Here is a 144,179-nt window from a genome sequence, read left to right on the forward strand (position 1 = left end):
AAATTTGGGGGTGGGCTGCAGCGTATGTGACCTTCCTCTGATTGGCTGGTGGTGAGGTAACAGGCTGGTGTTCAGCCTTCTGTTTCCAACCAGTCTGGGGTCCTCATGGGTGGAGGCCTTGGTTCCAATAGAAGAACTCAGAGGCATATTGCCATGTATATCCCCCAGGAGGAACCAGGACCCTGCCCCATCCCTGCACTACTGTTTCTTGACTGCTTTTCCTTTGTTTCTGCATTGCCTCATTCCTCTAATTAGTGACTGTTTGAATCTGCCCTTTGGAACTCAGGGAAGGTCTAAGAGGCTGAAACCATTTTCCTACACACAAGAAATGGGGGACACAGAAAGGCTTTTGTACTCGGGAGGGTCCCACAGGGTCCTGCTGGGTTTCATCCTGTCTGGATTATAAGGATTTTGACTCATCTCTAGCTCCATCATTTTGCCCTGTATTGGGCACCTAGCAGGTACTCAATAACTGTTCAGAGATGAATGAAGGAATTCAGGTGCAGAAACTAGTCTGAGGATGGTTTGCCCATTTGACAAAGTCACCCAGCTTGTTAGTTTCTCATCTCTTTGAACCAACCAGGAATAGAGACCAAAACTCAGATTGGCCTTTTCATTTCAGGGCATGTCCTGTCCTTCATACAGGTGTAGAATTACCATAGAGTTTTTGTTGTTGGTCACTCCTAATAATCCCTAGTGGCTACCTGGGTGGAGCTCACATTGTGTGACAATGAGGAAAACCCATGCCCCACCCAACCCCGTCCCCTGTACTCACTCACCTGACCCCACCCGATGACTTGGTCCCTCCATCAATCAACAAGAGTACATTGAGGACATACTGTCGATTATTCTCTACCGAGACAAGTGAAGTGCAAAGAGTTGTTAAGGGCACTGGCCTGAGACTGGAACTCAGCCAAGGCTGGTCAGATGACCACATGATCAGAGGTCACAATACTCCTTATTAAGCCAGGCAGTTTGCCTTAAGAAAGGTGGCTCTAGAATTTCTGAGTTTTCCATACAATCTCACCGTGGCTACTGTCAGGCATGGGTGAGGTTCTCATCTTCCAAAGTCTCCTTCTTTAGAAAACCACCTGCTTTACTTTAAGGGAAGTACATCCTTACAAAAAGTGAGCTCTTTGGGGGTCCAGAATTTCAACATATGCCACTAAACTCTTTCCTTCGCTCTGAAATTTTGGAGTAGCTCTTCACCTTGTGAATTTGTAACACTCCAAAGCAGGAAACACACACATTCAAACACATGTAAATACCAAGAGTTATTTCCTAGTAAGCCCCTCCCATATTCCAGTTACACAGATGCAACAAGATAGAGAAATTTTCATCTAAGCAGCTGGTGTCAGAAGTCCAGCCTTTATCAGGTGAGCCCACGGGTGACAGACCCTGAGCCCTGGACCTTGTGTTGACTGGCGCAGGGCCTTCAGAGGAAGAGGAAGCCACCCTATGTAGTTTGGACCTAGGTGAGCGTTTGTGGGTGGGTGGGATTCAGGAGGATACAGGGTGAGGAAGAGGGAGAGGGAGAGGGAGATGGTAGAATGTTCTGCAAGATGAGACCCCCTTCTCTCAAATCAAAATGAATGGCCAATTAAGTAGAGGAAAAGATGCTCAACATCACTAGTCATCAGGGAAATGCAAACACACACCACGATGAGATGTCACTTCTGCCACTAGGATGACCAGCATGAAAAAATCAGATAACAATAAACAATAAGTCTTGGCAAGGATGTGGAGAAATCAGAAACTTCATACACTCCCAGTGGGTGTATAAAAGGGTTCAACTGCTTTGGAAACCAGAAAGGCAGTTTCTCAAATGCTTAAACATAGAGTTACCATATGACCCAGCCATTCTACTCTTGGTATCTACCCAAGGGAAACAAAACTTCATTTTTCCACATAGAAACTGCACATGAACATTTGTAGCAGCATTATTCATAAAAGCCAAAAAATGGAAACAGCCCAAATGTCCATCAACTGATGAATGGATACACAGAATGCTGTATATCTATACAATGAAATATTATTCAACCATAAAAAGGAATGGAGTACTGATACATGTTACAATGTGGATGAACCTAATAAATGTTATGCTAAGTGAAAGAAGCCAGTCACAAAAGATCACATATTATATGATTCTGTCTGTATGAAGTTCCTGAATAGGGAAATCTATAGAAACAGGAAGTAGATGGCTGGTTGCTTAGGGCTGGGCTGGGGGCGGGGGCAGGGGAAGGATGAGGAGATAAGGGAGGTGATAATAAAGGGTTTGGGGTTTCTTTCTGAGGTGATGAAAATGTTCTAAAATTGACTGTGGTGATGGTTGCCCATATCTGTGAATATATCAAAAACCATTGAATGGTACACATTAAATGGGTGAATTGTATGTCTGTGAATTATATCTCAATAAAGACGTTTAAAACAAACAAACAAAATCAAAGACCTTCTTTCTGTTCTTTTGATTTCTTGTGGCAGCTGGTGACTGAGGCACACTTTGTGACCTGGGAGGTGCGGGTCCCAATAGAGGCAGAGGCAGGTGGGGAGGGAGTGAGGTGGGAAGCAGCAGGCACCGTACAAGGCTCAGGGCTTCCTAAGCTATGGAGTTGGGGTTTGAACTCACCCAGGTCTTAGAGACCCGAGCAGGACCAGTTGACATCAGGGTGCAAACACGTCCTCTAATCCACACTGCAGTCCCTAGGAGCTGGGAATGTGCTGGTTCCTCTGTACTCGCTTTGTCAATGTGTCCTGAGTACCACTGACTATCATCTTGTAGATTTCTCCTTCTCCCCTCTTGTCTGAGAAAAAGTAAAATAAGTGCATGCAAAGACTCTCACTGTTTACTCCAGCTCAAAAGAGGCCAGACTACACCCCTGAAAACACCTTGGCTTGGGGTGTCTCCTAGTCACTCCCACCCCCAAGACACCTAGCATCCACCTCGAAGTTGGTAAAAATTCCTGTGTGTTGAGCTTAGTGAGACAAGACAGAAGTTTCTGGGAAAAAAACAAAAACAAAAACAAAAACTTTTTAACAGCAGTATTTTTTTTTTTTTTATGGAACATTGTTCAAAAGTAATTTCAGCATACACTCTTTGTCAGTTGAGTTGTATAGCACTTGTATGTTAAACGCCTCACATTCGGAGATTATTTTGTTTTCAGACCCAACAGGGAATTCCTCAGGAATGAATCACTATTGTGCATTCAGAATTCTGTGGCTGCACTGTTTTTTATCTGTATAAATACAAGTCTTCAAAACCTGTTTATTCCATTCTATTTAGACAGCAACAATAACAAGATTCTTAATGCATATCCCACCCCCCAACCTGTACTCTTTCCCTATGCTACCATTTTGATGCTTACAAAAGAACACCTCAATTCAGCAACCAAGTTTTACAACTACTATTCCTACCCATCAAATGGTGATGCAGAAGGTCGTACTTCTCCTGAGTTTTAATATATTAAGAGTACGTTACTTACCCAGGACCGAAGGACTGTGCCTTACTTTATAAGAAACAAAGATGGCCACATCAGTTGAATTCCATATATGGGATGCTACGTATTCAATTTATTAAAAATTGAAATAAACATCATAATCAAACTAAGGCTCCAAACTCATGCTCTTCACGTGGAAGACAGTACAAGAGCAGACACGATAGAGACTGCCTTGCAACAAGCAAAATGGGAAGGTGTTTGGGTCCCCTGTTGATTTTTGAGCCACTGTGCCAGATCTGATCTGCCAGTCTTTGGGCTCATGCGTATATGTGAACAAATAAACCCTTATCTATTTAAAATAAATACGTAAATATTTTCTTCTTAAAAAAAAAAAGAATTATGTGTCTGCAGTGATTCCATATTGCAGGTCCAGGTCAAAAACTCAGGAATGTCCCTTCTGTCCCAGCCCCTTAAGGTGGGCCCTGCAGATCCCAAGGAGACAACCTTCCAGAAAACTGCTAGGTGTCTAGACTAATCATATCTTTGAAATGTTTTCTCATCACTCAGTGATTTCTTGCTTAAGCTTAACTCCGCTGGTTGGATAGATTGGGCAGATCACAGTGTGAACACAGCTGGGGGCATGGAGATAAGAACCAGCCTCTCTCCGATGCATCTGGGGAAAGGCAGGCCCGCGTTTCCATGTTGGTACACAGAGTCTGCACCCAGAAAACAGCCTGGTGAAATATTCGTGTGCATTACCTGCCTTAGGTTCTAGCCTCCCACACAGACACGGCCCACTCAATAGTGCTTGAGGGAACTACATCCATACAGAGTTAAAGAAAAAGGGTTCGAGCTGGGTTGTAAGCAATTCATTCAACAAATAGCTATCGAGTGATGATTTCATTCCAAGCCTCTGCTAAGTGCTGAGAAACCAGAGACAAATAAATCAAAAGAGCTGGCGAACTGGCTGGGGGTTGGAAGGGAGGCCAACCACCGGGGTCTCGATCAGTGGGGTGAGAGCTGTGCTGGGAACTCAGTGGGTGTGCAGTAGCCGGAGCGGGGACATGTAGTTCCCCGACCAGGGATCAAACCCATGCCCCACCCCTGCAGTGGGAGCTCGGAGTCTTAACCACTGGACCGCCAGGCAAGTCCCAGGGACACACAGTTCCATTTGATGGGACAGGCAAGCGGCAGGCAAGTCATCCCAAAGGACATGATGCCTGAGAAGTTCCCTGAGAACAACTAGAAGCTGGAAAGTCAGAGAAAGGCATCGCAGGTGAAGACAGAGGTGGAAGTACGGCACGCACGTCCAGAGAAGTGCAGATGCCCAGTGTGCTTGCTGTCTCTGCAGGAGGTGAGAAAGAATTCCCAGTGTAAATGGATGCACCTTAGGAGACTGAGTTTGGACTTTAGGATGAAGAGGAAGGAGGTATGAAGATCAGACATACGTGTTAGAAAGCTCACTCGAGCTGTTTGCTGTGTGGAGAATGGATGGGCGAGGCTTTGCCTATAATAAAGTGAGAAGGGGTGAGCGTCTGATGGGGTGGGAACACAGGGGGCAGATCCTAAAGATAGAACAGAGAGGGATCGGGACTTGCAGAAGTGACTGAAGTCGGGGATAAGGAGACAGAGGCCGCCTTCCATGGCCCTAGCTTGAGTCACTGGGTAGACAGGGCTGAGATCTGGAAGTGCGGGTGGGAAATCAATGAGCCCTGCCGGATAGGCAATTCTGGAGTTCCTGAGAGAGGGCTGGGTGGAAACGTGTGCAGGGAACCAGGGCCTGATCCACATAAGCACGTCAAGACTTCTTTCTGAAAGAAGGAAAGCACATCTCTGATGGTGCGAGACATAAACACACATCAGCGGGTCAGCCTCGAATATCTTTCTTGGGGGGATTAAATGATGGGGCAGGGGTGACGTATCCCAGGCTCTCCCTTGCCCATGAGAGGACCTGAGTCGGTGACAAGAGGAAACTGTGAGCAGGTCCTATTCAGTTTAATACAATGCTTGGCCTTAAAACTCCACTGCATCGCAAACCATGTAAGAGGTGAGAGGACCACTGATGACCAGCAGCTTTAGCATCTGAAAAAATTTAGAGACACTTACTGTGGCTTTTAGAATGTTTTTAGACCAGGGACTGCACAACGACAGCACCATCTAGAATCACAGGCCTAACACATCGCCTCAGGTCTAGGTTAGCTAATCGGTTTAACTCACGATTTGGTGTTTTCTGGAAGGACGTCTATGAGATAACTCTCTCTTGAAAGGCTTCAGAATAATCAAACATTACGACAGAGTATATTTTTTAAAACATGGGAAATATGCAAAGAGTGAGCAAGCAGTCGCTGGACACCTTTATAAAAATATCCATAGAAGTGAATATATATGATGAAAAATGCAATACAGCTAGAGGTCCCTCTTCACCCTTTTTTATTGATATACGAGTAAATTCACCCAAGTGTTCTTCTCACCCAGAGAGAATTAGGTCATATTCCTTACTACAGCACTGGTTTGAAGTATTTATGCTTCACTAATGGTCCTGATATAAAGTTAGCTAAGAGAAGATATAAACTGGAATTTTAATTATGTAGGAGTAAAAAAATCACCCCAAAACTTAGTGACTTAAAACAACCACCACTGTATTCTCTCACGCTGGGCTGTGGATTGGCTGGTGTGAGTTGGCAGCTCTTCTGCTCCATGAGGTCGGCTAGCAGTGCGGTCTCTGAGGGCTCTATTTTGCTAGAACATTCCAAGATGACGTCTCTGCCATCTTGGTGCTCCTCCCTGTGGCCTTTGTCTCCACGGAGGGGTCTTACCCTCTAGGGTCTCTCCGTGTGGCCTCTCTCCACAAGAGGTAGTTGGACTTCTTACACAGCAGCTGGCTGCCAAGAGGGCAGAAGCAGAGGCTGCCAAGCCCTCTTACGATCAGAGCAGGCACAGTGTCACTTTCAGCATGTTCTGCTGGTTTAGTCAAGTCTTAGCGGCGATGCAGACTCAGTGTGGGCGCAGACGTCACCAGGGCACGGATGCTGGCGGGTGTGGCTCCTTGGGGGCCGTCGTTCCCCACTGGCTGCCACGGTTCACAGGGCAAGAGGGATGAGCAGTGAGGTGGTTAGAACCACAGCTCTGGAGTCAGATTAATACAGGTTGAAATTTTGACTCAACCACCTCCTGACAATGGATGTGACCATGTGGTGTAAGACATAAAATGAGACTCGAGATCATGTGGTCTTGACATCTGGTGAAATTGGTGGCCCTCTTATGGTCCAACAGCAAGTTTCCCTCCCCACTCTGTTCCTGTGGATAAGGTCCCCCAGCTAAACACCTAGCCCCCCCCCACCCCTTATCAAACAGATCAGGCTCAGTTCCTGCTTACTCCTAAGTAGTGGGTTTCCGTTCCCTCCCGGCTAGTAGAATTGCTCAGACAAGCCCGTCACATCCTCCCGGGGGAACCAGGGGCCACCGCACCCTCTTGTTACTACAGAGCCTGCCTTCCACCGCCCTGCTTGTTCCCTCTGTTCTGAGTGTAACCCCCATGTGCCCCTGCATGGTATGCAGTATCCCCCTCTCCTGGGCTGTGAGTGTGTGTGACTAATAAACTGCTTTTTATCTCATCTGTCCTGTGTTGGGTGTTGTGTGTTCATCCATCCCCATAACCCTGGGGTAGGAATCCCTCCTTCATGAACAGGGTGAAGGGGAGGTGATTAAAACAGATGACAGAAGCAAACGCTTGGTGTGCAAGGAAGGGGTCATGAGCCAAGGAACACAGGTGGCTTCTGGAAGCTAAAAAAGGCAAGGATTCTCCCCTAGAGCCTCCGGAATGAATGCAGTCCTGAGGACACCTTGATTTTAGAAATCTGATTTCTAGAACTGTAAGATAATAAATTTATGTGGTTTCAAGGCCCTGCGTTTGTGGTAATTTGCTACCAGCAACCATAGGAAATGAATGCATCTTGTTTATCTTCTTCATGGCATCTCTCACTATCTGAAGTTATTTAATTTATTTATTTGTATGTTTATTGTCTAGTTCCTCTTACTAAGCTCTGTGAGAGCGGGCTCTGTGTTGGTCTCCATCACCTCATCTCCAGCTCTGCCAACAGTGCCTGGCACGTCTGGATGCTGAATAAACACTTACTGAGTGAGCCTTGAGTGAAATATGACAATAGTGCAGTGGCCTATATGTGGCATTATCTGGGCTTCTACTCTTCCACTGGTTCTGATAATCATGGGGAGCCTGATTTTAAAAATCATAGTAACCTTACTTTGCACATTTTATAACAATGCTTTGTACTAAGAGTATTGTATCCTTGAAAAAAAAAACCCACCCAAATTCAAAGCTGTATTTTGTTGCAAAATTGCTTAGGAAAGAGCTTAATGTAACTATTAAAATATATTTATAAACGCCTCATTAAAGGGGAGAGGAGAGATCAGTGTTTGAGTCCACATGGCCTGCAGCGTGCAGTAAAGGGACGGCCTGAGGAGAGATCAGGTTCATTGGGGGCTGACAGCTCACAGGGCCACACAGGCTGCCCCAGAGGAGCTGGCCTTGCACAGGCCATGCGGCGCTGTGAGTCTGGCCCGATGAAGATGCCACACCTCCCCTCTGAGGTTACACCTTACACCTCTGTATTAGTTTTCTATCACTGCTCAACGAATTACCAGCAACTTGGAAGTTTCAAAGAACACATTTATCATCTCACAGTTTCGGTGGGTCAGGATCCAGGTCTGTGATGGCTGCGTCCTCTGCTCAGGGTCTCTCCCCAGGTGAGACCCCCTTGGAGTCAAGGTGTTAGCCAGGGCTGCGATCTCACCTGAGGCTCCGAGTCCTCTTCCAAACTCACGCGGTCGTTAGCAGAAGTCATTTCCTTGCAGCTGTAGAACTGACATCCCCTTTTCTAGCTGGCTGTTGGCCAGGGACTGCCCTCAGCTTCTAGAAGCTGCCCCCAGGTGCCTGGCACACGGCCCTCCTCTCACAGCTTGCCTCTTCCCTGCCGGCAGGAGAACCCTGCTACGGCTCTGCTCTCCTTTAAGGACTCGCCTGATTAGGTCAGGCCCACCCGGGAGCATCTTCCTTTGGATTAACTCAAAGTCAACTGAGTTGGGTACTGCGTTCTAACTGTGAAATCCCTTTTCCCATATAAGGTGATATCACCATGGGGGTGATAGCCCGTCACAGTCACAGGGCCTGCCCACACTCAAGGGAGGGGCTTGTTCCCCAGGGGTGGCGGTGGGAATCTTGGGGGTCAACCTCACCAGTCCACCAATCACCACCCCTCGACCCCAATTCACAACGGCATTCTCACCAATCCCATCCTTTCTAACCCCAGGGAGCACGGCCTCAGCCGGACTTCTGCTAAGCTCCGGGAACTCTCTTACGACTGGGGACAATGGAACTCTCTCATCAGACCAGGCATGGCCTCCTGCTGAGCTCCCTTGCCTGCCCAGGTCACCTCTCTGCCTCACCTCCCATCCTCCTTGTCATTCTCCGCCTCGGAACCTCCGCTCCCCGCTCGCTGCTGTATCTCTCTCCTCCGTACTCCCTGAGTGTGTACAGCTCAATACGGGCAGCAGGGGGCGCTGCCGGCCTTGCCTGGCCGGCCGTCCCAGAAGACGGGAGCTCAGCCGCATCCCAAGCCCATGCGCCTCTTCCTGGATTCCCGGCTCTCTCCCAGGAGAAGGCGGGCCGTGCCTATGCCTGAGGTCTCCTCCCTCCCAGCCTGCGTCTCTGCAGGGGAGTGAGCCCTGCCGCAGGGGAGTGGCAGTGCAAGGGTAGGGGGCTTCCACGGCCAGGTCCCTGCTGGCGGATGAGCACGCCTCCGCCTCTGCCCGTGGTCTGGCGGTGGCGGCGAGGATGGAGAGAGAAGCGGGGCGGTCCCTGATTGAAGAGGGGCCCGCGCTGCCTCCTCCTCCTGTCCCTGTTTTGTGTCTGGAGGCCCCCTCCCAGCCACCCTGCAGTGTTCGCAGCATCGGCGGTAGGTTCTTCTCATTGGGGCCGTCTCAGGCACTCTTTCTAGTCTCTTCCCCCTGAGCACAGCTCCACTGGGTGAGCTCCAGGTCACAGTTTTCTGGGTCCTTCACGACAGGCCGAGGGGCTTGTCTGTTTGGTGGTAGAACAGGGTCCCTGGGCCCTGGCCGCCAGCTTCCACAGGCCTGCAGGTAAGGCCCTGAGATCTGCGGGCCAGCAGTATGAGCTGTGACCCGCTGGGCCAGCAATGCGCCGCTGCATGCAGGCCTTGCCAGGCGCCATGACCATCCTGTATTCTACCCCACCTTCCCCTTCCCTTTCCCTCCTCCAGGTCTTCATCAGCTTCTGCAGTTGGAAGAGGCTGTGAGTGGGGCTCAGAACAAAGCACGTCCCTCTAGGTGCCCTTGCCACGTGGCCTGAGTCTAGGACCCTCGGGATCAGGGGTGCAGCCCATCACCATACATGGCCTTGTACAGCTCCTGTTCTTGGCCGCCCAAACCCTTACTTTGGAGGCCTTGAGATCTTTGCTGCAATCACCCAACACTGGGCATTAGGACTGGGAATGTCCCCATTAATGTCCCCTTAAGCCTGAGCCCTTAAGGACATCTGTCGGTCAGCACCTTCCTGCGACCACCATCCTTGGAGCATGCCAATAGTGTATCCCAGTCAAGATCCAAACACCTTGCTTCCTGGGGAGGAAACTTCATATCCAGAAAGTACTCTGAATTTTTGGTAATTCGTGATTTCCGTCGCTGGCTCGGGGGCCCACCTGCTGCCTAGCCCATGTGGCACAACCAGGCGGGGGCAGAATGGGTCATCTCCTGCCCTGGGTGTCCGGCAACATTGGTCTAGGGTGTAATTTTCTTCCGGATAGGAAATCCAGTAGTTTCTGGTATTCGGGGCCTGAGGCAAAGGCCTGAGAATCACCATCCAGCTCCTTTCAGTCTTGTCCTGGGAACTTCATGGGAATTAGTATCTTTGGCAAACTTGAATACAGGGGACTGTGTTTAGCATGTTGGTGTAACTAGCCAGTGCTGAGCCAGGGAGGGCGTGTAGACAGGGAGGTCGGAGAAGAAGGACAAAGGCCTGGGGGAAGAGGGCCTCAAAGCCCGGGAAGGATTTTAAATTCTAAGTCGGGGAGCGGGGGGATGTATTAGCTTCCTACTCCTGCTGTAACGAATTACCACACACACTGTAGCTTAATGTAGCCTTTACTCTCCTTAAGTTCTGGGGGACCTAGATCAAAAATCAGTTTCACTGGACTGAAGCCAAGGTGTGGGCAGAGCCATGTGGCCCCGGAGGCTCTGGGGGAGAATCCTTTTTCTTGCCTATTCCAGCTTCAGGAGCTGTATTTCTTGCATCCCTTGGCTCATGGTCCCTTCCTCCATCTTCAAAGCCAACAGTGTAGCATCTTCAAATCTCTTTTCTGTCATCAAATCTGTCTCTGCTTCTCTCTTATAAGAACTCTTGTGATTACACGTGGGGCCCACCAGGATAATCTCCCCATCTCGAAATCTTTATCTTCATCACACCTGCAAAGTTCCTGTTGCCCTGTAAGGTCACATCCACAGGTCCCAGGTCCCTGGATATCTTTGGGGTCCACCATCCAGCCCATCACACAGAAAGTCATGGTGCGGGGTGGGGGGGGCGCAGTGAGCAAGGGCGTGGCGGGATCTGATGTACTGTAACAAGGGTCCCTCTGGTTCTGTGGACAGAACCGGTCACTGGTAGCAGAGCCGGTGACCACACAGGAAGCTCTTCAGCACCCCAGGGCAGAGACCTCGGAGGGCCAGGTGACCTGAAGGAGGGAGATTCTGGATGTATTTTGAAGACAGAGGTGAGAACATTTGCTAATGGGTTGGAGAGGAGAGTGAGACAAAGAGTTTCTCGGTTGAGCTGGGTGAATGGTGTTGCCACTGATGGGAATAAGGAACATGGGAGGAGGGACAGGCCTAAGGGTCCTGTGTGGAAATTAAGATAAAAAAGAGATTTTGGACTTGGGCACATTTTGTCTAAATGAAAAGCAAAATAAAAACAAACAAAAAACCAAACATCCCGAGCACAGGACAAAATGAAGTTTGCTCAGGAACTCGCCTCCTGAGATTGGCCGGCAGTTCAGTGGAGGTCAATGGAGGGGGCTCTTTCTATGAACACAGGGAGCCTGGGGCTCTGCCTCCTGAGCCCCCCACCATGGAGGGCCTGGTCCTTGATTGACAGGGGCTGCCTCTGGTCCTTGCTCAGGCCTGCAAGACCCAGGCCAAGAAGAGGATCCTTAGTGGGAGATGCCATTGACTCGAGCCATGCCAAGTATGGCTTCACAGTTGGTCCTGAAACCCTCACAAGGATGAGTCAATCTCTTCCAAGGTCAGCTCTCTCCTTTTATAGCCCCGCCTTCTGTTTCTCCCACCCCAACCCGAACCTCCCAGCTCTGAGCACAGATTCTTCACTCTGTCTCTTTTCTTAGACATTGGAAGCTTGACTACCCACCAGGAAGACCTTGATCTTTCAGAGAGGGGAGCCCCAGACACCAGGATCCAAGGAGATCTTGCTGACCTCATCTGGAGGCTAATGAAGCCCAGTCTCAGAAGTACAGTATCCTGGTTCAACACTTTGGAAGGGGAAACTCTTCCCATTGTTTTCCTGATGAGCCTACAGGGGTAAAAAGAGGAAAAAAGAAAAGAAAAACATCGGTGCAGAGGATAACTTCTCAATAGGTTATGACAGTAGACTTGGTCAGAGATATTGAGTAACTTCAGGGAGAAGAGTGACACCTGTTTTGGTGAAGCCACAAGCACTGTGAGGGTTAAATCCATCAAGAATCTGGAACAGAGCAGCTCTCAACAAAACAGGAAGACAAATCATTTATGAAATTCAGCAGAGAAAACTTGAAGTAACTGATTTGAAGTGGAAGCAGCTCGGGGTCTGAACATTGCACAGTTAGGTTTAGGGAAACAGTAGATTGGCAGCCAGATACCAAATGAAAAGAAGTCACATCTTGTTATGGTTTTTAAGCCCCTTTTTCCTGTCTGTCTGTCTCCTGGATCTGGCAGGACTGTGTGTAATCTGCTACATACCTACTTATTAGTACCTCTACTCACCAAAGATCTGCCACAAATACCAAAAACTAAAGCTGGGACTAATTTTACCTTATAAAAAGCATGAATTCAAGTTAACTGAGTTAAAAGAAGTTATTTGGCAACTTATCCTATAATAAAACCACATACAAATATTAAATTTGGAAGGCATAAACATGCAGATATAAGCCACTATTTATAATGGTTGTTGAGGATCTTCTATAGCTTCTATAAGTTATTTCCCCAGTATTCATGGTGCTTAAATTTTTATTTCTATAAGAAAAAGAATGATGCACATTTTGTATAATTTGCAGGAAAAATGTTTTAGAAGCTTCAGAAATAAAATTGACCTTGCAGAAACGTAGTGCGGTTTTGTTTGTTTTTTTTTTCTAATAATTCATTAATTTCAAATGCGTCATTGCAGATGTATTTTCCTGGTACAATATGTCACTGCTGCCCGAGGTCTGATGAGAGTGTCGATTGACATTAAAGAGGTGATAAAATGAATTTCATTTATGACTGATTACATGTGGATGTATATATTCTTATTTATTTATTTATTTTTGGCTGCGTTGGGTCTTCGTTGCGCGCGGGCTTTCTCTAGTTGCGGCGAGCGGGGGCTACTCTTCGTTGCGGCGCGTGGGCTTCTCATTGCAGTGGCTTCTGTTGCTGCGGAGCACGGGCTCTAGGCACACGGGCTTCAGTAGTTGTGGCACATGGGCTCAGTAGCTGTGGCTCGTGGGGTCTAGAGTGCAGGCTCAGTAGTTGTGGCTCACGGGCTTAGTTGCTCCACGGCATGTGGGATCTTCCCGGACCAGGGATTGAACCCGTGTCCCCTGCATTGACAGGCAGATTCTTAACCACTGCGTCCCCAGCAAAGTCCCATGGATGAATATATTCTTGAAGCAGTAATTGGTTGGTTCTGAACATATGAAAAATTAGTCATATATTAAACTTTAGGGAAAGAAATATGACCCAAGTTACTTTTTAAAGTTAACAGATTGTCATGGACATATCAAGGTCTTCTAGAAGAGCTTAATCAGAATGCCCACACTCTAATTTGGGAAGCTGCTTTGCCTTGCTGTATAATACTGTGTTCTAAGAATGTTATGAAAGCATTATACACTTGAAAAATGTTTTTACAAGGATAGAGTGAGAATTAAGACCTTCCCCCAACTTTTGTCCATTGTCTAAGATTTAAATTCTTTTCCTTTATCCTGATTTTAAAAATAAATCAACTTTATTGAGGCATACTTTACATAAAACAAAATGCACACATTTTAAGTATGCAGATTGATCAGTTTTGGACAAATGTAGAAATTTGTTTTACTACTAATGTGTTGTTGTTACTGCTGTTATTACTGTGTTGCTCCATCAAGATATAGAACATTTCCGTCATTCTGAAAAGTTCCATGATGCTCCTTTCCAGTCACTCATCCTCTAGCGAATCATTCTGTTCTGAAAAGAAAATTTTAAAAGCAAAGTTTTTTTCTTTTCTCATCTATTGCTTTACTCCAACACAATTATGTCTCGTTTTCTTTTTCTTTCATTCTTGTTGCTCTAGCAGCCTGGCATTTTGTTGAATTAAAGCACTGAGCTGATTATTGGCTCTACTGACTAAGGAGAGAGAAACATGCCTTATTATTTTTCTATTTTTTCTCAGTGAGCTTTTCACTCTTCATCCTCTGAAATCTGCATCCATCCATCCATCCCCCCCACCTATCCATCCAACCATCCATCCATCCACCCACCAACCCACCCACCTATTCATCCATCCACCCACCAACCCACCTATCCATCCATCCATCCATCCATCCATCCATCCATCCATCCATCCATCCATCTATCCATCCATCCACCCATTCACCCACACACCCATCCATCCATCCATCCACCCATTCACCCACACACCCATCCATCCATCCATCCATCCATCCATCCATCCATCCATCCACCCATTCGCCCACACATCCATCCATCCATCCATCCATCCATCTGTCCATCCATCCATCCATTCGTCCATCCATTCACCACTCACCTATTCATCCATCCTTCCATGCATCCATCCATCCATCCACCCATTCGCCCACACATCCATCCATCCATCCATCCGTCCGTCCGTCCGTCCGTCCGTCCATCCATCCATCCATCCATCCACCCACCAACCCACCTATCCATCCATCCATCCATCCACCCATCCATCCACCCATTCGCCCACACATCCATCCATCCATCCATCCATTCGTCCATCCATTCACCACCCACCTATTCATCCATCCTTCCATCCATCCTTCCATCCATCCATCCATCCATCCATCCATTCCATTCATCTACTAATTCACCCACCCACCTGTCCATCCATCCAATTTTTTTTTTTCCAACTTTTGTTGAATGTCTGCTCTGAGAAAAAGGCCACCAGGAATCCCATCTCCACTTGATTTATGTTCTAACAGGGAAGACAGACCATTTAACAATTATGCTAAAAAGGCAATACATACTACAACAGGGAAGTATGGGACACAATGGGTGACACAAGCAGGAGTAGCTGGGAGGGATTCTCAGGGGAAGAGACATTAATGGTGGAGACGTAGGACAAATATCAATGAGTCGGCTAATTATTTCAGGAACATTTATTGAGCACTGCAGGCTGGGCACAGTGGTAGCTGCTAGTGATTCAGACAGAGGTGAGTAGGGCAGACATGGGACGGTTCTCACGGTATACACATCACTGTGGAGTTAGCCCAGGCGGGGCTGGGGCAGTGGGATAATGTTTTAGGGAACATGCTCAGTGGAGCACAGGGAAGAGAGAACAGAGTGAGTTAGAAACACTGCAGATTCCACATGACCAGAGTATGAATGTCAGCCAGGAGGGGCGTTCTTGATAGCCTTGAAAGATACAACTGTGAGCAGGGGCTACAGCAAGCTGTGAGCAGCTTGGCTGTCAGTCGCTGTATAGAATGGTCATCGGATCCCTAATCGGAATCTTGAAAGAAAGAGAAACGGTGCACGTAGGCACTGCATCTCAGTCACTTCCAAATAATCTTCTCTGGCTTTCATAAACGTAGTCATGATTAAAATGACCTTTCACGAACAGCGGGAGGGAGTGCTGAAGAAAGTGAGGTATGTGAGAATAAAATCCATCTACCTGATTGCCATGTAACTTTTGGTGAGTCACGAGAGTGAGGATTTCAGATGTGAATTAAAGATTGCCAAGTGTGGCGGCATACTTGAAAAAAAAATTCCCTACATGTCCTGGTTTAGAATCAGAAGACACGAGAATTGGAGAAGAAAAAAATGTATTTCTTATTATATTCTAACTTCTTCTCAGATAATTTTAAGGTAAATTAGTTATGTAATTTCCATCTGAATTGGTGACCTTTAGATGAAATCTACTTGATAGGCACTTAATGCAAATATTCCACAGGATTCTTTAAATGCTGTAAAATATGACATACCCCAACTGCCGATTCACTGTTGGTCATAACATGTCTGTATAGTATATTTAATCCTTTGCAATGAATATTTGAGAAAATCTATTTAGTTGGTAGTGAGTTCTGTACAATTTCACCTAAAATTAAAGCTCTCCAAAAACCCAAATCTCCTGCGGGCACTAATTCTCACAACATTCTGGACATGAAAAAATCCTAAATGCTTGCTGACTGCAAGTCAATGTTTATAGCCCGAGTATTAATAGACGCACGAAATGTTATACTTCTCTCATCATTTACCGCCCTTTGCTTGGATTTAGCATACATTGAGGGGCTGATTTTCTTTTCTTGGATGGATGGCTCCAAGCTACTTATCATCAGATGAGAAATATATTCTATGACAATCTCTTTAAGGAACACATCCAATCAATGGCAAAGGATGCATCCCGCGTGATTCTGCCTGTTTTGTGTCTGTCGTTTCATATTTTACTGAGCCCTCTCGCTAGCAGTGCTAGAGAGATGCTTGAGTCCTGGGCACGTGCGTGATTTGGGCCCCTTCATGATCATCTGCCAGGTAACCAGACTGTGAGCATTATTGGCTTTGGAATTTCTGGTGAGGCTGTACCTGCCACAGAACCACTCATCAGACATCGTCCATCAGGAGTGAGGCTGTTTGTTGACTTGTGATTTCTACTCTAGGGTCTGACGGCTTCCCCGGGCAGTGGGACCAGCCATCTGTATTTCCCCAGTTGTGTAAGGGGAACTGTTGGAAATCTGCATTAACTGACAACACAATTCGACTTTATTCCAGGGTTATTAATGTTATGTTTTGTTTTGCCACATCGTGTGGCTTGTGGGATCTCAGTTCCCCCACCAGGGATTGAACCTGGGCCCCGGCAGTGAAAGCCCGGAATCCTAACCACTAGGCCGCCAGGGAACTCCCTCCAGGGTTATTTATGAAACAGGATCCTGGACCAGCACACTTCCCAATTCAGTTCTGCTCTGCAGGGGCTCCTAGTTATTCAACATGATGACAAATAACAGCCCTTCCCCCCAACCCCCGTGGTTAATTAGTGAATCTCCTCAACAATGAGATTCAACCAATCTGGTAGAAATGTGGATTTTCCAACATGTTTAAACCTCAAACGTATATGAATTTAAAATATGCAAGTGCCATTGGGGAATGACAGAATGAGGCCGCTTGTACAAGGAAAACAGAGGAGCAAGTGAATTTTCATGGAAAAATGCCTGATGCTCATCTCGATGAAGATGAACACCGTTTTGCTCTAGTTTGGCAAATAAACATGGGGTTGTTTAGGCCTTTGAGGGCTGGCCAGGAGCTCACCACCATTTGTAATAAGAGTTCCAGGTGAGATTCAAAGAGGAGGCTTAACAGACAGATTTTCTGAACATAACTGGCCTTTGTAACTTAGTATCTTCCATGGGCATGTTTTCTAACAGGAAAGAAAACTCCTTAAGTTAACAATCAGAAAGATTGTCCTTTAGTGGATCTGCTGGCGAAAAGGGTTTTCATCAGAGTATCCTCTCCCTGGACAAAGGAAATACTCAGACTTCTGGTTTCAGTTTTCTCCATCTTCCCCTTCCCTAGGTGACGCACCATTAGTGTGGATGACCCTCTGTGAATCGCAGCAAGGATCTGGGAGTTTCCAAACTCAACCTGATGAAGGGATGCGTCCTTCTGAGACTGCAGAATTCAAAGGGCGCACAGGTTGACAATTAGAAATAAAATGACAAACAGGTAACTTTTCCGTAAAGAGCATATTGTGTCGATTTATTATAGAATGCAGTTAAAAAAAATATCTTGAGGTTAGCCCCTCCAGTTTAAAAGCACTTAACTAGGGACACTTGAACAGCTATGCAATGGTCTCTCCCTCATCTGCCCCGACCCCCCACCAAGTACTGTAAACAGGGTTTTGAGAACATTCAGTCAATGTCTTGATATGGACAGCCCCATACCTTTGCTTCTTAAAGAAAACCATCTTCCACATTTCCAAAGCATGCATTGTTACTTGGCATTAGGTATCTCAAAAGGACAAACCTTGTTATGGTATTGTAAGGCCAAAATAGAATACCTATTGACCAGACGCACACATGACAACTAGAAAAAAATTACAAACATTTAACCTAGTGTGACAATTCCGTCAGGAACGAATGGGGAAAGGCACTGCATCTTTCTCATACCACCACACATCTACTGTCCACTTCACATGCTTTGAATTCAGGTCCTGTCAAATGGTTGAAAGGCGTTTTCTATAACATACAATTCACAGGGAGGTTAATACATCTTACACTAGTCTTCCACGGCCGTATTTCTCACCCAAGGGCACAACAGGTATGAATATATGCTATCAGCTTTATTTACAAGTTTATCTTGATGTTTCAGTGGGGTTAAAAAAAAAAAAATCAATGATCTCAACTGACAGTTCCCCCAAAAAAGGGTTTTGGCTATGATTGATGTATATAAACCACCACATAAAAGAAATAAATGAAACCCATTTATTGTCTGATCTAAAACATCTAAACTAAAATTTCTCACCCACTAAAAGTTGGCAGTGAAACTGCTATTTTCTGAGTTTTATAAGCGAAACGCTACATAGGAATTTCAGATCGACTTGTTTTGCAAAAGCACAAGTTCTAGGTTGCATCAAATAGGATGCTGAGTGGGTGTATTACCGGTAGAATCCCCCACCATGTGTGCTGTTGCAAAGACAGTCATTGAATCTGGAAAGGTGACAGATTTTGCAAATGCTTTCCTATCTTCCCCAAAGATGGAAAACAACAATGGCGTAACTCTATATACGACCAAAGATTAGTTCTGAAAATCAGTAATACACATGCACAAACATTAGAACGTGAGGGGGAAAAATGAGACACTACAGTTTCCACATTGCACTGTTGTCTTCACAACCTTTCTGCACCAGACACCTTATGGCTTCACGTGGTGCCTTTTCCTACTGGGACAGAGAGTCTACCTTGTAGGCTGGTTAGAAACAGAAGGCTCTCCCTGGACCCACTGATCAACCTACCCCTGGCAAAAACGGAACCTACCAGAAAAGAACAAGTACAAAACACTATCGTTATTGGTTTTCTCGAGACGTTCCCAGAAGTCCTTGTGCGATCACCCCACACTCAGTGATTGGCTCAGGACATTCCCAGGAGCCAGGAGCATTGACTGATGCGCAGCGTCGTTAGAACCAGAAGACAAAGCCTCGATTCTCTTCTGAGCAACACGGAATTTCTGCCACAGCAATCACAGGCTGCCACCTCCAAAGTTGTGACCGGCCACTTCCACAATAAAAGATTCCTTCTCGTGAGTATGATTCAGAACACTTCTTCGTCCGGGTGCCAGTTCAGCTTAAGTGGACGGGCGAGTACTCCGGCCTCCTGGTCTGGATAATTTTGGGTTTGGGTCTCTTCATTCTTTCCACCTCGTCTTCCTCCTCGTTCTCCTGGTCACTCTCACACACGTGGACCACCACGCTGGGAGTGGTGTCGGTCGCTGCATGCAATTCATACTTTTCCCCTAGGGAAGGAAAATAAGTGCAGGGTAACTCAGGCAAGGACCCGAGGGTCAAAGAGCAAACGGATGCGCACGTAGGGTTCCGCTCAGCCAAGCTTCCGCGGGCATCCAATGGGGACTGAGGGCCACAGGCAGCCGCACTCTGGATTGGTGTTTCTCTGGTGGCTCATTCTGTATCTCACCACCGTAAATGACTCAGCTTTCAATCAAACCCTCTGAGTCCAGGCATATGGAAGGTATGGAAGGAGTGTATTTTTTTAATTACACTTAGCATGTTCACCAGGCCCTCTAGGCTCCCCAGAGGACTTCCCCGGTGCAAGGAGCGCCCATTCAGGAAAAGACGGTGCATGAATAAAGGTGTTAGGAAAGGACCTCTTGAGCCTCCTGCTAGTCCACAATAGGGGCAGGAAGCACAGGGAGGCCCTGCACAAAGACATAGGTGTGCTGGTTGAAACAGGTGCTCTGAAAACATTTTTGACCACACCATATCCTTTTTCACACAACTATCAACCCCTTGAACCAGGCGTGTCCTGCTGTTCTATGTCAGCCTGAACTTTATCAGGTTCAGTCAAGATGCTTTTACTCATAAAAAAGGTGTTGCCTCTTCTCTACCCCACACGTGAGACTGGAATGCTATTGTAACTGAGTCTGAAAGGGGGAAAGAGCCTCAGCATTCTCGGGGTAGGGGGGAATTAAGGTGGAGGGTCAGAGAGATCGCTCAAAATGTTGGTCATGATCCCCTTTACAAATCCCTATCTACCTGCCGAGGAGTCACATTCCAGAAAGCATGGGGCAGGATCATATTGGCAAAATCTTTGCAATCTTTCAACTGTTGAAAGAAAGACTATTCAAGGTCATAAGCCCTAAGTAAACTAAGGGCAAATTGATCTTATTATGGCTATTTTCCAGAAGGGTTTCTCAAACAAGCCGTCTGTAAAGAAGTGGTAGGTTCTAGAGTGTGAAGAATGTTCACTAGCAGCACTTCCTGCTTCTGGAGCAGTCTGACACCTCTCCCCAGGTGGACATCCCCTTCCTCCCTTCTCTAACATTCCAGAAGGTTCCAACCCTCTGCTCCCTAATACACCTTGACCTGGAGCTGCCAGGAGGGGCACTGGCCACTTCCATCTTGACCTTCATGCCACGGTGAGCAGTAAGTAATGTGAGTCTTGCTTTCTACCACAGAGGGAATTTCCGTCAAAGCAATGTTTTCAGAGATGTAATCTTTTCTATGTGGAACTGCTGATGGTCCAAGAACATAAAACCATCCACTCAAAGGAACATCAGATTGCTGGTCAAGGAGAAAGCTGATGGCTTCAGCATTTATTGCATTTGCTCCACGAATAGGGCAGAAGGGGAGCTCAAACCTCTTTACCCCCAAGACCCCCGCTTGCACCTGCCAGCTCACCCAAACCCTATCAGATAGGACAGGAACCTCCAACATTTTACTGTTTCCAGAAAACATGTTTTGAGCACTGCCGATAAGCTAGGCACTATATGAAGTTCTTTTTACACGATGATCTCGTTTACTACTCCACCCGGTAATACCCATTTTCTGGATGAGAAGCCTGAGGCCAGAGTACCTTTCTTCCTAAATGCTCACACCTTTGCCCCTTCTGAGGACCGGAACCTCTTCTTTCCCTGGCAAGCTCAGTAGGCGAGTACCCCTCCCTAGTGGGCTTTGTGACTGGGGCTCTTTCTCCACTATGATCTATGGGTCTCTGTTCCCTCACACATTCAAAAGGTCAGGGGAGAATCAGATCAATAGATGAAATTACCTTGACTAAAAATGAAATGTCTAAAAGTGGGGAAAGCCTGTTTTCCCTTTCCAAAATCCAATCACTCATCCCCACTTGGAGCAACAGGACGTGAGGCCGGGTCTTGAGTCCCTCACACCGGCTGTGCTCAGTGGGTGAGGGGATGGAGTCACGTGATGCGGCCCAGAGGGGTCATGGTACTTGGTCCCCTGGACCAGCTTGCATGCTTTCCTAAGGGATGAAGTCAGAGGCAGGCGTGCATGCTCCCACCCCGGGGCATGGGTTACTTCGATTCAGAAGAAAGCAAATAGAGACAATTCACAACACACACTGGCACTGATCACGTGAGAAGTGGAAAGAGCAATGGGGTCATGGCCACTCCTGCTGCAGGCGAGCCTCTGTGCCTTGACCACAATCTCTCCACGTCTCCTTGCCCCTTCTCCACCCGAGGGCACTGCTTACCTGGCCCCAGCTTGGAGATAGCATATAAAAGGTCATAATTTATGACGGGAGTAGCGTCTTCCACTTGTTTCCAACCGACCGGCGGCGAGGCAGGAGGAGAGATCAGAAACTGCTTGTCTGGGTTTGGTGGAGCCAGGTGTGAACTTCCTATGTGTAAAGTCTGAGGAGAGAGATAAATGCAGGTGGTTGTTCTCGGGGGAAGAACTGAAGCAGCAATAGCACTTAATGGCAGCCTACGGAAGACAGGTGTGAAGGACAAACCCACGTCCAGACAGCTGAACAGGTGCAGCCCAAGGATGAATCGCAATACGGTTTCTAAGGGGGTGGGGAAGGGAACTTGGATTATGGTGCAAACATGATTAGAGGTCTCTTGCAGGACGGGGACTCACAGGCCCCGGGACTGCAAGTAATTATGCTTGAACTAGACTGACAGAAAATATACGGAGATAATTTTAGTATACACGGGAAAAGGAAAGCACTGTCCCTGAGGTCAGGAGGGATCTCAGCATCAATTGCTTCCAGCTCCTCATATTACGGTGGCATCACATCCTATCACAGAAGCTCCAAAGGCTAAGCGACATCTCTAAGATGACCCAGGACCCCTGCCCATCACGCTCTCAGGCTTCCCTCCCTCTGGGGCTCTGAATCAGACGCCAAAAGTGAGGAAGGAAAAATACATCTACCTTCCAGGATACATATTTAAAACAATAATGATAAGAAATAATGACCAAGATCCTAGTTTGGGCTTAAAAATTATACCAGTGATTAGAGGGCTGTTTGGAGAGATCTTACAACAAAATCTTACCAGCTTGGATTTTCTTTGTTCTTTAGTATCACCCCCCCCACCCAAAAAAATTCACAATGAACATGCATTTACTTTAATAAACCAGAAAAAGTCGAGGAGAGACCAAGTAATTACTTATATGGAACCCCACCAAACGTAGAAGGGAATTTGCTCCTAAGGATCCAAGGTTGAAGCCTGCGCCTCGCACTTACCACCAGGGGGCAGGGCATCCCGGCTCTCATCTGCCCTGGAAGGGCAAGTTCACCTTCCCGCAAGGTCAGGAAGCCCCTCTACAGGATCTGCTCCCGTACTGGCACGGGGAACTCAGGGCCCCAGTGGGGGGTCTCTTTCACCAGGGAGCAGCATCCGAAGAGCCCCTGCCCCTCCCCCTGCCCCCCCCCCCCCCCGTTAGACTCCGGTAACGTCATCAAATGGAACTTCGTGAGCTGCCTAAAAGGCAGTCGCTGGGGGAGGCAGGAAGGGTGACGCAGGAGAAAAAGCAAACCCGCCGCACAGCTCCCGGGAGTGCCCTGGGGCCGGGACCCCCGCTTACCACGAGTATTTCTTAGCACTTACTACCTGCTGATGTGCAGGACCGGCTTGCAGATACCAGCTCGCCAGGAGTGAGCGGCCTGCGGGGACCCAGCGCAGAGCCGAACCGCTCTGGTCCGGGGGGTCAAGGGTAGCCACGCCCACGACCCTGCGGTCCTCCACCTTCCTGAGTCAGGAAAGGCTCTCTTTCTCCCCTCATCACTCAACCCAAGAAAGTCATCTCTGAGGGCACTTTCAAATACACCCCGATGTCTTCTTAAAATAGGTGACATGAAAAATTTCGAGTATGAATTTTGCCCTTCTCAAGATGATTTCTTGGAGTTTTAAATCAACCTATACGTAATGGATGTCTAAGCTACTTTTAAGGATGGGAGGGAGGAGGGAGAAGGGTGGGTATCAATGAACTCGATTCACCTGAGCAAAATATAATTTCATTTCCTTTCCAAGAAATTCAGTCTTATGTAGCTGGAGTCTGGCATCTGCTGCAGATAATGGGTTGCTGAAGTTTATTCTGACTCGTTTGAAGCTCTTAAAATACTGAAAGGTGATATCTTTGTCATATGTCCTAAAGAGGGATTCAAATTTGGCCTGAAAAATAAAAATAAAAGGAGTTGAAATTTACCTGCATATGACCTTTGACTGGATGACTTCATTACATTTCTTATGGAGGAACCAAATTATTAATCATGTCAAGAACTTCCAACTTTTTTCTTAGAGAAGACAGAGAACCCACCTTTCTCCTCTGGGGAGATTCTGCCCTTTTAATTTAATATACGTGATCTTATACAAAAGTAAGAATGTACGATTTACTAAATTCATTTAATCAGCTGAACAATTACCAATACTTCAACACTTCTTACAGTCACGGAAACATTCTTTTTAAAATAGAAGGAACATTTTCGTTTGGTCATTTGTCACCCTTCTGGCCTGCCAGACCCTATTGTCCTGTGACCTTCCCCAATCTAGTGAACTCCAATCCCACCACTCAGCTCAGGGCATTGCTTTGTCCATCAAATATGGCTTTTGGACTTAAAAGCATTGGAGCTAATTTCAAAAAAAAAAATATATTATTGAATTGGTAACCAATGAAGTTAATGAAAAGCCTTGCATTTCTTAATGTAAAGGAAGCAGTTTTTAAAAAATTCCCATTATTATGTTCCCATTCAATCTGTTACTCTTTAACTCTCTAAAATAGTACTGGTTTCAAAAATGAACATTCTGCCAATGAACCCATTTCTGCACACTGGCTTTAATACATGTACAGATCCAGCTCTAGTGTTAAAAGAACTAGTGAACACTTTGAAACAGCATGAGTTCTTAGAATTGAAATGCCCAAGTTCAAGGACTAAAAGCCTAGATTCAGGACAGCGTTCATCAACTCCTGGGAAAAGCTCTAGGGAGCAACCCCGGGCCGGGTCCTGAGTGGTGGTGCCCTTGGGGGGACCTGGGAGGCCACTGCAACCTTTCTGACAAGAGAGGGAGGTGATGGACAGTCTTGAAACTTCCAGGAAGATTATGCAGGGACTTTTAGTCACCGAGCTTTCTGAATCCTTTTTCAGACTAAACTGTGAGGATGGTGAGAGGCAGATGGGGGTGAGAGTCAGATGGGGGTGGGATGGCAGATGGTGAGAGCCCAGATGGGGCAGCGTGCCCTCCACCCAGATGACTGGTGAGAAGAGAAGGCCCTGGAGCCCACAAGTACCCTGGAGACCTATGCAGAGCACGGTGCTTCTGCAGAGGGGAGAGAGGGTTCCCAGCAAGAAGGGAGAACATCTTCGAGGATATTCAGTGCTAGAAAGCCGGGGAGGGGATGGGCCTCCCTGTCGCTCAGTGCCTGGTCCACAGGGCAGGGCTGTGGGCAGGTCCCGCATTCCCTTCTGGCTGATGTCTCCACGGGGCAGGTGGCTCGGGGGTAGTGGGGAACAGCTCACAAACGTTCTCTCTTCAAATTCCCCGGCTTCTCTTTAGTTGATGGAAATGTCTGTGACTTTCCTACGAGGGGTGTTGCAGAGGCAAAGAATGAGAAAGAATGCACGGCAGATGTTTAAGCTGCGATTTCATCTGGCTGCACGTGACTTGTTCTCCACCCGTCCCGAGCACGGGCAAGTCTGGGGCATAAGGGTGTCTGCGCAGATCTGGAATTTCACACGACCTCATCCATAGGCACTGTGACCAACTGCTTAGTTTTAAAGTTATCATTCATAATTTAAGAGAGATGACTTTGCTGAATACTTTTAGAATACAAGTCAGGGCTTAGGACCAGAACCCAAGAGAACCCACCCTATCTTGTTAATTTTGTATTGCTATTATGCTATTAGTATTCTCTTATAAAATAATCTTATTTGTTCTAATAACCGATACCTAGTGATTATAGTTAGTGGATGGCATCTCTACTTAATTAAATCAGTGATTTTACTCATATAAGGCTAACATTAAATACATAGACTTTGTAGTACTTTTACACATAGAACATGCTCTAATATCTAGTTCAAAAACTATAGCCCCGGCCTGCAAGCATTGTACACAGTTATGGAGTTAAATTTGATTTAAAAAAAAAAAAAAAGAAACCTTCCGATGTCTCAGTAGGGCTTTAGGTATAAAGGTATAACATGATCACCGCCCCCCAAACAGAACATACAGAATTCATTCATATATAATATTGTTAGAGATCAATTAGATAGCTTCGTAGCTACTGATGAAAATCTTACATTTTAATCAAATGAAGAAGAAAAGCATAGTAATTAAAATTACTAATTATATTAATAACCATCAATGAGAGATGCTTCCCAGGAGGTATACTCATCCCACACTTAAGTTATGTATCCAGTTTTATTATTTATTTGCTATGGCTGCATTTTCTCCAGCTAGAGAAATCTGGAAACTTGAAGACAGGCCCTTGTAATTACTGCAAACATTCAAATATCTTTCCAATATTGATTTCCTGAGATAAAAATCAAAGTATCCTGAACTCTAAACGTCAAAGTGAAACATTCTGTTCACTGTCAGAAAAGTCCTCCCTCCAAAAGTTTACTTATTGATACAACCCACACAGAATGAAAAAACACCACGCCAAACCCTCCCTTACTACCTGGTCAAGGGACACAGACGTTTTTAAATATTGAGAGCTTTAAAAATTCCTTCACAGTTAATTCCTCAGGCAACACCTTTTGATTTTTAAGGCTCAAAGCATTCTGGATGTATTTCAAAACCCCCAAATGCACAAGACAACCACATACCCCACCAAGTATTTCAGCTAATAGTCCCAATTAACATAATAGTTTGAAAACTCTCAAAAATCACATTATATCAGAAGCCTTACCCTGGTTTCACTTTCGCTGAAGATCTCACTGTTTGCCACACAGGCAATCAGGGAGCTAAAACTGTAGTTAAAGTTTCTGAAGTGCATCTTGCTTTCTTACAGTGAAAGCTACAGCAATTCCCGCGGTCAAGCCCCAAGTAAGGTTCCTTTACCAGAGGCTGTAAGTTCTTTCTCGAGCCCTCACTTATAAAGCACCGAGGTCCGGCCCCCACCGGGAAAAAAAAGCACCGCTTCCAGAGCATCCTGTTTGGACACCAAATTCCTGAGTCAAGTCCTACTTGCTCGCAGGCAGGCAGAGACACAGTGTAAGTTTCTACTGGAAAGAGGTGACGTCAACACCTTAGTCATTTTCCCTATGCTAATTAACTTTGCTTGGGGAGGATGGAAAAAACTGCCGAGGTTTGCTTTGCAGCTGCTTTATCTACCCCTCTTGCAGCATAGTTTCCACTGGTAGTAATTCCATTCAGCCACTCAGTCACCAGGCTCCTCGGCTGAATGGGACGATCCTTCTTAAGATGGAAAATGTTACAGAAGAACAGGAGGAAGGTCTACAGCAGTAAACAGTAATTAGCCTCCAGGGAACTCTCAAGGCTTGGAGAAACCTGGAAACCGAAGTCTTGGCCAGTTGTTTGATCCCTGTAATTTCCTGAACACTTAAATCAAAGTTTCATATGTTGGGGTATTAGAGAAAACATTTTGAAATCGGTCTTGGTCAATGAACTCTGCTTTTAAAGAAAAAGTGGACTTCATTTTGAAATACAGCCTTTTTTTTTTTCTGATTAAACTTTATTGGAGGAATGTCCTAATTCCCACTTGTATTTCACAGTGAGAATGTGAGAAGAGATCCTAGGATTTTCATTGGAAAACTTTATTATTGTAATTTGAGAACCAGGAATATGCAGCACTTTGTGATCATTTTCTAACAGCTGCTAAATTCGGGAAAAGATACAAAAATATTTTAGAGGATCTAGCCTCTGAAGCTGAGAAAAGAAACATTCAGAGGCTGTCTGCTTAGAGACTCATAGACTGAAAGTTTTTGTTTTTGCTTTAATTAGGAAAGGAAGAAGAAATAGAAAGAATGTACACTACAATTGAAAAGTTAGTTCAGTTGGCCTTTTTTCAGGTAAGATGTCTGGTCTTGGAGAAGCACACTGGATGTCAGGATGCCAGTTCTTTGAAAAGGCTGCAACTCTTTTTTTCCAAGTTTTTATTTTATTACTTTTTAAATTGAAGTACAGTTGATTTACAATGTTGCGTTAGTTTCAGGTGTACAGCACAGTGATTCAGTTATACATATCTATATCTATTCTTCTTCAGATTCTTTTCCCTTATTGGTTATTACAAGATATTGACTATAGTTCCCTGTGCTAAACAGTAGGTCCTTGTTGGTTATCTCTCTTATATATAGTCGTATGTATTTGTTAATTCCATTAAAAGGCCGCAACTCTTTGAACTTCCAAGTACTTTGCTAGTTTAGGTCCCTATGGCAGAGTCCTAGGTCCTGCCTACTCATTATCACCTAAATGCAGTCTCATTATTTATAAAAGCATTCTCTAGTCTAGAGGCAGACACCTCTTAAGCTTCCAAAAGTTAAGTGGAATCCTGCTATTCACATTTAAAAATTAACTTCAAAGAATCATTAAAGTCAGCCAATAATAAAAAGAATATATGCAATGGGAAAGAACGAACCAGAGCATTTATCCCTCCATAAAAGGAAATGCGAAGTCTTCTTGGATGAGTGAGCACTGCTTAATCTCCACGCGTGGTGCCCTGCTGCCAGCTGTAGGGTTACGCAAGAGACCAGTCATGGCGTTTGCTTTGCCAAATTACCCGTAACGGCCAACCCAAGAGATCTAAGTGCAGATGTTCTAGAAGAGTTTCGAACTGTGAAATAGTATGGCATGCATCAAACGCCAAGAGGAAATGGTCCACTGGGTGGTGCTTGGTTCCGGGAACTGTGCCCTGGGATTGGCTGCATTTCGGTGCAGAGCCTGCAGCGTACCCTGGAGGCAGGCTTTGGTGGTGGCCTGGGGGTGGCAGTGGGCGTATGGGAGGCCAAGGGGAAAGGCACGGGAGGTAGAAGTCACAGAAGTGCATCCCACTCCTCCAGAGCGGCTGTCCCTCCTTTTCTCTTTCTCCTGGAGTCCACCTTGGCGAATAAGGGTTAAAAGGAGATCAGAGGAGGAAGAGGAGGTTAATTTCACCATCTCCTCCTCCCTTTCCTCCTCCTCCTTTTAAAACTCATGACATGAAGCTCCAACTCAGTCGTGTGGGCAAATCTGCAACATTTCTGTTCATCTGAGACAACAGCACTGAACTCACCCAAATTTACAATTGTGGTTTCATGAATACGCATGGGATAAAAAAAAAAAAAAAAAAAAAGAATAGTGAGGTATTTGAAGATGGTTCAACTGTCTTTGCTCCTAGAAATAAATGATAAATGATAGATCTTTCATTAGGCTGTCCAGAAAGCCTCCCAAAACATGCAATTCTGTACCTGCCTTTGAATTGATGGTAAGCTCCATCTGAATCATATTTAGGGAACTTGAGTGCTTCCATTTCTAGATCAGAGAAAGGGGCTCAAAGTGGTGGCCGACTGTAGGGAGGCCGGCAAAAACCACTGGGTCACGAAGTATACGTGAGAGAGATGGCACCTAGGGTCCAATAACACAGGCTTCCCGCGGCGTGAGAGGTACGGAGCATGGACCCTTCATGGTGCTCCAAAGCCCCGGCTGGCCAAGGGGACAGACACCTGTCCCTGAACCCAGAGGGCCTTCCCTTTATCGGCTCACCTGACAGTTCTTGCTAGGAATGTCCACTCTTCAACTGCACGTCTATTAGCCATGAACTTGCACTTCTAAACGTCCTATGGTATTTGTCTATCCCTTGTGGTTTGAAAGGCAAGTACCTTTTTGATTCTTGTTTGCAAGATGGATGTAAGTGATTTGAAGAAAGCAGGGCCCACAGCAACGTCTCATTAGAACTCTTGAAAAGCATACTAAACATTGCACTTAAAATAGTAAACCAGAAAGCAGAAGTTAGAGAAGAAATGAAATGCTTTAGTCCGCTGAAAGCTTTAGATGTTTTGCATTTCTTCCATTCGCGCCGTTAAAAATCTTAAATGAATCTCTTCAACCTGCATTTGCCTCCTCTGGCTCCAAGCAGTGAGAGCATATTTTCATTAAGAAGTTTCTATTTTCAGTGAGGAACAATTGTAGTTTATGTCGAAATCCATCATTCCCATTACAGCCCTCTTAAAGCACAGTGAGGATGACCTCAGCGCACCCATTATAAACCCCAAGGAGTTTACAACCACGCCAAGAAAGTGCCACCAGTGAAGCCTTCTACAGAATGACCACAGAGAGAAACCGAGCTCTGACTTTGCTGTGCAAATCAGAGCTGAGCGAAGAAGAAATCTGCAGAAGGTCTCCTGGGAGGGAAAATGGCACCCCTGATTGAGATCAAAGGCATCAGGGAGTTTCTCTTGAATGCCAATTAACCTTGCGTTTTAACGGCGCTTTTACCTTCTGAGATAATGGGATAGCTTTACTGTTATTTAATATTCGTAACCCTTCCCTTTATAATGTGGGAGCATTGTTCCCCCAACCTAAGGCACTGCACACAGGAAAAACACAGGGGCCTCTGAGTCATCTTTATCACTTCCCAGTCTAAAAGGTGTTATTAACCAAGGGGACAGTTCTTGCCCTCACTTGGAAACCAGGTTAATAACAACTTCCGAGTTGCAGTGAAGATGGAACAATCTGACATAGGCGGAGTGCCCAGTATAGTGCTTGAAACACAATCAGTGGTTGATACATGTGAGTTGTGTTTCTAGTTCCCATTTCATCGGTAAGGATACTGAGGTTCAGGGCGTCTCACTGTGTTGAGGAGAGTCAGGACTCACCCTGATCCTTTGATTGCAGAGTCCATGGAACTATGCTTGCCTCGCAGCAGTGCCCTTTGGTATTTCCCCATCTCCATTCTCTCAGTCCCTCTGGCATCCCGGATGGCTTCCTCTCCTACGTGCCCCACTGGTCAGTGGAGGGGTCTCTAGGTTCTCTGTAGCATCTTCCACCTGGCGCTCCTGCACAGCATTTCAGGCGGCCACAGTGCCTTTCTAAGTGGCCTCGCTGTGGCCAGTTTCTTACTGCTCCAAAACAGTGCGTAATTCCCACAACATGAAACTTCCCGAAGCTGAGCTTGATCACGTTCCTCTCCTACTGTAAAGATGTCAGTGACTTCCCATTGCTCTGTAGGTTAAAGGGGAAGATTTTCACTTGGTATTCATCCATTTGTCAATCCACGCATCTATCTACCCATTTGTTCTTTCACCTCAAGCACAGTTCCAGGGGTTGGGGGTTCAGAGATGAAGACAGACAAAACTCTCTGCCCTCATGGAGCTTACATTCTAGATGGGAAAAAAGAAAAAGAAAAGAAATGAGATAAATGGGTAAAATATACAGTGTGTTTAGATAGTGGTAAGTGCTGGGAATAAGGCAGAGATGAGGGATAGGAAAAGCTGGGAAAAGGCGAAAGAAAGAGAGAAAGAAAGACAGAGAGAGAGAAAGAAAGAAAAAGGAAGGAAGGAAGACTAGCCAGGGAAGGCGTCCCTGAGAAGATGACAGGTGGGTACATCAAGACCTGAAGGAAGTGGCGGAGTGAACTGTGAGATGCTCGGAACAGCATTTCAGGCCAGGGAACAGAAGGCACAAAGGCCCCTGGCATGTTCCAGGCCCAGCAGGAGGCTCAGGATGGCTGTAGAGGAAGGACGTGGAGAAAGTGGTTGGGAGCAGGGCCACGTGAGACCTTTAGCCATTGGAAGGTCTCTGGCTTGCATGCTGATATCAGAGGGTTTTGAGCAGAGGAGAGGCATGATCTAACTTCCATGCAACAGAACCACTCCAGTGTCTGGGTTCAGAAAAGAGGGAAGGGACAGGCTGGGGGCAAGGCACCCCTAAGGCACGAGACCTTCTCTGACTACGGAGCCCATGACTCCTCTAGGCAGCCCTCAGCTCTGCCTGCTTTCCTCAGTTCCGTCAGCCAGCTCCTGCCTAGTCTCTTCTCTGCCTGCCAAACTTCTATTCATCCTTCAAAGCCCATCACCGAACATCCGTTCTCCAGGAGGCACCCCTCCGGACTTTATGTTCTCTCCCTCCTTTAACCCCTGTGACCTCCCCCCACCCCCACCCCCACCCCAGCTCTCAGTGCAGTCTGCCTGGCATCCTAGTTATGTTCTTACCTGGCAATCTCCCTACTACAGTGAGAGCTGCTTGAGGGCACCACTGCTCATCCTGCCACTCCCTGGAGATGCGGATAAATGCTTGTGAAGTTCAGGGACTACACCAGGGAGGGTCCATCTGAGACGGGCAAAGAGCCAGCATCCACCAGCCATCAGAGGGCCAAGGCCATCTGTGTTCCTACCTGGAGGGTTTCCAGTGTCTTTGGTTTGAACAAAGACCTCCTTTTCGTTGCAGGGGGTGGTAAAGGTACAAGTTTGCTCAGCGGGTGCTGGTCACATTCCAGGGTGCACTTCCTCTGTGCTTGCTGCATGGTGGCTGGCAGGATGTCCAGGCATGGGACTGCACCACCAGCTCCAGCCTCTGAGGCCCCACCCCCCGGGCACTCCCAGAGGCCTTGTGACTCTCCTTAGGGGTCTACAGCCGGGGTCTCGACAGCCCTTTGTCGTTTGGGCAGAACGTGTTCAACTTAATATATGTTCGCTTGTCTTTTTCAAATGCCTATTTTTTAGGGTGTGTTTTATAAGGTGCACAGTAGAGAGTAGAATTTGTAGAGAAGTTACAAATAAAATGCTTTTATTGGCAGATGTACCAAAAATCTTTCATCCATGAGGTTCATGATCAGAAGTGTTTGAAGGCCTATTGTCTCAGCAGTAGGGTGATTAAATTCCCAATTTTCTGCTTCTTTGTGACGATCACGTGTAAGAAGGAGAACCGGAAAATATTCTTCTTTCTGATTTCTAAAGGCGTTTCCATTTTTGTTCTCTCTGAAGGGTAATCAGGGAATGGGCTGGGGAGCGGGGCAGAGCCAGATGTGGGCTCAGGAATTTACTGCTCATAGAATTGCTTTATTACTGGTAAGATCTGCTCGCGGCCACAGGGAGGGGCCTTGTATGAAAGAAAATGTAAAACAAAGCTGATAACCATTTTTTGTGGGACTTGGAAGGTTCTAACCAGAACTCCTTAGACAAGAGAGTGCCCTTGTCTCCCACTACAGGGGTGACGCCTATGAATTCTAAATCTGAGCTGAGAAAAACATCTTTAATGAAAATCACCTTTATGTTTAATAACCATTAATCTTCTGAATCTGTAGGATAACACAGAAGAAATGATATTAATACTAAACTTCAGCCTGGATCATTTTCGATACTTGGAAAAAAAATGGAAAAGCCTGAAATATCATTTGATACTTTACACAGATTAGTACAAGATAGTATACAAATAATTTGTATTTCTGAGATAACGTGGAACTTCCTATTACTTAATTTTTTTAAAAAGTGGCTTATTGACACCAGTGCCACAAATGATGGAGGCAGTGGTGAAAATGCTAAACGCATGTTTTAGCAGAATGGCAATCATGCTCTGTTAAAGCTTATGGTGGAAATGAAGGGAAAATGCAATCACCCTCAAAAAAAAAAAAAAGGAAAGAAAGAAAAGACATAAAGTAAAATAAAATAACCAACTGATTGGGGAAAAGTAGGGAGGAAAGCATGTTCAAATCGATACCTTAAAAGAGAGGTCACAGTTCATCCAAGATTTCATCTTGTTTGTTAAATTCCATGTGCACTTGAAATCCCATTAACTCTTTTTTCCTTATTACCTCAGTCTTTCCCTAGTATGTGAAGTTAACCCCCCCTCTGTCACTTCTTGGAAACGCACTATTTGCGATGCTTAAGATGGAGAAATAGCCATAGGCAAATCAAAGCTATACTTAATGACTTGGAGATCAGCAGCCGCGGATTAAGGGAGGTAACATTTATTTAAAGACAGCTGGGGCCAAAGCCCCCCTAATAATCCTTCCTCAATTGTTCTTTTTACTCTATTCCTTCCCAGACCCACTTTGCTTTAATGATTGATTTTCACTTCTGCTTTGAAGCTGTTCTGATGCCAGGGCACAATCCTGCAGTGACAAAAACCTGAACAAGAACACTGGTGCAGGGGTTTCCCTGGTGGTGCAATGGTTAAGAATCCGCCTGCCAGTGCAGGGAACACGGGTTTGAGCCCTGGTCCGGGAAGATCCCACATGTCACAGAGCAACTGAGCCCTTGCGCCACAACTACTGAGCCTGCGCTCTAGAGCCCGTGAGCCACAACTACTGAAGCCCGTACGCCTAGAGCTTGTGCTCTGCAACAAGAGAAGCCCCTGCAATGAGAAGCCCGCTCACAGCAACGAAGAGTAACCCCCGCTCGCTGCAACTAGAGAAAGCCTGCGCACAGCAACGAAGACCCAACGCAGTCAAAAATAAATAAGTAAAATAAATAAATTTAAAAAAGAAAAAGAAAAAAACCCCACAGTAATGCTAAAGAAACAGAATGTTGGGGGAGACCATGGTCTAATAAAACTCAACTTTAAAAAAAAAAAGAACACTCGCTCAGGGGTGGGCTGGTGACAGGCTGCTCTTGTGTTCATCAATCACCAGGACCTGGTTACCTTCCGTTCCAGCTCCAAAGAGCTTTCACAACCCCAGACTGATTCTTTCCCGCCAGTAAATCCCTTTACATTCAAAGGATGAGTTCGACGCTGCTGTGTGAACGCTGCCGGTAAAGCCCTGTTCCTCTCATTCTACGTTCCATACTCATCTCAGAAGAACTGACACAACTAAAACCCTGGGTGGCACGTGTGCTGCCTTGAGGCAGGCCCGGATCCTGTTCTGGTTCTGGTAGGTTCTCCCAGGGAACCTGGCACAGCGCTGGGGGCACGCAGACATTCCCTCAATACCAGGTGAGTGACCGGCCAAACCAGAGTCGAAGGTCAAAAAAGAGGAAGGGGAAAAGAATGAGGTCAAACCGAACTCTGGAAATCTTTAGCACCAGATATGAAACCCAGTTTTCAATAACTTGGCTACGAAGAGTTTGTATCCGCACCCAGTTTTCAATCTCAGAATCTCAGCTCAGAAATCATTGTCTTGCCAAGTTTGGGAGAAGAGAAAAGTATTATGTGTTCTTACCTACTCTTTCCATTACCACCCCCAGGCCCCACTTCCGTGTCTGTTGTTGGGAAGTTACCGACCGGCACCACTGCGTATGCTGTCTTTTCACACTGACATTGCCTTCTTTGAGGATTATTTAAAAGTCTGATAAGTCGCCTGAGGAACTATCTCCTGTCACCCCATGCGGGTAACACAGTGATTCAAAACATACTTAACAAACAATAAACTATAAACACAGGACAAACAAGGCACCGCCACAACTTGGATATTAACAGTCACCATGAAAAGCAAGAACGATCATGCCAACTTTGTTCACTAGGAAAATTGGGGTGTTTATAGCAAGTGACTTAAAATGTGCACACCCATCTTTGCACCAGAGCAGCTGAGAAGTGAGAGCTGCCTCCTTTCCATCAATTCTAGAATGTCCAGGTTAGTTTACTGGTTGTGAATTGGCAGCCCCCTTTCCCCCAAATAAAAATATTAGTTGTCAACATTTAAAAATTGGGAGGTTTCACATAGAAATAGAATTCCTGGTTTCTTTGGGATTAAAAAAAAAAAGGAAGATGTGACAATAATGGGCCCAGAGGCCCATTCGCAACGGTTGAACCCTTGGCTAAGCCCCTGCTTTTCGAATACCAATGGCCCCGTCGCTCCCGACCCCAAAAGCATCTGAGTTTTTGGCCTCTGGCTTAATTTAGTAAGTCATCGAAAATAGATTAGTCACCTGCTTTGAGCCAGATACTGAGAGGTAGGGATACGCACAAAGCAGCTTACCCATCCATATCCCCTTGGCTCAAAATGTTCTGTGTCAAATAATCTACTCCAAATAATACATTGAGAGAGTGTGTCCCTCGCTCCTTACACAGCAATTCTTTATTTTTTTTTCTGGCTCAACACATTTCTACGGGTGACTACCCGGGCATTTGCAGGACGTTCTCTATACTCCTGAAATTATACTCTTATGCAAGTGAATGGTGGGGACGTTATTATAGGGCTGACCTAGATTCCGCTCAAACGTTTACAAACCACAGTTGGTTTCTTTAGCAATCGTTAGGGCGACATGATTGGGCCATACCAGGGAGGCACACAGCACGACTGAGAATCAGAACTTAACGGATTTCTACAGAACTGGCTTACGATGAATGAAGACTGAAGGGTTTTGTTACGACCAATATTCAATGACACGGTTGGAAAGATGATCTAAAAGTAGACTGAGATCCAGGTATTCTCAGGGTGTGGCTTTTAAGATAGTTTTTCAAAAGATCATTTTGAGAAGACAGCATTTTAAACTGCTCTTGTAAGATTCTAGGATACAGTCTGATCAATCTTCTTATGTTGAACTAACTCTCAGGAAGACAGAGGCTGACTTCAGCCCTGAGTCTGAGCTGCCCTGGCGCTTCCATCCCGAGGGAGGTCGTGGTGGCACTACTGGCCCTGTGGAGGAGAAATTACGTGGCACATACAGTGATCAACTGCCAGGGTCTGCTGAGCCCCACTGCTGCTCTTGTAAACCCCCCAACCAACCAAAACCCAACAGTTATCCCCTGAGACAGAGCTTCTTGTGCATGAGGTTTATTAGGGGGTTCTTCTGGGATCAACACCCAGGGAAGGAGAGGAAAGCGGAGGGGAGGGAGGGGAGGGGAGAAAAAGAGGCTGGGCAGAGGGACAGTAGGGCTACCATGGGGTCCCAGTGGCAGCCTCGCTGGTCCTGTGGGGTGTTCTGAAGACGGGGTGACCCTCGTTGGAGCAGAAGGGCTGGGCCTTGATACCCAACATTGGTCAGCTCTGGGATGGGGGCGGTACCTTGAGAAGGAGGGGACTTAGGGGGGTGGCTCTCAGCTGAAGTCATCCCCAAAGGGGGCAAGTGACAGGGCAGCTGGGGGACAAATCCATTATTCTTGAAGGGACCTGGGTGTGTCACTGTGTCCCTCAACCAACCAACCAATGAACCAATGAAACAGACCCAAAGTCAACGAACCAACAAGACCCAAATTCAAAGATCTGCACCCTAAGTTAATCATCTGAGATTTCTCACAAATATGACAGACTTTAAACTGGACACCATGAAAATACGACTGATTCCACTCCAAATCATTAGCTCATCTCCCCAGGTAAGGAACTTCTAAAGGAATATGGTAGTGAACTGTGGTACACTCGATAGTTTAAACTTTCAGTGTAAACCAGCTCAACTAAAACCTTGAATATTGACTCAATATTGACTCAACTTCCGTTTCCCTCCTAGGAGTTTATTCTAAGGAAATCCTCAGGGCTGTGGGCAAAGATCCAGATGCAAATACATTCCCTGCAACGATCTTTATGCAAATAACACATAAGAACAAGCTAACCATCCTATCAGTGACCAGCTAATAAATATGCTGAATCAATAGACTATAAAGCCACTCACACCTCACAGGAAGGAAGTGAAAACTACTTAACAACATAAAAAGATGTTCACAACCTGCTGTTAAGAAAAAAAAGCAGGTTTCAAAGCAGTGTTTACTGTTGTGACTCCACTTTGGTGAAAAGAAAAAACATGCAAGTTAGTATTAAAGAAGATTGCAGTGTTTTCCTTTTTCGCTTCTTTGGACTTACTAGAATTTCTACGATGCACATTTATTACTTTTGCAATAAGAAAACGGCTTTTCTCTTTCCCCTCCCCCTACTATATGTTCTATATCAATGGTCAAGGAAACCATGGTTAACAGATACACTAAGTAAGGTGGAAGGTTAGTCAGAGAGGAAATCTACTCCTTTCTTTGCATAGCAGTCTGGTGTCATGAATTTTAATTCGTTATGCACCATTCCCAAACCTGGTAATTTTAACTCATTAATATTTTGGAGTGCCAACTGTTGGAAGAATCCCATGTCTTACTTAAACACCTTTAAAGACAGGGATTTCACCAGAAAATATTTATTTTGCTTTTCTTTGATAAGCTCTCCTGGCAGCCATCTTTATCTGGTGAAACGCCCGACTCATCAGCTATATGGGCTGAACCAGTCTCCATGGAGTCGAGGTCGTGCACTGGCCAGCACAGGGTCCTGTGATTCTCTCCGACTCCACAGTGTGGGTCGCTAGGCTGAGCACTGCCTTAGTGTAAGCAGACCTCACAAAGCACATTCTGCAGGCTCCAGAGTGTGGTCATCAGAGAATATCTGATCTTGGGGGGAAAATCTCCCATCCGGGTCTTTCAAATGTTCCCAAGGGTGATGCCGTCTCAGAGCAAATCTATCAAGTTCTTTCCTGTCACTGCCATGTCACCACATCTACTGCTTCCTCTTCTGTGTTTTTTTCCTCTGTTCTTCTGTCCCAGAATCACATCCAGGTTTTTTTTTTTTTTTTCTCCTTGGCACAGTCCTACCCTCTGCATCTCCCTTCTAATAAGACTGGAACATACCTAATGAACTTTTTACCATGACTGCATTAATGATGACAGCTATTTAAAGTATAAGACCTCCCAGAGGATTTGTATTTAATCAGCAATTTCTGGAGATCAAAGTCTCAGCCCCAAAGGAAGGCATCACTAAGGGGCAAGTTCCACGCAGCAGGTCAGTTATAGGGAAAAATTCCTTGGACAGGTGGGCTCTTCTGGGGCCGGGTGTTGCCTACCTGGAGATGAGACACACATTTTTCGAGCATCTACATCGAGCAGATTCTTGTCTGGGCTGTTTGGAGTTAAGAACAGACTTCCACGCCTAAAGAAAATCACTCATTTGTTTCTTGTTCAACCACCATTTAACAAGGATCTACTCCGTGCCTTCTCGAACTCCACCGCTGGGTCAAATTATACCTATTACATATTCTCGTAACACTGGGGACCTCTAGTTCTTAGTATTTATCATATTTTAACTGGTTTCCTCCACTAAACTAAGGGCAGACCAAGTCATGGACCCTGGAACACTTGGGACCCTCCATAAATATTTGTTGAATACAGCATGCAGCTAAGTACCTGACTCTTCACTGCAGACACAGAGAAGAGTAGGGCATGACTCTTCCTTCAAGAACTCACAGTCAAGTCAATCGTGAAATTCTTACTAAGCCATTACCAGGTGTCCAGTACTCTACGAGGGGGTTCAAAAGCCTAAGTCACAGTGCCTGACCTTACAGGGGCTTAAGATTGAAGCTTGGGAGATAAGACTGCCACTCCAGTGACGTGATAATATGCATGAGTCCCATCTGTGTTGCAGGCAGTAAGAGCTCAGGATACTGGAGGTGGAGGGTGGTTATCAGTGATGATCTTATCTCAATACCCCATTAGTCCAGTTACAGAAAGTCCTGTGGGTTAAGGCCTTGAGAATAGGGTTAGATTTTAAATAGGTGGGGAAAGGATATATCCCTGTATTTTCCCATTGCTACTTGAATAAAAGGTATTAGGAAAGTTAACATTTTCTTCATTCACTACCGTGCAGAGTCAAATAAGGAGCTGCTTTCATTAAAAGACATATACAGTTTGTCCATTTTGAACAAATTTCTTTGAGTGCCTGCATTTTGGTGCAGCACTGGTTAAGTGTTGGTGTTTGTTAATCTCATGTCCTGGATTTCTTGGGAAATCCTACTTTTGCTACTTTGATTTATTCCTAAAATACGAACGATTCGCGCAATACATGTGGCTACGTTTTTAATATTTTGGTAAAAATATCAAAATAAATGAACATATTAGACAAAACTCTTCTGTTAGTTCACATAGCCAAACTGGGGCTTGGGGAATAATGCATCCATCAGTGTGTGGGCAGAGGAGGACGCAGGGAGCTACTCTAAAGGCAATTCTGGCAGATGGCATTTTCTGAAGACAGCTGCCACAAACCTCCTATCCCACATGCTCTTGTAGAACCTTGCCATTCCCCCATCAAGGGGAGGGGTGTGTATCTTCCACCCTTGAATGTGGGAGGGCATTTGTGAGTGTCTCAACAGACACTGTATGGTGGAAACGACACCATATGACTTCCGAGGCTAGGTCATAAAAAGCCATGCACTTCCACCTTGTTCTCTTGGAACCTGGTCACCATGTTTGTGGGAAGCCCAGGCAGCCCGTGGAGGGGCCCACGTGGAGAGGAACTGAGGCCCCTGGCCCAGAGCCCTGGCTGAGCTCCCAACCGACAGCCAGCACAACTTGCCAGCCATGTGACTGTGACATCTTGAGAGTGGGTCCCCTGGCGTCCAGCTAAGCAAACCCAGCAGACGCCACATGGAGGAGGGAAGACCCATCTCCGCACGAACTGCAGATTCATGACCAAAATAAAGGATTGTTGCTGTTTTAAACCTTTAAGTTCTGGGTGGTTTGTTTCCCAGCAATAGTAACTGGAACAACATTTCAGAGATGGCAGAAGCGACAAGGCCTTTGTAACTGATTAGACTTGGAAAGCAAGGAAGGAAAGACCAAAGTGACTGACTGCTTTCCCACCCAGAGAAGGATCCTTAACAGGCAGAGCGGGAGTTAGAGGAAGGGTAGGTGAGGGGTTGAGGCTGGGATGGTGACTTTGGCTTCTTGCCATTTATATAAAGTGGCCTGCTTTTCACCTGTCCATCGACGAGAGGTACATAACATCGTGGGGAAGAGTGGAGACTCTGAAGCCAGCCTGTCTGGGTTGGAGCCCTGGCATTGCCATTTCTTAGCTGTGTGACCTTGGGCAAGGTTCTTAACTCCCACGTGCTTCAGTTTCTTTGTCTGTAAAAGGAGGATCACAATAACAGAACCTACCTCATAGGCTGGTTGTGACATTAATGACCTAATGTCTAAAAAGGGCTTGGCACAGAGGAAGTTCTAGGAAAGTGTCTGCCGTTGTGATCCGCAGAAATGTGGGCTGAAGAACGGCCTTACATAGTGAGGTGGGGTGAAGAACGGCCTCTCAAAGACATCCACGTCCTAATCCCTGGAACTTTGAACACGTAACCTTACATGGCAGAGGGGACTTGGCAGGCACAGGGTCCTTAAGGACCCTGAGATGGGAGACGATCCTGGATTGTCTGGGGGCAGGTCCTTATAAGAAGGAGGCAGGAGGGTCATCAGGGTTGGACCCACACATGATGTTGGAAGCAGAGATCATGGTGATGTGAACCAACGCTGTAGCCTCTAGAACCTGGAAAAAGGCAAGGAAACAGATTCTTGATTTTAGCCCACTGAGACTGATTTTGGAATTCTGACCTCCAGCACTGTAAGATAATAAACCTTTGTGGTTTCAGGCACTAAATCTGTGGTACTTTGCTACAGCAGCAATAGGAAACTAATCCAGATTTTAACCTTGAGGAAGGTGGCTTTATAGGACATGGAGCAGATAGGATGAAAAGAAGATGGGTTTTGGAATCAATAAAACATCTCTTTATTCCTTGTCTCCTGACTTAGCATCGGTGGGACATTTTCTCTTTAATCTTAGCTTGTGGAGTAGCCGAAGCCCCGGCTCTGGTATGAGCCCTGACTCCAGCCCTTGCTTGCTGGGGACCATCCATCAATGGGTGTCAGCCAGCAAGACCACAGTGGTTATACGCGGCCAGAATCTGGCCTGATTGGCTTGACATCCCTTCTGATTGGTTGGTGCCCACAAGCTACTAGTTGCTATGAATTTCAAATATTACCTCTAGACTTAAAACTCTGAGTTTCTTCTTCTGTAAGTAAGGCGCAATCTAAGTCAAAGGTGGTGGAATTAGCGTAGGTAAGTAGTTCTCACAACGTGATTTCCAAAGCAGCAGTATCTCATTACCTGGGAATGTGTTAGAAGAGCAAGATTTTGCCTCACCTACTGTAGCTGGTAGAATTCTAAAATGGCCCATTCCCCCCCTTCCCCGGGGGACACGGCGGGCAGGACCATGGCCATGATGGATTTTACCCATGATTAGGTTATGTTACATAGCACAGTGTTTTGTTTTGTTTTTTAACTTTTTTTTTGGGGGGGGGTGCTGCATCGTGCGGGATCTTTGTTCCCCCACCAGGGATCGAACCCATGCCCCCTGCATTGGGAGCAAGGAGTCTTAACCACTGGACCGCCAGGGAAATCCCACACAGCACAGTTTTTGAAAGGGAGATTAGCTAGGCTGAGCCCTTAAAAGCTACCAGGCTCCTTCTGAAGGCAGAGATTTGACGTGTGAGAGGAAAGATCCCTTGTCGCTGGCTTGAAGGAGGAGGGGGCCAAGTGGCAAGGATGTGAGTGGCCTCCCTCTCGGAGGGAGGGTAGCCCTGGAAGGAAACAGGGATCTGTTCCCAGAAGCAGATTCTTCCCCAGACCTCCGGAAAGGAAGGCAGCCCAGCCTATGGCTCCATTCTAGCCTTGTATGACCTAGAGCAGAGAAGCCAACCACACCACACCCTGACTCCTGACTGCAGACCTGTCGGCTAATAGCTAATAAGCGGGCGTTGTGTTAAGCCACTCAATTTGTGGTATTTCATTATGCAGCTAAGAATTTATTTACTGAATCAGAAGCTCTGTGTTTTAACAAGCCCTCCAGGTGACTGGGAGGCACGCTCAAGTTTGAGCACCTCTGGTGTCCATAAAGGGCCCATACAGCCGAGCCTGGAGCCATTAGGTGGGGTGTGCAGCTGCGGCTGTCCTACCATATATTCTAAGGATCTTTCCGCTCCTTTGTTGCATTTGAAAAAGTTTTAAAAAGCACGAACGCACGAAATCTTCCAGATGTGCCCGTTTCAGGTGTGAGATCAGACTGATCCCTGGACGTTCTGCAAACACCAGACAAGGGGTCCATGCAAACTTCCCTACCCCTTCAACCTAAGAGTCCAGGGCAGCTGGAGCTAATAGCCATAAAGCAGCAGCAGAAGGAAAGTTCTAAGGGACGTGGGCCAGGGAAGGCAGGACCACATCCCATCTACTGAGAAGCTGCAAGCAGGGGCAGGTTGACCAGAGTCTCTGAAACTATAAAAGCAAGACCTACCTCCTTGGGTGGTTACGAGGCGGTAAAGCCATGCCCGGGACTCAGCACAGGGCCTGGCACAGGGATGGGGAGTCGGGGAAACTGGTCCTGCCTTTGTCCCCTTTATCATCTTCCTCCATTTCATCCTTCTGCATCCTTCTCACTTCTGCCAGCTTTTTTTTTTGACTCTTTTTTTGATTAGTGTTAGCATGGTTTATTTTTTCCACCCATTTATTTTTAATCTATATGTACCTTTATATTTAAAGTGGGTTTCTTATGGACAATATATGGTTGGCCTTGTTTTTTGATCCACTGTCACAATCTCTGTCTTTTAATTGGTGCATTTGACTATTGACGTTCAAAGTGCTTACTGATTTAGCTGGATTCGTATCTGACATATTTGTTATGATTTCTCACTCCTTTTAAAATCCTTGCCCGTTTCTTACCCTGCATCATTCTGTCCATCTCTCTGGTTGGTTCCTGAGTCATCCCCCTCCCCCCACCCCCTCCACTCCTGTGTGGACTCCTTCACAGTGGGCTCTCCTGAGGGTCCTGGTGCAGGGTAACATGTGTGGATGGCCAAGGACGCTTTTGCGTGAGCTTAGGGCAGCCTGTTTATCTGAAGGCGTGGCTGGAAGCTCCGCCCGATTCTCTGCAGGATGGTCCACAGACAGGACCTGGAGCACAGGGAGGAGGGCGCGTCTTGGGAAGGATGCTGGCAAGTGAGCCTCAGAACACGCACTGCCACGCCCCCTTCTCTGAGACGTCCCCAACTTGGGTGTTAGAAATGGCCTGTCCTTCTCTCTGTCAGCCCTTCTATGGCCTCCATTTGCTTTCAGGAGAACACCCGGCATCATGACCACGAGTGGCTCTTGCTGCCTCTTGGTGCAGGTCCCGCCCTCGACACAGTCCTGCTCCGGCCACAGTCCTGGTTCATCGATGCTGCCCAGGCCGGTCTTCAGGTCTCAGAACCTTTATCCGGGCTGCCGTCTGCCTGGGGCATCCCCCGCATCTGCTCTGGGCTGAGTCCTACCTGAATAACAGTATAAACATCACTCCTCAGAGAAGCTGCCCCTGGCCCCCCAGACACGGGGAAGCCCTCGATTAAGTACTCCTTTTCCTTCCTGGCACATATGACAACGGGAATTGGTCTGGGGTTTAGGGCTGGAAAATGACCTTCCTGCTGCCGGCCACACTGCCACATCGTGCCCGGGTCCCGGCTCAGTGACTCTCTGTTGACTGAGTGACCGAATGAATTAACGACCACGCTCTCTGTCAACTCCAAAATACTGATCTAAAAAGAGCAATTTAGAAAAAAAAAAAAGAAAGAAAAAGAAAAATCTATCTGGTAGCGCTTTTTAAAAAAAATTTATTTATTTTTGGCTGCGTTGGGTCTTCCCACTGTGCCCGGGCTGTGCGCGGGTTCCCTGCAATCGCAGCGAGCGGGGGCCACTCCCCCCCGCGTTGGCCCCTCTTGCGGCGGAGCACGGGGTCCAGGCGCGCGCGCCCCGGCGGCCGCGGCACACGGGCTCCAGCAGTTGTGGCTCGCGGGCTCCAGAGCGCAGGCCCAGCAGTTGTGGCGCACGGGCCCCGCTGCTCCGCGGCATGTGGGATCCTCCCGGACCAGGACTCGAACCGGTGTCCCCTGCAGCGGCAGGCGGACTCCCAACCACTGCGCCACCAAGGAAGTCCCTGGTAGCTTTGAAGACTTGTAAGTGAGTGAGTGGGAGAATCTGATTTGGGGATTCCTTTCCTTAGTCATTCAACAAGCATCTTTCTGAGCATCTTCCCTGTCCGAGGAGCCGAGCTGGTCTCCGAGAGAGGGCAGGTGAAGGAGCACTGCCTTGCTCTGGGGAAGCACCCACTTTAGGTCAGAGTAAAAGGCCGGTACTCGGAACTACCCTTTAAGTCTTAGCAAACAGCAGTATGAGTGATGCGTGCGGAAGAAAGGGAGCCCAGGGTACCACTGGGTGCACGTCGGGAAGCCTCGTAAGGCTGTGCTACACGAACTCCAAGATCCATCCCTGAAGGCCAGTGGGCAGTTCGATAGATGGAGGCATTTGATATGTGGACGAAGCTTCTTCTCCGGCGCTGTCAGCCGTGTGAGAGCCACTGGGACCACCTTTCCGGTGCTCTGTGCTGCAGTTGGGGGCGGGCTGACAGGCCGTCTGGGTCAGCAGCCCCGGCGACTTCTCAGTGGGATGTGAGCAAAACCAGGAGGCGAGAGCAAAGCAGAGTCACAAGAGTAGCCCCTCTGTACCCCGGCCTTGTTTCCATGTCATGTCACTTCAAGTTTGCTTCTCGCTCTGGTCGGGAGACTACAGCATCACACAATGGGCAGTGTGGGCTGGTCAGCATGTGCCACTCACCCTTCCAAAACCCGGCCGGAGGACAATCTGAACCCCAGCTTGACATTTTCCAACAAAAGTTTGTACCAGTGACGTACGGTGAATCCCCACCGAAAACTGATCTGAGCCATGACTAAGAAGGTCATTTTGGAAATGAGGAAGTGTATCTTGGGCTCCTTGTGGTTTCTGATGAAAGCTGCTGCAATGTGGGACACGGGTGAAAGAACATTGAGAAAAGAGATGAGTTCGCTCAGCCTGTCCCTGTGAAGAACGGGGGAGATGAATGAATGGGAAGATCCTTTATGTCCTAAGAGTCTGTGAGCCTATGGCTTGTCTCAGCGTTTCTCAACGCTTACACTCATGACGTTTTAGACAAAACAGATTTTCCTGTGGGGTCCTGTCCTTTGCATTCTAGACTGTTTCAGTGACCCCCTCCCATTTGCCAGCAGCTCTCCCCCAGTCGCTGCTGCAACCCCAGCGTCACCCACGGATCTGCAAACGTCCCTGGGAGGAGGATTTTAGAACTCTGGGATCTAAAACTAAGCAGGTTTGTTCTAATGTCCTAAGAACAGCCCCAGCGCGCCAAACACATTCACTTAATGTCTTGTTCAACAGGAAGGAATGACCTCTTTTAATATAGAGCTCCTTTGAAACGTGTCATTTCAACTGGGTCCAAAGGAGATATTGTCCGAGTCTCAACTGCTCAGTTGAACACATGGAAAAATGTTGGGAGATTTCAGTGCATCTTGAATAAGATGAAATCCCTCAGAGATAGGACATGCTCTTTGATCATTAGAAGGATGGTAAAAGAAAGTGATTTACAGAAATAAAATGGATAACGAACATTTTGGTGACTCAGAAAATGCCTAGAAATCACATCAGGCAAAAGTTCACTTTTTCCATTTAAACAACCCCAAACTCTGCCTGATAACAACCTCCCGCTCCAAACATTTGCCAGCAGGCTGAGACCTTACTAAATTTTGGCTCTAAGAGGAAATGACATAAAAATACTGACTCGATTACTTGTTCACAGTTTCTTCCTTTCCATTAGGTTTTGTTTTGTTTTAAATGTAAAAAAACATTTTCTTTGTTTCAAACTAAGTAAGCTTTAACTTAAAATCATTTACTGGGATAATTGAGCATTAAATTATTTGAAAAATCCTAATAATGCTGCTATTATATTGTCAACAGGTGTGTAACTACTATTTATTTTAGAAGCAGATACAAAGAAGGTGCTACACATATGAACATGAAAGAAAAATCGCCGTAGCTTAAAACTGTCTTTGTAGTTTGAAGATAAATACAGTATTCTCAAATACTAAGTTATTATAACTCTCCAGCTCAGAAAGTAGAAGTCAGAGGGCATAAGCAACATTCACCGTACCAGGAACTGAAGAATAGGAGGAAGCATGTTCAAAATAGCAATGGGTTTTTCCCTGAGATGTATATTTTACAAGAAATGTTCAATTCCATTTTAGATATGGAAACAGTGTGTTTTTCCCACTAAAAGGGGAAACAGGAAGGGTATAAGTAGCTTGTCCCATTACTATGTCCTATCTGGAAAATTTAAAAGGTGGAGAAATGATTAGTCATAAGTGCATGACTTGTTAAAAATGTCTTTCTGGATAACAGGGACATACCTGCATGAATGAACATTTCCCACAACCTCTATATTGGGATTCTTGCTTTTGAAAGGTTTACGTAGTGAGCAAGACAGTGGATTTTGGTGGCGGTGTTTGGTTTGGAACCCAAAGGGTCACGGAAAGATTTCCACCAGGCTGCAGCCATGCCACCCCCAGAACCAAGGGGCAGTGGTGTCAGGGAAGGACGAGGGTCCCCAGCACCTGGGCATCTCAGGACCTGAGCCCAGGCACAGGGACTCTCCCAGCACACCTGAGAGATCGGGGTATTTCCAGTGAAGCCAAGAGAAGAGCTTTCATGGGTGATCTATTATCTCCACACTTCTCTCCTCACCTGCTCCCTGCCATGTAGGCAAATACCCTCTAGGAGATAGAAAATTTGGAAACAATGGTCCCAGCCGAAAAAGTAAAAACCTGTCATGAAGGGGCCAGGAGAATGAGAGAAACTAAGTACCTCTCCCACTGCTATGGATTGAATTGTGTCCCCCCAAGTTCATATGTTGAAGCCCAAACTCCCAACGTGATGGTACTAGGAAGTGGGGCCTTCAGGGGGTGATTAGCTTTAGATGAGGTCATGAGGGTAGAGACTCCACGATGGGATTAGGATCCTCACAAGAAGAGAGAGAAAGACCAGAGTTCACTCTCTCTTTGCCACATGAGGACACAGCAAGAAGATGGTAGCCATCTTCAAGCCTCACCAGCAAGTTGAAGAGAGTTCTCACCAGAACCTGTGTCATGCGTGTACCTGATCCCAGACTTTCCAGAGTCCAGAACTGTGAGAAATACACGTCTATTGTTCAAGCCACCCAGACTATGGAATTTCATTACAGCAGCCCGAACTAAGAAGACTCACTATCACTTAGCGTTGGAACAGGACTGTGAACCAAAGTCTATGGATTCTAAGCTCATGTTCTTAAGAACTGCACGTTATCACTTTGTGAGAAACACTGAATTCAGACATTCAATGTGTTTTAATTACAGGGTGCTGTTTGCTTTCAAAGCTATATATGAAATTTTTTTAACATTTTATTGGAGTATAATTGCTTTACAATGGTGTGTTAGTTTCTGCTTTATAACAAAGTGAATCAGTTATACATATACATATGATCCCATATCTCTTCCCTATGAAATTTGTTTTGCATGGTTAGATATGTGCTGGATGATTCGGAAACTAACATACAACAGTCGAATCAGTTTTCTTAATAAAATGACATCTCTCCGATTTCTGCAAAAGCTCTTTAATGACCTCTTAAACTGGGAAAGCTGAGTTTTCAAATTTAAACTTGGGAAGTGCAGGTTTCAAAAGGGTAAAAGTGATCAAAAGGGTTAAGTCAGTACCTGCTCAGGATTTAAATTCTCTGCAATATTGAAATGTGTGAAATAGGAGCATAGAACTTTTTTTAAAAAATTGAAGTATAGTTGCTATAAAATATTATATAAGTTACAGGTGTATATATAGTGATTCACAATTTTAAAGGTTATACTCCATTTATAGTTATTATAAAATATTGGTTGTATTCCCTGTGTTTTACAATATATCCTTATAGCTTATTTTATACTAATAGTTTGTACCTTTTATCCCCTACCCCTATGTTGCCCCTCCCCCCTTCTCTCTCCCCACTGGTAACCACTCGTTTGTTCTCTATATCAGCGAGTTGAGCATAGTACTTTTTTTTTTTTTTTTTTTTTTTTTTTTTTTTTTTTTTTAATTTATTTATTTATTTATTTATTTTTAGCTGTGTTGGGTCTTCGCTTCTGTGCGAGGGCTCTCTCCAGTCGCGGCAAGCGGGGGCCACTCTCCATCGCGGTGCGCGGGCCTCTCACTATCGCGGCCTCTCCCGTTGGGAGCACAGGCTCCAGACGCGCAGGCTCAGTAGTTGTGGCTCACGGGCCCAGTCGCTCCGTGGCACGTGGGATCTTCCCAGACCAGGGCTCGAACCCGTGTCCCCTGCATCGGCAGGCAGACTCCCAACCACTGCGCCACCAGGGAAGCCCGAGCATAGTACTTTTTAAATAGCTTTATGGAGATATAATTTAAACATCATTATGGTATTTTTTAAAAATTTATTTATTTGTTTTTTTAATTTTTGGCTGTGTTGGGTCTTCGTTGCTGTGCGCGGGCTTTCTCTAGTTGCGGCGAGCGGGGGCTACTCTTCATTGAGGTGCACAGGCTTCTCATTGTCATAGCTTCTCTTGTTGCAGAGCACAGGCTCTAGGCAGGCACGCGGGCTCAGTAGTTGTGGCGCACGGGCTTAGTTGCTCTGCGGCATGTGGGATCTTCCCAGACCAGAGATCGAACCCGTGTCCCCTGCATTGGCTGGTGGATTCTTAACCACTGCATCACCAGGGAAGCCCACCATTACGGTATTTTTTATATCTTTGTCTTTATATTGTGATAAAACTGATATTTTGCTTAACATCATGAGAAATAATGTTTTAACTGAAAAACATTATTCATGATAATTTAAAAGGCTGTTATGAATGTCTACATCTCTCAGTAAATCTACTCATGTCTAGTGCAAAATGGGCTGGCAGAAGAATGTTAAATTCTGTTTTGGTGCCACCTAAAGAAAACTTTCTTCCAAGTTTATATTGTAAATTCAAGCAGAAGACTATCACGGTATAAAGCAATTACAAAGAAAGGCATGCTTTCCCTCTCTGCGCTTATTCTGTATGCCTGTTTCCTATTTTGTGTAGGTTCCATGATTTTGCTGACTTGCGCTGCCAACAAACTGCCTTGTGGTCAACCAGGAGAGGGGCTATGAGATTTCGTTTGCCGGATGCCGGGATGTGACCAAACAGTCATGTCTGAAGCTCCCCTTCATGTGCCTTCTGCTGCCCAGGCTCTTTCCTGTCTCCCTCGTACATGATGAAAGGAAGCCGTGTGTCTTTGGCCAATGACTAAGGCGCCGTGTCCATGCCTGCTCTGTTTGGGTCCTGGCGTCTTCTGACTCAGGCTGTCGGTGGCTCTCAAAGGTACCGGGGTGGGGGAAAGTCGAGAGTCAGATGGCCAGCAGCCATGGTTACGGCAGCCTGCGTTCAAAAAAGGCGAAATCTGCCCGAAGGCACTTTCTAGGACAGCCTATAACTCTGTATAATTATTATTTTTATGTCTTCATAGCAGTGGTCATTTTTGCACCTGGTGGTTTAGGTGAGTTTGAAGATGCAGCTACTACAGGATGTGCTATGGTTGCTCAAAATCAGTATTAGTGGTGGGCACCTAAGACCCCAAAAGGACCAATTATGGAGGTAAACTTGGAAAATTAATACTCTCTCCCGGCCAAGGTGGTGTTGGTGCCCCTCCGGTCTAGGTTAAACCCTCACTGCACAATACCGCCTTGCTTCCAATATACCTAAGAGCAAAAAGATGAGGGTTAACTTTACTAGTGGGATCTATAGCAGCAGCCCCTAAAGGGGCTGCACAAAGTGGAGAAAATGACAGGGGGCGGGAGGTCAGTAGCCTTGATGGCTGACATGCTTCTGAAATTCATCCGTTCGTTGAATATCTACCACAGGCCAGGCATGGCCTAGGTCAGGTGCTGGGGCCCAGATATGACTCTACTGTGTTCCCTTGAGGAGCCAGGAGGCCCACAGGGCAGACCTGGCCACCCAAACTGACCCCAGGAGCTACGGAACACAGAATCCAGGTGTATTTCTGAGGGCCTGCCCCCAGATGCCCTGCAGGTACAGGACTGCCCCTGAGTGGCGAGGTCGGCGAGTGAGAACAGGAGAAGCATGTCCAAGACTCCCAAGTGGCAGGGGTCCACTCTGTTACCTTTAGAGTATCCTGGATGTCTTCCCAAATCCGTCTTCTCCCAGAGTGAAAGCCTCTCCAGTGGCCGGAAATACCACTTAGAGAATGATGTTGCCGTTGTGATTCTTACTTCCACAGTAAAATTCCAGATCTGCCATCTCTCTGCTAAGACGGTGACAGAACCATTCTTGAAAAGAAATGGAAGGACTGCAAAATAATCCAAGCCTAAGAAATAATTCTGCAATTTCAAAGTGGTTTCTATGACCTTAGTTATGGGCTGAACTGCGTCCCCTCCCAAATTCCTATGTTGAAGCCCTAAACCCCCTAGAACCTCAGAATGTGACTGTATTTGGAGATGGGGCCTTCAAAGAGGTGATGAAGGTTAAATAAGGCTGTTAGGGTGGGCTCTCATCCTATAAGACTGTATCCTTATAAGAAGAGGAAATGTGGACACACAGCGGGACACCAGGGTGCACAAGACAGAGGAAGGACCATGTGAGAACAAAGTGAGAAAGCAGCCACCAGTAAGCCAAGGTGAGAGGCCTCGGAAAAATCAACCCTGCTGACACCTTGATCTTGGACTTCCAGCCTCCAGAGCTGTAAGAAAATGAATTTCTGTTGGACAAGCCACGCAGTTTTTGGTATTTTGTTACAGCAGCTATAGCCTAGCAAACTAATATGACCTCCAACTTAAGAGTATATAACCATATAAACGATGCCCATCTTGAACTACCACTCTTACTAAAAATCCTCGTATAAGGTCTCTGCAGAAGCACGAATTCCTATCTATGGTTTGCTTGAATGTTTTCAAGGAAAAGTGTCTGGAAGAAAACAATTAGACAGAGATGTCACCACTGGAACGCGCACCCAGCTACCCCCAGACACGATTAGTGGTGCGCGCAGAGCTTTGCCATGTATCTGATGGAATTCACATCCTGTCATCATCCAGTATCAAGCTGTAAGTCAGTCATTCATGTATGCAAAACCACAGAACTCTCTGATGTTGATAAAGTAAGACAGGCAACTCTATGACAATGATTAAACTCTCCTTTGCAAACGCCATGTTTCTGGCAATCATTTGGAATGGAGCTTTTTTTTTTTTTTTTAACTAAACAAAGACCCAAGGAAAATAGCAGAAAGGCTTTCAAAGGCACCCATTACACCAAGGGAAGTCATCCACAAGCATGCATGCACGCCAAGAGTGCATCCTACATTCTGAACACTGTTTCTTTTCAAACGGGCTGTGTGAAAGGTTGCTGGCTGGCTTCTAACTGGAAAAGTCACAGAAATTTACCCTTGCAGAAAATATAACTGTTTCTTCCTTGGAAAAAATAATGACAAGCCCTGAATCATATTTCCTAGGATCTTAAAATAATGATGTTGATTTGCTGGTTTATTTGAAAATTCCATGGTAATAAAATAAAATAGCCAATTAAAGATTTAACCTATTTCCATCGGAGCAGTCAAGGGAAAAGGAGGCGGCAGAAAGCAGCTCTGACACTTTGGCTTAACGATTTTTCGGCGAGTCCAAAACCCACGTTCTGACAATGGGTGGTTCTGAAATACAGCAATTGCTGCAAGTGCCTAGGCTGGGATCCTCCCTGAAGACCATTCTTTCCTCTTTCTTTCATTAAATCAGCCTTAAGGAATTCTTAAACCTCTCAAACCTTCAGTTGTAGAACTTCTAGCATTTGGCCACTAAAGTTGAAATCCTTTCCTGTCCTTCTGAACTTTCTGAACCCAGCACATTGGAGGTTGAGGACAAGTGGGCTGTGATAAAAATCTTAGAATGAAGATTAAGAGTAGGGCTCGTGGGTCCCACGAGAAGACTTAGATGACCAACAGTTCTAGAAATTTTCTTCATACTAAGAAACAGTCCAGTCAGTGGAGAAAAGGACGGAATTATCAGATCTTTACAAGGCAGAGTCCGGGGCAGACAACTGTGCATGTGCTCAGAGCATGAAGTACAGTAAGAGATGCTAGGTGAAGAGGCCAGCAGGGGACAAATGCCAGGTGCCTGTGAGGGTCCCTCCACCCTGGGGTGTTTCCCAGTCCTGCTGGGGAGAGGTATGAATGTCATGTAAAGAGACTCGAGGTTGTGGACACACAGAGCTCTGCAGGTACTAGCATCAGGTGGTGACACCCTTTAGGGTTGGGATTTTTGCTAACTCTGCAGATATAGTTTGTTTATGCAGCGCTGGCCTGGACGGTCTAGATACTCACAGGGCAGCCCTGAGCCAGTAGTCCTGGCCTCACCTGCGAACTCGTGAGAAACGCAGAACATCGGGCCCCACCTGAGATCCACTGAAGCGGAGTCTGCATTTTCACACGATTCCCAGGTGATGCCCACAGCTGCTATCAGTCTGTTCGGGTGCTAAAACAGACGAAGACTGGGCAGCTTATAAACAACAGATGTTTATTTCTGACGGTTCTGGGGGCTGGGAAGTCCAAGATCAAGGTGCCAGCAGGTTTGGTGTCTGGTGAGGGCCCAATTCTTGGTTCATGGAGGGCTAACTTCTCATGGTGTCTTCACGTGGCAGAAGGGGCAGGGAGCTCTCTGGGGTCTCTTTTATAAGGGCACTAATCCCATTCGTGAGGGCTCTGCTGTCTGACCTAATCACCTCCCAAAGGCCCCACCTCCTAATATCATCACATTGGGGGTTAGGATTTTAACATGTGAATTTCAGGAGAGACCAGCATTCATTTGTGGCATACAGTGAGGTCTAGGCTGGAAGGGGAGAAAGAACATGCCCATTGTTACCATCTGATTGCTCAGTGATACCATGTGACAAGGACATGAAACCATCCTGGGTTAACCTGGGGACAGATGATTCTCTACACCTTGCCAGAAGGCCACACGTGGCAAACAAGGCAAAGCTGGCTGGCAGGATTCTTCCAGAGGGATGTTTACCAGGTTGCCAAGGGCATCAGAGTCAACTGGACTTTCAGTGATGTTCAATGGGAAGTTGGGAATTCACATGCAGGCTTCATTCTTAATTGAATTGTTCCATTAGATATGCTGGTTAAAATATACATGCTATATTTCTATACATATATCTCTATCTCTCTATATATCTATATGTATATATCTCTATATACATCCATCTCCCAAGCTGTAATTAGTGAATGCTATGTGTACCTATCAAGCCTAACAAACAGGGAAGAGGTGACTTGAGTGCTTGATTATCTTTAACTGACTTCTATTGCCAATAAAACAACAAACTTATTTCCCTCCATGTTTAGTTTTAGTGGTTGATTATATTTTCAACATTTTCCTCTAGCGATGTAGCTTTATGAAACTTATATGATCCAAACTTTTAATCCACTCCATTTCCCCAAGGTTCTCTTTTCTCTTTAACAGGATGATAGAAGGCCAGATCACACTGCCTCCTTCTGAAAATCAGAGCACCCTTCTAAAACACAGCACAACACAGGGAGAAGCAACTCTCTTGCAGACCGTAAATGACATTGCTTTATAAGCAGCAACACCAGGAGTATGAAAAAAGGTATTAGAAACAAAAGGACAGATGCCACCCCTTTGCAGCAGCACCTCTGTCAAGACCAGCTGCTTTTCTGACTTGACCTAGCAGCCTCAATGGGCTTTTGGGTGAATGTCCGTGTCCCCCATGGAGTGGGAGTGGAGTGGAAATGCATTCGAGTTGACAGCAGAGATGCACAAGTACTGAAAGGGCTGTGCTTTCACTCCATGGTACTTTTCAATTTTATCTCAAAACTTATGATTGAAAAAAAAAAAAAAAGACTCCAGGTGTCTGGAGCATTATGCCACATGATTTGCAGTACATAAAATCATGGAAAGTCACACCACTTCCTGATAGCACACAGCTCATGTTGGCCACTGAAACCCTTCTTCTGACTAATTCATTCCATGCTGTAGTTTTCCAAGGCTGACTCATAACCATATCCTACTTTTCTCATTTCCTGAAATGATTCTGATGAAGGTTATTCCACATAAAAAGTGGAATGATATATAAAATCCAGAAACCTAGGTACAATTTTAAAGTCTTAACTCTAAGTCCCAAATAAACTTTTGTCATAAATTCATCAGATGGACCCATGTTTCTGGGTTTCACAAGGACATCACACACTCCAGTAGATGAGGCTGTAACACGGTACTGGGCTCACGATCAAAATTACTGAATTCAATTCGGAATCAGATCTACTTTTAATGAAACAAATAGGCTATAAAGCAAAAATATTTTCAGACCAAAAAGAGGTCTGAAGTCAGGATGAAGTATGATAAGGATAAGATGGGATCATCATCATGCTTTATTTAAAATAACATTTCACTATTTCATCCCCAATTTTTTTACATTATTACCAAAAGGAGCATGGAGTACTTTATTTTATTTTTTATTCTTTTAACATGGAGTACTTTAAATTGCCTTGATTTGCCCGTGTTTTAAGGAAGATGAATGCTTTAAAATTACTTTTGTTCTCTAAAAAAAAAATCCCTTAGAAACAATGCACATTTCAACTCTTTAGTCAGAGTTTCTGGGAAAAGAGTAAACAAGCCAACTCTTTACTAATTATGTCTCATACTCATCTTCTATCTTTGAGACTTAGAATTATTTATATTTTTCTAGTTAACATCCTGAAAAGTATGTGTTTCGATATAATAAAAATGTGAAAGCATTTTGAATCATGCAATCATTACTTTATCAGAATCACTCAGCATTTCTAATACCCACTAAGGAACATTTCTGGAAAATCTTTCAAAATGAGTTATGCATTGGGTGCTGAAACCCTAATGAAATGATGATTCCGGAGGCCAGGGTCAAGAATGGCAACTAAAACCATCAGGTGAAAAGCAGATGGGGAATTTTATAAGCTGGATCAGATTGACCACAGTTCAACTCAGAGATGGACTTATCTGACACACAAAAGGGGAGACAACCAGACATTATGCACCTCTCGATGGACAGCAGTAAAAGGACATCTCACGTAAACAAAAACAAAACTAACGAAACACACTGATTTGACCACTTTCCCAGACCTATGAGTTTACAATAAATAGAGGGATAAAGGAATGTGCTAACAGGGTGCAATTGCCAGAAAATGTCTAAAAAGGGACTTTCTACCAGCCAAATGACCCAGTCTTCAAATACAAATGACTATGGATGGGGAACCCAGATATTAACAGACAGAAGAGATATATCAACCAAGTGCAATTGGTGCATCTTATTTGAACTCTGATCCAAACGTGCTAAGTACAAAAATAGATTCATAAGTCAATTTTGGAAATTGGAACACAGAATCGATATTTGATATTAAGAAAGTACTTTCATCTCTTTTTTTTAAAGAAAAGAGTCCTTATCTGTTAGAGATGCATACCTTTGAAATGATATGATGTCTGGGGGGGTATGGTTAAAATTACCCCATGGTGTGAGGATGGGAAGGGGAAGTTCCATGTGGTAATCAATGCTGAAACTGGGTGATGAGTTGAGTCCATGGGTTTCATTAGACTATTCACTCTACTTCTGTAAGTGTTTGAAAACCTCCGTAAATAAAGTTATTTTTAAAAAGTAGTGAAGAATTGATAGGGGATTTAAGATAAGGTCAGCACTACCTGTACTAATGTTAAACAGACATGGTATAAGATGGCTTTCCTAATAAAATGTATAATTCGCACAAGCTGAAAGTACGTAATTTTTAAGTTTTAGCAATTTTTCAAGAGAGCGAGGTCTCTGATGAAAAGTTTCATACTCTGACACAAAGTATACAACAGAACTCTCTTGGACATGGCTTATTTTTTTGCAAGTATTGTCATACAGACAACAGAGAAAATATTTAGAACAATTTTCAAAATGCTGGAAAATAGGTACAAAGGAACATCTCAGCCCACCTTTCAGATGAGGACCCAGTAGTATCGAAGTTTTTGTTTCTTACTGTGTAACAGACCTGGGTCAGGTCAGTCACATGACTAAGGTCTAAGGACCATGCTGAGAAGGGTGCTCTAACTACACGGTTGATGAAACACTGGATGCTTTATGGTACTTTGAAGCTGTGAGGACCACACCGGAGCCATGGGTAAGGGTAATGTCCACTCGACCGGACACGCCACGGGGACACCTCAAGCCCGCGGTGGCTCACTCCAGCCACCCATTGCAGAGGCGCTAACTCATAACTCCCACGACAATCAAGTGAGGTGTGGAGGTGGCAACTGTCTGTTTCTATTTCGTCTATGAAAAGACTGACGCAGATCACATGACCGCCCAAGTCAGAGAAAGACTCAAGAGGAGGGCCGGAAATAAAACCCAACCCAACACTTGGAAAGCCCAGCATGTAGTGTTAACCATCACGATCTACTCTGTTCCAAGCCTGGGGAAGATGCTGAACTGAGTGACGTATTAAGATGCATATTAGCACGTACCAGGTGGTGGGTTTTTAAATTTCCAGATAATTTTTTAAAAGAAGAAACATTACAACAACTTTCACATCGAACCCACTTAGAAGATGAGAAAGGTGGTGTCCATTTTTCACAGGAGAAGATGACGTTAATAGCCTTGGCAGCCAACAATGGCAACGATGAAGAGGAGGGGAACCAGTAGCTCTCAAATTGGCACCTACCAGGTTCGGGGGCGGGTACTCGGCATCTGTTCTCTCTCTTCCTCCTCAAACTTCTCTGTGAGAGAGGCGCTATTGCTTTTTCACAGATGAGGAACTGTCTGCGAATTAGGCTAACTGAATTAGGCTACACGTCATGCCGAATTCTCTTGGATGTTTGACTTGGAATCAGAATCTGAAGCAAAGTGACAACGAAACTGTACCCGGCCGAACACAAATTCTTAAAATGGTGAAGAATGATCCATCATACCTGGTGGCCAACTATGTTGACAAGATCAAGCCGTCGAGGAGATGCCTGTGGTCCCATGAACTACTAACGGAAAAAGCTTAATTCCCTTTTTTTTTTTAAAGGAATACCTTATATTCTGAGATGATATCCTTCCTTTTTTTTTTTTTAGCCCTAGAACATTTCTTTATTATTTATTTATTTATTTATTTTTGGCGTGTTGGGTCTTCGTTTCTGCGCGAGGGCTTTCTCTAGTTGCGGCGAGCGGGGGCCACTCTTCATCGCGGTGCGCGGGCCTCTCACTATCGCGGCCTCTCTTGTTGCGGAGCACAGGCTCCAGACGCGCAGGCTCAGTAATTGTGGCTCACGGGCCTAGTTGCTCCGTGGCATGTGGGATCTTCCCAGACCAGGGCTCGAACCCATGTCCCCTGCATTGGCAGGCAGATTCTCAACCACTGCGCCACCAGGGAAGCCCCAAGCTTAATTCTCTTAATGCCACTGACGGTTCACGAGACATTTGGCCACTCCAGGGAAGATGCTACCCCACGCGGGCATCCTGCACTGACAGGCGAACAAAGGAACACGCTTGAGAAAGACAAAGATCAAAAGGTTTGCAAGGCCAGCGACCTTCTGCAAGAAAGCAGGCCTCAGGCTCAGGCCCTGTTCTTTACCTTGTATACCACACCACCTCCACTTACAGCAAAACACAGTGACTGAGGCTCAGATTGACTGATGAGCTGGAATCGTCTAGGAAAGGCATTATCAAGAATTACCAAGAAAGGAAATTCTCAAGAAAAATCCTTTCAGCCCTATTTAAGATTAAGGCAGGGTTGGACTGTCCATTTTAGACACTGATCCCCAAATAGTTAAACATTAAACTTCTAATGATCAGAACATTATATCCTTTTTCTACAGAAAGCCTGGCTATCTAAGGATTTTGAAGAGCAGAGGTTTTACGCTGGTTTCCCAAGGAGCTGTGGCATCTTAGGACACTGGTCCAGGAGTCAGTTTTGGCCTTTAGCCCCAGCTTTGGCAAAAACAAGTTGTGCTGTGCTGGGCTGAACATTTCACCTCCCTGGATCTGTCTCAGCTGTTGCAAAATCAATGGTAAAGGAGCTCCAAAAGGAAGATAGCAGGGACAAGAAAGATCATACTCACCTATAACATAATTCAGCTTATATAATGGAACAAATTGCGGGAAAGCAAGGCAGAGATATTAACACTCGTTTATTAATATCTATGCTAACGGAGCACTATAAACCCGTCTCACCTGAATACTAAAAATAGTCTTCCGAGTAATCATAATAACTTTTTTAAAAAAACCATAAATTACTGTCATCCTAGCTGCATGAAATTTCTATTAGAATCACTGGAAATTGTGAGAATGCAAAGATGGATAAATGTAGCCTACTTATTCCAGGAATCGTTGGAAAATTCATACAAGGTCAGGATAAGGGGGGGGGGGGAAAGAAAGAAAACTTGCCTGAAAAATTAAGTAGTGTCAGGAAGTTTAATATAATCTGTGTTTGATTCACAGCACAGGATGCTTTCTGTAAGAACTCTTTATCTAACCCTGTTTGTTCTGGATAGTGGCTGATATGCTTGTGAATGATGAGTTCAGACAAGTTCAAGTTAATAAGCTCCATGAAGAATCCTATTATGTAGGCGTTTCTATAACTTTCATAGGCGAGGGAGAAGATAAAGCACTTGTTTGTAAGGTGAACAAACGTCCTGCTGGCAATGGTCTAATCAGCCTAATGCTTTAGACGCCGTGCTCTCAAATATCCCCTTGTTCCATGGATTAAGTCAGTCAAAATATCCAGAACCGGGTCCCATAGAAGGTACTGACGATCTTCTGAGAATGTACCTCCCATTTTCCAGTTCATTATGCAGGCTCTGAATAATAATATTTTTAAGTTACATTCAACCTACACTTTGCCGTTTACAAGTCTTTTCACATGTACTAACTCATTTGAGTTTCCGGAAATTCTCTGGAGGATACAGGTAGGGAAGGCATTCTTATCCTTACCTTTGCAGAAATGAGGCTCGGTGAGCTCAGATCACTTGCCCAAGGTCATGTAGATCCTACTGGCAACATCTACATGCATGTTCATGCCCTCTGACTGTTTATTACCCAGAATGGCTGTACCCAAATACACCTTCTTGTAAATCCTTAAGACAGTACCAAAAAAGGCATAGTTGAGGTATACGCACATGCCCTCAGATTTCTGTGGTGAGTCAGTAAACATGACTTAAAGGGAACGTTGATTTGTGAGCTCATTCACGTCTTAGGCTCTGAACTGAGATATAGGGTTAACTGACCAGTACAATTTTTTTTCCCTCAATTTATCTTTTAATCCAAGAAGTAAGGTTCTAGGCATTCTTGAGCACTGTAGCACAAACCCCAAATCTGCCTAAACTATTAACAGAGGTGCATGATTTATGACTCTGACAAGCATGCTTTAGTCTGAAGGTGTGGGCTGATCAAAGACACATGCTGGCACAGATGCAAGCAACCCATGAAGGGGCTAGGAAGGAAGCACCCACCCTGGAAGGGGCTGGAAGTTTCTGCGAGAAGCCTAGTTTTAGAACTCCTCTGTGGAGAAATGCAAATCAAAACTACCATGAGGTATAACCTCACACTGGTCAGAATGGTTATCATCAAAAAGTCTACGAATAATAAATGCTGGAGAGGGTGTGGAGAAAAAGGAACCCTCCTACGCTGCTGGTGGGAATGTAAATTGGTGCAACCACTATGGAAAACAGTATGGAGGTTCCTTAAAAAAACTAAAAGTAGTGTTACCATATGATCCAGTGATCCCACTCCTGGGCATATATCTGGAGAAAACTCTAATTCGAAGAGATAAATTCACCCCAACGTTCATAGCAGCACTATTTACAATAGCCAGGATATGGAAACAACCTAAATGTCCATCAACAGAGGAATGGATAAACAAGATGTGGTACATATATACAATGGAATATTACTCGGCCATAAAAAAGAATGAAATAATGCCATTTGCAGCAACAAAGATGGACCTAGAGATTATCATACTAAGTGAGGTAAGTCAGACAAAGACAAATATCATATGATATCACTTAAACTTGGAATCTTAAAAAATGATACAAATGAACTTATTTACAAAACATAAATTGACTCACAGACATAGAAAACAAACTTATGGTTACCAAAGGGGAAAGGGGGGGGAGGGATAAATTAGGAGTTTGCGATTAAAATATACACACTACTATATATAAAATAGATAACCAACAAGGACCTACTGTGCAGCACAGGGAACTCTACTCAATACTCTGTAATAACCTAAATGGAAAAAGAATTTGAAAAAGAATGGATACATGTATATGTATAACTGAATCACTTTGCTGTACACCTGAAACTAACACAACATTGTTAATCCACTATACTCCAGTATAAAATAAAAATTAAAAAAAAAGATAACCAACAAGGACCTACTGTATAGGACAGGGAACTATACTCAGTATCTTGTAATAACCTATAACGGAAAAGAATCTGAAAAAGAACATATATGTGTGTGTGTGTGTGTGTGTGTGTGTGTGTGTGTATGAATCACTTTGCTGTATACCGGAAACTACACAATACTGTAAATCAATGATATTTCTTTTAAAAACTCCTCTGTGAATAACAATCTTTTAAAAACTCCTCTGTGAATTGCTCCGTATAAGAATATCAACCTAGACTTCTGTAAGAACTTAACAAACAGGATCTTCCTTTACTATTTTTCCATCTTTTACACTTAGAAGAGACAGGTAATAGCATAAGAATTAAAACTGCTGAAAAAGAACAGCCCCAGACAATGAAGGTCCATAATGATATTCATCTCAAGGTTGTTGGTTTTTTGTGGGGCAGCCATTTACTGGAAGATATCTTTCCAAAAGGAGGGTTGTTATACAATTTTAAATAATGAAAATAGGGTTTTATAATGGAAACTATTTTGCAATTCTTTAATAATTTTAATACTTAATACGATAATTTGAAATGTACCAGAAGAAAATTTGGTTGAAGTGACAACAAAAACAGAGTGTCAAAAATTGTAAACATTGACATGATTTCACAAAGACATCAGGAGAATGATACATCTGTTTAAGGAGCACAGTGAGAGCCTGGGGGAAGCTACATGGAGACTTAATGGCGAAATAAAGAAACAATAAAAGAGTAATATCCAGCAAAGACTCTCTGAGAATACTTCAAAACTAGTGCTGTGCTGAAATCATGATCGGTGTAAACACAAGATAAAAGTTCCCAATCTATGCCACTTTCTATGCACCAAAAAACTTTTTGTTAAGTGGTTACTTTAAAACTTTTATTTTTAGTACAAAAAAACTCCCCAAAGTATATTTGTGAGCCGTGGTTGGACGATTTTTGATGTTTGAAAATAGTGATCTAGGGAGTGCCCTGGCGGTCCAGTGGTTAAGACTCTGCACTTCCACTACAGGGGGGCGAGGGTTCGATCCCTGGCGGGGGAACTAAGATCCCACATGCCACCCGGCCAAAAAAAAAATCAACAACAACAACAAAAAGTAAAAAAAAAAAAAAAAAAAAAAAAGGAAAAGAAAATAGTGACCTGCCTGCATATCCTATTTACTTTAAATACCATTCTGATGCTCTCTATGTAAACAAAAATACATTTGAATAGTTTTCTTTTCCTCCAAGAGTTAAAAATATTGTTGCTCGTTCTGCTTGGCTTGTTTGAATATTTGACAGCAGAACTGCAAGAACGAGCTCTCTCTGGAAAATGTTTACCTCTTTCTGGATTAGATTACATAAAAGTTAGTTACCTGAGTCATCTGTTTATGAAAAGAAGCTAAAAAGGAATTGATACACGGTGTCAACAGCAATAAAACCTGAATTTTAACTCAGAACTGTTCTGTCAATATTGGCCCATGTCAGGGCACCGCAATGATCCTGCTGTTCAAATAGCTGATGCACCCTGGGCTGGCTCCTGGCCCAACGAATTTTCCACAGGCGCACAGGATTCGGGATTTGGCTCCTTCAAAGGCTCAAGATCCTATCTTTTCCAATTCAGGGAACTACCCAGAAAATTCCACGTCGTGCATGACGCCGCCAGTGCACCAGCGTTACACTCCATTACGTTCTCTCAGGTGTGACTGCATTAACTAAAGCGGGCCCCTCCCAAATCGGCCTCATACTGTCTGTGATGTCAGGCAGAACAAGCGCTTCACGAAAATCTGACCGAGTGCTCTGTGAATTCCATTATGAGGGCACATAAAATAATCATCTTGCTCTATTTCCCTCAGGGGTAATCTCCGAAGGTCACATTTTGGCTGTAAGTCAATAAAGACTTCCTGGAGCCCTGATTTCATCTGCAGCGATCAGTTTGGGAACATATTCTCATGCTCCTGAAAAATCAAATTACTCTATATTCCATAATGATCCCCGAATATTCTGAATATTTGGTCATCACTGGTTGAATACCTACTACGTGCCAGGCACTCCCAGGGAAGCGTATTTGCTGGGGGGTGGTGGGGGGCAGACACACGGGCGGCACAGGAAGAAAGGCACGTGGCAACGCCCTGGGGAGGCCCCGCCAAGGGCAGAGGGATTACACCAGTGGGAGAACAGGAGGGAGGGAAGGCAGTGCCAGGGAGCCGGCATCCTCCCACTGCCTTCTTACACCTGGAATGTCTAGGACAGCAGCGTCTTTGCACAGCAATGTCAATATACTTAACACCGCTGAACTGTACTTAAAAAAAAAACAAACAAAGATATGAGAACTAAATCTAATCACGAGGGAACATCCGCAAAACCCAGACTGATGGCCATTCTATGAAATGACAGGTCTGGTACCCTTCAAAAGTGTCCGGGTCCTGAGAGTTCAGGGAAGACAGAGGAGCTGTACTAAACGGAAGGAGACCCAAGGGATCAGGCAGCCACTCGCCACTCATGAGCCTCAAAGGGATCCTTTTACTCCAAAGGGTGCCATTGGGACAAATGGAGAACTCTGAATGAAGTCTCAGGACTACACGGCCGTAACGTTATCAGTGCTTATGTCCTGATCCCGATAGCTGTATTGTGATTATTCGGCAGCGTGTCCTTGTTTTAGGGGATGTGCTACTGTATTCAGGGGTGGTGGGCATGGTTGGCAACTACTTTCAAATGGCTCAGAAAAAAAGTTACTTGTATTGAACTTGCGACTTTTCTATACCAACCACCGCAAAAAGAGAACTATAAGTGAGGCAAATGCAGAAGTTCAGCACGGTGCTGTCACAGGGTGGTGTCAGGGCTCCGGGCCGCCCAGGATTGAACCCCAGCTTCACTCTGTGCCCTGTGTACTCGCCACTTCGGGCAAGTTATCTCATCTCTGTGGGCTTTAGTTTCTCATCCGTAAAAAGGGATAAGAACACCCGGGTATTAGCTCATACAGCTGTCGAGGGGATTCAACAGGAAATGTGTAAAGTGCTCACAATCCTGGACCTATTAAAACAAGCGCATGTGTTAATTAGACATCCTTACCCCAGATAATCAAAGATGCTGTTGATGGCGTGTCTGCGTCAACCTTCTGCCACCAGCGTGCCTGGCTATCCTTGTTACTCTTTAGCTCCACCCTTGCTGGGCACATCAGGAGGGACATCTTCCTTCACCAAACCTTTTATCTTAACTTCTACTCCCCTCAGCGTCAGGCTGGGTGTCATCACCACCGTCGCCATCATGTACTGATTAGGTGTCCACTGTTTTCAGGGAAGAAGAATGTTGGAAGACAGGCCCTTGCCTTTGCAGAACTAACATCCAAAGCAGAAAGCCAATTCGTTTGACATTAGCTGTTACAAACCTAAGAACTCACTGTACACTCTAGTGTAAAACTTATCTTGGAGCCAATATTGGCACCATATTTCTGAGTTGAAATTCATGATTTATTGCTGTTGACACTGGAAAGCGGCTCAGCCTTTCTGGAAAACAAGTCGGCAACGTGCAGCCATGTTTATAAGGTCCATAATCTTGGGCTCCATGATTCCATTTGGGAGAATTAATTCCTATATCAAAAAAAAAGACAAATAGTCTAAAGATCTTTAAGTCAGTGCTGTTTATGATAGAAAAATATCTGGGGAAATGCAGCAAAACGGGAAGCTTGTTATCTGCAAGAACTAACCGCTAGCATTCACTGAGCGCTGGGTGCAGAGAGCTGGTTTATAAGGGCCACAGCCCGGGAAGTGTGAAAAGGCAGGGACCTTCCAGGGACCTTCCAGGAAGTCAGCGTGGCTGGGCACACGTGGTGTGGTGGGAAGGATGGTAGCGTGGGAAATAAGAAATGAAGTCGGAGAGGCAAGCAGGGTCCAGATCAGACCTTAGAAGGATGTAGGCACCGTACTATGAGAACTGTGAGCCCACTGGAAGGAACGAGATGGGGTTTGTGACTTGGGAAGACCGCTCTGGGCACCTTGTAGAGCTTGACTTGAACGCAGAACAGAGGGGAGAGGGGAGAACAGCATGGAGGTTGGAGTAGTGACCAGGCGGCAGGTGAGGAGGGCTAGGACCCAGGCAGCGGCGCCGGGGATGCACACCTGAGAAAAGGGCCAGTGAACGAAAGCAGAATAGGGACCTCCCTGGTGGTCCAGTGGTTAAGACTCTGCGTTCCCAATGCAGGGGGCCCGGGTTCGATCCCTGGTCAGGGAGCTAGGTCCCGCACGCTGCAACTAAGACCCTGTGCAGGCTAAATAAATAAATATTTCAAAATAAAAAAGCAGAATAAACACCCAGTTAAGGATCACAACTATGTAACATGTGTCTTTGTTCACTGGAAAAGATTTAAACATAAATTTTAAAGTAATGCAAATTGAATATGATGTTCATTGATTTTCTTTTTTCTAGAAAGTTTATGAAAACCTTGCAATGATACATACACATATTTATAATTTTATGTTCAAGTTTTGACCCCTACTGTCATTTAGGGTAATGCTACCCGAGTGTGGTCTGTGGACAGCGGCCAGTCTGCAATGAGGTCAGAACAGAAACTGGGAGTGTTCAGAAACTTTCAAAGCAGTTTATCAGAAAAATTGCATGTCTGTTGCATCTAATCATAAAACGTTAAGGCTTGTGTTTTGTATGTCTTCCTGTTCCACTTCATTCTTCTAGTAATTTATTTTTATTACATGGTATTTATCAGTTGGCAAGTGATTGGAAATTGAAACAAAGCAGGTCATCCTCGCAGATAGTTTGAGAAATGCTGATTGAAACAGACTGCACAGCTGGGGGCTCTCAGAGGCTGGCCCGGTCCACACAGGGCTGCCTGCTCCAATTGGCTGCTAGCAGTGCCTCTCAGCCCCCGCCCCCAAATCTGGGCTGCTGCACCATTTACATGGTGGTTGGGATGGCAAGGACTCAGGTCTGGGGAAGAGGTCCATACAGACCTTGGAAGTGGATTTGGGTCATTTGGGGAGGGAACTGCAGGGTCCTGTACCCTGAATGTGGCGTTAATGGAGAGGTGCAGGGTCTGAGTGACATGTCTCCTTGGGGCCATGCGGGTGTGGACACAGGAGGGCTACTGTGGGGAAGCACTGGGTCCTGGGCCGGTGCCCATTGCCAGGGTCTACTGAGCTCCTGATTACAAGACAAGCACCGCCAGGTTCCCTCCCCGCCCCACCCCCAAAAGTACACAGTTCCTTTGTCCTCTAGCTTCTCGGTTACAAGGAACCAAACTCTCCTTGCCTCTTCTTCCCTGATCCTTTTCCTTTCTCCCTTCCTAATGCGTGCACACATGTGCACAGGGCACACACGGACACCTGCACACGTGCGCATCCCGGGTGCGCACGCGCATGAGTGCACACACGCAGGTCTGGACCAATCACTGCTCCCCGGGTGGAGCAGGATGGGGTCAGAGCACCTCCGACGCGCAGGACCAGTGAGCCTCATCCTCGCCTGCAGAGGGGGCCAAGGAGAGGTCAGAATCACACCAAGCACCCTCACTTGAGCGTTCTTTGACCTGAAGGCTTTAAACTACAAATCTGATAGATGGTATCGCTTTGCCTTCCTCCCACTCCACGCCACCCCCAAACCCCATTACGATTCTGCGTGTTTCTACAATTTGAGGCGGTGTAGCCACAAACCAAATGCTTTCAAGTAAAAGGAAACCCTGAATACTTAAAAGATTGAGAACACAAGCTCTAAGAGTATCCCTCTGTTAGATAAAGGTAACCAGCCATTCAGACTAATCTCAAATCAACTCTGAAACTGAAAACCTCAGCCCAGTTACTGACAAGGAAAATATTTAGGGAAATCTTTGTGAGGCTTAAACCTACAACAAAGACATCTCTCGCAAGTACAGTCTTCATTGGAATTTCCTACTTCTTGCTGTTGCTGGTGTAATGAAATAGTAACATAACAGGAAAAAGGGGGGAGGAAACATGTGTCTCTCTCTCTTGCCATTTATATTCCAGAGTTCTGTCTGCTCCTTGGACAGAAGATAATCAGGGTGAAATAGATACTGTCCAATGTCTCTTGTGCATTTGGGTGGTTCTCAGGATCAGGACCAAATTCCACATGATGGATAATTGCCTAAAAGCGTCTTAGCCCTGAGAATGGGGGAGGTGTTGGCAGATCTGTGTGGCAATGCACTTAAAGCAGCGTCCACGGGGACGTGAGCCTTCCACTCAGGACCTGAGCTCCAGCGTTGAAAGCACACCATGGTCCTATTAACGGAAGTTTGATATGCACACTGAAAGCTGACTCCTACTTTAGCACTTCCGCTGGCTGCTGATGCTTAGCTAACGCCTCATCGCCCTCCACCCCCGAAGTCAGAATTCCGTCTTGAAAGGTAGACACTTTTCTGTGCTCCCATTAGGCAGGAGAAAGGGCGAATAAAGGCACTCTATATCTGATGCAATTCCTCCCTCACCAAATCCATCGAAAGACCTTTTTAACATAATCAGATTGGCTGTTAAGAGCTTGACCTTGAGTAGAGTATGTTTTAAGTTTTCGATTGACTTTGAGAATTCTGTTTTCCATCTTCACAATGATGTGAAGTTACAACTGAGTCTAAACTGTGCGTTTGCTGGTGGGGAATGGCAGCGATGCCAGGGATGCCACCTTAGTTCCTTGACGTCTACAGTACGTGGGGCTCCTTAGATGGGTCTCCTTACATCAGTGGAAGGAATCCCATGTTGACTGCTTAAGGGTGAGAGGCTCTAAGCAGAAAGGAGCTTTGCTTCTCTAAGTTGCTGTGCTCATGGACTGCTGAGGTGGAACCCACGGAATAGACATGTTTGGACCTGCCTTTCCAGGGGCACATGGGAAAATGCCTTCCAAGTCCCAAATGGCAGATTCACAAGAGAAGTTTTTGAAATAAAACTTATTTTGGGGGACTTCCCTGGTGATCCAGTGTTAAAACTCTGCGTTCCCAATGCAGGGGGCCCGGGTTCGATCCCTGGTCGGGGAACTAGATCCCGCATGCCGCAACTAAGACCCGGCGCAGCCAAATAAACAAATAAATAACTTCTGTTTTGAAGTTGGGAGAATTGCTGTATAGGAATTGCCATAAATCCTGAAAGACTGAAACTCAAAAAAGAGCCCATTTCCCTTCAGTCAGTTTAAAATAATTTAATACAAATACTAAAAAACGAATGCTACCCTTATTTTGTGGTGATTCTTTGCACGTTAGCATATCTTAGACTAGAAACCCAACCTGACTATGATCTGGTGGGAAAGAACTTCCAGAGCTGCAGACAGAAGGCAGGTGTCTCTCCTTCCCTCCACCCTGAGAAGTGGAGTGCTTCCTGCTGTGTGAACCCTCCGGGCACTGCTTGGGCTGGGGGTGATGTCCCAAGGCAGAGCTTCTAGGATGGAACAAGTGAGGGGGTGGAAGTGGAGGGATAGCTGGAGAGAAAAGGAGAGAAAAGGAAGGGAAAGCAACTAACAATTTAAGCACATCCTACGTGCCAGCAACTGTGCGTAGGTGCTCATATATATTATCTTTAAAAATTTCTCATCTTGATACGTGTTATTTCCATTTACAGAGGAGGAAGCAATCTCAAAGAGGTTAAGGCCTTGTCTGAGTTCATCCGTTAATTCCTTTCTGGAGCCAAAGATCCTTGGGCTCAGGGCAAGTTATCTAAGGGAGGGGAGAGGCCTTGGAGGAGGCGGGAGGCAGCAGGGGGGAACGGGGGTGGGGGGGGGGGCGTTCCCATTGTTTCTCCTGGAAGCCTGCGGCATTGTCCAACCACAGACTGAAGCTGAGGAACAGGGGACAGGGAAGGGGAGGGCCTGTGACTACAGCCGCCAGGCCCCGCCTGAGAACCCCAGGCCCTCCTATGAACTGAGTCTTCAGTAAGTATGCTGCCTGTAGAGATTGTAAAGAAAACCCATCAATCTAGAAGATCCCAGACAATGAAAAAGGCCTTTTCCTTTCTAAAAATGAAGAGTTAAAAAAAAAAAAATTGGTATAGGTAAAATATGCTCTGGAGAAAATAAAAAAGAACAAATCAAGTAAATGAATAATAACTGAAAAAAGAAACAAGAAAGAGGAAAGAAGAAAGAAAATAGAAGAAAGGAGAAAAGAAAGAGGTGGGGGAGGGAGGGAAGGAAATCGAGCAAGCTTTTTTGCCTCAAGAGTTCTCCAGAAGACGAGCTGATTTGCTTCTGCATTTAACTTCCATTAATTTAAGTACCAGTGGTGTTAAGAGGCCTCGTGAATATGGAAAAAAATCCCAGGAACAGGATGTAAATGACAACTTCTTAGGCAAGAAGGTAACAGGGAAGAGCCAAATCTGACTACATGTTGGATCTGTTTCTTTTACTTTAACCTTTGCTTCCCGTTGCTTTTGTTCACTGAAAGGATACTGTCTGTACACTAAAAGGATACTGTCTATACAAGATGGCTTGCCTCAGGGAACCCTGCCCTTCTGCCTGAATGTTACACCAAAGTGCCTTTGTTCAGGGAAACATCCTGACCCTGTCCACATGTGGATGGCTGCAAGAAAGAAGAAATTAACACATCCCCAGGGGACATTTACAAATCTTATGGCCTTTTTACTTTACTTCCTCATCTTCTCCCCCTCTCTGTGCTATAAAAGAAACTGGCACCCAAACCCCGAGAAGATGTTTTTTGGAGGCATTAGTCTGCCGTCTTCTCGGTCTACCGGCTGGCTTTCCAAACAAACTCGTACTCCCTGACTCAACACCTCCGTCTCCGATTTACCGGCCTGTCGTGAGGCAAGCAGAGGGAGCTTGGGCTTGGTAACAATAAGAGTTTAGGCTATAGAGCAGCGTGGCTGGAGTCTTGAATTAGCACTCCACCACTGACATATATAAAGCATGTTGTCCAAGTACTTCGTGCTTCATGGCTCAAAAGTCTTTTGGAAGTCACGTTCCATATTGCCTATATCACCTATAACACATTTTCTGTATTATCTATAGCACATCTTTCTGATGATACATCTCTGTCCTTTGATGATGGCGGATCTGGTTTCTTTTCTTTCTTTCCTTTTTATTTTTTTTTGAAAACTTGAAACCAAAATTTTGGTACATGAAGTACATTGTCAACCTAGTAACACTATTATAAGCCAAAAATAGCATGTGATCATAACCCCCATCTAATTTTCTCAGGTACTTAGTGAACTTGCTCCAAACACAATTTGAAAAGAAGACCTACAAATTACTTTCAGTACAGCGCAAGAAAACGCTCGTTTTTAGAGATTTACATGATTTTGTATAAAAATATATATATTTTCAAAAACCCTTTCCCCAATCACAGACTCAAGCACGTTGCAAACTTTAACAAAGACCCACAAAAACTAATCATGATTTTGAAGAGTTCTCAGAGGGAAGTTGCTTTCTAAATGACTGGACACTGTTTAAATATGCCAAAACGTAGTTTGATTTTCTGACAAAATTCTCCTGAAAAAAATAAAATCACCACTTAAAAATTAAGCTAATATCTACCTCTTAAAAATAAGTATTATGCCAAAACACAAATGCACTTTTAATTAATGAAATCAATTTCCCTAATAATGCCAATCAATTCATTTTAAATTAAAACTATACAGAGGATACAGATACAATTTTAAAATGACTTTACAATTAATTATTAAGACACTTTATTTAATTTGGTAAATTACAACAAACTGCTTTTACTTGCATGCCTGTCAAAGACCATTCCTAATTTAATGATCACTAACATAATTGGTGACCAGGAAAAGGCAGAGAACGATCACCATATTGCAGGAAGAGCCCTATTTATCATGAAGGAAACATGGTACCCAGCAGCGCTAAGGACAGTAGGCTGGAAAATCTTCATAATGAACTTGCAGTTTACCTGAAGGGCACATATGCATCTGTGGGACCAGAACATGAACAGTTAACTCCCCTATGACCGAGAGATTTCATAAGAGGCTAAGGTAAAAAAGCATCGGATTAAAACTCTCCTGAGATATCCCCTTTCATCCCGACGAGGCTAGAATGTCAAAGGTCTGGATTTATCCACAGCTCTTTCGGGTCCAGAACCCACTGCTTCTCGGTGGCAGGGAGACAGCACAAGAGAACAGAACACAGGGGGCCTGGGTGCAGTTCTGACCTCTCCTGCCCTCTTTTGGGCTCAGTTTCATCGATTATAAAGTAAGGGGAAATCCTGTGGGTCTGTGGTGATGGTGCAGGGCAGACCCCTGCTCCACAAGGGGGCAGCTGCACTTCTCTCTATGGGTTGGGTTCCATGGAAGAGTTCATTTAAAAAAGGTATTTCATTAACAACACCACCACCCCAAAATGAGACCATTTCAAAACCACTGAGCTGGACCTCTAAAAGGCTTCAACATTCTAAAGTCCCTGAAAGTGGGTGAATTTGGCTTATCTGAACTGCACCCCTAGATCCAAGCTGGAAATTCTGTGAGCAAGCAGAAATGACTGGTTTTATGATGGTGATCCAAGGATAATGTTTGGACACGGACTTGATGTAAATGGAAAGATTGTAGCAGAGACCCTCAAATTTGGGGACCGAAAGTTCCCAGCTTCCTCTTGGTCTCAGTTCTCCCTGGGACACCCTTTGGCATGGTGACAGTGATCAAGGGAGAGGGGAAGGACACAGAGAACACTGAGTCACCGACTTGGATAAAGTCAAGATTATTGAGCTCATCTCTCGTATTAACATCACTGATGAAAATATTTTGCCTCGGTTGAGTCCTCTCATCTGTGTCCTGTTACCATGCTTGCCGCCAAATTTCAATCCCCCTCTGCTCACAGCCCCTAAATATTGGACGTTACAAAACCTGGCCAACCGGTCCCACTACAAATACATCTTGTGTATGTCAGATGGGTCCTTCAGGGCTTCTGGGTCAAACTTCCTTTCACCATCTGTTGCTTCAGCAGATGTTTCATCCCTTTTCATACCCTCCAGTCTTCAGTCTAAGTAGATGACCTCAACTTCTACTTTATAAGATTATCAAGGCCACGAAACTTGAGTCAACGTCTCCCCTCTGTACTATAACAATTTTCCGTATCTTAACTTGGCTCCTTGACTATCTTGTCAGTAAGAAGCATCCTTCCTCCTTCCCAAAGATAAAGTTTTCATTTGCTCCCTCAATTCTGTTCCCTCCTGCCTCCCCCAAGGCCTGACTCCATCTTGTAATTACTCCTACTTGTAATTTTTGTTGTTGCTGTTACAATATACATTATACAATATACAAGCTTCTCTAATTAGCAGAAAAATGCCAGAATTACCCATGTCATAAAAACACAAAGACAGAAATTATGAGATATAGATGAACAATTTAGGAGACCCAACATTCAATTCCTAGGATTCCAGAAAGAAGAGAAATAAATGAAGGGGAAGAGATGAGGAATGCTTAAAAAAAAAAAAAAAATTTCCTCAGGTCTCAAGGAGATGAGTCTTTAGATGGAAAGAACTCACCAAATGAAGACTACCACGAACAAAGACCTACACACAGAAACATGAGTATCAGAGTGAGTATCAGAGTATCAAAGACGAAGAGAGATGTTTGAAGAGAAAAAAGAAAGCAGTTACCTACAAAGGTGTACAAGTCAGAGTGACATCAGCCAAACTAGACCCTAGGAGACACTGAACTTTCCCTAAAAGTTCTGAAGAAAACAATGTTCACTAAAGAATTCTACACACAGAGAAACTAGCACTCAGGTGCAATGTTTAAAAAAAATACACATATTTCAAGATATTTTCAAGATATCAGACAATTTACTTTTTATTGTCTCTTTAGGGAAGGGGAGAAGTTAATGTGACTGAAGTCCAGCAAAATGAAGGCATAAACCACACAAGAGAAAGCAGGGAAGGAGTGAAGAAAACTCCCTGGGGGTGGCAGGTAAACCTCAGATCTTGAGAAGAGTCAGTCCAGAAGGCAAAACGAGAAAAACAGAATGTTTGTCATCATTGTGCAGATGCAAATGCAAGACTCTTGCAAACTCAAGACTGTGATAAAGCACCGTGACACTTAAAAACGAAAAAACAAACATAACAGAAACTCTAAGAAAAATAAAAGTCTATCAAGAAAGTCAGGTCCAAATATGAAGTAAAGCATAGCATGACATGATTTTAAATTGGCAGCTTTTTGAGTGTATAAAAGGAGTTTGCATTTGACTTTGACACTAAATACATTCTGTTCAAGTGCCTCCGGGTCATGAAGTTGGACCTGCTTAGAAGGAAATGTAACCCTAACCAACTGCTGGGCCCAGCACTGAAGAATATTTTTATAGCTATAATAGCGTAAACCCTACTTACTGATATACAGGTTTTAGAATCAAGGTATGACTAAAACACGGGCAAATGTTAACCACCTAAAAGTAAAAGTATGACTGCTAGAAGGTGGAAATAGACAGGCAGAGAGAATTGAGAAGAAATAATGGGAAAAGGAAGGTGGAAACTCGTGATTCCAGAATTTGAAGGAATCTGCTAAAACTGGCCAATTTCTATCAAATGAGTTTCCAAGAGTAGCATGGATCACTTGTTACCAAAATCGGTGGTGGGGCTTTGCAGAGATGCGGTCAGTGTGAGCCACTCTCTGTAACACGTACCTGGCCCCTCATTGCCACCATGCCTGGGTGGCTCCAAGTGGCCTAGGCCCACCTCAGCACGGATGGCGATACTCCACAGGAAAGCAAACACGAGCTCTGCACCTCGTCCCCGCCTGCAACCACCCACTCAACTTGCTAGTGACATACTTCCCTTCTTCCCTCCTTTTCCCTCCTCTCCCTCCCTCCCCTTCTCCTCTCTGATCATGGAGCTTCTTTTGTCTGCCAAACATTGTGGCCGAGAAGGTCTTGCTCTCAAGGTGAGTTCATCTTAAATAAGGTCACACCTAGAGCCTGAAGACTCTATGCCTGGAGGTGACAGAGAGGAAGATGTAAAGTAGAAGTATTTTCTAAAAGGCATTGAGCATAGAAAGAGCAGTGTTAGGACTTCCTAAGCATAATTCCACTAACCAAAGACATGCATAAAAATTCACCAGCTGAAACCCAGAAGAGTAGATGAAACGGCAGCCACTTTGTGACCCTCAAACACACCAGCTCAGGGCTTCCCTGGTGGCACAGTGGTTAAGAATCCGCCTGCCAATGCAGGGGACATGGGTTCGAGCCCTGGTCCGGGAAGATCCCACATGCCGTGGAGCAACTAAACCCGTGCGCCACAACTGCTGAGCTCGCAAGCCACAGCTACTGAAGCCCACTCGCCTAGAGCCCGGGCTCTGCAACAAGAGAAGCCACTGCAATGAGAAGCCCGCGCACTGCAATGAAGACCCAACGCAGCCAAAACTAAATAGATTAATAAATAAATTTTAACAAAAACAAAGACACACCAGCTCATTAATCCCTGGGACAACTCTGAGGTATATTTTACTGATGAGGAAACGAACTCAAAGGACTTGAGTAGGCCCCAACCAGGCCTGTATAGCACCAGAGCTGGGGTTCTTTCCACCACGCTGTCTGGGATGGTTAAGTCTCGCTTACTCTGAGTGAGTGAGAGAGCGCGTGAGTGAGTGGACCAGGGCCCTCCAGATGTTTCCAAAATGCTGCATCCCCTCAAGGACGACTAGAGGAGAAAAAAAGACAACGTGTGGGGAAGCTTGAGGAAGATTTTGATTTGCATCCAACAACTCAGCAATGTAAATGGTCTCTAGGAACCACTCAAAGACAAAACTCCATGATTCTATCCATACACGTGGCCCCCGGGTTCCTCCTTCCGTTGCCCACCTCAGGATCGCTCTGCACCGTCTTTGTCAGAGCAGGACAATTACCAGTTCCACGAGCTCCGCAGTCTCACGTCTGCACCCCCAGCCTCAGCCGAGACCTCTCCCTGACCTGTTCTTTCCAGCAATGAGAACTGCGGCCTCTCCAAGGGCAGGGCTCTGGCCGCCTTCCAGACAAGTCTGTGACAAGGAGACAAGAGCCCCTGGGCCACCATCCAACTCAGAACAAGCGAGCAGCGGGTGGGCAGCTGTTAGGGGTTCAGGCTTTTTTACTTTAAATCACTCCCTGATTGTCTTGTGTGCTCTTAAACTCAGCCTTCCTTTTTAAGGAGGAATGATGAATTTTATTAAAAACAAAATCCAAACCAGCCAGCAAGTATCGTCTTTAGAAAAACGAATTACAGCGGGTTGAGAATAATGCACACACACTGGAGAAATCTGCACATTTTGGTAAATGCGTGTGAATGTTTTAAAGTTTAAACTGGGCAGATTTCCAGCGGGTCTAATTGCTGCTCGGCAGGAAATCTACTGCAGTCAGATGAATTTTATCATACACATGAGGAAGCAGGTGGGAGAAGACGCAAAGATACTTAATGAATCATGCTTTCCCCTTTGGGTCAGTTCTGTGACTTGGTTTTTAAATGACTTGCTAACTCATTCATTCATTCACCAAACACTTGTTAATAATATACGACACGGCAAGCAACTGTGCTAGGCACTGGCAATACTAGACAGTTTCTTTGTTTCTTCATTTGAGAAGATCAGAGGTTAATTGGGAGGAGAAAGGCTACTTGGGAGGAATAGGCAGAGCACAGAGGTTTTTTAGGGCAGTGAAACTACTTTGTATGATACTATCATGGTGGATACATGTCCTCATCCATTTGTCCAAACTTATGGAATGTACAACACCAAGAGTGAACCCTTAAGTCAGACAGAGAAAGACAAATATCCCATGATATCACTTTTATGTGAAATCTAAAAAAAGGATACAAATGAACTAATTCACAAAATAGAAATGGACTCACAGACTTAGAAAACAAACTCATGGTTACCAAAGGGGAAAGGTGCGGGGGAGGGATAAACTAGGAGGTTGGGACTAACACACACGACTATATATAAAATAGATAATCAACAAGGACCTATTGTACAGAACAGGGAACCCTACTCGATACTCTGTAATAACCTATATGGGAAATAGAACCTGAAAAGGAATAGATATATGTATAACTGAAGCACTTTGCTGTACACCTGAAACTAACACAGCACTGTAGATCAACTCTACTCCAATATAAAATAAAAATTAAAAAAAAAAAGAGTGAACCCTAATGTGAACTGTGGACTCTGGGTGATTATGATGTGTCAATGTCGGTTCATCGGGTATAAGAAATGCACCATTCTGGTGCGGGATGCTGATAATGGGGGAGCTTATGCACGTGTGGAGATGGGGTACATGGGAAATCCCTCTACCTTCCACTCAGTTTTGCTGTGAACATAAAACTGTTCTAAAACAGAAAGTCTATTTTTTTTTTTTTTTAAATTAAAGGCTATCAGAAGGACTGGAAAGGGTCTGCTCGATGCAGAAGGGGAGTGAGGCGTCCCAGGCGGAGTCAACGTCAGTTTCCATCACACAGCAGGCTGTGTTCTGGGGACCCCTAGTGGTTCTGCACCCCTGCCTTGATGAGATGTGTTAGGGAACTGCAACAACAGGGCAGAGACACGAGCAGGAGCAGACAAAAGGCCGTACTTGCAAAGTAAGGATTTTGAACTTTACCTTAGAGACCAGGGATAAGTGTGGAAGGGTTGTTCAAAGCAGCGTAGTGATGAGGGAAGATCCCTCAGGAGCAGGCTAGAGGTGGCCTGGAGGTCACCGGACCAGAACGGGAGGCCGATGCAGTAACTAAGGCAAGAGGTATTGTGAGGACTGAGGCACTGACAGAGAGGATGGGAAAGTGGAAACAGATGGAAAGCATGTTCAGATGTGAAATCTACAAAACTTTTGGCTGATTAAATGAGGACGGGAGAGAAGGTGGCAGCATTTTCCCTGTTTCTGGCACAAACAACTGAGTGGATGGGAGGGAACAAAAGAGGGACGGCAAGTTCAGAAGTAAAGACAACGGCCAGGGTTCGGGCACACAGAGCTTGAAACGCCTGCCAGCGTCCGAGTGGAGGGTCCCCTAGGAAGGTGGCTGGCTGGGTCCACAGCCCTGCAGAGGGGTCCGGATGTGTCAGCCAGCAGACTACCGGGAGTGGTAAATAGGAGGAGGAGGCTGAGGCAGCTAAGGTTAGAGTCCTGAGGACAAACCAACGTGGAGGTGATGATTCAAAGACGTGCGTGGTGGAGATTTAACTATCAGGAAATGTAACAGAAAAGGCTGGGTGTCTGACTTCTCTTGATGATATGGTGACTTGCATTCCTGCATGGCGACGGTAGACTGGAGCTGACAAGTTACTGCCCTCTGTAGACAGGGCACGTGCTCCTTGGTTCCCAAAATACGTGCTCATGGTTGGCTTCACCCATTTGTATGCAAGCCTGTCACCTGTAGACAAGTGAATTTGCAATTTCTAAAAGACAACTGTAAACACATTTCTCTGCTTTTGATTTCCTACTCTTATGACTTGAATGGGCAATGTTTTTACAATCGAATGGGAGTTAAAAGTGTGGCTTTTTGGTAGGGTTGTTTGTATCATTAGAGAGACGCAACTCTCAAATGTTAGAGTAGGAGGAAACCTTAGCAGCTATTCAGTCAGCCGTTCATTCTGCGGATGGAGAATATAAGATCCAGAGAGGCAGGGGCAAAGGCTAGCTCAGAGTCGGCAGTAAGTTCACACCATGGTAAGGATGGAATTCAGGTCATATGGTTCCTAGACCTTGGAATCTTTAGTTACTAACATATACTGACATGTTTGCTCTTAACTGAACAGAAAAGTTTGTATTTATATCTGAATGGGAATAAAGAAATAGAGAGACACATGCACACACAAAGACGTGTGCAGTGGAAATAGATGATTTTACATTGCCCTTGCCCCTGTATCTCTCTGATTACTTACCTCATGATCCCCCGACACACACCAATATGCATAATTTAGGTAAGCCAGTGAGGACATCATACTGGAATCCATGTTAAATGAGTACCAAGGGTGGGTACAATATGGAAAATTTCTACCTATTTGATCTGGAAATAAGTTAGAATATTAGATTGAGAAACTCCAGGAAGGGGGAGGGATGGAAGAAAAACATCAGGATTATCTTGCAGGAGGAAATTAAGAAATGTATTACGTCATTGGTTAGTAGGTCTCCTGCTCTGAGTAGCAATTAGCCAGACCCCCTGGAAATCTGAGACAGACCAAACTACATACTCTTATCACCTCTCCACTGAGCCAAATAAGTAATTAGATAGCCGGTGCCCCGTCAGAAGCCTATTGGACAATCATTTTTAAATGGGCCATTTCAAGTACTAGGGATGTAATGTACAACATGATTAACATAATTAACACTGCCGTATGTTATCTATGAAAGTTATTAAGAGAGTAAATCCTAGGAGTTCTCATCACAAGGAAAAATTTTTTTTTCTTTGATTTTGTATCTATATGAGAAGATGGATGGTCACTAAACTTCCTGTGGTGATCATTTCATGATGTATGTAAGTCAAATCATTATGCTGTACACCTGAAACTTAGTGCTGTATGTCAATTATATCTCAACAAAACTGGGGAAAAAAGTGGTTTGGGTTTTTTTTCTTTTTTAGAATAAAAGTTTTTAATAAAATTAAATGGGCCATATAACTGAAGACACTGACAAGTGAAGTTCATTGTCTACAACAACTGAACCGGTTGTGTAACAGCAGGATTCCCAGGCAGGTTGCTGTCACAGGGCAGACGGTAGATTGGACAGACCAGCTCTACTCCAGGGCCGAGCCCTGGCACCTGCTCTGGTCTTGGTGGGTCCAATCTGTGCCCTGGGGAGGTAGGCTTGCGCAGAAAGGGAGAAGGCTTTCTAGACAGTCCCACAAGCAATGCTTCCAAAGCGTCGGGGTAGAATCTCCTGAACTTAGTAGGTCCTCTGCGAGGTCCATCCCGGCCAGAGCGGCTTTGCAGGAGCCTGGGCACATGTCACCAGGAGTGCAGACAGCGTCTTGGCCACCAGCCTCTGCTGGCCACGCTGTCGAGCTATGTTCACACTGATGCCCTGGGAAGAGCAGAACTGGGTTTCCAGACCCAACTCTGACACTTGACTAGTCGTGTGACCTCAGGCAAGGTCACTGAGCCTTTGGGCCCTGGGTTCCTCACCTCAAGAACAACAAAAGCAATAAGCAAACAAACAAATAAAAAAACAAGCAGATGAGAAAAAGAAAGATTTGTATTTAGTGATTCTCAAATGTGGGTCCTTTAGAGACTTTTAGGCTGGCTATTTAGGAACCACTTGGGGAGCTCGTTAGAAATGCAATGCTAAAGACAGAGGCCAGGTCATTGACCCGGGGCCTGAAGTAGTTCTGGGGCACCTGTATTTTAGATAAGCTCTCTAGGTGATTCTGATAAACAGCCCAATTTGGGAGCCACTGGGTTAAATGATTACTAAGTTCCTCCCAGCTTTTACACCATATGATTCAACGCATGTATTTAATAAATGCTCACGACCAATTCAATAACCGTGACCTCAAACCTAACACAGTGTGCTTGCATCACTCATACATCACTTATGCTTGCTGATGAATAACTCTTTGCTTTACAGAAAACAGAATAAAACGAAGTTAGTCAGGGGTCCTAAAATAGACCCGTCTCTCATTTCCCTTGAATAAATTTTCTAAAACTGAAACAGAATCAGCAACCAACGTCCCTGAGCTCAGAGGAGGGAGGTGCAGGGTTAGCAGGTCCAGTGCCGTGAACTCTGATTCCACTTGGGCCACTGGTTTGCAGTGATGAACCCGAGCAGAAGAATTTTTCTTTCTTTCTCTCTTTTTTTAAAATTCCCTTTCTACTCTGTAAAATAGAAATAACAACCTCCAATCTGTCTCCCAGGGCTCTTGGGAAGAATCCATATGGAATTTGCTATCAATCTCACTCTTTACAACTAACACCAGGGAACACAGGGGAGAATGTCATGCTGCATTACTTTCAGACTCAAAGCGTCTGCACTGCAATTACGTCGACAGCTCAAAATAAGAGAACCCGACCAAGAATTCCCAAGGAGAATTCGTTTTGCTTTCCCAGGCAAGGCGAGTCCAGCTTTAGAACAACGAGAGGCAGCTTATCTCTCCCCAAGTGTGCTGGAAAGGGAGGCCGGTCTGCATGGCCCGGTCAGCAGTTGCAACTTCCTTTGGCCAAACGTGCTGGCATTCACCCCGATAGCAAGCAGGGTCAGCGGGGATGGAAAGAATGACAGTGTGTCCTTGCATCTTCTTCAGGCTCCAGCTGATATGGAAACCGGCTGGCGCAGGCAGCAGTGGAAAGTATGAATCCATTCTTGCCTGGGGTTGAATGACTGAAGAATAATCAGATCGGGGCTCGTGTTCAAATATCAGTGCAGCTCACTTGCCAGGCTATCATCCAGGCACGTCCTTTGGGGCTGCAGGAATTATGGGCTGTGACTCGAGGCAGCTGGAGGGACAGCACTTGCAAAAGCAGGAGGGGGATGGGCTCCTGACAACCGAGGTGGGGAGGTGACGGGGCGGTGCGGGGGGTGGTGGCCGCCTGTGCTCCTCACCTCCCAAGTGCCCGGCAGGGCTCTGGAAGCTTCTCCAAGGCCGCTCGCGTTGGTGGGAGCCTCATCGTGATCCTAAGAGGTGTGCAGTATTCGCCCTACTCTATGGATGATGGAATTCAGCCCCACAGAGATGAAAGGACTTGACTGATGTTGCAGAGAGCGGGGGTCCCAAGCCCGGGCCCTTTGGGTCTGAAGCCTGAGACCTGGGAGCTTCCCACCACGCTGCTCGTGTCCCATTCACGTGGGTATAAAAGATCATTGTAAGTCAAGGCAAAGCAGAGAAAGGCCAGCGACACAGGGGATGCTTGGGAACAGGACAGGTAAGGAGGACAGAGCGGGGTATTAGGCCAAAACTTCAAATGTGGCCTTTATTTTTAAAAAATTTTTATTGGAGTTGCTTTACAATGTTGTGTTAGTTTCTACTGTACAGCAAAGTGAATCAGCTATATGTATACATATATCCCCTCTTGTTTGGATTTCCTTCTCCTTTAGGTCACCACAGAGCATTGAGGAGAGCTCCCTGTGCTATACAGTAGGTCCTCATTAGTTATCTATTTTATACATAGTAGTGTATATATACCAATCCCAATCTCCCAATTCATCCCATCCTCCCCAAATATGGCCTTTATACAAGCACAGGAAGAACCACAAAAAACAAAAGCACTGAGCAGTGAGTCTGGGGTTCTAGGCCCTTCTAGAGCCGGGCCCAGAGTCGCCCCAGATTTGTCTTCGTCTTGTGGGAAAGAGCAACAGGACTTTGCCGGATTTGCCTCCAAGCTGGAGAGGTTAGGTAACCAATGTGTTTGAGCCTTCCTCATCATTTTGTCAGGGTGTCTTAGAATTGAAAGATGCCATTTCTAACATCCCAGTCAAATCAAGACGCTGTTTCTAGGGTCCTGACTGCCTCTGTTCAGATAGCTCGGAACTAGGCAGAGCAAGGAAGGCGAGGTGTAAAGCCTTCTTAAACACAGAACAGAACAAAAATGAATACCTCCAAGAGTCAAAAGATGAATTGATATCGCCCCTTAAAGATCTTGTCAATCTGAGAAAGTCTTATTCGTACCCACCTCTTTCCTCTTACATGAAAAGTTCCCTTGAACAGAAGAAGAGAAATAAGAGGAAGAAAGGGGAGGAGGAGGAGGAGGAAGAGGAAATTCAGGAAATTCCCTCCCCTGCAAGCCCCCAACTCTCCTGGCGCCACTTGCTAAATTCTGATCCTGGAAGCCGAGAGCCCCAAAGAAAAAGAGTGGTTATTCCCAGACGGCAATCCCATCATCTGTGACAAAACTCACTGAAAATGAAAAGTCCCTATTGCTTACAGGACCTAAAAAATTTAAACCCAATCAGGATACCTTGCATGACAGTTCCAATAGGGTATTAAAAAAAAAAAAAAAAAAAAAAAAAGTTAGGAAGATGGGGAAGTGGCCTGCATGCCAGCTGAGCGTGCGTTCTGGGAGGCTCCCGGGGGGGTCTTGCTTCATTCCTGCAAAGCAGGTGCCTCTCCACTGAGCCCCAGAATTAGGCACCAGACTGTCTGTGACCTCCCAGCTCTGAATTTGTTATCAAAATGCCAACAGGCCTGCTCTCCTTCAAGCCAGAGGAGTCAATACTCTTGCAGGTAATTTCTCAACGAATTAGCCCAGGCCTGGTGGAGTCTGGGTGGAAGGTTTCTCCCTGTGACCACTTTGGACCAGAGGGGCGGTCTGCTCATGGGCAAAGGCACTCTGCCTTCTCGGCCTTTGACCAAAGTTTCCCGTGAGCCCCAGAATTTCAGTTGTGGTTTCCCGCCCATTCATTAGCAGGTGCTGTTCTGGGTGCTGGGATCTAGGGGTCAACAGGACGGAAGCCGCCGGGAGGTTTACAGTCCAGCACAGACAACAAATAAGCCATTATGTGCCCAGATGTGGCGGTGGGGGGACGGGGAGCCACAAGGGCTCTGAAGACAACTGAGAGGACAGACGGGAGGGCTACGGGACGGTGCGCTAGTTTAGCCGCGGGCTCAACGAAGATCTCGGAGGAGGTTACACCTGGGCAGAGACCTAGAAGAGAGGAAGTAAACCATGTGTGCAGATTGGGAAGAACATTCCAGGATTCCAGGCCTCTGGGGCAGGGACCACACTTGGCGCACTGGAGAAATAACACGCCAGTGTGGTGGGTGCATGACCGAAGCAGAGACCAGGAGGAGAGGCAGACAGGGGCCAGTTCATGGACAACTTTATAGGTCCAGGAAAGCATTCTGGAGTTTGCACTAAATGTGCTGGGATGCAGCTGGAGAATTCTGAGCAAGAGCGTGACCGGATTTGATTTCTGTTTTAAAAACACCACTGGCTGCTATGTGGAGAGCCAGAGTTCCAGCAGGGCAAGGGTGGAGGCGAGGATTAGGAGGCCATTGCAGTAATCCAGGCAATCCATGATGCTGGCTTAGAAGGGGGAGAGCGAGGCGGAGCTGAAAATTTGGTGAACTCAGAACATCTTCTGACGAGACACCCAAAGACCTTGCACCTGGGCTGGACGTGAGGTGTGGGGAAAGCAGCTAAGCATCAAAGACAGAACACCTACTGCTTGTTTTAGGAATAACAGTGCTAATAAATTCCTGCAGATACTTTTCTTTTTTCTCCAGCTTTATTGAGGTCTGATTGACAATAAAAACTGTATATATTTAAGGTGTACAATGTGATGAACTGATATACACATACAGTGTGAAATGATTACTATCATTAAGCTAATTAACACATCCATCACTTCACATAGTTACCCCCCTTTTTTGTGTGCGTGGTGAGATCTACTTTCTTAGCACATTTTCAAGTATACAGTACAGGAGTATCAACTACAGCCACTGTGCTGTACACTAGGTCCCCAGAACCTCTACATCTTGTAACTGCCATAAGTTATAAGACCAACTTATAACTGATAAGACGTTGACCAACATCTCCCCATTTCCCCCACATCCCCCAAGTCCTGATAACCACCATTCTACACTCTGTTTCAGCTGGAGAGCTAAGATTACACTAACAGTGTTGTGGGCTGAATTGTGACGCACCCCCCAAAATTCATATGTTGAAACCCTAACCCCCAGTACCTCAGAGTATGACTATATTTGGAGATAGGGCCTTTAAAAAGGTGATTACGGTAAAATGAGGCCTTTGGGGTGGGCCCTAATCCAATCTGACTGGTGTCCTTACAAGAAGAGGAAATTAGGACACAGACATGCACAGGGCAAAGGCACAGCAAGAAGCAGCCGTCTACAAGGCCAAGGAGAAAAGCCTCAGGAGAAACCACGCCTGCCAACACCTTGATCTTGGACTTCCAGCCTCCAGAACTGTGAGAAAATAAAGGTATGTTGTTTAAGCTGCCCAGTCTGTGGTACTTGGATATGGCAGCCCTGGCAAATTAATACCAAGAGCCTCCAAGTTGTTTTGAATATCTGTAGGTTGATAGACTTAACCACACTTTATAGAGATCCCGTGACCAGATCAGCCACTGCAGAGACCTGAAGGCTGACCATTAAAAAACCAAACTACACACACACACACACACACGCACGCACGCACGCACGCACGCACAGGCACGCGAAGTTAAACAGATTAAGAAGTCTAACCAAGAGCTACCTGTTTATTCCCAACTACCTTAGAACAACTTTTCTTTGAACTTCCTGCTGAAGGGCACAGTGGCTCTGGCTCCTGTACGGATTCCCAAGGACAGGGCTGGCCAGAGACAGCTTACAAGAGCCCTCTGGAATGCCCAGCCCACTGCCCACCATCAGGCAACAATTTGTTGAGTTTCACCTTTGCCTGAATTCTAGATGCAGAAAAGTCACACCTATTTCAAGAAATCTCTATTCATATCCCATCCCGGCCCTCAGAGGACATTAAGAACCCGAGGGAAATCAGAAACTCAGTTAGCCCGAAATATCCAAAATGTCTCTCTCATTCAGGATGAATGCACCAAACAACCTCACAGCAAAATAATGATGAAAAACAAGCCTTCCAACATCAAAAGTATTTCTATTTCCTAGTGTTTCTACCAAATCTAAGAAAACAGACATTACCATGGTGAAAAAAAAAAAAATTGGACTCGGTAAAAATAAAACTTCATAATTATAGTGTGTTCTTGTGAAAAACTCCTCAAATACATCCTTCTTGCAAAAGGTTTTCTTTTACCGACCTCCTCTTCTTTCATCGCTGACTGCAGTGGAAAATTACATTCCCCTACGAAATATAATCCTGTTGATATTAACATCTACTAAGATTTTCATCAAATTGCTAGGTGAGCTGGCATAATTAGGGACAGCCAGGGGGAAAATTACAAAGGATGCAGAGGACATCACTCCAAAGGAGGTAAATACTGAGAAGATCTTAAGTTCTTTTTAACTTTGGATCATGTGCTTATAAATTTTAAAAAATGCTCACAGGCCAGACTTCTTCAAACCACTGCAGAAGCAAGTAACGGCTTGCCTGGGGATAGTCTCTTTGAAAAGAAACCTATATGTTTTCTAAGTCTGACTTTCACCAGAGGATTCATAAGAGCATCCTGAATGCAAATGACAAAAATTAAATGCACACTAAGCACTACTCCCTCCAGCCTCATGGAAATGTGTGACATTAGGTACTAAAGGCAAGAATTATCTGTTATCTGAGGGTCATGCTTTGATATGCGTTTAGTGGATACCAGTTCCGCAAGCTGAAGGGGCGATGGTTTAAAGTTTTATATAGTTGTTTGAAGACAACTGTGAGGACAGATGGGAAGGGAAAGGGGGACAGCGCGGTGCTTTAGCTAGAGATTCAAGGAAGCTCTCTGAGGAACTGACATCTGAGTAAGGCTATCTATACCAATATCTATAAATATGCAAATTAGCTTCGCTTCTATACGTATATAGGCACATAGATACATACCGGTACAGGCAGACCTCATTTTATTGCACTTCGAAGATGCTGCGTTTTTTCACGAATCGAAGGTTTGTGGCAACATTTTCATTATGATTACATTTGTTACGGTATCTGTGATTGGTGATCTTTGATGTAACAGCTATGACTCACTGAAGGCTCAGATGATGGTTGGCATTTTTTAGCAATAAAGTATTCTTCAATTAAGGTATGTACGTTGTTTTTTTAGACACAATGCTATTGCACACTTAATGGACTACAGTGTAGTGTGAGCATTACTTTTATGTGCTCTGGGAAACCAAAAAATTCATGTGACTTGCTTTATGGCGATCATTTGCTTTAGAGCGGGCTCTGGAACTGGACCCACACTGTGTCTGAGGTCTGCCTGTAGATACGGATCTCTCCTCTGAGTTCCGCTTCTCTGGAGAACGCTGACTAATACGGAAGTCCAGCAAACACTTTTCAATACTTACCCATTTCCCCTTTGTTCCCTACTTCCTGCTCACACTGGCTTCTTGTGTGAATGCCCTGCACTCTTTCTGCTGAGGGCTCCACACCAGCCATCCCCCTGCCTGGACCTTACCTGCCTCTTTGCACCCCTCAGACCTCAGTTGAAATGTCACCTCCTCAGAGAAGCTTCCGGGCCCCCATGAAATCCGTCCTGTTACTGCTCCTCACAGCTCCCCATTTGCTTTACTTGTAGCAGTAATCATAATCTATTTAAAAAAATTATCTGTCTCTGCCATGAAAATGTACATTCCCTGATGGCAAAGGCATGGCTCGGTTTTCCCCTGGGTCTCAGGACATTGCCAGAAGAGTTCAGTAAATATTGGTTGGACGAACAAGTGAATGAATAAATGAATGTCTGATGAACACGCCTCACAGGATATCAACCTCAGGACTCTGATCTAAAAGGGGATGAGAACGGAAACCTAAGGAAAAACGTTCTGAATTCCCTTTCTAAATTGCGTTCTTCAACTGAGTCTTTTCTCCGCATTATCCTGACACACATTCTTTCAGGTTAACGAACCTCCCCCTCTCGGCAACTGATCGGCACCTAGCACCCTACAGGGTTCCAATAGTCCAGGCCACGTGATTTTAGCCAAGGGCTGATCTGTCCCTGTGTGCAAGGCCGCAGAGGAACGTTACAGAAGGACTAGAACACACGTTTCCCACACTTGAGAAGCTAGAAATCTCCTGGATGAGAAAAACTGTGTCCTTGTTAAAACATAAAGTCTATCTAGCCAATTACAGCTGTATAATAAAGTGATCAGAATGATTGGATTTGGATGGTCCAGAAATTTCTGGGCACAATAATATTCTGTTCTGATCTGGGGGGCGATGGGAAGGATTTGTTTATTTAGTAAAAACCCATCAAGCTGCACCGTTATAATGTGTATTCAGGTGATACCTGTGCCGTGCTCAGAAGAAGAAACCAGGGCACGCAAAAGCTACTTCCCGGGCTTCCCTGGTGGCGCAGTGGTTGAGAATCTGCCTGCCAATGCAGGGGACGCGGGTTCGAGCCCTGGTCTGGGAAGATCCCGCATTCCGCGGAGCAACTGGGCCTGTGAGCCACAACTACTGAGCCTGCGCGTCTGGAGCCTGTGCTCCGCAACAAGAGAGGCCGCGATAGTGAGAGGCCCGCGCACCGTGATGAAGAGCGGCCCCCGCTCGCCGCAACTAGGGAAAGCCCTCACACAGAAACGAAGACCCAACACAGCCATAAATAAATAAATAAATAAATAAATAAATAAATAAATAAATAAAATTTAAAAGTTGTAAAAAAAAAATTAGAAAAAAAAAAAAGCTACTTCCCTGTGAAGAGCAGAGAATCAAGAGAGAACCGGGCCCAGTGCTCACCTCCAGGGCGCCGCCCAGCCAACACCAGGGGAAATCTGTTGGGAGGATTCCTTCCCTCATTTGATATGTATTTAATTAGGCACCTACTGTGTACCAGGTGCAACTCTACGAGCTGGGGATGTAGACATAGCAGTGAACAAAATGAAACAAACCCCCGCCCGTGCGCAGGAAGAGGTGGACGATAAATAATAAGTAAGACAGGGACTTCCCCGGTGGCGCAGTGGTTAAGAATCCGCCTGCCAATGCAGGGGACACAGGTTCGATCCCTGGTCCGGGAAGATCCCACATGCCACGAAGCATAAGCCTGTGCGCCACAACTACTGAGCCTGTGCTTTAGAGCCCGCGAGCCACAACTACTGAGCCCACGTGCCACAACTACTGAAGCCCGCATGCCTAGAGCCCGTGCTCCGCAACAAGAGAAGCCACCACAATGACAAGCCCACTCACCACAACGAAGAGTAGACCCCGCTCGCCACAACTAGAGAAAGCCCGCGTGCAGCAGCGAAGACCCAACGCACCCAAAAATAAATAAGTAAAATAAATTAAAAATGAGTAAGACAAGTGGCATGTCATGTGGGGAGAAGCGGCACAAAGGAAAACAAAGCGGGGGTGGACAGAAGGTGCAGGGGAAGGGGGCACAGTTGAAATAGGATGGCCAGGGACCTGCTCCCTGAGATGGGGACATTTGAGCCAAGATCCAGAGGAGGTGAGAGAGCCAGCTATGACCTTCTGGAAGAAAACTACTCCAGGAGGAGGGAAGAGCAAGCACAAAGGCCTGGGGACACATGGAGGCAGTGGAGAGGGACCGGCCACTGCAGGGACGCTGCTGGACTCTGGGGACAAGGGAAACCCTGGAGGGTACGAATAAAGCGATGGAAATTAAAGCTGAGCTTCAAACACAACTACTTTGAGACTAAACAGAGTTTAAGTCATTTAAATGCCACTGAATCCCAATTCGGTTAATTGATCTACCTAAAGGTTCGTGATCCCCACAAGCTGGATCTTACGATTGTCAGGCTGATACCCGAAGGGCCATCAGTTTACACAAGGTGGCCGGAAGAGCCGTCATCTAATCCGACCCATCCCCTCTCCCCACCTCCAGTCCAACACAGCTGCTTACATAGCAAGCTGCAGCAAGACCAGGATTTGAGCTGTAAAAATGCCATCAAAAGTGGTGAAAAGTGGTGTTCTCCCACCCCCCTGCACCCTGCTAGGCTTTCAGAGCCCACCGTCTGTACCAAATCTTCCTTTCTAGATAGATGAAAAAAAATGACGGGGAGCCAGAAAACCTGAGAAAACAAACCCAATTCACCCAAATATCTGAACTTTCATTCCGGAGAGAAGGTCTGCTTGTGGCGGGGGGAAGCGGGGAACGCCCAGCCTCGCAGCGCACTTGGGGGTCAGGAGGAGCTAGGACCCCCTGCCGGGCTGGGGCCTACTCCCCAAATAGCCCTGCCTTCATTATTTCAGGGTGACAGCACCCAAGCACGTGGCCACACCCAGCTGGCACTGTCCCTGATTGACTGGCTAAAAAAAGATTTGATAAAACCCAAGGATCAGTATTTAGGCTGCTGCTCTGAATACAACACCCATCAGGTGATTAAAGTTCGGGGTGGGAGAGGGGGAGTCCCACTTTCCCAGCACCAGGATTAGCTGGCAAGTCAACTCAATGGGACAGTTTGTTCCCACACACACCCATCAAAGCCCAGACCTCCTTTTCTATCCGAGCCACCTTTCTGGGGCCATCGAGGGGCGTGTCATTGTTCTACACCGGGACTCACAGCCTACAGGGGCACAACCACGTATCAACGACCACAGTGATTTGTGTGGCCTACAAAAGCAAACAGGACCCCGTCATCTGTTCCTTGTGATTTCTGATTCCAAGAAGAAACATTTCTTGGCTCAGGCCGTCTTGTCCCTGACCAGATTTTCCTATGACATCTACGCACTTAGTGATTTATAGGAGACGTCAAACTACAATCACAGGAAAACCTCAATGGCCTGACTTAATTTGGAGAGCCAGGAGGACCTGGGAAGGGGACACGGTGCTGATCATTTTAAGCGCATCTGGGAGCATGAAAACAGGATCGGGCCCTGGGCTCTAAGCAGTCACAGGGGCTTCGATACACCAAGCGCCCACGAGCCCCGTCACACGCTAGCGCTGGACAGGATCCCAAACACATGTTGCTTGGCCTTCTCCCCAAAATGAGCTAAATCTTCCCTCACCTAGATTACAATAAAACTTAACCTGAGTGTATATAGGCTGGGACTTCATATGATGACCTCAACCCTGCTCTAGCTGTGGAGAAGTTCACTGTGAGATGGTCTTATACGAGAAACCTGATCACAGAGGGAGGCCTAAGGGTGAAGTGCCAATATTTTTAGGTCAAAAATGCTCAGATCTTGGCAATTTCATGGGTTTCGATATAATACTAATCAGCCCTCCCACCCAACAACCAGGTACTTACAGAGCGCCTATCGCCGTTGGACAAGGCACAGCCTATTTTTACCACATGCAAAGCTCAGCCTTGCTGGGCCGATCCCCAGATGTATCATCACAAATTGTAAAATAATTAAACTGTTATGAATTAGATTTGGCTTGTGACATGGGCTGAGGTCACAAGCTCACCCCACCCCGAATCACAAGCTTCCTTTTAGGGAAGTTACGAAGGGATGCTAAGTTAGCTAGTATTTCTGCTGTCTCGTCTCTTGGATTTACTAAGAATATGAAGCATTCCCATGCATGAACCCACTCAGTTTCTCTCTTAGGCAGGGGAGGGGAGCGAGAGGCAGCCTGAATTGGAGTAACTGTGTGGGTTTTATAGACACGGGCACAGAGCCTCCCAGAGATTGGGGAACTGGGCCTCAGTGAGTTATATGATGGCCTAAGGGGCCCTCTGGCTGCGGAGCCAACTGGTACATGGAGAAAAGGTATGCATGGTTTTCAGATCAGGAAATAGGTTCAGGAAATACACATATGGGGAAATGTCTGGAAAACTGAGAAGAAAACTGCTGTGGGCACGGGAAGTTCTGGGCCAGCTTCTGTTTTCCTGTGTCTTCCCATTGAATACATGTGAGCTGCCCACAGTCATTCCTTTTGACAGACACTTGTGGAAGTTGCCTGCACTTCAGGCCCCAGGTTGGGGTGCAGGGTGAACTAAGCACAGCCCCACCCTCAAGGAATGGGTGTACAGATTAGAGGACTGGCTTGTGCCCTGGGCGACCACTACCCCAGACAGATATACGCGTCTATAATATATGCAGGGAAAAAACTGCCAGTTTACACTTGGTTTATTTTATTTTTCATTAATTAACTAATTTATTTTATTTTTGGCTGCGTTGGGTCTTCGTTGCTGCGCGCAGGCTTTCTCTAGTTGCGGCGAGCGGGGGCTACTCTTTGTTACGTGCGCGGGCTTCTCATTGCAGTGGCTTCTCTTGTTGTGGAGCATGGGCTTTAGGTGCACGGGCTTCAGTAGTTGTGGCACGTGGGCTCGGTAGTTGTGGCTCATGGGCTCTAGAGCGCAGGCTCAGTAGTTGCGGCGCACGGGCTTAGTTGCTCCACAGCATGTGGGATCTTCCCGGACCAGGGCTCAAACCCGTGTGCCCTGCACTGGCAGGCGGATTCTTAACCACTGCGCCACCAGGGAAGCCCCTACACTTGGTTTTTATTGTGAGGTTGGATGGAGAGCTGGGGGATGAACAAGGTCTACATTCTCATTCCCTTATTCAGCATTAGGGGCATGTGATTATTTTCAGAGTTGTCACAGGACAGAAGAGGGACAAAGATGTTATATATCGACTGATGAACTCAGAGGAATTTCTGTCCTGACCCTTGAGCTGGACAGTGGAGCTGCCTAAAATAAACAGTCCAGCAGCTGAACAGGCAAAGGATATGAACTGCCCAGAGGAAATAAGCTAGAGGAAACAGAATCAGTCAACACGCATGTGGGAAGGCAGAACAATTTTGTAGTCAGAGACACAGCAGAAAAAAAAAGAATACGAGAATGTTCCATAGAGGAGGAGCAGAGAGGTGCCCCCTTTAGGGGAGCCTGGAGCCCCCTGAAGTCAGTTGGTTGTACTTGACAGGCAACGGGAGGGGCAGGCGGTGAGACAAAGTCCAGGGGCTGGGACGCTAATGCCGGATAGGCTGCCAGGCACCTGGGGAGGAGCATGGTTTGGAGTCAGGGCCTTGGGTGTGGCATCTGAACCCCAGGCAGGCTACAGGCCACGAACTCTCCAGGCCTCCGCGTCTTCATGCAACAAGTGTGTACCTCCCAGGGATGCTGGCTTCAAACAAAGTGAGGGACCAGAGTGGAGAGGCAGTGGGGTGGCGGCGGTGAGTGGTTAAGAACACGGACTCTGGGATAAGACAGCCGGGGTTCACATCCTGCTCCCACAACTCAGCTGTGCAACAGTGAGCAGGTCCCTTTGCCTCAGTTACTCCAGCCATCAAATGGGGACAATAGCAGCCTCTCCCTCCCAGGGTTCGCGTGAGGATTGAATCCATCCACGTTCCTAAGCACATACAACAGCGCCTGGCACAGAACAAACACCACACAAGCGTTTACTTCACTCATGCACATGAGCCCCGTGCCTTGGGGACCGGCACATAGTAGGTGCTGGGGGAAAGTCACCGTAGCCATTTCCCTTCTCTGGGTGTGCTGGGAGACAGGGAAAGAGGATCATCAGAGAGGGAGGAAAAATTATCCAGTTTTAAAGAAAGTTCTCCAAGACTTTTCCTTGACCAAGAATAAAGAAACTGGAGCAACACCCGCAAGAATGGAATCCTAGAAACGCTGTGTTCTGATCAAGCCGAGTTTGACCTTTTAGCAAATTACACAACCCACGTATTCATCACAAATTCCAGCATCCGGGGGCCAGGCTCTGCAGGTGGGTGCTGTCGTCGGAGCCACCGTGGAAGCCCGGGCTGAGAAAGAGAAACACGGGGGCTGAGATCAGGCTCCCGGGAGGCGGGTCCTGTCCACCTGCGGAGCCGACTTCCTCACTGGCAAACAGGTTCAGACACGCGTGCGCCTCCGCTGGCCGTTTCACTGGCATGGCTGCCAACACCAGCATGCTACCTGATGAGCCTCGAGCCAGCATCCCGACAGCTCCAACGGGGTCCCTGGGGCTGGACCAACTGCCCCAAGGGGCCTGGGAGCCTGCTGTCAGATACACCAGCTGCCATTCTGCCGAGCCAGGACATTCGTGGGATGCAGCCAGGAAAAGGGACTCTCTGGGGCCATGGGTATAGCCATCTGCACACCCCCGGGCAGGGCTCCCCAGATCCGCCTGCATCGAGAGCTCCCACGGAGGGGCGGAGGGAGACCGAGCCTGGAGGTCACCGGCCCTCAGGGCGGGGAGAGCCATCACCTCTCCCGCGAGAAGAATGACCCTCTGTGGAGGGCGTCCTGGCGAGCAGGGCCCTCTGGGCGCTCTCCACCTGTGGACTCCCGTACTCTTCACCGGAGCCCTGGGCGGGGGGCGTGATTATGACCCCCCGACTTCCAGGCAGGCAAGCTGAGGCACAGAGTGGGTGGTGAGTCGCCCAGCCGCGTGGAAGGAGCAGCAGAGCCGGGCTGGACCCCGGGGGGTCCAGCGATCTTCACCGCTAAGCGCTGACCAATGACCTTCAGACGCGAAGGTAGGGTCTTCCTATCGGCCGGAAAACGGGAAGAGTTCCTTCAGGGTGGGTCACTCCTGCTTCCCTTGAACTAGTGGCTGGAAGGGACAGCTAAGGGGGACACCAGCGGTGACCCTGAGTGACTGACCAGGGACCCCCCCGAGGAAAAGAAAGGGCTGGCGGAGGCAGGAAGATTCTAAATGCCTCGAGAGCAAGGCCGTGGGTGCTTCGTTACTGAGAGGCCCTCCTTCTCCGCTGCGGCCCCCGTCTGAGGGCCTTCTCAAAGGCTCTCCTTTCTTTATCCTCCTCTCTGACTCCCTAACTCGCGGGACATGCTTTCTCTTAAGGTTTAGATTAGTCACAGGGGCTAGGCGCAACACCCCGCTGTCTTGCTGGAAGCACGGATGCTTGCAATCTTTGAAGAAAAAGACTAGAAAATACATTTGAACTGAAAGGGCACAGAACTAATATTCCGGAGGATGCTGGAATACGGTGCCTAACGATGCTTTAATCCCACCAGCAGAGAGGCCAGACGCAGAACCTGGACCAATAGCCATGGGGCTTGGCCTCCCAGGCCCGCTGCACCTGCCCTTCTCGCGAGTGAGTCTTTGCCCTGCAGAGTGAGAAGACGCAGCTGAAAACTCTATATCTGAACCAGCCCAGGGGTCAACCCAGATACGGTGGAGAAGTCAGTGGGGTGAGACATGTTTACTGAAGGTGTATAGGTCCGTACACACCTGGACTTTGGTTGTCATTTAAAGAAAGAATGTGGGAAGAGCCTGAGACAAGAACAAGGAGCCTGGCTTCCTACTTCAGTTTAATCATGAGCTTGCTGTGTGATCTGGGGCCAATCTCGACCTCTCTGGGCACAGTGAGCAGCCACTGTGTAGGTCCCGTCTATGCTCACGTCCTATCCTTTATTGATATGATTGAGGAACTGGTGCTGCCTGATTCTGGAGCTAAGAGTCACGTGTGGCTATTTCAATTAAATTAAACTTACACAAAATTAAAAACTCAGTTCCTCAGTAGCACTAGCCGCATTTTAAGTGCTCAATAGCTGGTCAAGATTTAAATTAATTAAAGTGAAATAAAATTTAAAATTCCGCTTCACAATGGAATACTACTCAGCCATAAAAAAGAATGAAATTTTGCCATTTGCAACAACGTGGATGGACCTGGAGGGCATGATGCTAAGTGAAATAAGTCAGAGGGAGAAATACTGTATGATATCACTTATATGTGGAACCTAAAAGTTACAACAAATGAGTGACTATAACAGAAAGGAAACATCACAGATATAGAGGACAAACTAATGCTTACCAGTGGGGAGAGGGAAAAGGGGCAGGAGCAAGAAAGTGTAGGGGATTAAGAGGTACAAACTATTATGTATAAAATAAATAAGCTACAAGGATATATTGTACAACACAGGGAATACAGCCAATATTTTATAATAACTGTAACTGGAATATAACCTTTAAAAATTGTGCATCACTACATTGTACACCTGTAACGTATAATAATACTGTACATCAACTATACTTTAATTTAAACATCATTTTCGTGTTCTTGAAGTCACTTCTTTTTCTTTGTTTTTTTATAGTCCAGAGGTCTTTTATTTTTTTTACACCTATCATGCCATGAATTCACAGGGAATGGGTTCCAGCAGCTCAGGCTCCTTTCCCTTGGTTTCTGTTATACGAAGTATGTTTCTTTGGATGGAACAGGCCGGTGCTTCAGTTGAACCCAAGTACCTTTCTTTTTGGCTTCCTTCTTTTTCTGATCATTTTCCTTCCCGAGTTTCAGGAAGCTATCTCGGCTCTTAGAGTGCTTAATACGCTCAATGTGGACATTAATTGTCTTGGCAAGGATCATGCCCTTGTTTGGTTACGACAATGCCAACAGCATGCCAGGTCACACTGTAGACTCTTCCAGTCTTGCCATGGGAACACTGGGGGCGCATTCCACTTTGAACGGTGCCCATTTCCTTGATGTCTACAATATCACCTTTCTTGCAGATTCGCATGTATGTGGCCAAAGGAACAGCTCCATGTTTTCTAGGAGGCCTAGAGAACCTAAAGCAGGTGCCTCTCCTCTTTCCCTTTGTGTTGGTCATTTTGATGAATTACTGGAAGATGACGGTTCTGGCCGAAAGGCTGAAGTCACTTCTTTAAAAGGAGAACTGAGTGCTAGGTAAGAGCCTACAAAAAAGCAACGAGAGAGCTGGATGTGTCTGTTGTGTGTAACCAGGTCTAGGACAGGAAAGTATTTGTCAAAGACACTGGAAGGAAGGTGAGTTAAAATGCCACACTGCCACGCCAAGGTTAAGGTGAATGGTAGAACACTAGCACATTTCCCTTAAAAGCAGGGTATAAGACAAGGATGCCATATGCCAACGCTATGATCTACTGTCAAAGTGCCACGTGGATTAGAGAATAAAACAGGTATTGTAAAGAAGATGGCAAAATCGTCACTCTTTGCAGACGATATGATTTAATACCTGCAAAATGCAGAAGAATGAACTGTAACATTATTAGAAACAGTAAGAGGCTTTAGTATGGCAGATGGTTACAAAGTTAATATGCAGGAAACAATTTCCTTTATATGAAAGTAAAAGTAAGTATAATGGAAAAGACATCTCATATTTTAATACATTTCTTAAGCTTACATAAAAATATTTACACTGAAATATCTAAAACAAACTAAAATATATAGGTGATCTATGTGAAGAATATATATATATATATATGTATATGGAAAGCGTCAAACCTATACAGATGGCATAAAAGATGGCTTAAATAAGTAGAACAACATTATAAGAGCATAATATTTAAAGATGTCAATTCACCTGAAGTAACTATAAACCCGAAGCAATCTCACTCAAAATACCAACAGGTTTGGTTGTTGCATTTTGTTTTCGTTCTTTGTGGGGGGTAGAGGATACTTTGAAATGACAGAATGATTCTTAAAGTTTGCGAAGGAGATAAGGAAAGGAAACTGGCTAGGAAAATAAATTCTGAAAGAGAGAATGGGGGAGAATCAGCCCCACTGTAAATAATATGAAACTGGCTCAGAAATGGACAAAAAGATGAACAGAAGAGCCCTGATTCAAGAACACTTGACCATTTAGGTGGTATTTCAAATCTGCAGGATTTGGAACTTGCAAGTAACATGCAAAAAAGCAAATCAGAAACCGAATTTACTCCTTACACCAAAATATCCAGGGAATTAAAGGCAAACATCACAAATAAAAATGTAAAAGTAATAGAAGAAAGCATATGCCTACACATCTTGGCCCAGGAAAGGACTCTCTAGGTCTAAGAGCCCAGAAAACAGGAAGGCAAAATTTCTACATCAGAACTACAAATAAAAAGGATAAAAATGTCTGTGGGGTAAAAACACCATAGTCAAATGGCAAACTGGGGGAAATATTGGTAATATATGTGGTTAAGTAACAATTTCCTTAATATACAACAAAACTCTGAAAAATTCACAAATACAGATGAAAACTTACCACAAAAATAGCAAAAGATATAAACAATCAATTTACAGGAAAACAAAAACAACAACAAATGACCAATATGAATAAAAGATGGTCAACCTTAAGCAAATTAAAACAAAGAGATACTATTTTTCACTTATCAAAGATTGTGGCAATGATCCCAAATGATTTATGATCCCCTGTATTGGCAAGAATGTGGGGAAAGAGGAACTGTCATGCAGTGCAGGTGGTAATATAAATTGGTATAAACATTCAGGAGAGCAAATTCACAGTATCTATCAAAATGCAAAACAGCCATACCCTTGACACAGATATTTCACTTCTAGAAATGTATTTTGCAAGCATTTTTACACAAGTAAACAAAGATACATGTAGAGTGGGCCCTCTGGATCCTCGGGTTCCACACCTGCAGATTCAACTAACAATGGATCAAAAACATTTGGAAGAAAAAATTTCCAGAAAGTTCTGAAAAGCAAAACTTGAATTTGCTGTTCTCCAGCAACTATTTACATAGCATTTACAGCTATTTACAGAGCATTTACAATGCATAGGTTATATGCAAATATTATGTCATTTACTATAAGGGACTTGAGCATCTGCAGATTTTGGTATCCACAGGTCATGGAACTGCTCCCCCATGGATACCCGGGGAGGCGTGTATAAGGATGCTGCTTGCGACACTGTTTACAATAGGAAAAAAAACAACAACAACCTAGAAACAAACTAAATGTCTATCAGTAGGAATTGCTGGTTCAATTATGTTACATTCTTACAATGAAATGCCAGGCAGTCATCAAAAGAACAGATTCCATTGAGTCTGTTGGAAGATGTCCACAATATTCTAAGAATGCAAGTAGCAGGGCTTCCCTGGTGGCGCAGTGGTTGAGAATCTGCCTGCCAATGCAGGGGACACGGGTTCGAGCCCTGGTCTGGGAAGATCCCACATGCCGCGGAGCAACTGGGCCTGTGAGCCACAACTACTGAGCCTGCGCGTCTGGAGCCTGTGCTCCGCAACAAGAGAAGCTGCGATAGTGAGAGGCCCGTGCACCGCGATGAAGAGTGGCCCCCACTTGCCGCAACTAGAGAAAGCCCTCGCACAGAAACGAAGACCCAACACAGCCATAAATAAATAAATAAATAAAAGAATGCAAGTAGCAAAAGAGTATATGTAACATGATATTTATAAATATATACACACGGCATATATAGAATATGCGTGAAAGAGTACACATAAAACTTAGAGGTTATTTCTAAAAAACAGGTTGAGAGAAAAGGATGAGGAATTTTTAGTTTTAGTTAACACTTTAACAATCAAATATAAATTTTATAATGAATTACTCTTCAAAGCACACAGCAATCTAGACAAATGTAATAACCCATAGTTGGTACTCAGCAAATAATACTCATTATGAGTTGTGATCTTCAGAAAGTTTTCCCCAGTGACATAATATACCCTTACCCCAGCACAGTGTAGACGTAATACAGTGGTGGGTAACTTCTTGCTAAAGTCAGCATGTCATGGCTGTACTCTCTGGCTAGAAGGCTGGGTAAGGGCTGAGTTATCCTGGACCAAAAGCACAGAGAAATGGCTCCAAGAACTATGAGCCCAGATCACACCATGCTAAAGCCCCTCGATCCAATCTCCAGTCCCCACTGGTGCCACCCTATGATGTAACCATCTGGAATGTCTGACCTGGGGACAGACTGTGAGTGCCATGCTGCTCTGGGGATAAGACTCGAGTTTTTAAAGATTGGTTCATTTAATTAAAAGCACAGCAGGCCGCTGAGTACTAAGCAGACAGCATGCATTTCATTCAGGAAGGTCACCTCTCCTGGTACAACGTAGTGGAAAACAGGGCAGCATTCAGAGATAAGAAGATCACAGGTTGATTTTGCCCTCTTAGGACGAGATTTGGCAAAGAATGACCAGCCTCCTTCTATCAAGGGTGCTAGAGGCTGGCTGGTAGATGGGATTTAGCAGATGACAATGAATTTCTGAAAAGATCTGTGTATTCCCTAAAAGGCATTCTAAGAACAACAAGAGAGAACGGAAAGAGGGAAGCAAAGAGAGAGAGACAATAGGGAGGCAGGGAGGGAAAAACCTCACCAGCAAACATGACATTTATTTCTCAATTACACATGTTTTTTAAAAAATTGTGCTTGGGAAGCTTGGGATTTCTTACCGCCATAAATAACGATTTTATGCTTCAGAGAAATTTTATGTAAAAACCATTATCTCATTGAGATTTATTTTTATTTTTTAAAATTTATTTATTTTATTTATTTATTCTTGGCTGCGTTGGGTCTTCGTTGCTGCGCACGGGCTTTCTCTAGTTGCGGCGAGCGGCGGCTACTCTTCGTTGCGGTGCGCGGGCTTCTCATCGCGGTGGCTTCTCTTGTTGCGGAGCACGGGCTCTAGGCACACGGGCTCAGTAGTTGTGGCTCGCGGGCTCTAGAGCGCAGGCTCAGTAGTTGTGGCGCACGGGCTTAGTTGCTCCGCGGCATGTGGGATCTTCCCGGACCAGGGCTGGAACCCGTGTCCCCTGCATTGGCAGGCGGTTCTTAACCACTGCGCCACAGGGAAGCCCGAGATTTATTTTTTAAAGGGTTTAGGTTTTTAATTTGTTTTCAACTTTGTAGCAACGCTCATTCATGTCAAAACATGATTTTCTAAGCATTACAGGTGATAACAAGCCATGCTAGCCTTCTGGTATAATACAGCTCTAAATGCATTCTAAATGTTCAGCAACATCTCAGCCTGTTAGTTTCATACACACGTGTGTGTGCACACACATACACACACACACACAATCACCACCATGATTTTAAAGCTGCAGAGCCTTCTGGCCTGAGATAATTTATGCAACTTCTGGAAGTGCCTAAAACTACTCCTGGGAAAATAAGGCTTAATATTTAATGAACTTAAAAGAGCAAGACTTTTATTTTTATGTTAGTGTTTTACTTCCACTGCTGCACAAATATTTAAGTGCCTACTATGTGGCAGGCACTGTCCTAGGCACAGGATTATAGCAGTAAGCAATACAGATACCATAGTCTTTGCATTTTAATAATCATTTAAATAAAATTGCTAACAGTTACAAAACACTTACTACAAGCCTGGTATTATTCTTAGCCCTTTATTTATATGCTCTCTTTTCATCTTCACAACCCCATGAGGTAGGTACTTTTATTACCCCATTTTACAAAGAGACTGAAACACAGAGAAGGTAAGTTACTTGACCAAGGTCACACAGCTAGTTGCTGGCAGAGCTGGGATTTGAATTCAGACTGAATTGGCTCAGGGGTCCACCCTCCTAACTACTGCATCTTACTGCCTTTTTAACATGCACAACTCCAAAGAAAGGTAGGTATTTGTCCACAAAGAAGGTGGGCACTCACAGGTAATATGTGCATATTCTCTTATACATTTTCACTCTCAGCTAAGCCATAAAAATAAGATAAGTAGCAAGCAAGAAGAAAACCTACAAGTAGGTGATCTTGCCAATGTAGTCCCTGTGCAGAGAAAACAAAGGAGGAAAAGAAAGGAAATGAAAAGGAAATGGACAAACAAAAATTAAATGGCTACTCAATATAAAATCTCTAGCCATATAATCAATGACATTAAAACGAAGTCCTTGATTAAGACTAAATAAATCATTTCAGGGCATCTCCTGCCTTCAGCTTCTATCACAAACACTGTCCTGCTGTATTTAATTGTCACAGGCATCCTAGTAAGGTGAAGGACCACCCAGCCCTTGTTTTATGATATAAGATAAAGAATGTGCTCAGAATCTCAGCCATGGCCCAGCTGCTACTGCTTCATTCCAGGCCATGAATTGAAGCACAAGTCTCCATTCTGTCCTCTGCACAACTACCTCCCAATAAATGCAGGAAGTCATCCCCTCAGCATACAACCTCTCTATCCCCATCCACCTCACCTGTGCCACCGTCTCAGGCAGGCTCATGGTGCTGAGGACCAGGTCATTATCCTGAACATGTTGTAAATAACTGAAATACTCGGAATGTGGAGGTTACAAAGTATCTGAAGATCCATTAATGGTATTTCCCAAATACATGTCAAGGAGATAACTGAATAACAGAGCACATTAGGGTCAAAGTGCCCCCTGAGAATTTATGAATCACTTTGAAGAAATACACAAATTCAGAACTGAGTTTAAAAATGAAAACCACTCTGGAAATGTTGTGTCAGGGTCAAAAAGGTGGTTGAGTTTGAAAGATATATCTTGGACTGGGCTGTTCCGGAAAGAAAGATATAGATACAAACCAACCCTGATGTTGCCAAACGTTTGCAAGGGTCTCCAGGCCAGTTCATGAACTGTTTGTAACCCAGTGAGTTTTGCTGATGAGTGGTCTGTTTTTAGTAGTTTATAGACTGCTGACCCAGACCTGAGGGTTCTCCATCACCATCCAAGATCTGCAGCTTAGGCGCAAAGGTGGTTCTGAGAGCAGAGCTGAGATCTACCCGAATCCCCCCAAATCCTGACTCCAGTCCAGAAGAATACTGTCACTACATGGCTTGGGCAGTAGGTAATTCATCCGAGGACAGGGGTCCACCACACGGGGCTGACAACCTACGTACCAGCACAAGCTTTGCCTTTTAAAAGTAATCTCCATAGCAACCTAATAGCTGAAGACAGCTCGGAAAATTCCCCTTATCTCTGAAATGAAGTGTTTGTTTCATCTGAGTGAGCTCTCTCTTTCTCTTTCTTCCTTTTTTCTTTCCCACACCTCTTGGCTTGTGGGATCTTAGTTCCCCGACCAGGGATTGAACCCGGGCCCCCGGGCAGTGGAAGCACTGACTCCTAACCACTGGACTGCCAGGGAATTCCCTCTTTATATTTCTTTATGCTGATCATTTGTGTCACAGTCCGAATAAGTCACAGAAAATCAGAGCACGGGGCAGAGAATGTCACAGATGTGTACTAGGCACAGTGAAAGAGGGTCACTCTTTGAGGCGAGCACAGCATCCCTGTTTCCTGTTCTAACCAAAGGGGGTCCCACTGCCCAGCAGCAGGGAGAGTCCCCTCCCTTGGCTTTCTGCTGGGAGAATGGAAGAGAGGGGGTGTCCCTCCAGTTTAAAGTTCCAGCTACACACTTATCATTATAATAGCTTCTTCTGCAGCACAGGGAGTGACTTCTCCCTCCGAAAACGCAAGCTCTGTCTTTGATGCCTGAAATAAAGGCGAAGGCAACCACCAGACTCCATCGCAGAACTCATGTGAGGGGACCTCCCCCTGGTGGCAGGCGCTGGTGTTTGCACAGCCCCGGACTAGCTCTCGCACAGCCTCCTCTGCCCTCCCACCAGGAAGGACCATAGGTACCCTGCTCTTCAGCAGCCCCCTAACGGTGGCACAGGAGCCAGTGTTGCCTGTTTCAGCTGACGGGACTCTAGCTGTCCTCCTCATTGTCTCATGCTCCGGATTCTTTGCATGGGGTGGGACGTGGGGCAGGTGAGGACATCATTTCACGGGAAATTAGATGAGCAGCGTAACCAGCGGGCCGGGAGAAACCTCTGGTTCTGCCAATATCTAGTGAGCTCCCCTGAGGAAATGTGACCACTGCTCTGAGATTCCTCCTTGGAGAAGTTGAAGGCTTGAGCCTGAGGTCCTCTCTGCCACGGTTCTGTAGCTGCGCCCAGAGTCTGACGCCCAGCTGCCATGGGATTCTGTGTGCTGATTAGTTTTGCAAGGGGAGCAGAAGCCTTCCACATCTATAAAATGAGCAAATATAGTATTTATCTTGGAAGGTTGAAAGAAGGATGAAATGAAACGATGTACATAAAATATTTGGCGAACAGTATGTGCTAAGTAAACAGGGTGCTTCTCACGAATTGTTTTCTTTTTTTAATTAATTAATTTTTGGCTGCCTTGGGTCTTTGTTGCTGCGCGCGGGCTTCCTCTAGTTGTGGCGAGCGGGGGCTACTCTTCATTGCGGTGCGCGGGCTTCTCATTGCGGTGGCTTCTCTTGTTGCGGAGCACGGGCTCTAGGCGCACGGGCTTCAGTAGTTGTGGCACGCGGGCTCAGTAGTTGTGCCTCCCGGGCTCTAGAGCGCAGGCTCAGTAGTTGTGGCGCACGGGCTTAGTTGCTCCACGGCATGTGGGGATCTTCCCTGACCAGGGCTCGAACCCATGTCCCCTGCATTGGCAGGCGGATTCTTAACCACTGCGCCACCAGGGAAGTCCCTGAATTGTTTAATTACTAACTACATATATAATTGATCACCCAAACTTAAGAGTGAAGGAGGGGACTACTAGTAACCTTCCCGGGACAACAGGCATGAACCAGATGGACAAACTGGGACATACTGTCACCGTATCAATAAGAAATAGCTGTCGGGCGATTGGGAAAAGTTCCCAATAATGGAAAAACTTAAAAAAAAAAAAAAGTTTCACTCAATTGTTCTGGCTTTGTGAGGTCATATATTTGGCAAACCCTCAAATGGCAACTGGACAGAATCGGCACTGGCGTCAGTTAGATCATCTCTGACACAGGTTCCTCTCGGATCGGTGAAATTTCCAAGACCAATTGCAGACACAAGTGTAAGTGACTGGAATTTACCTCCTCTCTCCCACAAACCAGCAGACAGGCCTCCCACGGACCAGTGCAGGATAAGGCACGAGAGTGGGGATGGAGGAAACCAGAATGTCACCCCCCAAATATGCCTCTCTGACATAAAAGGTATTTGGAGCTGAATGCAATTATGAAGCACATATGCAAGAAAGCTCTATCTTGTCCCTCTTTTCTGCTTATAGGTGGGATATAAATGCCCCTTTTAATGGAGATGACTCCAGACTCTTACAGAGGAATCTGCAAACGCACCCATCAGTTTCCTCCCACGTATTTACTTCCCCGCAGTGTGCTGCCACGTGGAAGCCTGAAACTGCTTTCCTCCCTCCTGCCATTTCTCTATCAATTTATTCTTTGCTGAAGAGGCTACGTAAGCCAAGTTCTAAGCCTCCATGTCACGATGAGGGTTCTCCCACCTGACATGTGCTGCACGCATTCATGACTTCTGTTTTTCTCCTGTGATCCATCTTTTTGTTAAAGAGCCACAGCTGAAAACCTAGAATGGACAGAGGTAAAGTTCTGTCTCCCCTGCAGGTAGAAGGCTGGGAAGCTGGATGGAAGAGAACTAGAGTCACACTAGGAAAAATTCTCTTCTTGAGTCATTTCCTATTGGGAAAGGTCTGTAGGGGAGCAAGCGCTCCACTGATAGAAGAGCTGGAAGTGACCTCACTGAGATGACCCAGCTCAACCCGGTCACTTCACAGATGAAGCAACTGAGGTCTGGGTGAATATCTTGCCCAAGGACGTGTGGTTTGTTATGGATCTGTTAAGCTCTTTGGCTATATTTACATAACACACACAATTTAAAAAGTGTGTGTCCTCCCTGCTGGCCTGTGAGCCTCACAAAGGGATAGACGGTGTCTGTCATTCACCAAGGGCTGCGGCCCCCTCACCCTGACCTCACCATGACTGTGGGGGAGGGGTTACTGTCCTCCTTCTGCGACAGGGGAGACCAAGCCTGGGGAGGTTGACTGACTCACCTGGGGTCCCACAGCTGGCCTTGCAACCAGCACAGTGCTCAGAACACAGGAGGCCCTCAGAAATACTTGTTGAATGAATGAATGAATGAATGAGTGAAGTGATGGAGCTAGGATTCAAATCCAGGTCTGCCTGACTCCAGTACCCAGGCACTGCCTTCTGCTTGAATACGAGAATATCATCAGGGCTGCCACTGATGTACAAAAAGCACTCAAATAGATCTGTTAAATATAAATAAATGGCTTAGAGAATAATAGAGTTATAACTCATATGAACCTCAGTTTCCTGTGGATAAAAGCACTTTCTTCATAGAGATATCCTAGGGTTTAAATAAGATGTGAAAGATATGAAAAATTCATGTGCATTACTGCATACAAGATGATTTCAGCACAGGTTTTGTAGTTGGTTAAAACCAGGTTTGAATCATAGGGCCAGCACTTACTGGCTATGTGATCTGGGACAGGTTACTTGGCCTCCTCTGGCCTCAGTTTCCATGTCCACAGAATGGGAATAACAGTACCTATTTCATAGAGTTCTTATAAAAAGATGAAATGATATATATTACACATAAAGCACTTCACATTAATGAATAGAAACTATTTTATTATCTGTAAAGTAAAGCAGAAAAATTAACAAAAATTATAAAGGTAATAAAGTAAAACAAGCTATTGTTATGTCGCATGAAAAAAATCCAAAATTAGCTTTCTGAATCAAATAACATTTTTGTCTTTTAATTCTGAATTCAGGCCAACCTGAAACACCTCTTCCTATGGTGTTAATTATGATTACACGTGGGAATTTCACATTGCACCTGCTGAAATTAGTAATGAAAGGAAAAGTACTGAACCTTCTCAACATAAAAAAGGTTTAGTGTCCTGAGCTCTTGGTTCAGAAGTGTAGTGGCTGACAGCTTTTGCTATGAACCTAGCTATAAACCTATCAATGAGGTATTTTATGTTAAGTAGTAGAGTCTAAAACTGTATTCTTTATAGAGCTGAAGCTTAAAAAATCAGATGAGAAAACACCTTCATAAACATTTCTGAACATTAACTGCTCCAAGATGGAGCAGTCAAAAAAGTTTGTCAAGGAAGAAAATGTACTAAACTTGTCAAAAAGTTTACAAGGAAGAAAATGTACTAATAAATAGCAACTGTGGTCAGCAGCCTGTTAAGATTGGCTCAGCGATCTCCACTTACCAGGACTCACGCCCTGGTGTAAGCCCCCCACCCCGCTGAGTGGGAGCTGCACTTACTGACTCACTTCTAATGAAGAGAATCCAGTAAAAGTGGTGGGATATCACTCTGAGATTATTAGGTCACAAGAAGACTGTGAATTGCATTCCATCTTGCATGCCCTTTCTCCCTTGCTCTGAGGGAAGCCAGTAGCCAGGTTGTAAGCTGCCTTACAAAGAGGCCTGTGTGGCTATGAATTGAGGGGGGCATCTAGCCAAAAGCCACTGAGGAACTGGGGCTCTCAGTCCAACAACCCACCAGAAATGCAATCCTGCCAAAGACCACGTGAGTGAATCTAGGAGCAGGCGCTCCTTCAGTTGAGCCGTCAGATGAGACTGCAGCTGGTACTTTACTGCAGATGTTGAGGCAGAAGCACCAAGATAAGCCATCCCTGGATTCCTGACCCACAGAAACTGTGAGATAATAAATGTTTATTGTTTTGAACTACTAAGTCTTGAGTTAGTTTGTTACACAGCAGTAGATAATACACAACTTACATTATGTGTTTACTATGTCCTAGTCCCTGGGACAAGCATTTTATGTACATCATAAGGTGTTAGTACTACTGGCGCCTCCACTTTACAGGTAGGGAAGTGAAGGCACGGTAGGGTAAATAGCTTCCCCAGGGTCACACTGGTGTTAGCGGTAAAGGTATGCTTCAGATTCATACCCTTAACTATCATGCTGCATTGCCTCCTCACGGACACACTTCAAAGGGGAATGTGAGCATATTAAACCCAATGAAATCTTTAGAGGTTAAAAATATAAACAAAAACACTCTACACCAACTAAATCAAATAAAGGATTTCTACAGTGACTGAAATCTACATAACATGAAGCCAACCCTTTCTTCCACGTCAAAGTTTGAATTAAGGGCGTTAATATTTTCCTGATGTTCAATTTTAAAAATGCTTCTGTTCTGCCCAAGAAGGGTAGAAGAGCTATTTTTACTTCCTACGGCCATGGTATAGCCCATCACTGCTCAGAGAACAGAGCAGAGTCACTTACTGTCTCATTAACTGTCAGCGTCCCCATGTTTGGACAGTGATTCATATTTACAAAGGAAAAAATTCTGTCACAACTGAATTGTATTTCAAACGACCGGCACTCCCCCTCGGCCCTTGAAATAGGTCCTAACAATTGTGCACAGAAAATGCACACGGAGGAGGCCCTTCCCTGCTCCTACCCCCAACACACACACTGATGAGTGCACAACTGCCATCACTGTAACGGGAGTGATGCATTCACAAAACAGGGCAAACAGGCCCCTCAGTGGCATGTATGCAAAAGAGTAGACTGTGTCATCTGATGACATTTTTAGAAAGGAAAGAAGGAAAGAATAGAGCCTGAAATATAAACACTGGAATCAAACAGCCTCTGCTTTAGCTATTCTATCACAAAGCCTATTTTTTTTTTCTTTTTCTTTTTTTGGCTCCCTTATGTAATTGTCTTGAGAGTTGCTGGCAATAACGTTGAAAGCTATTGCTACTGAAGAAGAAATGCTTTGAGCAACGGATGGTGCTGAAAAGGGGACCAAACCCTTGTTGGGGAGGGAAGTGGAGAGGAGAGATCAAAAGACCCTCACGGACGTTAAAAATATATATATATACATATGTAGATAGATAGATTTATTTAAGAGTCAGAAATTCTAAAATTAGGGAAATAGTGGATAACTTCTAAAGTAAACTTCGCACATATATAATATGCAGGTTTTTGTTTTTTTTAAACTTACAACATTCTGAACTTTCCCAAATAAATGAAACCATACCATATTGGGTTTACTATCTCTCCACACTTGAGGAGGTTTAAGGGGAAATTTTACGCTTAATTTAAGTCTCAGAAACCACATGCCTGTGACACTAGGGTGAAAAGTGAAAATGGCCTAGGAAGGCGGGGATGTTACACCGTAATAGAACCCCCAACTGTTACTATCCTGCTGGAATGTCACATTTTACAACACACTGCGATGGGAACAAGCAGATACACGGCCAAGCATATACAACCACACGGGCGGAAACTATGCATCTCAGCTGTGCCACCTTGGAGCTTCAAACATTTCAATCATCAAATTACTACTGAGTGATATCTCGTCTACCGAAATACAAGCTTTGGGAGGACGAGTCCGGGATCTGACGTCTGGTGGAGAGCAAGCGGCAGCACGAGAGGACGTGTACAAAGGCCACGACGAGGCAACCCCACGTTCAGGTCGGTGTTCTTATCTCATGTGTCACCCGCCCAAAGGCTGGGCTCTCAGGCTGTCGGCCAGCCATTCTGCTTTCTGGCCACAAGGTCAAACGGCGCTTAGGAGAAGGGAGGCTCCCGACTAGGGGCCGGACTCCCATTTTGGTCTAGAGGAAATCAAGGCACAGATCTGGGCTGAAAGTGGAACCAATGATCAATTATTCAATAATCTTTTCACGATACAACAGTGACTCTGGTCAGGCTAGACCCCTTCTGGCTAGACGATGGTCCGCAACCTTGGCTCCCAATCAGAATCACCTTGGGGAGATTTCCAGGTGGTTCCCAGCCCCCGAGACTGGAATTGGTCTGCAGAGGCCTGGGCATGGGAGTTTCTCAGGGGTCTTCACTGATACAAAGAATTTAAGGACACCCCTCAACTACCTTTCATGCCTTATTAGACTATTTCATGTTTTGAAAAGCAAGTCACGCCAGTATCATAAATCTTATGTGGGCATTTGTTTTAAGAAAGGTGAGTCGCTAGCAGAGCTAGTCACAGGCAGAGCTCTGCCAATCAAATATACATTCATGTCTCAGACAACAGAAAAATGGTATTCGTTTCCATTACTCTATGAAATTATATCTACTGCCTGGAAACTAACAATATTATTTGAGAACTCTAAATTTCTGGTTAGCTTGGTGGCAACTGAATGAACCTTTATTCTAGGGAACCAATGAACCACTGCCAACAATCCAAAGCACATGTAATTACCGGTTCAAAGCACTGCTTTGCTTTCTCAGTAAAAAGAAAAAAAGGTTCACAAAAAGGACAGTAATGGAATATGCTAAGCAAATATCTGTACAACAAAAAATAATCTTATTTTAATAAAAGTTTTCATTCATTTGTAATGGTGTGAATCTCTCTAATAATATTGCTTGAAATGAATGACGATACAGTTTCAGTTGTTTTTTGGATAAACATTTAATGAACATGTTAATTATAAATTATTTATAATAATTTGATGATCCAGCTAACAAAAACAAATTTTACATATCAGATTCAACTGTTATAGTTAGAAAACGGGCTTCCAATATAAACTCCCGAATGAACTGGCAGTTCAGGTCAATTTCTTTCTTTACTTTAAAATTAAGGTTAGAGACTGATATGAACACACGTAAAGAACACTGACGTAGCCTTTTTCCTTCACACCATCTGCCACCATCTGGATGTTTGTGTTTCCCCCAAGTTCATATATTGATGTCCTCACCCCCAAAGGTGATGGTATTAGCTGTTGGGAGGTGATTAGGGCCCATGAGGATGAAGCCCTCACGATGGGATTAGTGCACTTATAAAAGAGACCCCACAGAGCTCTCTCATCCCTTCCACCATGGCAGGACACAGCGAGAAGTCTGCAACCCAGAAGAGGGCCCTCACCCAGCCATGCTGGCCACCAGAACTGTGAGAAATAAATTTCTATTGTTTATAAGCCACCCAATCTGGGGCATTTTGTTACAGTAGCCCTAACAGGTTAAGACACCATCACTCACCCAGATGATCCTCCAACAGACTGGTTAAAGACAGGGTATGGCCACACCACCAGCACACGGACTTCTGTTGGCAATGCAGTCAATGGTCCGCCTACTCAAGGGTCAGATACCACTGACCTGAAGTAGAATCATGTTTTCATTACACCACCCAAAGGGGACACTCCAGCTTTAATAAGAATGGTCTTCAAAATAATAAGGCCGTCAGACTGAAATCTCAGAAGCCACATCTTCCCACCTGGAGGAGTGGTTTTAGCTAAATGAGAAATTTATCTTTCTACTGGAAGGCTTACCAACGGTCTCTGCAGGACCCTGCAGATGGGCAACCAAGGCACAGAGCTCCCCCTGCCCGCATTCTGAGGCTCCTGACCCCCGAATGGAGAGGACAGGCACTGTCTCCCACGTCTCCACCCTAGTCCAGACACCTTCACAGCTCCCCTGACAGCCAAAGTCAAGAGCCTCCTAAGGGGCCTCTTTGCTTCCTCTCCTGCCCACCCAACCTCCTTCCCCAAAAGACATTCTCCACCTAGCTTTGCAATTAGAACAGGATCCGAATCCCTCCCAGGGCCTCCAGGCTCCCGTGGAACTGTTCCCCGGCTGCGCCAACCTCGGCCACCACCACTGCCCTCACTGGGCCCTCTGCACACACTCGTTCATCCCTGCACTGGAACTTCTGTATTCGCTATTCCCTCTGCCAGGACGCCGGCCACACAAAATCTACATGAGGAGCTTCTTCCTGCCAGCCAAGTCCAAGCCGTGCCGAGTGGCCTTCTGGGGCCACTCAGTCTAAAGTGGCCGCATGCTGACCCTCTCCGCACGTCCTCTTTACCTGCACTGATCCCAGAGCCATTCTCTGCTCTCTCCACCCTTCTCTGGGCCCTGGAAGGCTGACCCCACCTACGGACTGCATTGGTTGGAACTCCCTGGCCTCCTGGCTGCCAGCTGGGCTCTGCCAATGAGATCAGAAAGCTGGGGCAAGCTGCGGTATTTCTTACCTGCAACTCGCGGCTTCAGCATCTCAATTCCATCCCTCCACGTCTGTAGCTCCTGCCAGGAGGCTACTCTCCTAGGGTTCCAGCAATACGACTTCCTCCCAACACTCCCTCTGACTCCCTCAGTCCTGCCCCAATTAACCAGTTCTTCATCATAACCTCTTGAACCACCATAGGGTCCCTGTTAGGCCCTGACTGATACTACCCAGTCCCTCTCCTCTCCTTGGTCACTCCCGATCACATCATCCTGGGTATGTTCTGCATTGCACTGACCACCATCTGAAATCACCCTGTTCACTTACTTTTTTTGACTGTCTATCTCTTCCTCAACCGCTAGTACATAGGCAGGAAGCTCACTGTGTTCACCACTCTATCCACTGGGCCTAAAACAGTACCTGGAACATAGTAAGCATTTGATAAACAGCAGAAGAATAAATGAATGAGTGAATGAATGAATGAATGCTAGCCCATTGCCTCTGCTCAAAACAGCACCTTGTGAGTAAGCCTCTTCCTGATCATTTTATGTAAAACAGCAATCCTCCCCTCCCCCCCATCTTCCAAGGCCAACTTTTTCCTATAGCACCAACACCTCTTGACAAATTTGATATGTATTTGTTTACTGTCTGTTTCCCCCAACAAAAATGCCAGCCCTGAAAGCAGGAATGCTATTTTATTCACTGCTGTGCCCTCAGAGCCTAGAACAGTGCCTGGCTCACAGCAGAATCTCAACACACATTTGTTAAAATGAAGAGCTACCAAATGGGGCAACATTTCAGACAAAGCAATTTCAGGATGGTCCCCAACACTGGCAAGACCGTAAAACTATGAATTGCTAGGCAAACAAGCAGCATCTTACATGATCTGATCTTGTTCCTTTAGCATGAGAGCCTAGGACCCTTAAGAAAGAGACCTTGATATGCTGTTAGACCTTAGCCTCAAGAAGAGAAAAGGTTGGAGAGTAAAAAGAGTGAGACCCTGTATTTGTGCCAAGAGTTCCTTTAGAAAGCACGCACGAAACCTTATCTGAGCACACAGCCACTGTAAATCCTGAGAGTAGATGAGCCTATACATTATAAATAAATGGGTCTTAAGCACACCATTCTCTGTTCCACAGTGGTGTTCCTCTTGGCAGCCGCCTTGACTACAGTTCATTGACAGTAAATGCAGACGCAGAGCCAAGCACTGAAAGCAGCACTTTCTTTGACAGCTGCTCTCCTAATGGGGCATCTCTCTCAAAGACAGGCTTTATTCTGCAACGCCTACGTTGTCCAAATTTTATTCTGCACACTAATTGCAGATTCCAAACAAATGCCTCCTCCCCACCACCCCTGGTTACTCATACCTGCTCCCCTCACCCTCCAACGTGTCCAAACCCTGGGGATTTGGAGGAAAAAAAAAAAAAATCCAACTCTCCCTGTACTGAGTGTCTCCTGTCACCCCTTCAGGGAGCAAGATCCAGACTAAATACCCTAAAGGCCTAGAAAATGGGCCCCTTCCCCCCAACACCATTCCACCAAAACTGGCCAAGCGCAGGATAATGAGCAACCGCGGATCCTCACCCAAACATTGGCTTTCCTTCCAGGCGTGCAGATTGAGAATGCCGAGACGCCGTCCTGTTTGTAACAGTGAGTCACGTCGCCGCTCAACGTCTGTTTCCTCCTCCCCATGAATGAGGCGACCCCCTCCTCAAAGGAGTAAGTGCCCGGCACGGTCCAAGCCCCAAGGTGACGATACAAGCTCCCCGGCCGCTCGGGGAGCTAATTCATCCTCCGATTGTCTCCTACTACGTCGCCCCCCTCCCCACCCGAGTTAACACCCGGAGTCAGGAGCGGCACTAGGAGGAGGTTACCGGCCCAGGTGAAAGACTAGCCCCTGGGCGCACAGCGCGCGGCCCAGCAGGTACTCGGGACCCGGGACCTCGGGGAGCGCGCCCCCACCCCAGCCGGAACAGAGGGAACCGCGGCAGGGCGGCCGGGGACGTCGCCGTGTCCCTGAGAGTGGCCTCCCGCCCCGCCGAGGGCCCGGCTGGAGAGGCTGCCCCGGGCCGGCCCGGACCTCGGCGCTGCCTTCTCCCGGCAACAAGTGTCCGCCCTCCGCCCGACGGCCGCCCCGCCCGGCCCTCACCCGGCACAGGCCGTCCACGAACACGCGCGGGTCCAGGTGGCAGGCGATGGTGGCGCTGGGCAGGTCCTGCAGGTCCACCTCCTCCATCTCGCAGTCGATGAAGCTCCAGTCGCCGCCGCCCTCGTCTGCCTCGGCAGCCCCCGAGAACGGCGCGAAGGGCCTCAGCGTCATCCCGGGCCGCGCTCGCGCCTCGGCCGCCGCCCCGAGCCGGGGCCCGGCCAAGCCGTCCTCCATCCCCGCGGCCGTGCGCCCCCGCCGGCTGTGCCGGGCTCGCGCGGGATCCTCGCGCTCTCCCGTCCGCCGCTCGGGCGGTTAATCTCCTCGGGCTTGCGTCGCAGCGGGCTGCGGTCACCACGGCTCCCGGAGACGCGGCCTCGGAGTGCCGGCCCCGCCCGCCGCCGTTCCGCTCCGCGCCCGGCCCGCCCGGCAACGAGGGCGGAGCTCCGGCGGATTTAGCCGTGGGCCCTTTAAGGCCGGCCCACGTGGGTCATATTCCCCCGCCGTCCGGGAGAGAAAGCGAATAGAGGATCGGGATTCTTCTCACGTGATCCTCATTCTGCCGCCCTCAGCCTGAAGCCTCAGAGCGGCCATGTTGGTTAGGGGCAAAGGTCTCTTTAGCCAGTTCCGCTTTTCTGACATCCGATGCCAGCTGAAGGCGCCAGGCAGTGTCTTGGGCGCAGGGTTAATAGCTGGAGAGGCAGCGCTTCTGTGGTTCCCATGGGTGACGTTTTTGAGGCACATAGGCCAACTTTGGGGGATTTAAACGAGATATGGTCCTGGCTATGGCCTTTGGCAAGTGGTTAGATTCTTACCGTATATTGTCAGATATAGCCGCAATATGGAATTGAACTAGACCGTGATTAACAATAGCTTACTTTTTTAATTTATTTTTTTAAATTAATTTTTATTGGAGTATAGTTGCTTTACAATGTTGTGTTCGTTTCTGCTGTATAGCAAAGTGAATCAGTTATATGTATACATATATCCATTCTTCTGTAGATTATTTTCCAATGTAGGTCATTACGGAGTATTGAGTAAAGTTCCCTGTGCTATACAGTAGGTTTTCATTAGTTATCTATTTTATATATAGTAGTGTATATATGTCAATCCCAGTCTCCCAATTCATCCCACCCCCCTGCGACAATACCTTACTTTTAGATTTTAGCTTATTAGTCATTATATCATTGTTCAAAATTTATATAATCAGAAATACTTTTTTTGAGTTACTACTATGTACTGTGTACAATATGAGCTAACAAAAGAAGTAAAACCTTGGTCCTCTCCTTTGGGGAGTTTATAGATAGAAAACGGAGGTCCTCAAATAAGTGTCTCTCTCTCTCTCCCTCTCCTCCTCCCACCTTTCCTGCAAAATAGAATTCCTTCACTGTGAAGGGCAATGTGGTTCAGTGAAAATCTGAGTCTAAATTTCAGCTTTGCTGTTAATTACTTGGGCAAGTAAGCTGAATCTCAGTTTCCTCATCTGAAAAATTAGGTCATATATGGTAAGAATACAGTAAGGGCCCAATAAATGGCAGTACTGTTTATGTGTAGGTGTCTTTGGAAGATGTGAAATTAGACCTGTATTTTCTCCTAAAGTAGGCCTCTAGTTAGGCACTGTAGTGATTATAATAAAAAGTTTATCCAACTAACAGCTGAGATTTACTCAGAACCCGCCGTGTGCAGTGGTTGCTATTCTGACAATCTCAGTGCAGTTCATGCACTTCAGGAGTTTAAATCCAAGGCAAGTAGTGGTATGCATGCAGAGATAACTCGTGAAAGAGAATGTGCTACGAGGATCTTGAGAAATTGGAACCATCACATGTTGCTGGTGAGAATGTAAAACTGTGCAGCCACTTCAGAAAAACAGTTTGGCCATTCCTCAAAAAGTTAAACATAGAGAGCTGTCGCATGGCCCAGCAATTCCTCTCCTGGGTATCTACCCAAGAGAAATGAAAGCATATGTCCACAACAAAAGTCTGTGTAGGAAGGTTCGTAGCCCCATTATTCACAGTAGCCAAAAAAGTAGAAATAACCCAAAAGTTCATCAACTGATGAATGGGTAAACCAGATATAGATCCATACAATGGAATATTATTCAACCATAAAAGGAATGAAGTACTGATACATGCTACAACATGAACGAATGCTGAAAATGATGGTAAGTGAAAGAAGCCAGTCACAAAAGGCCACCTATTGTATGTTTCCATGAATATGAAATGTCCAGAGTAGGTAAATTCAGAGAGACAGGAAGTAGGTAGTGGTTGCCAGGGACTGGGGGAATAAAGAAGGGGGAGTGAGAAATGGGATATTTCCTGCCATATCAGTAAACAAAGGATGGCACAGTCATCAGCGATTGCAGCCCTCCAACGTGAGCTGGTAAACCCTGAGGAAACTCAGCAAGGAAAGAATACCTGCCATCTGACAGCCATCAGACTGCAGCCACTCCCTACGGTGAGCCCTGATGAAACTCCGGATGTGAAAACAGAGGATACTGGCCCCCAGATAGGATGAGGTGCATGTCAAAGGAAAGATTTCAGTGAGCCCAGACTCTTGCATCTTCCCATACATAGAAAAGCACTAAATTCCTTAACTTGGATTGTGGTGATGTGTGTACAACTCCATGAATATACTACCCGTCACTGAATTGCACTTTAAAGGAGGAATTTTATGGTATGTGAACTGCATCTCAATAAAGCTGGTATTTACGGAAAAGAGAATGTAATAAAGGCCATCAGGAGTTAGATGAAGTGTGGCAGAGTGGGTGACATCACAGAATATAAAACTCTCTGAAAGCTCAGCCAGACATTCTGAAAAAGCTTAACAAAGGGGACGAGGCACCACTTTTGAAAAGTAACACCCAGCCAAGCCATGGCCGGGTTGGTCTGTGCTGTCATCACCCTGAGGACAGCAAGCTCTTTCAACCCCGGCTTTCCCTAGACCACGGACGCAAGCGGACTGGGCCTGGTGGACAAAAAGTACAGAGGAAAGAAACTGAGCTAAGAGAGGAAAGAGCAAGTTCCACTTCAGGCAAGTGACGAAGGCAAAGTTACCTGTAATTGGCTTTGGAATGCTGTGAGTCATCACTAAGACACAAAATGTGCACACATTCCTTCAGTGACTTCGGAGTCCCACTTTTCTCTCTCTCCTCTCCCTCCGCAGGCAGCAAAGTAAAGAGGGTATCATTGTGTAGTTGTTTGTATGTCTCCAGTAATAACATCAACTTTATTTGGGTGGTTCTTAAATAGTTAATGGGGGTACACCTAAACTAGCTCACCTCTTTCTCACAAACAGTTAATATTACTCCAGATTCTTAGAACTGAGGCTCCAAGAAATGGAGTGACCTCCCCATAAGCAAACACACAGCCAATGGCGAAGCAGGACCCCAGCTTTCTTCCTCTCATCCCAGCACTGCCTCCACCCTTTGGGAGTATAGGAAACAGAAAAGGGGAAGGAACCAAAGCAAAATGGTGGAGGAGAGGGAAAATGAAGCAGAGACAAAGAAGGGGAAAGGGAGAGGGAAGGGGATTGAGAGCAGAAAGTAAGAGGTGCAGGCAGTTCAGTGATGATGCCACAGGAAGAGCCGGCCAGGCAGGGCCCACCCTCTTGCATGCAGGGCCAGTGCTGGGTGGGCTGTTTGAGACAGAGAGAGCTCTCAAAATATCAGAGCGAAATGATGGAAGCTCTTGTCTACTGAAAAAATAATGCACAACCTAAAAGTTGAGAACTGTGTTTTATTCGGTGGACATACTGAGGACTTAAGCCAAGGATTTGCTCTGAGGGACAGTTCCAAAGAGGTAAGGGAGGATCCAGGATATAAAGGAGTCTTTGCAAAAAAGACCAGGTAGTTGGAACATCAAAAGATTACTCGTAAATCAAGAAAACCAGACATGTCAAGTTAAAGAATTGATCACTTTTCTCTGTATGGGAAGATGCAAGAATCTGGGCTCAGTGTGATCATTCCTTTGATATGCACCTTAGCTATCTGGGGCCACTATACTGTGCTTTCTCATCCTGAGTCTCCTCAGGGGGCACTGTTGGGGGTGGCTGCAGCCTGATGGCTTGATGGTGGGCATCCTGTTTCTATTATGTGTTCCCTCAGGGCTCACCTTTGGGGAGGCTGTAATGTGATGGCTTGATGGCTGCAACATTCTTTGTTTACTGATAAGACAGGCAACATTTTTCCACTGACACTCTCAGTAAATAGGATTAGCATCATGCCTTTCACATCTGGGTGCCCAAGCTTCTTGCCCTACCGTAGAAGACATCTTTAGTAATAAAATGTCAGATTCTCCTTTCCATCTAGAAAATAAAATTGTATAGTAACTTCTGTCTTTAAGAAAGGCAGACGCTGTGTCTTATGCCCTCACCCACTGACTCTAACAATTAACATCAGCAATCAGTGGTCTCTCCCAAGGAGGAAAAAAAAGAAAATATGAGCTGTCAACAGCACAGGCAGAAACGAAACAAAACATGCTACTTAAGTATGAGTGTAGACATTTCTTTTTTTTCTTTTAGGTTTTTTCTTTTTGACCACACCTCTTGGCGTGTGGGGATCTTAGTTCCCCAACCAGGGATCAAACCTGCACCCCCTGCAATGGGAGCTCGAAGTCTTAACCACTGGTCCTCCAGGAAATTCCCAAGTGCAGACATTTTTAAGGATGAAATCAATTAAACTTGAGAGGGTAATCTTTTAAGAGCTATTTCACCATAACACTGATACAAAATTCCTGAAGCATCCTTTGGGAATTCTTAGCTGTCCCTCTTCTTCTAACGGTGGCAGTGGAATCTAAGATTTGTCCTTGCTTCCTGCTTTGGCCTCTAACCAGCGAGCCTTTCCTCCTCATTGGTTTGAAGGAGCAGATTTGATCCACATCTTTAGATACCCAGAAAAGAAGGGAACCCAACATGGGTAAAGAGCTGCTCTCAGTGATTCTTTTTTTTTTTTTTTTTTGAAATGGGGGAAGGGATGCACATTTCAATTAGTGTATCCTACTACCACCCCCCATTCACGTTCCTCCCCTCACACTTCCTTCGCGTCAGCCATCACAATTACAGAATGCAGAAGGCGAAGAGGTGCTGAGAAAGCCACATTTGGTTATTTCTGTTCTCAGCACCTGTCTCTTGCATCTAACGCAGCCCGGTTATGCAAACATGCCTGTGCGGAGATAAACCAGTCTATTCATTTGCCAGGTGGGAAAGTTTCACTGTAGGACACTTTCAATCTCTTCCTATTTTGTTCTGGAAATGGAAGGGGGCTGTGTGCAGGAGGCACCCGCTGAATGCTTATTAAATGAACCAAAGGCATTTCTGCACATTCCAGGAAATTATAGACATTTAAAAACTTAAGATAGAAGGCAAATAGCTGCCTTTGAGTGTTTGCTTTTACAAAGAATAAACTTTTCCAAAGACTGCTCCAAACAGTAAACCCTTTAAATAACCCAACTGAAAATTTCCATTTTATTACCTCCTGTCAAATGAATGAAAATATGTCCTATGCTGTTGCTGTTTTCATTTGTTTTAGAGAAAGGAATGTTTTTCCCTACTCAAGGTTCATTCTTAAAATCCCCTCTTAAAAATCCCTGTAATTTTAAAAATTATTGGTTATATACCTTGGATTGTACAATATATCTTTGTAGCTTATTTTATAGAGAAGAGTTTGTACCTCTCAATCCCCTAAAACTCCCTGTTGTTTTTAATGGTCTTCTGGTGCTTTTTAAATCAGAAAGCCAGAGTTATAAATTAGGTTTGGGGGGAAATATTGGAATTTGGTTACTTTGCCTTTCCAAGTTTAGAAAGAAAATTCACTGACTTTTACATTACTCTAAGTTCTCTTTCAAAATTGCTGACACTTGTGTGGCTTTTACTTGAGTTAGGATTCTTCTGGTTGCAAGTAACCAAAACCCCTGGAGCTGGTTTAAATTAAAGATGTCGGGCATCTCATGGTAGCCAAAGGCAGGAATGCAGCCAGGCCTTGGGAAGGTCCTAGAAACCAGACCTCAATGGCTGTCCAGAAGCTAGGCTGTCATTTGGAGCATCTTGAGGCCATTGGAGATGGGGGGTGGGTGCATATGCAAATGGATGTCCATTTCTGAAAGTTCGTAGCCCGTGCATTTTCAGTGAGCGCTTATGGTTCAAAATGTCTCCCTTTGTTTTGACATAAAATGATCACTCCTGTAATAGTATCACGCGATCTCCTGTATAGCTCCAGAAGCCAGGTAGATCTGGTCTAAATTCCAGTTCTGTCCTTTATTTATTATCTCTGTGGCCTTGGGAACACTTGACCTGTCGGAGTCTCCAGATGCTCTCGTATAGATAGGTGATGGAAATATAGCTTCCTTTCAGAAGTATTGCCGGGGTTAGATACCTTGTCCAGCCTCTTCCTGGCACAGAGGAGGGGCTCAGAATGGAAGGATTGGAATTATACTCGTGGTCTTCCACTTGGACCCCCTTCTCCTCTATGTTAAAGTCTTTTAACATAGGAATAACAGGTAAATCGATCTTCCCCTCTGGCCAGCTTCTAGGGAATGAAACCAGGGCAGGGGCTGGGTCTAGGGACCAGTTAGTTATTGAGATTGTTATGAGTTCTTCTTTAGACTGTGAGATGGATGGTACATTAATGATTTGTCCTACTTCACACCCAGTCTATTGACAGTCTGTCCTTGGAAGCCACCTGTGTGTGCTGGGCGAGCCTGTCCTGAGATCTAGCTGATGTCATCATTATTCGTTTTAGGGATCAGGGTAGGACATCATTGGTGCCTCTCCCAGTGCCCTTGCTCAGGGATGGTTTTAACCACTGCGATGGGTTCCTTCTTTGATTTTACCCTATAGTGTAGGAGCCACGTGTTATTTGCCTGTGACACCTAACAGTGCCTGGTGTTTTGCATAATGCTACTTGGTGCTGGAGAACTCACCAGGAGCAGGGCTAAAGTGACAACACCAAGCCAGCCGCATTCAAGCGCAAACCCACCCTGACTCTGACTCTGGGAACTCCCATTCTCACTGGAATACTAGGGATATGGTGGTACACAAAACAGACAAAAGCCCCTGCCCTCATGAAATGTACTTGGGTGATTGCTGGGGGTGGACGGGTGGGGGGCAATAAAGAAGATAAAGACAACGTGTAGTTGTTGGTTATAAATAAATATGACATGTAGATGTACATTGATAAGTACTGAGGAGCAAAAAATAAAGCAGGGAAGAGTGATTGGAAATTGTGTGTGGGGTGGGAGAGGGATGTCAGCTAGGTCAGCCAGGGAAGACCATGAGTAAAGACCTGAGGAAGGGAGAGGGTACCACGCCCACTTCTAGGAAAGAGCATTCCAGGCAGAGGAGCAAGTGCAAAGGCCTTGAGGCCGCAGCTGCTTAGCCTGTTGAAGGGATCATTTGAAGGCCAGCATGGCTGGGGTGAGTGATCAGGGCATGAGTGATGTTGAGGTCAGAGAGCTGGTAGGATCTGATCTTAAAGGGCTTTGTAGGGTGCAGTGAACACTTTAGCTTTCACCCCCATTGAGACGGGGAGCCAAAGGAAGGTTTGTACAGAAAACAACTAACATGCTCTGACTTTTTATGACTATCAGGAGGGCTCGCTCAGGAGCTATGTGCCCAGTTCTCTGCGTGGGGACAAGGGTGGAAGCTGGGGACCAGTCAGGAGGCTACTGCAGTAATCCAGGTGAGAAGTGATGGGGATTCGGATCAGGATGGAAGACCTGAAGTGGTGAGGAAGTGGTAAGAGTCTCTCTATATTTTGAAGGTCAGCCAACAGGATTTCCTTAGTGTATTCTTTTTCTATTGATGCTGCAACAAAACACCACAGATTTAGTGGTTAAAACAACACCCCCAGATGATTTTATTGTTCTGGAGGTCAGACGTCTAAAATGGGTCAGCGGAGCTGTGCTCCTGTGTACCACTCCAACCTCTGAACCCACCATCACATCTCCTGCTCTGACCTTGACCCTTTCGTCTCTCTCTTATAAGGACCCTTGTGATTACACTGTGGTGTCCACCTGGATGGTCTAGATCCTCTCCCAATTCTCCAGATTCTTACCTTAATCACATCGACAAAGTCCTGTTGCCTGAAAGGTAGCATAGTCACTGGTTCCAGGTTTTTACACGTGGGAATCTTCTGGGGGGACCGTTATTATATATGTCACACTAAGAGAAAGATGGGGGTCAAGGTTAACTGCAAGGCTTGTGATCTGTGCAGCTGCCAGGAAGAAGCTGCCTCTAACCTTGGAGAGGAGCATGTGGGGAGGGAGCATTTATCAGGAGCTCACAGAGGGGCAACTTAGCCTTGAGAGACCACTTAGACCTGAAAGGGGAGTTGTCAAGGAGGCCATTGGATAGTGCATCTGGAGTTCAGGGGAGAAGGCTGGGATCACGCATTGGGGGATGCAGCTCTAGGTGGGATTTAAAGGCATGAACCTGTCGAGAGGGATTCCCTTGGAGTGAGGTGAGGGGTGTAAGCTGAGTCAGCAGGTGCCTGGGGAGGTGGGTCAGAGAGGCTGGGAACCACTCACAGGTGGGGTGTCCTAGAAACCAAGCCAGAGAGGGCTTCACGGAGGAGAGAAAGGTCCTCTGTGTCCAATGCTGCTGAAAGGCTGGCTTTGAGGACCACTGGAAAGTGAGTTTTGGATTTCACAGTTTGGAAGTCATTACTGACCTCGGCAAGAGAAATTTTGGAGAAATAGTGGGAGGTGAATGCGCCACTGGGATAAGAAGAATTGGAGACGATGACTTGAAGTGACTGAAGAAGTTGTGCTGTAGAGGGGCACAGAGAAATGGGACAGTAGCTGGAAGAAGTGGGAGGAAGGGAAGAGTTTTGTAGGGTTTTTTTTTTTTTTTTTTGGTGTTTACAGACGGGAGAAGAAACACCAGGTTTGTACGCTGATGAGGATGACCCAGTAGAGAGGGAAAGCCTGATGACTGGGTGGGGTGGGGGGGATTTCTGGAGCCATCGCTTTGCAGATAGGAGGGGAGGGCACCTGGTACATGAGGGGAGAGGCGGGCCCCAGGTAGAAGACTGGCATCCATTCACTGTCATGGAAAGAAGGTAGCAAGTTCAGCACAGGTGCTGGTGGCTGGGTGATGGGATAGTGGGGCAGGGATAGTGACAGTTGCCTGTGGCTGTTTCGATCTCCTCAGTGACATAGGAAGCAACGCTGTCAGCTGAGGGTGAGGATGAGGAGCAGGGCATTGAGAGTTTAAGGCATGTTAAGAAAATGTGAAGAAGTCCTCCAAGAATGCAGGAGAGTGAATGGTGAATGGACTAGGAAAATGTAGGATTACATATACACACAAATGTAGTATAACATATGTAAATTACAATATGTAAATGCATGTATATAATTATAATATAATATATACATATATATTAATAGGTATAAACAAATACAATATTTATACATATGTATAATATAACACATACTACAAAATAATTATAATCAATAGTATCTAATATATATGAATTTAATATAGTATATGAATATATGTTCACCCATCATATGTGCATATAGAAATACATGCAGATAATGTATGTAATAGCACATTACTAAGCTGTGTATATTATATACAATTAAAACATTTATTTGTGAAGTTATCTGTCTCCCAGCTCTATTCAGAATACATGTGATGCTTATTATAAAACATACACAGAAATAGAACATTTTAAAGTGTAAGGAAAGAGAAATAAACACAAATTTAAATGTTTATTGTGTGTTTAAAATTTTTTTATTTTTTAATTTTTTTATTGGGGTATAGTTGTCTTACAATGTTGTGTTAGTTTCTACTGTACAGTGAAGTGAATCAGCCATGTGTATACATATATCCCCTCTTTTTTGGATTTCCTTTCCATTTAGGTCACCCCAGAGCACTATGTAGAGTTCCTTGCACTATACAGCAGGTCCTCTTTAGTTATCTGTTTTATTAGTGTTTATATGTCAATCCCAATTTCCCCATTCAACTGTGTTTTTATCTTCATCTCCTCTAGCTTGGAAGATCAATGAAGGCAAAGTCTTTATCAACAATCAAAAACATTCTGTTTTCTCAAAAATCTTCTGTTACTCTCAATTACTTTTAACAATGTCTTAGTGAGAGTGATGTGATTGAACTTGTTTCATCCTTTTGGAAAAATCATAGTGGGTATTGTGTGCTCTGCTTATTAAATCAGAATACTCATTTTTCAGTCCCATCTGCCAAATATGCGAAGGTTTATTATAAGTTATTATTATTATTGTTGAGGTGCAGTTAGTACATTTCCATGCTCCTTGATGTCAGAGAGTGGTTCCTGCAAATTAATTGGAAGTTATTTGTTTTTATATGTTTCACAAATGGGTTTTAAACCCCAGAGAATCCCTTGGAAGCTTTTTAACGGGTTAGAAAATGGAGTTTCCAAGTTTTAAAATGTGAGCTATGAGAGCTTTTTTGGATTCGCACATCATTTTTGGCAATAAAGTCACTTAATGATAGAAACCTTTCCAAACTTCTGTTTTCAAAATGTTCTCTCCCTAACACACATCCCTGACAGTGGTTACTTTCTCACTCATTGTTAGTTGTTGCCTTGACCTTGAAGGTGCAGGTTAAGTTTGTTGATTTATTTATTTAAAACTCCCGCCAAGGCTCAGACTTCATAAATCGGCTGGTGGTTGCTCATACCTGGAGTGCAGAAGTGCCAGCCCACACCCTTCTGGTCCACCTCTGCTTATTTCCTTAGAAACATCCTCATGCCATTGTGTAGCGGGCATCTTTGTCCATTTTCATGAGGATTCGTTTAGTTAAAAACTAGATGAGATAATCTGCAAATTCTCTTAAGGGGAATTTGGGATCTTCAATAACAGCAAAATTCTGGAACAAGGAAGGTGTGAGGAGTGGCATCAACCCATGCCACCTGGAGCCCCAGATGTCCCATCGGGGTGCCTGGTGCACCCCTGTGACACCTGCCAGTCTGGCTCCTGCAGTGAGAGCGAGCGCCTGGGTCAACCCCCATAGCAGATCGACAGACCATAATTTTCTTTCTTTCTTCCTTCCTTCCTTCCCTTCTCTTTTCCTTCCTTCCCTTCTCTTTTCCTTCCTTCCTTCCTTCCCTTCTCTTTTCCTTCTTTCCTTCATTCCTTCCCTCCCCTTCCCTTCTCTTTTCCTTCCTTCCTTCCTTCCCTTCTCTTTTCCTTCTTTCCTTCATTCCTTCCCTCCCCTTCCCTTCTCTTTTCCTTCCTTCCTTCCCTTCTCTTTTCCTTCTTTCCTTCATTCCTTCCTTCCTTCCCTTCTCTTTTCCTTCTTTCCTTCATTCCTTCCCTCCCCTTCCCTTCTCTTTTCCTTCCTTCCTTCCTTCCTTCCTTTTTCCTTCCTTCCTTCCTTCCCTTCTCTTCTCTTTTCCTTCCTTCCTTCCTTTTTCCTTCCTTCCTTCCTTCCTTTTTCCTTCCTTCCTTCTCTTCTCTTTTCCTTCCTTCCTTCCTTCCTTCTTTCCTTCCTCTCTTTCCTTCTTCATAGAAACCAATAAAACGGAAGTCCTAATATTCTTCACGCACCCCAGTGAGTGCCTTGAACCAGTAGGGCAAATAAACAGAAATGGACAAGACTCACCAAGGACAGCTCCCTCCACCTGGACTCTCTCTCTTTGACCCAGGATTGTGACTTTTGACCATGGGGCTTACTGGGCTTTACTGAGTTCTGCCCCCTTCACCCTCCCAGCTCATCACTGGGGTCAGAAACACAGGCTAGTATCCAAAGAACACTTCAAATTCAAAAGGCCAAAATAGAAGTCCTCACCTTTCTCAACGAACCTGCTTATCCTACCCTACTCTCTTTTAATTTGTACCCTGCAGTCTGCCCGGCCACCAGGGAAGAAACCAGGAATTCCGCAGACTGCTTGCTCTGCCTTACACACACACACACACACACACACACACACCCAACTGACCTGTCCCCCACTCCAGACCACCAATCACCAAGTCCTGTCCACTCTTCTGCTGAATCGTCATGCCACATGATTAAAGTATTATTAACTTTAGTTAATAATAATGTATCAATATTGACTCATCAATAGTAACAAATGTACCCCACCAGCACAAGATGTTAGCAAGAGGGGAAACTGTGCTGTTGGAGGGGGTGGGGTGATGAAGTGATAAAAGGGAACTGTCTGTAGTTTCCGCTCAACTTTTCTGTAAACCTAAAACTCATCTGAAAAAATATCAATTAAAAAAATGCCTAATAATATGGCCACAAAACACCTGATTTAAAGCAAGAAAGCCAAGTAAACTTGACAGAACACAAGTTGCAAATTGTACCTCTCTGGGATAATATTGGAGAACATACGTCAAAGGAATGATTCGGTTTTAGAGTAGCTAATGGTGAGGGGGTTTCTCCCTCCTTAAACAGTGGGAGAACAAATTCCTCTGTCTATGGGGGCCGCTCTTAGCAAGTTGCAGGGTAAGGGAGGGGCAGCAAGCCGTGGAAACACTGCCACCTAGTGCTAGAAGACAGACTTTCAAAAACTTGGATTATGGCTTTGCACTGGTCAGGCTCTGTGATGTTATCACTAACACTGGGAAAGGGTCCACATCCCTTTATAAAAGCTGGGAGAGAGAAGAAATGAGAGAAGGGCGAAAGAAAATGAGAAGGAGAAGGAGGGTTGGGGTGCCCACGTGGTCAGGTCCCTAGCATTTTCCATCAGACAGACCGACATTGGCAGAATGATCAGATCTGGAGAACCCAGAAAGCTCCTACACAGAGAAGAGTGATTGCAAAGGCACTGCAGAATCTGTTTGCTTAAAAACATCTCTGCCGCGTAATACTGCCCATATGCTCCTATTGATGTTGATTCCCACAGGATGCAAAAGGCACAGCCAAAAGGCACAGCTACCCTTCATTCAGTGGGTCTCTAGTGAGCACCTATTCTGCGCCAGGCACGCCTGTGGGCGCTTGGGGGGATGTTATACCCAGAGACTTCCCATGTCATCTGGAAATAGGCAGCCTTCTAGCCCTCCTTCCTGGGTACCAAGAGATGTTTCCCTTTGACTTTAAAAGGGGAGCAGGAATGGAGACTTTGGTGGGAGGTTCTGGAGCTGGAGGAGGGGACCCCAGGGCTCCTGGCTGAGGGAAAGTGTGGAGGGACGCCAATGACCAGGTGCAGGAGGGACCCGCAGGGTAAGAGGCAGGGAGGCTGCGAGGACAAGAGTTAGCCACGCCCTGACTTTGCTTCAGGCTGCAGTGACAGCAGAGTCAGCAGTCCCTGGTGAAACACTTTAGCTGGTGAACGGGTGGCCCATTCTAGGCGGCTTGGCTGTAACGGAGGAAACTTCCTATTATGAAGGGGCTCTAAGCAGTGTTTCAGCCTCTGTTGCTCTTTCCCAGATTATCCCGTATATCAGCTTCCGAGGGCTGCTGAAATAAGATACCACATACTGGTAGGCTTACAAAGTCACAGATGTGCTTTCTCACAGTTCTGGAGGCCAGAAATCAAGGGGTCAGCAGGACCATGCTCCTTCTGAAAGCTCTAGGGGAACATTCTTCCTTGCCTCTTCCAGCTTCTGGTGACTCCAGGCATTCCTTGGCTTGTGGCTGCATCACTCCAATCTCCGCCTCCATCTTTACATGGTCTTCTCGTCCGTGTGTCTCTGTCTCTAAATCTCCCTCTGCTACAAAAACACCAGTCATTGTATTAGGGACCCCTAATCCAATACTCCCTCACCTTAACTTGATTACATCTGCAAAGACCCTGTTTCCAAATAGGGTCACATTCACAGGGACTGAGAGTTAGGACTTCAACATGCTTTTTTTGTGTGTGTGTGGGGGGGTCACCCACAACACCCTGCCTGAGTTGCTTTATAGAATAATCCACCAGGAACGACATCCTTTCCCTTTGTGCCAGAGCTGCATTTGGTTTGGTGTGTCTGTGACTTTGGGCTCCTTTTAGTTAAGGGGGATCTCTGCTCGGCTGTTTCTGCCCCAATAAAGGGCCAGCTGTTGGAAGTCTGCTTGTCTGCAGCCTATTCTATAGCTTTCCTGATACATCATTGATAACCAGAATGGTTATCCCCCTCAGTCTGGGAAAAAAAGAGAAGGCTGGGTCACCCTATCTGACTCTAGAAGATTACGACTCTACTCTTATGACCTCGTTTTACTTTAATTATCTCCTAAAAGACCTATCTTCAAACGCAGTCACCTTGCGGGTAAGGGCTTCAATATATGAATTTTGGGGTGGGACACAGTTCAGTCCACAGCATAGACTGTAAGCTTTGTGAGGGCTGGGACTCTGCCTCATTCATCACTGAGCTCCTGGTACAATAAATGGCAATAAATACTGACTGATGTACTTACTTACTGAATGAATGAATGAATGAGTGAATGAAATGATGAGGATGTCAGAAGATGCTGGCTAGATTCCTCCTAACACCTCTATGAGGTAGTGTGGCTGTTGTGATAGATCTCATTCGTCTATTCCAACCTGCTTCCACTGGGTTTTCCTTTTCTGCAGAGGCTGGAGAGGCTAAGACTGAATTTGCCAGCCTGCCTTGTGAACAAGGCTCCAGACATGATTCAGGAGCTGCAGATGAGCTGCAGCCAGGAGAGACTTGAATTTGGAATGGGATTAAATGCACAGAGAGGCACAGTCGGGAGCACCTATTTATTTATCTATTTATCTGCCCGTGCAGATCTAATAGGTGAGGAGGGACCACTTCAGGTGTTCTGTCACTGCAGGCAGAGGTTCCCGGGCTGTGCGGCCTCCTGATTCCGGAGCTTCCTGCTGGATGTAGAAGAGGCAGCTCCCTGGCGGGTTAGTTCTCTGAGTCATTCCTGGGAGCCTCATCTGCCGCCTGCTTCTCCGGCCCTTCTGAAGGTTTTGTAAGCACATACATCTGATATTAAACCTATTTCTGCTTAAAATAACTAGACTGGTTCCTACAGCTGCAAGGGGATGCTGAAAGAGATGGGAACACTCACACCCCTTGCACAGGTGAGACCTGGAAAGATGAACAGCTATCCAAGGCTTAGAGGTTGTAAGGGCCTCCCCTGGTGTCTGAACCCAGGTATGACCCCAGTGAAGAAGAGGCAGGACAGTGTAGGGGAGCATGTTTACACAGTGCTGTGGTCCCTGAAGACACAGTAGACGGGAGGATAAGTCAGTGAAGGGAAGGCAACAGCATGGGGATGAGAAACCTTCAGAGGATAAGTGACCACAGGGCCTTTCAGGTTAGCAAGCTGACTTAGTAGGGATGGAATGTGAGGGCTTGCAGTGTCACAGGCACCAGGGCTTGGACTGAAGCGTCCCTCTGGGCCAGGCAGAGGCCTTGGGTTTTGGTGAGAGGCCTGGTGACATTTGCTCTGGCTTTCAGTTGGAATACGGATGCAAAGTTTTTTTGTGTTTCTGAGTTTCCCCAGGAGCTGGTGGGTGGGAGTGGTATGATCTTGCTGGAACCTGGGGCCTGGCAGACCTCTTTCAGAGACACACAGCTTGGAAATTCCCAGAGGCCTGCCGTTGTGGGCTGAAGAGCACCGACCCCTACCCAGACCTTGGAAGAATTCACGGTGCTCTACCTGCAGGTTCAAGGACATAGAGAATGGATTCTGAAGCAGAACATTCAAACCACCAGCACCAACTGGGAGCTGATGTAATAGGTCACAACACCTGAGGGCAGGTGTACTTGATGGTTCCCCTGATGGGGAGACTCAGGAGTTTTGTCACCCTCTGATGGCCCTAGGCCGGAAACCTCAGTTGCAGCTGCAACAGAACTCAAATGACCCTGAGTGTGAGAAGGGAGATGACCCCGGTTATGGTGTATCAGTGATTGGTGAAGGTAACCTCCTACAACACTCTATTGAGTTACTGGGGCCACCATGAGATTTCCAAGACTATGGTGATCATAGCGTTAACGCTGATGAAACTGGTGTTGTGATGCAAGTATGAAAAAAATGAAGTAATAGCTTTTGACAAAGCCCAATTTCTTCCCATCAGAAAATGAGTACCTAAGACAGGACTTATTGAATTGGATCCAGTGACCACATGTGCCTGACTTACTGGACATACATGCTAAACACTCTGACTCCTGGGCTTAACCAGACTTACTGAGTTGGAATTTCTGGGGATATGCATTTATAAGAATCTAAGATGATTTGAATTACACTAAAATCTGGAAGTCACCAGTCTTAGGCATTCTGGTCATCAGAATAATACGATGACCAGATATTTTAATACCTGTCTCAAGCTGTTTTCCAAGGGATCTGAGGAATGATGGAATGGGCCCGGGCAGTCTTAACTAACTGTTTCCTCCAGGGTCTCCAGTGGGTCAGCTGTGTAGGACAGGAAGCACATGGGTCCTTACAGCCACACACCTGTCCCCGAGCAACAGTACATCTTACACTATCAGAGATCTTAGGGGAAGTACATATGCATGTACTTATACCCCACCTTATTCCAATGGGATTTAAGATGTTGGGTTTATCACAGTAGATTGTATAAACTTCATTTAAAAAGAATAAAATCTCTGACCTACTTTTCTTTCCTTCTTTTTTCTCCCAATACCTTCATTTTGGATTTCTAGCTCCAGAATTCTGAGAGAATAAATTTCTGTGTTTTTTTAACAGCAGTCACATATACCTAATATTTATCATTTTAACCATGGGTAAGTATACAGTCCACTGGCAGTAAGTGCTTGCACAATCATCACCATCGTCTACACCTAAGTCTTTTCCCTCATCCCCAACGTAAACTCTGTATCCATTAAACAATAAATCTCTCTCTCCCTCTTCCCCCAGCCCCTGATAACCGCTATTGTCCTTCCCGTCTCTGTGAACTTGACTATTCTAGATACCTCAGATAAGTGGAATCACACAATATTTCCAGCTGAAGCAACCAGGCACAATTCCTTCTTCCTCCACCTTCTGTTCTGTTCAGGCCCTCAGTGGGTTGGGAGACATCCGCCCACACCGGGGAGAGCCATTTTCTTTACCAAGTCCACCAATTCAAACGCTGATCATCTGTAAACCCCCTCACAGACACACCCAGAAATAACATTAAATCTGGGCAGCCCATGGCGAGTCTACCCACACATAAGACTAACCATCACAAGGACTCAAATTCTCCATCACTTAAAAAAAATATTTTTTTTTATTGAAGTATAGTTGATTTACAATGTTTCAGGTGTACAGCAAAGTGATTCAGTTATATATACATACATATATATTCTTTTCCATGATCAGTTATTACAAGATACTAAATATAGTTCCCTGTGCTATACAGTAGGTCTTTGTTGTTTATCCATTTTATATACAGTAGTGTGTACCTGTTAATCCCAAATCCTTGACTGTCACATCCAATCCATTGCTCTGTCCTGCCAATCCTTCCTTTGTCTGATTCCTTCCCACTGAGAGCACTCATTATTTAAGTCTGTGTAAGGTGGTTACCATAGGTAGCCTGAATGCTGGGGGTGACGATGCACTCTTGGGGTCTACATTGTAAACTCACCACGTAACAGATGAGGGGGCTGTCTGTAGGTCCTCTACGGGGACAGGATCACTTCCCTCTTGAGACCTGTGTAAACCTTGGGGCTTCAGAATTTAAGAGAAAGCTGTGTAGTATTTAAAACAGCTGTAGAAAGAGACTGTGACCAGTATGGAGTCTAGGGGAGAAAAGGGAGGCGGTCAGGAATTGGAAGGTGCAAGCGTCTCGGCACCCAGGGCTGTGCAGCCAATGCCATGTCATCAGAAGTCCCTCACGACCCGTGATAAATGCTTATCTGTGCTCTGGTCCATGTTCACCAAGCAACCTGCTGGTGTTGTGATGCACCCCAATTACCTGGATGGAAGAAAGGCGGTGCCTTGGATGGTAGCCTGGAGTGTCCCAGGACACTGCTACAAAAGTCCATTGCTGAGATGATGATTCGAAATAAAAAGGCACTCCGAGGGCTGGAGAGCAGACGTGGGACTTGCAGCAGGGCGGTGTCCCTGCCCACAATGGGCAGAGCTCATTGACGTGACCCCAAAGCCGTCAGCCACCTGCCTGCTCAGCCACAGTATCACCCACGTGGCGATCTTTCCCTGGATGCGTGACTCGAGTCCCCACTTGCCCTGCATCTGGTCCTGATTCCTCACAAAGTCCAAGGGTCTCCAAGCCTCGGCCTGAACTGTGATTGAACCCAAAGACCCACAGAGCTGAACTTGGTATTAAAGTCACAGAGTCAACGATCTTTCTGTCTCTGTTGCAAGTCCTGGGAGTCAGAGGCAGTCACTAGAGCCACTGGCCTTGGGTCTTTCCCTGCCCTCACTCCCTTACTCCCGTCTTCCCTCAGCTGCCTTGCCTGTGAGTGCAGTTTCCTGGGCAACCCAGAGCGGTCCCCAAACTTACCGACCCCCTGGTTGGTCCCCAGCTGGGAGGGAGCCCTGGGGTAGAGCCCATCACCTGTGCTGCAGGAAATGGACATGGCTGGCTGCACGAGGAAACACAAATGGTGCAATGACACCCCAACCGTAGTCCGGAGAGCCCAGAGCCCTCAGGCCCATTCTGGGCAGGGATCTGCAGTGGCAGCGGGGAGTCGGGGGAGGCTGAAGGCCATGGTGAGTGAGGAGTTTCAGGAAAAACTCCAGCAATGGAAGATGAAGGCCTGGAAAGGCAGATGGATGGACAAGAGGAGGCCTGAGGTTGAGGGCTTTGGATTTCCTTCTGCAGGCGCAGAGAGGAGCTGGGCAGGTCTCCGAGGGGGCGGCGCTGAGTGTGGTTCCCCCAGCTCTGAACCGTGGTCTCTGCTGTGGTTGTTTCTTCCCCATCTCATCTCCCAGCTGCCTCTTGAATTTGTTTTCTTGTGAGATGCATCTTAGACATGAGAGAGTAAAAAATATCTATGTCTGGATTCATGGGTAATCAAACAAATATCCATGTAGCTACCACCCAAGCTACCAGTAACTTAGAAGCTCCAGGGCACCCTTCTGTGTATACCCACCTCCTACCCCAGAGGTGACCTCTATTCACAAAGCATAAACAAGGGGTGGGGACCGGACAGCATGGGGGAAGGTGGGGGCATGTGTAGCTGAAGGACATCTTAGGAAAAGGATGACTTCCTTTTAGGCTTTTTGCTGATGGTCCCAGCATAAACCTGGCCAGGCACACCCAAACCTTCGGCCCCTGGGCGCTCACTTGTCCGGGGTGGCAGATGTGGGAGGTGTGTTCTGTGCCTGCCCCACACAGGTCAGTGGAAAAGAAGAGCCACCAATGGTGACACGTGGATGATTTCAAGACTTCAGGGGGGACAGGAATAGGAAGCAGAGTGCCCTGTGTCAGGATGCTGTTGGCCGTAAATAACAGAAAGCCCAACTCAGACTGGCTTAGACAAGTGGCTTATTTACTGGCTCACCTAACTGCAAGTCAGACCTCCATGTCCCATGGTTCTCTGGGTTCTGCCCTCCTGTGAGATGCATGCCATGTTCTAGGTCTCACCTCCAGGCACAACAGCATTCGGAGGACCAGAAGAGTGTTTCCTCCTGTGGTTTTTCTCTAAGAGCAAAGGGATTTCCCCAGAGGCACCCCCCCCTCCCCCGGCAAACCTTCTTTCAATGGGTCTAACGGGTCCACCGCTGAACTAATCTTTGGTGCTTGAGTTCTAGAATTCAACTTTAATGGGGGGATGGGACCACCATGACCAGCTTAGATGAATGCGACTCTGCCTTGGACTGGAGGCCACCATAACCATAGCCTGACTGTTACCCCTGGGAATTTATCGAGATGTTGGTGAGCACACTGGACTTCCCTTCAGATGCAAGATAAGGGGTTCAGGTCCATTTTAGGTTGCAAATGCTACTACAAAAGAATTGTGCATACATTCATTTATTTATCCTCGAAGACCATTTCCGTGTAGGATCTTATAAAATGTCCCACGCAAACAAAGCTGGTTGATAGGACAAATCAGCCTCTCATACCCTTTCCTCTGAAGAGCTCTTCCTGTGATAGTTTAATAATACTCAAAGGAATGCATCATGTTACCGTGATATAAGTAACTAGATAGTTGCCCTAGGGGTTGGAATCTAGAGATAATGGTCAAAGCACACTACCACTGAGAAATTCAGGGGTCTAGAAATAGACTAGGAAAAGAGAAATCTCTTGGGGAATCCTAGAAGTCCTCTCCTCACTTGCAGGTCTTGCCCAGCGTGAGGAACAGGTGTTATCTATTAATAAATATGAGTGTATTTTATTATTTTCTCCCTCTTGCTTTTTTCATTAATATGATCTTCTGGAAATCATTCCATAGTGGTATAGGAACTATTCCTCTTTCGTTTCCACATTGTGTACCTGGGCCCCAGTTTATTCAACCAGTTTCTAACTTATTCAACCACTTCCCTATTGATGGACATTCAGGTTGTTTCCAGCCTTTTGCTCTTAAAAGCAATGCTTCCGTGGATGGCTGTGTGCATGTATCTCAGTTGCATTTTGTCAGTGTACCTTTGGGAAAGATTCCTAGAAGTGGGATTGCTGGGCATATATATGCATATATATATTTGCATATATAAATTTGCTAGGTAATGCCAAATCCTCCTGTGTAGAGTTAGACCATTTGAATCACATGGTTTTATATCTCTCTCTCTCGTGCTGTTAAACCATGTTGAAGCTCTGTGTTGAACTTATTGTCAAAGTGTCCCACTGAGTTAGAAAAACAAAACAACCCATCTCCTCCCTGCCCTGCCCCCTTCCCCCCCAGTGTGTCTCCTTTACTTTCACACAGAACACGTCACTTCTGACACTTCTGGTCACCAAGTATGTGGGTTTTTTCTCCCACACCAAGCATTTCTGCAACACCAGCTGTGTCCTACAATTGAACTCAGTCCTGACACTACTGGAGAGAGTGTCAGATCCCACAGATTAGGGGCTCAGTCCCACAAACTCCCCTCCGCCCACTTCAGATGCCAAGAGCAAGACCACGTTGTCACCTGCGCTACTGACCTATCGGCTACGAATCAGAGGTTCCCACGACCACCACCTCGGGTTCAATTAATTTGTTAGAGCAGCTCGCAGAACTCAGGAAACCAGTTTACTTATGTTTACTGATTTATTATAAAAGGATATGATAAGGGACACAGATGAGCATCCAGAGGGAGGAGATGTGTAGGGCCAGGTGTCGGGGGGAGGGACGCAGAGCTTCCACCCCTCTCCCCGGCACCTCCACACGCTCACCAGTTTGGAAGCTCTCCGAACCCCTTACTGCTGGGATTTTATGGAGGCTTCATCACGTGGGCATGATTAAGCATTAACTCCATTTTCAGCCCTTCTCCCTTCTGAAGAGAATGGAAGGCGGGGCTGAAAATTCCAAGCGTCTCATCATGGCTTGTTCTTTGTGGTGGCCAGCCCCCACCCAGGAGCTGTCCAGGAGCCCACCTATAGTTGCTTTCTTAGAACAAAAGACACTCCTATCACCCAGGAAATGACAAGGGTTTCAGGAGCTCTGAGCCAGGAGACCAGTATGTATATATATATAGGTATTTTTTTTCCCTATTATCTCACACCCACTTAAGAAAAAAATTACATTGACAGAACTAAGCTTTTAGTTCCCATTCCAGGTTCTATTCAATGTGTCTGTGAATTGGAGTCTTTATTAAGCATGAAAACAAGCCAATTTGGCTACTTAGTGATTAGGCACTTACAAAGGTACCCTAGTGCCCTGTTTCCAGTATTGATGGCTGTCTATTTCAGCATCATTAAAACTATCGCACTTTGAAATTATTTCAATGAAAAAAGTTCATGCTGTCTGCAGGGGGAAGGATTCTGGTGTTACGAGTATCCCCTGATGGCGTTACGTGTCCCTCAGGTCTTCTAGAAAAGGGAAACGCCCTCTTGCACTGGACGTTGAATCTCCTTCTGCATCAAGTCCACTTTTTGTTTACTCCCATGGGTCCAGCTAGGACTCTGGATCCTCTTTGCCTCACAACACCTCCAAAGAGAGCCGGCCGAGGTCCAGCCCCTGGAAATGTGGGAAGGGTTTTGATTCCATTTATCTGGGCGTGGTGGAGGCATGCCAGCCTGTCTGATAACAGACACGTGCGTCATAAATTTCATGGGCTGACCCCCTAATTTGGGGAACTTGGGCCCCATGATCTGGGGCTTTTGGTAGCAAGTCGAGGCTTCAGATTCCTTTGGAAATCCCCTTACAAGTGGACGTGTCCCGAAAGGAGGGCTTGCACACCTCAGATACATGATCCACCTTCTTCATGAGCCAGTGGCCTCTAAAAAGGCTTGTGAAGGGATGGGGTGGCAGCAGTGGAAGAAAACAGGAACCTTGAGCTCTCAGAGCCTGTGGGTACCAGGGAGGGATCAGGTGATCGAGTCATTCAAAAGCTTCCCTGTAGAAATAAACGCAGGTCAGTTCTGGAACAAAACAAGATTCACTGAAACCAGACCACTGTTTGGCTTCAGGAAAGATTAAAGGGAAGGTTGAGCCTTTTCAAAGAAATAGGGTGCATGTCCGCTGTGTAAATTTCACAGGAAGGGAATAACAGCCCGTATGATGTTTTGAGAAAGATGCCACCGATTTATTAAGAAGAAAGGTCATCAGAAAAATCCAGCCTTTGCAAATAAAGTTCAGAAAGGATAGAAATTTGGAAATCTGAATTGCTAACCTCTTTTTAAAAAAATTAATTAAATATTGGTTTTGAAGTGGCAACAATAATTTTTAATATTATCAGTTTTAAACATAATAAACTGAATGCACAGGAATCAATAGTCAAAGCCATACTAAGAAAGTATTCAGAGAAACGACTCACTCCCACCCTCACTCCCTCCCCTAGTAACTATATATTGTTATTTTTCCTGCCTTGAGACTACAGCCAGCCCTGGGAATGTGGGAAAGGAAAGAAGAGAAGGGCCTGATAAACAGACAATCCTTTGCAGCTCTGGCCAGGAGGCGGCACCTTTAATCTGGGCTCCTTTCCCCCTGAGAGGGCAGAGGGGTCCCCTTAATTAAGTGCAGAGCAGAGCCTCCAGGCAAAGCAGAGGGAGGCCCTGGGACCGCGATGGAGCCAGACCCGGGCCAACTGTTGAAAACCAACCTCATTTGTACACTTGCTTCAAGTCCACATTTGCTGAAAAAGTTCCTAAGGGAAGAAGTTCAATTTGGGGAGGGTAGAAACCTTTGGTCTAAAAACACTTCAATGCATCCGAAGAAAAAAAGCAACCTCCCAAATCATCCCATTTCAGAGCTCACACTAACAAACAGTCTATCGCCAAAGCCAGTGGTTTTTGATAGAACAGCCCCTATTAGCACAAAAAACTTTTTTTGAGCCTGTACTCCCGATATCCTAATTTATGTAAATATATTAATTTAAAAATTTAACCACATATTTGCATATTTATTTTATTCATAGATTTTATATATTAGTTACAGAATGTTACATTATAAAACATACACAAAAAGCAGGTATTAAGAGCATTAAGGGAATTCCCTGGTGGTCCAGTGGTTAGGACTTGGGGGCTTTCATTCTGGAGGGCTCAGGTTCAATCCCCGGTCAGGGAACTAAGATCCCTGCAAGCCGGAAGAGTGTTAATACCCCCCAAAAAAATCTCAATATGTGCTTGTATTTACTTCCTTCGTCTCTAGGGTGTGGACACCCCACCCCCTTTGGGACCCCTTGACCCCGGAGGTGGGGGGATGGTGAGGCGCGACTTCATCTTTCTGTTCCAGACTCACAGGGAGGAGGGAGAAGGGGGGAGAGGGCTTATGTTGATTGACAGTCTATCATGAGTCAGCACATTATCAACTCATTTTTATCCTGGATCCAGGGATTAGTGTCTCACTTATCAGACGAGGCTCCCAGGTAGGTGCTGTGTCATGCAGCCTCCACAGGCTGGACCAGGGTGCGACCCCCGTGCAGACCTACTCCAGGGAGTCAGGAAGCTGAAACCAGGACTTAGAGTCCAGCACAGGGACATGCTAACTTATTTTATTTTGTTTATTTTTCTGCTTGGAAGTTCTCTTTTTTTTTTTTTAATTAATTAATTAATTAATTAATTAATTTTTGGCTGTGTTGGGTCTTCGTTTCTGCGCGAGGGCTTTCTCTAGTTGCGGCGAGCGGGGGCCACTCTTCACTGCGGTGCGCGGGCCTCTCACTGTCGTGGCCTCTCTTGTTGTGGAGCACAGGCTCCAGACACGCAGGCTCAGTAGTTGTGGCTCACGGGCCTAGTTGCTCCGCGGCATGTGGGATCTTCCCAGACCAGGGCTCGAACCCGTGTCCCCTGCATTGGCAGGCAGATTCTCAACCACTGCGCCACCAGGGAAGCCCCCCTGCTTGGAAGATCTTTAAAGCATTGTTTTATTTCTTTTGCTTTTTGAACGTAGCCACTTCAGAGAGCAATATTCCTCCATCTTCATCCCACGGGACACTTGTTGTGAATGGTTCACAAGTTGCTTTGTTGGGTCATATGTTTAGCACGTGGTTTCTCATCGTGGGCACTACTGGCATTTGGGGCTGGATCAGTCTTTGATGTAGGGGCTCCTGTTCCTTGTAGGACGTTTAGCAGCATCCCTGGTCTCTACCCACTAGATGCCAGTGGTACTCCCCCAAGCTGGGACAACCAAAAATGCCTCCAGATTTGACCACATGTCCCCCTCAGTTGAGAACTACTGGTGGAAAGTCAGCCCCACAATGGGGTTGTTCCTTCCCAGACACCCCTGCCCCGCTACCCTTTGTTATGGAGCCCAGTGCAACCGTCCTACCCCTCGAGGTTGGAGGCTCCACTTTCCAGGAAGCAGTTGCATGAGATCTGCGAGACTGGTGGCCAGTGCCCTCTCCTGGACCACAGCCGCGTCCTCCTGACTCACCTCCTGCAAGTGCTTGCTCCAGATGCATATCAGTTCTTATCACCCCTCAGTGGACAACCCTTTGGGGAGCCCCAGTGCTTTTCAGATAGCCCAGACTTTCTGACTGGCTCATGGGGTTCTTCTACGCTTGGTCTTTGCCTGCATCTTAAGGACGATCCCCCTTTACAGCCCGCCTCCCTGTGTCTGTCCACGCTTTGCTCCATCGTCCCTGAGACAATTTTTTCCTGACATAGTTCTTGCCCTGGGATTTTCCCATGCCCTTTCCTCTGCTGAATGCTATCTCCCACCTTTTTACTTTTTCTTTTTTCTCTTCTTTTCTCTCCTTTTCTTTCCTTGCCTTTTTGCCAGCCAAACTTTTATTCTTTTTTCAGGTGTTCCTTAGACCTGACCAAGACTCACTCCACATCTATCCAGCCCCATATCAGGGCAGGGCGCTGCTCCTATGTGTTCCTAGCAGGCGGCCCTCTCCTAACAGAACATTTGCCGTCCCCGTGTTGTAATTGCTTGGCTAATTGTTTGAGGCCTCCCAGGAGTGTGGGTCCATTAGGGCAAAGGCCATGTGCCTTTGTCACCCCTGCATCCCCGTGCCCAGCACAGTGACTGACACAACAGCAGGTCTTAGGGCGTGCATGCACTGGACGGTGGCGGGCACCAGGTCCATGCCTCCCAAATATTAGGAAGGGTTAAGTTCATAGGATTAAATTTACAGACTCTGGAGCCAGACTGTCTAGGTGCACGGCCGGACTGCACTGCTTTCCAACTGGGTGCCCTTGGGCAAAGTACTTACGCTCTCTATTCCACAGTGCCTTCATCTTTCGTGTAGGGTGGTAATAACAGTGTTTACCTTAAGAATTATTATAAGCACCATATGAGTTAATATAAGTTATATGCTAAAAACAGTGTCTGGCAGAACATCAGCGCTAAATAAGAGTTTGCTGTTAGAGTTTCTGAACACTTACTATAACTCACCCACACTAAGGGGATAAGAGTTTTGATCTGAGGGAGACGGTAGGTGATTGGGAGGAAGATGGGGAGAGAGACAGGGTAGGCTCCGGAGTCCTCATGTCAGAAAAGGAGGAAACCAAGAGCCTGGAATTCTTAAGAATAACATTAGGACCTCGGAGAGGAGGGAGAAGAGGGGGGAAGGATTCCAGAAACTCACTCATTTTACAAGAATTTATGGTCTGTTAATTTTGGGTCCAGGAAAGAAGACTGAAACTCTCTTTGCTGGTTCCTCCCCTGTTTGGCCCTCCCTCCCCCGGACTACATGAGGAAGCGTCTCTGGATACCTTATCATGATTTATCACAATGTTTCCATGAGAAAAATGCCTCTCAAGTGCCTGCCTTCTGACTTGTCAACACATCCATTAGAAAAGAGGGGGCTGCGGGTTATATAAAACCAGGGTAGTTTCTTGTTATCAAGCATTTGGCTGAAATGGAAAATTTAAATCTGCCTTGTGGGTATTTCTAACTCTCCATATTTATGCCATTGGATAGTTAACCAAAATTTGAAATCTTTTCTTTTTTTTTTTTTAATTGAAATGTAGTTGACGTACAATATTACAAAACCCAAATTCTTCATCCACATTTTCAGTTTTGCATTCACAGGTCTGGAGCCATAGAGAAATCACCTGGTGTGGTGTCAAGTCTGGGTTTTGGTGTCTAGAGGGGAAATGACTTCAAACTTCTGAACAAGGTTATCACCACTTGAGGAGAAGCCGAGAATAGGAACATTTTCTTGATTCTTGATCCTGCGTCCATCAGCTCACACTGACATTTACTGATTATTTGAGCTCAAGCAGTTGGGAATGCAATGGAAACAGCCAGATTATTTGGAAGCTGTTGAGTTAATTTGGTTGTTTAAACAATTACATCAGTCAGGCAGCTAGGCAGGCAGATAGGAAATATTTGCCTGACAACTGTGCAAGGCACCTGGGACAAGGCAAGGGCGAAGGTGGCCTGTTGTAGAGGTTCCGAGGGTCACCTGTGCTGTCTGAGAGACCTGGGCTGGACCACTGGCTCTGCTGCTTTCCAGAGTTATTTGATACCCTGAATCTCAATCTGCTTATCTTTAAAATGGGGATGATAATTTCAGGTAACTTGTAGAGCTCTGAAAGGATGGAGCGAGATAAGCCACCTGCAGAGTTGAGCACATTCATGCATTAGTTATTAATGTTACTGCCTCTGTTTTGTTCTCCAGCAGACGGAAGGATCCTATCAGGGGAGAGAACTGATTAGCAAAAGCCCCCTGTTGAAAGAGAGGCCACGATAGTGAGAGGCCCGCGCACCGCGATGAAGAGTGGCCCCCGCTTGCCACAACTAGAGAAAGCCCTCGCCCAGAAACGAAGACCCAACACAGCCATAAATAAATAAATAAATAAATATTAAAAAAAAAAAATTAAAAAAAAAAATTAAAAAAAAAAAAAAAAGCCCCCTGTTGAGCCATTTTGGTTGGAACAATAGCTCTCAGGGAATAGGCAGATTGGGTGAGGAATGAAACAGAGAGATGGCTAAATCCCTTTGCATAATAGATTAATGGGGATTTGGGAGTTAAGTGTAAGCCAGCTAAGGTGGAGAGGGAGAGTGGGACCCCTGTTACAGGTATAACCAATGAAAATTCTTGGGGCCAGGAATGGACTAAGGGCTTCAAGAATCTGTACGTCTACTGTTCAATTTTTTGGCATTTTTTTCTTGTCGTGGTTCTGATGTAACTAACCCCCAATCCACTACCCATCGTTAGCCCTAAATCTTAAGTAGACACCTCCCACACCTTGGAGCCATGTGTTTTCTAGATTGCCAGGACAATCTCGTGGTTTACACTTGTAGCCTCAGCATAATCCTTTCACTTTCAAAAGTGTCCAAGTTTGGACTATCAGTTATGTCCCAATTACGCCAACTAAATACCTTCTGTGAGGAGGTATGTTTGAAAAACCAAGGCAAAGAGGCTGGGCTCACCTGGGCTGAGATGAGGAAGAGAGGGGGGAGAAGCAGGTAGAGATGGGAAGGGGGTGGGGCAGACACACAGGGGCTCCGAGCCAGAGGGGACCACGTGAGATGGGGCAGAGGCAAAGGGAGAGATACCGAGTTGCCCTCCATGCTCAGATGGGGCTTCCAGCCACCTACCTCTCTGGGGAGAGCTGGAAGACAGGGGATATTCATGAAACTAGCATATGGGTTATTTTTGCAGCATTTTAAGGTAAATTAACATACACTGAAATACAAAAATTCTAAAGAATATAAGAATAAAGAATATAAAGAATCTCACGCATTTGAGATTCATCCATGTTGTTGCATATTTCAGTAGCTTATGTCTTTTTATTACCGAAAACTATTTCATGGTATGGATGTACTGGTTTCTTTATTCATTCCTCAGTTCAAGGACATTTAGGCTGTTTTCATTAACTGTATAATTTTTAGAAATCAATACACCTGTGTAACTCATATCCCTCTTGAGGAGAAGCCAAGAATAGGAACATTTTAAGATAGACATATAGGTTTCATTTAAAATACCACTGCGAAACAAATTCTAGTTCAAGGGTTCTTAACCATTTCTGAGCTATGTATCCCTTTGCTAGTCTGGCGAACTCTTCTCAGACTAATGTTTTTAATGTATAAAATAAAATGCATAGGATTATCAAAGAAAGCCAATTACCCTGAAATTCAATTATCAATTATTAAGAAGAAATGTGTGCTTAAGAAGAAATGTAAGAAGCAATGAAGGAATATATGTATTTCTTTATGAACACATCAAATAAAATCCAGAGGCAGATCTAATAACTACTGAAATTTTGAAGTAGTGAGGAGCACAAGTGACACTTTGAGATAAGTCACGTCTGGAATGAGATATAAAAATATCTGTGATTTTAATTGGGGACATAGTCACAGATACAATTATTGCTATTTCCCTCTCCTTCATAGTTGAAGGAAATGCTAAATTTCAATTTGATTTTCGTGAATATAACAGTAGGATTTTCCCTAGGAACCTCCTGAATTGTATCTTTGGGGACTTGGATTATGGCTCAATGCTATAACTAGATTATCCAACTCATTTTGCTGCTACCACCGTAAAAAGGGGAGGAGGGTAACTCCTTTTTGCCAACTTCGACATCCACAGAGATAGAGCCCGGTCTTTCTCTCTGCTGACTCACAGCTGTTGATTAGTGTATAACCTGCCTATTTCCAGCAGGTACATGACCCTTGGTCTTTTCTGTGACTTCAGAAACTGTTCAGCTTACTAACAGCCATCTAACAATTATGCCTTCAAATCCCATGACAGAAACTTGAACAAAGCCCCCAAAGTCCTCAGGTAGGTGAAACATCTAACTTTATCTCGACCTAGGAGAACTGCCACCTGAATTTATAGCCGTGTACACACACTTAGAGTAAAAGCAGGGAAAAAAAGGCAAGAAAAGTTTAGCCGGGGTAGAAAAATACAACCCATATTTTGTGAGCTCTGAGTTTCTATTGAAACATGAGCCAGTTTGATTCTGGGAAAATTCAACTTCCTGGTTTGAAGACGGGCTTACAAAACAGCTTTCAAGTTTTACATGTATCAAATGCTTCTGCACTCACCCAACAGGATTTTTTTCAAGTGTAATGAATATAAGTGCACCAGAGACATATAGACAAGTTATGCCTTAAAAAACCAATTACATTTATTTTTTTTATTTTTTATTTTTTTTTTTTAATGAGGATCTTGAATCAGATGCGTATGTTTGATTGATTGATTGATTGATTTTGGCTGTGTTGGGTCTTCGTTTCTGTGCGAGGGCTTTCTCCAGTTGTGGCAAGCGGGGGCCACTCTTCATCGCGATGCGCGGGCCTCTCTCGTTGCGGAGCACAGGCTCCAGACGCGCAGGCTCAGTAGTTATGGCTCACGGGCCCAGCTGCTCCGCGGCATGTGGGATCTTCCCAGGCCAGGGCTCGAACCCGTGTCCCCTGCATTAGCAGGCAGATTCTCAACCACTGCGCCACCAGGGAAGCCCAAAAAACCAATTACATTTAAAAGGAGAAATAAATATATATGAAAAAAAAAATCTCCAAATAAGTTTGCTTTGAAGTCTTTTCCTCACTCCTCCAAAAATATCTAGGAATTTTCCCCCTTGCTACCATGTGCCTAAATTGCTTTTAGGCCTACCAAGTTCCTTATTTACTCCTTCACTATAAAAACTCACATGGTTCAAATATACCTTATTATATTCTTTAGACAAAAGTCCCACCTAGGTTAACTTCAAGGAACTGTCAAAGATTCTCCACCTGAAAAATAGCTTTCTCACTTGATCTTGGGTACCTGTAAAGTTTTAATGGGTGCAAAGTTTTTATTTCTCAAATAGAAATAGGACTTAATGTGCAAATATTCTTTGGAGTGGTAGTTCATTGATCCAAGTTCCCTTGAAGGTATAGATGTTTGATTCTTAGAGCAGTCTTTCGAAACCTGGAAGAGCATGAGACATTCCTGCAGAATCTATGGGACAGACACCAGGGACTCAAGTCTGACCAATTGGAAAAATCATTTCTGGAGATGAGACTTAGGGAGTCTTTCTTTCTGACTTACTCCCCTGTCATTCTGATGCACAGCTGGGGTTGGACACCACTGCCTTCGTGGACTGAGGGTCTAATGAAGATGCCTTACCTTTGTGTGTCCGCAGTTTATGGGTTCTGTTCACACAGATGTCTTGTTTAGTCCCAAATAACCTTGCAAGAGCAGGACAGGGATCACTTGCCAAAAGCACAGGTGGGGAAGCCAAGGACTGAAGGTGTTAAGGGATGCGTCCAAAGACACCCAGATGCCCAGTGCAAGGAAAAGAGGGGGAAGGAAGGGCTGGGTCTGCCTTTGGATTGTTCTGAAATTTTGTTTAAAGGCAATCCTATATATTCATAAATGTCATGAGTGGCATCTGTGAAATCAGGGACTTAAATACGAAATGGAGTTTTTAGAAAAGCTGGCTTTCGCTTACAAATGTAGTTGGGAGCCTTCCAGCGGGGTGCCGTGCTGGATGTTAAGGGTGTGTTCCTTTTATTTTTCTTGGTGAGAGAAGCTGCCATCTACGCGTCAGCAGAGGAAGGGCTGGTCACTTATCTTGGACTCACCGAAAGACGGGTGCAGGTGGGGTTGCCCTGGGTTACTGAGGAAGGGTAGAGTTGGGCTGCTTTTGTTTTGAGGGTAAAGAAGAAGTTAGCCCACCCTAGGGTATACAGAGTGGTGCTGGACTGCGCCCTAACCTCAGGCTCCCGGGACCAGCTTGGGCCCCGGGTCGGGGAAGGGAGTGAAACCCGCTTGGGGTGGAACCGAGGGGGGACTTGCTGAGACCTGTGATGTGGGAACTCCCCTAGGGGGAACTTGGAGTCTAGGAATGGGGTTGTTGACCCGCGAAGCTTTAGCCCCTGGGGCTGTGTGGGGAGTGGGATCAGGCATCCCTGAAGCGGGGAGAAGGGCCCCTGGCTTGAGCATCAGCATTTGGTGAAGGTGGGAAACCAGGAGAGTATCTTACCCCTTTGGCATGAGGAAACTTCTGGGGTTCTCGGGCAAATCAAATGGGGGAGAGAGGCCCAAGAGGAAGATACCCGACTTCCTTTTAATGAGGCAAGTGAGTCTGTGAAAAGAAAAAAAAGGTGGCTGCATTTCAATGTTCACTTTATAGACAGTTCACAAGTGAAGTTACTAGTTCATATCCACCTGGGCAGGAACTACAGAGTAACATTGCCAATTAAAACATATTTGATGGCTGACGGACTGACCGAGGAGGACATTTGCTCCCTAAGAAAAAGCACTGGCTGTGCCAACAATCTGAAAACATTCGGTGGACTTGGATGGCAAGTCAAGTCAGTTCAGTCAAAATAGCATTCATTCGTATAACACACCACTATCAAGAGTCTCCTGTATGCCAGGCGCTGTTCTAGGTGCTGACGAGACACCAGTAGATGAGAGGTAGGCTCCCTGCCCTCCTGGAGCTTCCTGTCTAGGGGGGAGACAGAAGTCCAACAAATAGAATAGAGCTGAGTAAGAGAATGAGAGAGGGAGAGAAGGGAGGGAAGCTGTTTTGCACAGGACAATCAGGGAAGGTGACCTTGAGGAGGTGACTTCAGCAGGGACCTAAAAGAAGTCAGAGAGTGAGCTATGTAGAGACGGGGGTAGAGAGTTTCAGGCAGGGGACCTGGTTTAGATTCGTGTGCAACAGTGATGGAGCACAGTGAGGCAGGAGCCAGAGGTCGTAGAAAGACTGGGAGATGACACCAGTTTACATAGACCTTCAGAGCCTCTAGAAGAGCTTCAGATTTAGTTCTAAGTGTAAAGTGAAGCCATTGGAGGGATTTGAGGGGAGTGGTATTATCCAGTTAACATTTTTAAAGGGTGACTCAAATTGCCAAGTTGAGAACTCACCTGAGGGACAAGCCTGGAATCAGGGAGAAGTGTTAGGAGGCTACTGTAGTGGTCCACGCTAGAGATGGAGGTGGCCCGAACTATCATGTGATGAAGGTGAACCCAATTAATTCTTTCACTGACATATAGACAATAAATTTCCATGCGCTCCTACAGCTAACAAACTCTGTTAACACCAAAACACTGACTATAAGAATTTACAAATAATAATTAATTTTTAATTATTTAAAATTAATTTGCAAGTATTAATTTTCAAATAATAATGGTTAAGTGGTGATGTTCATAAGGCTTTAGTCTGTGTCAGGCATCCTTCTAAGTGCAGTTGATTCTTGTTATTCACGGTAGTTCTATAAAGTTGCTGTGAACACTGAATTAGCAAATACAGAACCGTTGATCCTGGAGAAATACAGGGTTAGGTTCCTGCAAGTCTTTGGTCACAGCTCTTTCATCAGCTGATCAATATATAACCTTGTTTAATGTGTGTTTCTTTCTAAAACACATTATTGTGCCTGAGCAAATCTTATTTAATGCATATATTTTCTCCAGCACACCTGTAGCCTTCTTGCAAGTAAGAACACTAGACAGCACGTCAGCACTGTGCTTGGGGGCCATTTTAAACAGTGCAGTCAGCAAAAAAGCGCAAAAACCTTGGCATTGAATAGACTGTGAAAAAGACACTTGTTTACAGCATGAAAGCTGAAATAAGAAGGCAGAGTGCAGCCTTATTCAA

The 144,179-nt window shown here is 45.6% G+C and overlaps 1 protein-coding gene across 2 annotated transcripts; it reads right to left on the bottom strand.

The window, feature by feature from the left end:
- Window positions 1–17,661: 17,661 nt before the first annotated feature.
- On the bottom strand, window positions 17,662–111,691 carry RCAN1 (regulator of calcineurin 1). Of its 2 annotated transcripts, none has more exons than XM_057545410.1 (4): window positions 111,284–111,691; window positions 23,409–23,582; window positions 21,659–21,818; window positions 17,662–19,445 (listed from the first exon to the last, which is right to left on the bottom strand). In XM_057545410.1, exons 1-4 carry the CDS (start codon window positions 111,515–111,517, stop codon window positions 19,273–19,275), a joined length of 741 nt encoding a protein of 246 aa, XP_057401393.1. In that variant the 5' UTR covers window positions 111,518–111,691; the 3' UTR covers window positions 17,662–19,272. The 2 variants fall into 2 exon arrangements, with proteins under 2 accessions (XP_057401393.1, XP_007183795.1); XM_007183733.3 differs by lacking the exon at window positions 111,284–111,691 and adding an exon at window positions 26,314–26,588.
- Between the last annotated feature and the right edge of the window lie 32,488 nt (window positions 111,692–144,179).

The sequence above is a fragment of the Balaenoptera acutorostrata genome, chromosome 4, assembly GCF_949987535.1.
Source record: "Balaenoptera acutorostrata chromosome 4, mBalAcu1.1, whole genome shotgun sequence".
Taxonomy (NCBI): domain Eukaryota; kingdom Metazoa; phylum Chordata; class Mammalia; order Artiodactyla; family Balaenopteridae; genus Balaenoptera; species Balaenoptera acutorostrata.

Bases quoted from the DNA above. Each gene is read 5' to 3' on its own strand.
- RCAN1 (XM_057545410.1), bottom strand. From the start codon at position 111,517: ATGGAGGACGGCTTGGCCGGGCCCCGGCTCGGGGCGGCGGCCGAGGCG. The intron at 21,819-23,408 runs GTGAATCGAGTT...CTCTCTCCTCAG, and splicing joins TGAAATTATATTTTGCTCAG to ACTTTACACATAGGAAGTTC. The intron at 19,446-21,658 runs GTAAGCAGTGCC...TTCCTTCCCTAG, and splicing joins TATCTCCAAGCTGGGGCCAG to GGGAAAAGTATGAATTGCAT.